At 39.1% G+C, this 144,179-nt stretch overlaps 2 protein-coding genes across 2 annotated transcripts in view; one reads left to right on the top strand and one right to left on the bottom strand.

Annotated features, from left to right (window-relative positions):
- The window catches only part of CCDC185 (coiled-coil domain containing 185), a 1,572-nt gene extending 538 nt beyond the window's left edge, over positions 1 to 1,034 (bottom strand). The window contains exon 1 of the mRNA XM_026105027.2: positions 1 to 1,034. This exon is cut by the window's left edge and continues 538 nt beyond it. Within this exon, the coding sequence (XP_025960812.2) occupies positions 1 to 1,034 (1,034 nt within the window).
- A 42,957-nt stretch (positions 1,035 to 43,991) lies between these two features.
- Positions 43,992 to 106,918, top strand: CLVS2 (clavesin 2). Its single transcript, XM_026105122.2, has 5 exons — positions 43,992 to 44,448; positions 54,736 to 54,910; positions 90,443 to 90,553; positions 93,610 to 93,830; positions 98,293 to 106,918. The coding sequence occupies exons 1-5, from the start codon at positions 44,060 to 44,062 to the stop codon at positions 98,378 to 98,380; spliced, it is 984 nt and encodes a 327-aa protein (XP_025960907.2). The 5' UTR covers positions 43,992 to 44,059; the 3' UTR covers positions 98,381 to 106,918.
- The last annotated feature ends 37,261 nt before the right edge of the window (positions 106,919 to 144,179 follow it).

Consider the following 144,179-nt stretch of genomic DNA (forward strand, 5'->3'; position numbering starts at 1 on the left):
CGTCTGTGTCTTGTCATTTCATGCTGGTTCAACTCTTTTCTCTTCTTCTTCCCTTCAATTTCTTTCGAAAGCCTTTTCTCACAAGCCCGTGACATTTTGTCTCTGAGAAGACTATAGTTCAAGTCTCTAGTATCCTGCTCCAGGATCTGTTTCTCTCTTAGCTGCTTTTCTTGACGATGTTTCCTGTACTCAGCTTGCAACTTTGATCTTTCAAGTTTTGCCTTGCGCTTGGTTTCTTCCTCCTGCACCAGTCTCTTCCATTTATTCTCTCGCAACATCATTTCTTTCTGCCTGGCCTCCAAAAGTTGTTCCTCAACCAGCCTGCATTTGGCCTTCCTTTGATCCTGGTCCCTCTGCCATCTCTTCAGGTTTTCTACCATCAGCTGTCGCCTCTCCTCCAGTCTGGATCTGAGTTTCTTCTCCTGCCTTCTTACCTCATCCGAAACCTTGGAGGCCAGGAGCCGTCGCGCCTTTGTGCCCTGCTCCTCCTGGCATCTACACAGCTTCAGGGCACTCATCGTCTTCTCTTTTTCAGAGACGAAATCGTACTTCTCATCACTGAGACTGCAGAGCCTCTGGGGGGATGCTCCACTTTTTGACCTCCGCTGATAGTGGCCATCGGGGTAAAGCTTTTCCACCTGCGCCTCTTTGTCCTCTCCACCGCTCCCCTTGGCAACGGCCCGTGCCCGGTCCCGCAGGCTGGTGCTGCTCTTGCAGGCCTCCGGCCAAGCCCGAGCCTCGGCCCCCCTCTTCCCGGCCTGCCTGCTGGCGCTTTGCAGCTGATCCAGGGAGAAAGAGGACGAGCAGTGGGACGCCCCCGGGGGGCTGCAGCACCGCCGGGGCCCGATGGCCACTGCTGGCCTGGGGGCTGCGCCGTGCCGGCCCCTGCCAGGCCCCACCGAGGAGACGGCTGCTGGCCGTGGGCCCCGGCGGGTGCCACCGTGGGGCAGTGTGTGGGCGGCGGGCGGGTGGGGGCCGCTGTGCCCTTCCCCGCCAGCCGCCGCCGGGCCGCGCAGGGGCCGGGTGCGGAGCATCGAGCGCCGATGTCCTGCCAGCCGTGGCGCAGGCCGCGGGGCGCCTGCAGGGCCCACCCGTGGGCACTGCCACTGCCTCACGGCCACCTCACAGCCACCTCGGCGCTGTGTCACAATGGGATGGTGTGGGCCCCAGCAGTGCCCGCGTGCCGCGGCTTGCTCTGGGTTCTGGCCCCCAGCCACGGCCAAAGTGGATAGCGAGGCACACGGCGGCTGCCAGCAGGGTGGTGGGGCCAAAGGAGCTTGCGTAGGGGGTTTCCTTGGGTCCCTGCCTGTGGCGGACTGATGAATGAATTTTTTGCCTTAAACATTTCTTGGTGCATGGGGTGCAGGCAGGCCACAACCCCGAACAAGCCATCTGTCCCTGGCAGAAACAGGACTGGGCTGCTGCGACCCCCGAGATGGTCTCCCCGCGACCACCCAGGACACACCGAGCCTGCACTGAACGAGACCACAATCGGGCAGAGACTTTGGGATCTGGACTGTAAATTATTGTCCGTTTTTAGCACAACTTCTATAAAACCTGCTTGGCATGAGTGGCTAAATTTGCTGAAGCCTTAGGCCGCACTCCCTAGTACAGTGAGAAAGGACCCCAGAGCTGCTGCAGGCGGGAATGATAAGGGCGTTACCAGCAATTTGCATTCCTGTGCACTGCTGAAACAGTGCTAATTGCTGGAGTTATCACCTTCTTTGTCAGGACCTTGAGCGCTAATGGCTGGACCCAAGAATGGAGACACACCTGTCAGCAGAAACGGCAACAGTAAACGGCCTACCTAGGGACAGTGATGAGACCCAATAAGGAGCAGGAGACCCCAGACCCAAATATTACTATTGGTCTGAACTACCACGTGAGGGGTGGGAAAACTTAATTTAAAAAAGCTATAATTGCCGAGGGATTTCTTTGTTTGCCCCCCACCCTTGCTCCCTCTCTCGGCCCTCGCTCCTCGTCCCTCGTCGGAGGCCCCCCCAGCTTGAGCTGTGATTCGAGCGGAGTCAGCGGAACATCATCGGCCTCGGAGTGGTGGTGGCTTCCTCTCTCCTTTTCCAACTTTTCTCTATCTTTTCCCCTTACCCTTGTTCCCTTTTTCCCTTCGCCTCCCCTTCGCCTTCCCCCCCCCCACACACACACGCCTTTTCTCCCCAATTCGTGGAAAATAAAGGTAAAAGGTTGTACGACATTTGACCGGTTTTAGGGTCTTAATGTCGTCCTTGGGATCATAACGAAACCCTCCCGATATTGGATCGGGACACTGCCCTGGACATGTCTCTGGAGCCGGGTGTGAGGATGGGTTGGTACCTTCTGACTCTTAACAATGCTTTTTTGATAACGCTTTTCTGGTGGGTTCTTCATGCGAAACACCAAACTTGCAGTCAGCCGGGAAGGACAGTGCCATAGCTGGGGGGCAGTCACAGGCGGGACCGTGTTGTTGTCCACCGGGTCACCGCCAAAAGGTGCTGAGCATGTCGCTAGTGCTGCAACCCCCCTTCCCTACAGCCAGCACTGAAAACCAAAGAGTGGGGTTGGGAAAAATGTGTTATTTGGGACAGTAAGGCAACCCCCTTCATCATGCAGAATGGTAAGGCACAGCACTCGTATTGCAGGCGTTTGTTTGAAACAGACGGTTTCACTTGGGGAAATCTGATAAGGTTGCATGGATGTGGCAATACTTAAGCTCCTGCAGTTACACTCCTATTATTGACAACCTTCACTTCCAAATCAGGGTTCTGTCACCATATATTTTTTCTTGCTGGTTGTATTTAAATGCCTTTGTTTTTCAGCGGTATCTTTAGAGAAATGCATCTGAATCTTCTTTCCCTGTGAGCCATTTCTGCCACCCTGGGAAGCTTTATGGCGCTTCGTTGAGCGTCTCTGGCTATGACAGTCACACACCTTGGTGGACTCTGCATTTCCACCTTTTCTGAGTAGCAACTGAAAAAGGCAAGGGAACGACAGGATGTAGTGTGAAAGCCGCTGATAGGGATGACCAAAATATGAAGGTGTGTGTGTATGTGTGGGTGAGTAGAGCCTAGAAGATGAGGAAACTAGCAAGCTTTTTAGGACTAAGGCCAATCTTAATACGGTGAATATGTCCATAATATGCCTCTTTTAGAGGTACCCACTGAGGTGAGGCTTGTTTTACAACAGACACCTCGAGGAGTCCATCCACAGTGTTACAGGAGAATCTTGTGGGGATTTGGACCTAGTGTTAGTCACAGATGCTGCGAATGCTAGCGGTGCTTAAGAGTTGGACTTAAGGACCTGAAGAGGAATTTTCATTTCTAAATCCCTGTGTGAATATAGCCTCTAGTTCTGCCAGTGTGATGAACACCTCTTCCAACAAGGAGCTCTTGCACCAGCTGCTGAGAAAGGTCTCCAGATAGTTCAGCCCTATACCACAGAATGCCACTTGGTTTCTTTGTTCCCTTTGGTGTCATAGTACAGAGCGACATGCTGGGGGGTTATGTTCTCTGTGGCTAACACCAATAAAATAGATGGCTGTGATTTAAATCAGCTGAAGGTCTTTTTAGTCTCAGCATGTGCATTTGGCAGTACAGTGAGAAATATTAATCCACCCTAGATGTCATAAAGATGTAGATTGCAGTGAATAAGTATCATATCAATAATTAAGAGGCACAGCCCTTCTCAGAGACACAATTTTCTCTTAAACTCGCAATGGAAGAATCTGTGTTTTTGTCAGCCCTATAGATGACTTTTAATTGATTTTAACAACAGTGAGCACTTTGTATTTATTTTCAACATTACTGTAATGTAGGATTTTTAGTTAGTCTGCTCTCCTCTGCAATGCATTGCATAAATTTTCTTCATTGTATTTACTTTATTTCCTGGCTTTTTCAACACAAATTATGTTTGGTAGCTTCTTACTGGGCAGTTTCTTAAACCTCTCTCTAAACATCATATACCTGTATTGAAGCTTTGATTTATGTTTTCTTAGGTAATACTCCATTCTTTAAAATTTGACTCAGAAATCTCGATTATTTCACTACTCTGATACACTTATTTTGCACATGCCGTTTCTTAAATACGAGAATAAAACCCAAAGCCCTGAGTGAACAATAATGCATGCTCATCACCCCACCTTGTGTATATCTGCCACTCCCGTATTGCAACAGATTGAATGTTTCATAATAAAAAGAGTTCTTATCCTCCTTCTAAGTGACAGAGATAATTTGGTTTTGGGATTATTATTTAAGTAGCTGCTAAACATAATATACCTCAGAGCAGAGAGCCCATGGAGAATGACGCAAATGAAAGCAGACGGCCTTCTCAAACTATTTGACTCTGAGTTCATAAAATGATTCATGAAAATGCAATGTATGGGGATGAATTACAGAAGGACCAGATGCATTGTTTATAAGAATTATGCCTGTGGAAGTAAGGGCAAGAGAATAAAATTCTCCTACTAACCAAAGTACTATAAACATGTTGAAAATTGGAGCATCTTTATGCTAAAGTATTCCATAGTGTGCACCATTCCTCATAGAAATACTATTTCAGTTGATACCTAAAAAATTGAATCTATCAAGGATATTTATACAAATACTATTGTTTCTAGGGGTATCACACACCCCTATGAAGTAAAAAATAGTACTGTTGTCCCCATGTTAGAGAGGAGGAACTGAAGAGGAAAAATGGGAACATAGGGAATCTCTATTGAGCAAACAATTGAACCTGTCTTTTCTGACAGGTTACCACCAAGCTGTTCTTCCTCTCTGATATGCTGTCTATATATTCATGCACTTGCAGTATAGTTTTGACATATTGACATAACTGAACTTGGAGTTGCTTATCATGCAAATCAATTATATTATCAGACATGGCTCTTACCCAAAGTTTTACAGTTCTTAGCCTCCGTTTCTTCATGTTGTGATAGGTGGCTGGCAAATTGGGCTTAAGAATGTCTTAAGCTGTACATAGTTTTGTTGCACAAGATTTTTGTCTGAAATGTTGAAGAATCGGTGTTTTGCTGAGGAAATACCTTTAAAAAGGGTGAACATCAGCCCCTTGACAGCTCACATAATTTAGAGGAGTCAGCTTCAGAGCAGAAGCTGGTCTGACGCACAGTGATGCCTGGCCATTTGTGAGAGAGCACAAAAGTTCCTCTGCACCTCTTTTTTGAGGTACGACCTATGCTCTGCTGGTGTTGCCAGATATTTAGGCCAGAGTTTGCTGGCTGTATCATTTCAGTAAATTTACAACCCCACATATAATAGACAAGAACATGTTATTAATTATTATTAATTGGAATAATGTATAATAATAATAACGTTCATTAGAGGAGGTAAGTGCTCTAATGTGTTGCCTATTTAGTCCCTCAGAGTATAAAAGGGAAAAGGCTTTATACTAGCAATGCAGATGTACTTCTAAAAGTTCATTAAAGTGCTGTCTTCTTTTTTTGTGGAGATAGCATCAGATTTTTGAGATGCAGAACAATTATCACAGTCAGCTGTACAATTAGTCTTTAAGTACTTGAAAACCAAAATAATAGTATAAATAAAATAGCAGTATAAATAAAAAAACAAATGCAAATATTTCATTCCTTGTACCCATGATGGCTATGTGACTAGAGAGATTTAGCTTTCTTCTTACCTACGCATGACTTGCATCCATTTAAATTAATCTATCACTAAATAGCATTAGTAATATATACCTATGAGAGCTGAAAAAGAACTGTTTTACTGTGAACCACTGTCATTCTTTCTTACTCTTGCAGTTTAGCTATTACCCCTGGCTGATCATGTTGCATGTTTGTTTTGTAGGGTCTGAAGCAGAGGTTGAGGGTTCATACTTTGGGTCACATTTAACTGGCCATAAAACTTCATTACAAAAACCAGGCCACAGTAAGAATACATCTTTCATGATACAGTCAGATATAGACAGTAGGGCTAAAGGAGGTAAATGAATTAAGGACACTGAAAAACATTTTTTCTCTTCTTAATGAAATAAATTAAGCATATGAAACAATAACCATCTGTTATGAGAAATGCTGGAGGTGAAAGGTTTCCAAGCTTCCCATCAAGACAGAAGTTCAGGGTGGATTGCTCATGTCACATATAGTAAACAACAGCCAATTGCAAACATAATGGAAGAAAACAAATATTTGACAACCTTATATTAAAAAAACCAGTTCTTCAGCTAGCTGGTATAGAAAGGTATCGCTTCATTGATTCTGATAGAGATTTACTGGCTTATACATGACTTGTCCTGAGAAATTGTTTCTTCGATAATTACTGGGTGGGAGGAGATATTGGACATAGAAATGGAGCTGATCAATAGAATAGATATTTAACTTTCCTCAAAATATTTGCAGGCTGGATGTTGGTTCAATGTATGTCAGAGAAGAAGCTAGCTTTAATCTTCAGATCCTGATGCCTGAGGAGTTTGAGTCTGCCATTAGAAATGGTAGACACTAGAAAGCTGTCCTATGTGAGCCTAGCTGATGAAAGAGAAGCTGCCTACCAGAACAAAATGAAACTTTGGCCCCTTGATGGTAAACGGACATAAACTGTGATAGCAGATGAGCTTATTGCTGTTGCTTATGTTTGTTTTAATGAACAGCTGGAAATTCAACATGCCAAAAATGATTAAAATGCTGCAAGAGAAGATTGAAGGGCTTATTGTAGCAGCAGTTTCTGTTTTCTAGTCTGAGCAGATCAGCCCATGTAAAGTTTACCACTTTTCTCACATTTTTTCCATTAAAGCTGCTCCAAGAAAGCAGGAACATTCTTTAGGGAGTCCAGTAGGGTGCACTAAGAGGCTATTGCACATGTGGCTAGCGGGAAATTGCACTGAGATCAGACAACTTGGGGATCAATTTGTTTCTGTTGTTTTTTTTCTTTTAAAGGTGACTATATTAATTTGGAAAACAACAGTACCTTTTATGAATGATCAAAGCTGTCATGTAAGAAATTGCAGGGAATGTAACATATTCAAGCTATCACTGTGCAGGATTGTGCTGCTTTCCTAAGAGATGTGCTTTAAATACAATTTCATTTTGAGAACACTCTACAGTTGCAGCAGAATCATTCATAATGTGATTGAGGTCAGCGATTTTATCTCAAAGTAGGTCTCATTAATCACTTAGTTTCATGTGTTATTGGTTGTGAGGAAGATTCTAATTATGTTTCCACTCTGTGAAGGACTGGTTAATACAAAGAAATCTCATCTGCTTTTATGATGTGCTCAGCCCAGCAGTTACTTTTGTTCTAAATTGGGCCTGGCAGCCTCTAGGATGAATGATTGACACGTCAATGTGTTAACAGAAGCCAGAACCAATTCTCTTGTCTGACACCTCCTCTCCTCCTCCAAATATTAATGATGAGTGACCCAGCTGAATGAATGAAAAGTGCACACATCCCTTGTGGCCCTGTGCAGATACTCAGAGATGACAGCAGGACTTGCCCAGGAGAGGACACAAAACCATAAAGCCATCTGGTATTATGTAGTGAGCTTAATCTGTTCATTGGCTTGGCCAAATGCTTGGTAAATCAAAAGTTGACAGGAAAGGATTCATAATATTTATGCTTAAAATACAGTCAAAACATCACAAAGAAAAATAGTGTTCCAAGATTAATTCCTGGATGAACACAGTGGGTATAGCTTGGATTTTGAGATGAGGGGATGGGCAAGAAAAATATAAACTTGTTTTAGTTAAATAAAAAGAGTCATAAACTAGTAATTTGCTTTAATAGTACCTTTGGTCACCTTATGACTGATTTCAAATAACGCAGGGTACTGGTGATCACAACAGGCTTTTGTAGTATTTTAGTTCTAAAAAATTTTCTAAAACACCTAAAAGAGCTAGTCTTGGAAGACATCACAATATAGTACCCAATCACTCGATACTGATCAGCTCAAAACTGAGATTTGGTTGAACTGAGTGTACTGTTCTTTCTTAGTCTAGATTATGTGATATTTATTGTTATATTAGAGTTTGCTGGTATTAAATGTACAGTGAGATTGTCAGGACTAGGAGACATAGTGCATAATCAGTGAGCAGATTTCTTTATTCTGTCATCTCATACACCCGTATTTTATTTATTCCTTCAGTAAAATAGATTCCCCTAGATAGAGTACCATTAAAGATTTCATGCTTAAATGTTTGCAATATCTCACTCAGCAATTCTGCAACAATGAGCAACCAGAAGAAAATCTATACTAACATAAAATAGATTATTTCTCATTGTGAGGTCTGTATCCAACACAGACAGAAAAAATACCAGTATCTTTTCTCACCATTCTTTGCATATCATATCTTTTATCTCCACCACAGTAAAAATTCAACGTTTTCACCTTCAGTGTCTTTCTCATTTTTTGATGATATTGTGACTGAATACCCTTTGTATTTTCACAGTATCTCAAAGATTGGTGATTCTTTTGCATCCTTACAGGATACTCTAATATTCACACACTGAGCAACTTATGCACTGATTATTACATACCTTTCCTCTATCCACTTTCTGCATTGCCTTCCATACTATACCAAACTCCAGTCAAACTTATCTGGTTGCTGCAAAAAAACATTTTGTCCTGTACTTATAATCTCTTTTTTGTGGTCCTATTTGATTACCTAATTAGATTCTTCTCCATCTTCCACATTCTTTCCTGTTATCCAAAAGGCCCTGTGCAGTTCACTTCCCTCATATTTCTCAGCTGTTGAAGTCCTCTGTTAAGCACTTATTTTCACTGCCCCCCTTTTCATTTTGCATGGCACACACCCCATCTGACTTTGCTGTGTAAGAGCTAGATGGCCAGCCTAAACCAGTTACCAAAGTTCCCTGATGGGAGTGGAGAGAGAAGATACCTTTGGAGCACATTCATTTCATTCCGGTCTAGGTGTCTAAGTTAAGCGAGAATTGCCCCCAGGTATGTCTGTCCAAATACAGGGAGTATAGACAACTAGTTTGGCCAGTGTCTTATGAAATAGGTAAAATGAATCTGTTTTAAGCAGTTTGCCCAGAGTTTTTCCTAAGTACTCTATTCCCTTCTGTCTGAATGGCTTCTTTCTTTGTACCTTATCTCCCTCCCTGGAATTCATCTGCCACTATTTTCTTTACTTCAGTGTGCTGTTAAAATCTAAGTCTTCAACAAAATATGTAAACTGTTACTGTGGATACACATTAAAAAATACATATTAAAAAAGTGTTTTTGTTGACTTCTCAGTCCTTTATAGACTGAAGTATTGTTTCTAGGGTGTGACCATGCTTCTCTGAAAGATTGATTCTCTGCTCTTGTTATACCTAGGGATTGTTCAGGTAAGGGTGTTCAAACTTACAAATTAAAAAACAGATATCATTCAGATATCTGTTACAACAGCCCAAGGAGACAGGGTAAGTCTAGTGGCCATCTCTTTTGCATGCAGACTGAAGATTCAAGCCCCTGAGTTTGGCTATGAGTTTTTTAGATGCAATATGGGAAATAGTGTTTTTTAAAATTAATCGTACGTTTGAACAGAACTCTTTTGCTACATTACGACGCTAAAATCCATAACCAAAAATGGTCTGTGACACTTTTAAAATTATTTTAGACTAAAATATCTGACAAAATAGTTTAAATTATTAAAAATGGTAGTTTTTTTCTTTAATCTTGCATCTTAAAAATAGGCAAGTAGTTAATTTCCAGACATTCACAGGGAGTCACTCTTGGATTAGACCTTCACAGGACAAAATTCAGCTGCAAGCAGTTTTTCATTTTTATTTTTTCAGTTGCAAATAAAAAACTAAATCATAATTGTGCCACAGAAACATTTATCCAAGGTTCATAAAGAATGTAGAGCCACACTGTACAGATTTATGACAACCCAATGATCAATCTCACTGAAAAACAAGGAAGGATTTTTCAACTATGGTTACTATCTGAAGGGTTGTGCCCTTCCAGCTTAAGCAAGGCAAGGTGATGAAATCTTTGAAAGAGAAAATAGTTGTTAAACTCCTTTGTTAATATAGGTTCTTTTTCCAGCATTAAAAACATATCACACATCTTATTCCAATGGACAAAGGCATTATTCTCTCCAGTAACAATGTTTGCTTTCTCTTGTTCATACCAAATTCAGCTTTGAAACTCACAGAGAGGGCTTTATTTCTTCATAAAGTGTTTGTAGATTCCCTTCTTTAACTTACTAAATTCCTAGCTTAATATCTGTTCTTCTATCACAGTGTCCCCAAACCCATGTAGCTAACATGCTAAAAGATTTTTTTCTAGTAGGATTAGATCCGGAGGGTGGGGGTGGGGAGACACAGTTTCCAGCTGCCAGGGCTAAAGCAGAGAAAGAAGTTGTGCAGATGGGATAGGTCTCAGCTGAATGGCAGGGGCATGTTGATCTGTGATGGACAGATTTACATGGCGGGATGCAATCCACTTAGCCTGTATCTCTTGGATGTTTAGGGTCTACTGCCAGGGAAACAAATCTGTCACTGTGAGATAGGAGGTGCCAACCAGAATGGAACTAACAACAATTTCAAACGGTCTGGACCATCCTAACAAGGAGAACAAACAGCTTCTTCTTCTACTAAATAAGATCTTAATTTGAACAAATGGTTAACTGGTCTACTAAATGCAAACCTCAGACAAACGACTGTGGGACCAGCAGAAGCAGTACAGGAATGCACCTCGGGCCAGGGATCCTCACGTCAGCTCACACTTAACTTTCAGACCCGTGGGGAACTTTCCCACATCACCAAAATGCCCATGGCCTTCTAGAGGATGCCTACTCAGTGGCATCTGCAAAGGAGAAGGGGATCTGTATGTGCCATGCCTAAAGAAAAGGGAATCATGACAAATATACATTCAAATGCAGATAAAGGACCGAGAAAATGGAAAACAGAACAAACAAACAGACTTTATACATGCCAGAAAGAAATGCTTTCTTCCATACAATCTTCCACTGCTTAGTAAATATTAATCAGGTTTTACATTCTGGGGCCCTTTCAAGATTCAGATTAAGACATTGGATACTGACAGCTATGAAAAGACTATTTGGAGTTCTAAGTTAAAATAATCTATTTACTGTCATGATGAAGTCCGGAAACCTTCAACGAAGACAGCAGTTAAGGGATACAGTGCTAAAAGCAAAGAAGAGGGGAGAAAGGAAGAAATATTACTGAAAATGTCTTCTCATTCTATTTTTGAAAGAGGTAAACATGAATGATCAAAAATCCAGCATGGATTTAAGGTTAGGGATGGAAGGCAGATAAGGAACTTAAATTCCTTGCATTAACACTAACTGGTGTTCCACATACACTTCTGTGACAAATGATGTAGCTGTGCTTGTGTAACTGCACAGCCTTACTATTCAGCTGGGGCTGCAAGAGACCCAGGCACCAGAGGGAGAAAGCAAAGTAATTAGTTCATCAGCTGGGCAAACTGCAAACTCTGGCTTGCCAGTTTGTATGACAGGTTAAGGTATGCTCCAGTAAAACTAATGAGAGCTTGTCAGTGACCTGAGTAGACACAAGGCCAAGCATCATCCCTTTTCTGGCAGAATTAGCTATTTTACTGAGGAAGTGGTCCTGCCTTAACTTACTTTTTTTTTTTCTTTTTTTTTTTTTTTCTTTTTTTTTTTTTTGCAACTGAATGAATCACATAAGAAATACTCAGGATATTCTTGTTCAGCTGGAAAGCAGATTATTTCAATTATTTCATTTATTTAATTTATATATATTTCTAAACAAAATAAGCCATACTTCAACTAAAAAAACCCACCCCTCTATAAGCACTGAACAAAATTTGTTAAAAAACACTGTTTTGGTTAAACTGGTACAATCTGGGGAACAAATAGGGTCTCATTCAAGGAGGCATGTCTTAGCATCTAGTGTCCTCATCCTACCAGAATTCTTAACAATAAATTCCTAATAACAGGAATTTTATTTGAGTAATGTTTATAGGAGCAGGCTCTGGGTTTTTCTGCTGACTGTGCTAACAAGAGTGTCAGCTGTGATTTTGGTTCTTGTAACATGGATTAGATCCAAGCTGAGTTTGATTTTTTTCCAAGTCAATTATGAATTATCTGAGAACCAAAGCAGCCAGATGAAATTGCTCTGAGCTTGGAAAAAAATTCAATCACTTGTATATTTAACAGAGAAAATAATTTTGCTATTTTATAAAACATGGGAAATGAATTTATTTTGTGGTTATTGTTGTTGATAGGAAGATGCACAGATACTATGGTAAAAAGGGTCAGCTAGATAAAGAAAGATGGAAGGAGAGAGTAAGAACATAGGCAGTCAAAGCTTTTCATGGGCCAATTCTTGTGAGGTATTTCAAGACATGCTACAAGCATGTTTCCTTATGGGAAAAAAAAAAAAAAAAGAGTACCACTCTGAAAATGATATCTTGTGGCCTTGAGCTATGAAAGAGATGAGTAGTTTAGGTTTGCCATAGAAGTATAAAGGAACTTTTATGTGTTTCCTAGCTCTAATTTGCTCTGTGGCACTCTGCTTTCCTGCCTCAAGTTTTACTATCTGTCCAACTGGAATAACCAGTATATAAGGCTTAGTGTTAACAGGTTCTAAGCACATGCATCTCAAGCTAAAATACTTTTTATCTCGGCCAGCTACATCAGTAGAATGAGAAGAAACAATGATCAATAAGCCTGCATCCTACCTATAGTACAACTTCCGTTGTCTCTATGACAGTGACACTGCAAAGCAGGCGAAACCAGCATACAGTATTTTCTATTCTGTACGTGGTTGAAGTGAATGAAATTGTGTATAGAGATTAGTGCATGAATTATATCATGTCCACATATTTTTTATATCCACAGAGATAAGGGGCCAGTTATAGCAAGGGCTAAGCATTACTGACAATATTCTAGACCAGCTGAAGTCAGTGATAAAAGTCTCTTTGACTTTAGTGGGGTAAGACTTACTTAGACTAAGACTTTTACCTTATATACTTTTAATGAATTTGTGAAGATTTTGTTTTGTTTTTCTTCTTTCAGTGGAAACAAAAATCTGAGGGAAACAAACAAATTATATTTCATCTTTAGTTTCAGTTATGAATCCATTGCATCTACCGTATCTTCATTTTTATTTCCTTTATATGATACATGTAAGCAGAGTTTTATTGATCTCCTTCTTATCATTCTCTCTGTATTATCCTGGGAATAGATCTGCTTCTAAATCAGCTTGATATTGCAACTGTCATCAAATATTTAATGATTTTTCCAATTCCTGTGTCTTGAAATAACTCTGAAAAAAGATTTATGTGTCCATTAGTACAATATTGTTTGCTCAGTGGCAAAGGTGAAGTTTAAATAATGCAAGTGTGGCAGAATATTAAGAGAATTTTAAAACTGAAATCTATCACAAGTTCAATTACTAAAATGTTATTTTGTAAAGCCATATTTATTATAATTCCCCCCTCCTTACTTATTGAACTATAATACACATTTTTTCCTCTCATGTTATGCACAAAATGCCAACAAAGTTTATTACTATTTATTTTTATCATCATGAAAATGTTACGCTATTTCACTTCTAGCCTCTGTATAACCATGTTGTGTTCTCATCAGATTACCCTAATATTCATGGAAAATCTCCTAATATTAAAATAAAGAGATTTTCTGCTATTAGGCAGTTTATGTCACATGAAATTGATAGAAAATACAGATGAGGAAGGCTGCATTAAACTAAATCAACCCTGTCCATAGTACGCTTCCTACTAATAGCTACTCATTTACAAATTCATTTTCTGCATTAAAGAAGAACTAATTATGCCAGTAATATTCAGGTAAAGGTGCCAAGTTTATGGCAGCAATCATGCTATTAGAAGAGGGGGAGTCAGTACTGTCTAGCAGTGTAAAGGACCGGTTCTCTACATGCGGTTTTGTCTCGACATTGCTGCTGCTGCTGCTGCTCCTGCTGCTACTGCAAAGCCGCTGCTGCCAAGGCGTGTCGGGCAGTGCCGCGCCGACGCCCCCGGGAGCCGTCCGCGAGGTAAACAACCTCGTGCACCTGCACGAGGTAAAAAGGGCACGAAAAGGGCAGAAGGTCATCTCTAGGGCACGAACCGCATGTACTCATTTGCCATCTGCGCATGAGCAGGAGACCCCCTGATGCCCCAGCCCGTTTCTGGAAGGTTCCGAGAGGGCGGACTGCGCATGACAGTTAATCTGCATGGGAAGTGAGGAAGCACCTCCCGGATGCGGGGCAAGAACCTATAACAACTGCAGACGGCGTGAATAGAGGGGGGGCTTGCTTGTGACGACTGAGGACCTCGAGCGGAGTCAGCGGAACCAGACGGGAGCTTCCCGCCGCCGCCCCCCCCCCCCCCACCGCCGAAGACTCCCAAGAGAGGAGGACCAACGGGATGCTGCTGGATCCACGGGTGGTGATATCTATCTTTCTCTCTCTCTCTCTTTCTGTCTTCCCCTTTTCCTCTCTTTTTCCTAAACGTGTGACGCAGGATGTGTCTAGTTAGTTGATTCCATTTTGCCTTAATAAATCTTAAAACTGGTTGGCTGGTGTCGTTTCACCTTAATTCAGTCCAAGGGCATCATGATCTTGGTCGTTTGGCCCCAAGGGGAGGGAGGTCGTCCTGAACGACTCCCTTCGGGCCGCGACAAGCAGCAGAGTTCATTTATGTCCTGATACCAACTTTCTCTTCAATGCAGCATGTTGCAGAGAGCAGCCAGTTTTCTCAGCCCCAAGTCTAACCAGTTCCATCACTGACAGGGATTTTATGTCTAGGTCTTGAAAGACTGCTTTCTCCTTAAGTTGCTTGTGCAATAAAAGATTTGATCCATTTCAGAACTCAGGAAAATTTTCCTATTCAAAAAAGATGAGAAATCTGTATGGGAAGAGATCAAACTCCTTAAAATTTGTGGGTTATTTCTATCTTGAGGGAGACAAGAGAGTCCATAAATGAAAGTATATTCCTGTTGGGACAAACTTTCTGATTTTTTTTAATGTCATCAGTTCATAGTCTGTGTCAGTGAGAGCTTCTCAGAGACAGTAAAAACGAAGCATGAATTCCCTTCGATTCCTGTTTTTCTCTTCCTCCATGTCCATGGCTGTTGACTGAGTTTTGTTTGGTGAGGCCAGCTTTGTCTTTCCCAGTAGCAGCAGTGAAGAAGTAATGATAGTAATGTTCCTTTTGAAGGAAAGATTTGTTGTTTTTTTGTTCAGTGCATTGTGAGATTGTGCCATGGGAATCCTTGTGGGTTAACTAAGAAGCTTCCACTATTTTGGTTTGGGAGGTAATGAACTTTGCAACTTGCCTTGAAAGTTTTTCTTTAGAGTCTCCCAATCCTAGTAGTATGATTATCAATCTATGATAGCTGAGAAGACCAAACATGGGCTTGTTCTGTTGAGTCCTCGTTCTGCTGAGATGTCTGTGTAACGATTTTTAGGACCTCAAAGATTCAGTGAATAAGTTTTACATACCGTCTGCAGGTTGCAGTGTATGTGCTTTCCTCTTCCTGCTATCCCAACAGGAAGACAGACTGTAGCCACGAAGATACCCAGAACAAGCAAACACAGACAATGCTTGGCAATCTTGCCTAAGATTTATGGACGATGAAGTAAGCAAGGCTCTGAGTCAAAAGATCCCACCATAATAACTATTTTGGCTCCTAGTAATAAATATTTCTGGCTCCTAAAGGGAGTCAGAAAAGGCCTGTACAGAAGCCATCTGTCACTACCAACAAAGAGGAACCCAAGAGACACAATGAGGATTCGATAGCTAGTGTCCCTTGCCCTCTGTGCTGTGTGTAAGTAATCCTGGACAGACAGTCTGGACACATGCATCATCCCGCCTACAAGTGTGTCAGTTTGAGACTATGAGCAAGTAGAACCTGTGAGAGAATGAGTGGGAGTGACTGAAAACAACTTTGTTTTTTAAAAAAATCATTTTCCTTTCCATAAGTTTGCATCTTGAGTCTTGTTATATTAATTTCCCACTTTGGCACTAGGTATTTGGGCTGAGGGTGCTTGGTAATGTCATTTTTGAAGGTTTCTATTATTGTTTTGGAGCAAGGCTTCCAAGTCAATCATAAATATAACCTAGGCAAACAGTTTGTGGAGAGGTGATGGTGAGGAGGTCTTGCTCCAAACACAAGGAATTGCTTCAGAGCAATTTTATGTCTTTTTTCTAAGCTTTGTTTTTAGAACTGAATAGGCTGTTTTTTTGGCTGAAGTTTTATAAAAGCAACCCTGAAGCAGAGAAGTACTAAGAAGTTCAAGACAAAGGTCAGTAACAGCATGTTCTTCTCAATTAAAATGTTTAGGTAATAGGCTCAAATCAGAATATGTTGTATTCTGCAACTTTAAAAATTTCTTGGATAATGTAAGTCATATTTAATCAATTAGTTAAAAATACCAAATTAGCTGGCAGAACATACTACCAGGTATATTATATATATGTGTATATATATATATTTATTTTTATATATATATAAAATTATAAAATGTTTCATATTTTATATTTTTATATATATATACTTTCAAAAAAAGTATATGGTATAAGAGTCAGCACCTCCATATCTTTAACAAAGCTATCGATACTGTTCCTAATTCATTACCATTAAACAGTAATCTAAAGAGCATGAAAATAAGTGCTATCAAAGATGTCTGTAAGTGCACTTGAAATGGTGGTAATGTAGTATGTAAAAGTTCCTTTTCATCACAAAATGCAGTTGATGTGGACTATGCTCCATAGAAATTCTCTGTTTCAGCAGATGTGAAAGTCTAGTTTCAGTCAGCAACAAAAAAATCCATTGCACTGACTACAAAAAAGAAAATTTCCAAAGCCAGGGCAAAGGTTACTTTCCATTCTTCCCAGCTCTGTATCATTTCTTCACTCAGGCTTGAGTAGCATGTACCAAATGGTGTTAGAAATCAGTATTCAGACACAACTTCAGGGGAGTACTCAAGAAAACTGTAAAAGATGGTCTTGAAAGAAACATTTTGGAATATATCAAATAATAACCAAGGTTTGTACTGTCTCTGCTTCATCACATTTGCCTACTAGGGCATCTCTCTGGGGATTCAAAGTGATCTTGAGAGATCTCAAATCCATTGACTAGCTATAGCACAAACAGAGGTGAGGGAGGAAGGAACGAAGGAAGGAGGGACAGATGGATGGACAGACTGTAATGCTTTTCCATATTCTCCTAAGAAACAATGAAACACATCTTTATTCTGCCCTTTGTCGTTGTCGTTAGGCTTTTCTGCGTTCTTTCCCACCCAGCGCCCAGTTTTTTTCCAGACATGGTCAACCCTTTTTGTTTCATTGTTTCCCCTGGAAGCATACACATTCATCCATACAAAGGGACCCGTAGCCTAAGGGCCTAGAGAATTTCTGCATCTCTTGTTGCAATAGTTACTGTGTGAAGCTTATTTCCAAACCCAAGATTTACTTTCCCTCCCTGCCAGACAGTCTTGACTACAGAGCTAGAGAAATTGATTCATGAGGAAAGGTTAAGGAGCTAAATAAAAATAGCTTGGCTGCATGATGACTAAGACAGATGGGAACATCATAACAGGCTGCAGAATACTATTGGACTGAGAAGGAAGGGCCTCCGGGGAAAGGCATAAAAACGTAATCTGGCTCATTTTGAATCTTCCAATTGTCACCAGAACCATTATGGTGAAAAGGGAAGCAGGTGGCCGTTTTACATACTGTTTTGAATTTAAACAAGTCACAGCAGAAGCACTTTGTCAGTTACGGGTTATCATAAGAGTGCAATATTTGCCCTGCTCCTTTAGATCAAAGCTATATCCAGCTGAGAATCCTGTCTCCTGTAATTCCCTGTAGCAAATGCTCTGGAGCCGAGCAAATCTACAACATTCCTTCCTGTGGTGTTCTCCCAGTTTCCAGCAGTCTGTGGCTTAGGGTTTTCTTGAGGTTTTATTAAGACCATTGTCTTTAATAACACATCAGCCTAACCCTCCATTATTTGTCTACTTCTGAACCTATTAAAAATTTTGACACTGGGAATGATTTTCCCAGTTTAGGTACGTGTTGAGTGCAACTGTTGTTTAATCAATAGATTGTGTGTTCTTGGTTGTTTTGTTGAAAGAAATAACTTATGTTTCCAATTGTATATACCTTGAATTTAGATCTTCCTTCACTTGCTTCTTTTCCAAGCTGAAGAATCCTGGTCTACACAGTCTCTTCTCTCAGACTCTCCCCCTAAATAGCCATTCTACACTTCTCATTATCTTTGTTGCCTTTCTTTGTCCCTTGTTCAGTTCAACTATATATTTTTAAGAAATGGTGGCCAGGGCTGCAGCCAGTACTCCAGATGTGAGCCCATAATGAACTGTGGTCCTTCTGTTTGGGGGCTTTTTTGACCACTGCTGAGCTGAGCAGGAATGACATATTCACAGCAGTATACTATCTCTTTCCTCAGAGCTGGTAGTAAATCATATTGTGTTTGTATCCTTGTGGTTATTTTGTTCCAGGTATGTTACTTAGACCACTGTATGTGGAGAGTAGGTTATCCTCTTTCCCAGTATAATATCCATGCATGTGCAGCAGGAAGAGACAATTCTTTTACATCCCTCCCACCAAATACAAGGAAAAAGGTTTTTCTTTCCTCCCTCCAAAGTCGGGGTTATATGGAGATGGTGGTGTTTCAAAAGTATTTCTTTTCTTTGTCCAAGAGCCTTCTCTGTGTGAAACAGCTTGCTGCTTTCAGGAACAGTTGTAATGTGAGAAAATGTATTTGACCACATGAATGTGACTGAAGTTCTTTTGCTGAATTTAAAGTGTCAAATATAGCTGAATGAGAATCCACTATTGTTAGCTGTTGTTGCATCAGTCTCCACTACTGACCTGTATCTGAAAGGCAAGCTACATCTTGAGCTCTCCTGAGGAAGAGTGGATGATTTATACAGGTGAAAGAAGGGAGAGAAACAGTATATTTACACAGAAGAAGATGACAAGGAGGGCAAGACGAGGCAATTCACTGCAACAATACTTTTGGTCAAATACCCACACGTTATTTTAGATTGTGTAGGATACACAAAGCACTCATAGGGTTAGAAGATATTCAACACAGACTTAAAATAAAGCTCAATTAACCTTATATGCATATTTCCTGAGCTTGCTAAAAGCTTTGCCAATAAGTGCACAGATCTTTATTTTGTAATAAATATATCTTTAACCTAGGGAGTCAAAAATATGATTTCTAAAATCTCTCTGATAAAGCTGCTTTGGAACTGAAAGGAATTCAGGTTCCATTTATGTCAACGCCTTCCTAAACAAGTAGAACCTGTATTAGAGAGAACATGTTCTCTCTAAAAATAAATCTTTTATGTTCAAAGATATTGGTGAGATTAGAAGAATATAGGAATCCGAGAAAAAGGGCACTTGTGTACAGTGATAGTTTGTGCTATTCAGTAGCTGTCATAGCATATTTAAAAAACTGATGTTCAAGCAATTAACATATTAATACTAACATCTCAAACTATAATTTAAGTGAAGCTTTATGGCTGAGACAAGAAAATATCAAGCTCTCACTGTTCTTTAAGAAACGCAAAAGGAAGATGCAACACGAACATGTCACAGTGCTCTTTTCGCATCACAATCTTCCAGAGGCTTTCCAGCAAAACTTCAAACATCTGTATTTTGACCCTTATGTATGTACAAGAACATCTCCAATGTTTGTGAGCTGTAAACCCATATCTGTGGGCAAAAATTTCCCTCAGTAAAAACAAAACATTGCCCAGTGAAAAATTTGTAAAATTATTCAGGAAAATTACATTTCACATGAAACCCTAAATATGCATCATGATTTTGAACCAATTCATAGCACACACATAAGCACTCACACCGAAAAAAATGCATAATCATTACTACCATCTTTTTTACAATGGACAGAGCATGTAACATTTTCAAAATTAGTGACAAATGCCATTGGGTCATTTTGTCAAAACTACTTTTTGTGATAGAAATGCATGTTAGCATTTATTAAATAGGTTATAAAAATGGAGTTTGTCTACACATTCTATTTTTTAATGAAAAAAGGCATGGTAAAAGAGATTTTTAACCTACAATAATACCAACCTGCCAAGTGTTTAGTTGCAGAGCATCAGCTAACTCTTCTAGCAAAACACTTTCTCTAAGTCTCTGTTTTCCTATAATCAAATTACAAATAGAGCACATGATTTGTTCATAATATGTCACTGGAGTCAGACAAAGAGATCTGCAGTACCTTAATATGCACCTAAATTCTGTGCTTTCTTCCACTATCTGGCCTAATGGGGAAAAGGCAGATATATGTAACATCAACCCCATCATTTCCAGCTTTGTCCTTTGTTTTAGAAGGAAATTTACCTCTGCAGACCTGGATGTCTTTAGCTTTATGACTTTAATTGGAAATGCTGCATTAAGAAACTATTGAACATGAATCTTTTTCTAGATTAAAGAAATAACTCACCAGATATTCTACTGTTTTGCTCTACAGGACCAGTCTCTCTCCTGGTTCATGTACAGCATTCTGAAAAAGTAAAGCATTTCTGAAATATTTTTTTCAAATATGTCTGTAAATCATCTTCACTGTTTTCCTTCAGGCTGTCCTTTGCTACAAAGTCTATCAAAACCCACAAAAATAATTAAGATACTAAATGTCTGAGTGCGCTGTTTCTTCTATTGACCAGTTCTGTGATAGGAAATGTTGAGCTTCCTTGAGAATGTCAGAAGTTCAGGCTGGCTGACAATGAAAAGCAGAAGTCAGAGTCACAGCAAATTGACACTTTTTCTTTAAGAAAAAAGCACAAAACTGCAGTAAGAGCAAATTTTGGTCAATACCAGATTGAAAGAGCCAGGGGCAAGTACCTTGGAGCACTTTCTTTAAAGCCAGGCTGTTGGATGTGTTAAGTTCTCAGTGAAATCTGGGGAACTGAACAGAGAATGTGCTCCTAGCATACTAACCTGGAGGCTGGAAGATCTGAATCGCTCTCGAGCTTGGAGGGTCTTTCAGGACTAACAAGCATTAGCTGTGACAAAAGACATGTCTCTAAAGTAAAATAAAAGAGGCTTATTCTTTCCAGGACCTTCTCATGTAGCACTTAAAGACTGAGCAGTTTTCAGGGTCCAGCTGCACCCCAGGCAAGGCCAAGCAGATCCACTTCAGCTTACCATGTGCTATTTTTTGCTGCAGCTTCAGAGAACAGTAATTAGTTTTGCTCTGGTTAAAGCAACTCAGTCCCCTCCCCTCCCCTTTTCTGAGACATAGATATGCAGATTTTCTTAAATAAAGGGAACTTGCTTGTCCTTATTTACCTGCACCATATGTTTTCCTGGAGTGATCAAAGCAGCAGCTGCTGGGAACAAAAATCATCACAATTCACAATGCCAAGAAGAATGAATATGGCTTTGGATTTTAGAATACTTTGTCTGACCAGAACTGAGGCAAAGTGCGCAATTCATAATCTGGAGTGAAAAAATCTGACAGCCATTTTGGTACTCAGAGAAGCCAGAGGACAGTAAATGAAGCTGGATAGATGCGCAGTGGTAAGATTCAGCACCTATGGCTGCTGCTCTTGAGGGAGCTGATGAATAGTACAGTCAGTGTGACTTCAAACTCAGTGGCCTCTTTCCACTGACTTTGATGGAAATCCAAGTCAATCTCTGGGAGGAATCCCACCAAGAAGATGATTCCAATTGACCTTCCTATTTGTACTTACATTAATGGTGACTACCACATGGAACAATGTGAAAAATCTGGGAAAGGTGAGACCTGGCGGAAGGGAGATTCACTTCACCTAACGCTAGCTAATCTAAAAGGTCAATCTAAACCAGTTGTCTGGGCTCCTAGTCAATAGAAAAAGTAGAGAGAAAGAGAATATTCTCCAAAAGATGATCTATTCTACAGGCCTTAGGCATCCATCTCAGGAAGGAGTGGGTGAATTGCCCCTGGAAGTGCCTCTCTGTTTTCAGTGGTTAGACTGCTGTCCTAGGCAAGATTTCTAATTTCTAAATGGCTAAAGTTAACTAAACTGAATCCCAATTTATCTCTCTAAGCAGCAGAATATGTTTTGTTCTGTGTCCTAGCCATGTATGCATAATAACTTCTTGTAACATGCATTTTGGTTACATCTTTGCTTATATGATATTTAGAATCTATTCTTACACTTGGTCAATTTTTCAAATTAAAATAATAGAATATAAAATAATAATATTGATTGTTTTTACAGTGTGTTTTCATGCAGATCAAAGTTTAACAGAAAGCATGAAATACCGCAATGTGCAGAACCAAGCAAATTATGCTTGCAGGTGTCAAGAGATACAGAAGGTTTATTTATAGAGGGAAAGAAAACATTGCTCTTTCTGAGTAACACATCTTTATTTCCTGTCTCCTTCTCCAATAGTTGCAAAGACTCTGGAAGTCTTCAGGCATTTTGCAAGCAATAAAAAGGGTACAAAGCATTACAGAATAGTATTTCCAGTTTTTCTTTGCCTTTCCTCAACAAAGCACATCTGTTTCTTTTTCAAATATGTGTGATCCTCCCTTAGGGTGACCATGTTGTAGTCAGGGTGGGTTTTGCCATTACCAGCAACAAGACATGATTCTAGTTAATCAGCAGAAGCAGTGGGTATTCAAAACAGTGGCTTGTTGCAGGCAGCCTAATGTGGGGCTGTGAAATCAAATTTACTTCCTCCTGTTGGGTGCTGGCACATCAAGTCATGCAGCGAGGCAAGTGATGCATACCTAGATTAGGTAGTGGGGGAGAGGAGAGTGTCTGCACTGCAGCTGGTTGATGGATGGGGTAGTGTTTGGGAATGCTTATCAGCAGCTGGTAGCCACAGTGATGCTACTCCCATGCCTGTCTTACCTAAAGCTGCCTGTTTGGCAGATGATTTGTCCAAACGTGTATAAGGAGTTACATCACTTTGTAGAAACGATGAAGCTAGTGCCAGCATAGCTTTTCCTTCCATGTCTATTCTCTTAATGCTATTCAAAACCAGAGAAAGTAAGGAAGTCTGTTTTATATACCCTAATTACTGGGCCTTCTGCTTCTAAGATGTGTATATATTTTTCCCTGGAAGTATGTATCCTTATAGGCAAGATAAACAAACAAACAAACAAACAAAAACCAAAGGCCAGTGCAAGGCCTGTTTAGGTTTTTGTGTATTTTTGGCCTTCTAAAGAGTCAAGCTGTAAGAAGCCAGTCTCCCATGGAGCAGGTATTTGGGGAGTGAATAAACTATGTTTGGAGTAGAAGGAGCTAGTATTGGGACCTGGCAGTTTGACTGGCGTTTCCAGCTCTCAGAAGGCCAGAAAGAAAGTGCCTGGTCCTGAGAGCCCACAGGCAGGAGCACTGGTTGGTTTGTGCTTAGGTGTGGAGACCTGGACCACCTCCATATCTGGATGTCTTGATAGGAGTGTGGTAACTGGCCTAGAGGAGGTGCTCAATCCTGTCAAATCACATCATACATTTTTTGAGGTATTTTATAACTCAAGAACTTAATTCCATTGACTGATATTTCAAAGGGCCTCTCTGAAGAATTCAGTAGTGCCATAGGCATGTTACAAATCAGGACATGGAAACAGGGAAGCTACGTATCAACCGATAGGTGGTATGCCCCATAGGAAACTATATGCCTGGATTTTTGAACATCTAGGCTGAGGGTCTTGAACGGAGCATGCTGTTGTCTCCAGTCCTGTGCTCAGCTCTCTCAGACATGACTTTTTATAAGCATCCGATTGATCCAAGAACCTAAATTCTGTTAACTTTAAAGAACTTGAAGGACCTCCTTGTGTCTTTTCCTTGATATCAAGAAGGCTGGGGAAAGAAGGTGCAGCAGTTGCATTTCTGTCCTTGCAACTTTTGTTGATTTTCTCTTTGGAGCAGCAGATAGGACTTTCAGAGGGGGATAGTGATTACATTCTTGGAATGCGTAAATTATAAAATGCCTGTGTCTGGTTAAAAAAATTCATAAAAATGTGCTTGCCTTCAGGAAAGTTAATGTTCAGGTTTCATTTCCTCTAGATACAAATATCAGTTCAGAGGAGCATGATAACACAGAAAAGGACTAACCAGGTTATTGTGAGAGTGTGGGGTCATCATTATATAATTCCAGAGATTGTTGCAAAAGCTGGAATGTTAACTCTCACTAGGTATAGATACAGATGTAGACTGAGGGCAACCTGGAGGGAAATAAGATTGAACTAATGAAAATTTGCTCTCTCACTAGTATGTAAAGAACATCTACAATATTGTGCTCATAAAAATAGTGTCTCTGGGCAATGTGAAAATAGTCATAGGTATAAATTGCACTTGCCTTCTGGAATCACATAAACAAGAATAAAAACTTTCATGTCTGAGAGAATATGATGTGTAGCTTTCAGCAAGCTATCTCACTCTTAATGATCTTCGAATATCTTCTGAGATTTCCTAACATAATGAGATTTCAGACTGGGTTAGAAGATGTCTTTATTTCCTTGAATCCAGTAGAACTGTTGATTGCTGTCTGATTTTTTTACCCTGTTCATATTTGGTTTTGTGTAGGTTCTGTATTGGAGTTGTTAAAACAATGTGTTTGATAACCTTTCTTCCGATAGAGCTATGAGATAAACTTTCATTGAAGGATTAAGCTGAAGTTTACCAAGGTGAAATCACCTCATAGAATTACCTCTGCAATTTTCAAGACAAGACTGGAACAGTGAATGTGTGTTTAAGATAGTTTCCAGGATTTTATTGGAGAACTCATCAGAACTAATATGATCTTAAAGCCAAAGATCACAGAATCACTGAGGTAGGAAGTGACCTCTGGACCATCTAGTCCAAACCCCCCTGCTTAAAGCAAGGTCAGCTACAGGAGATTGCTCAGAGTTGTGTTCAGTCAGCTTTTGAATATCTCCCAAGATGAAGACTCCACAACCTTTCTGGGCAACCTCTGCTGGCATTCAGTCATCCTTACAGGAAACAATTTTTTTCTTATGTTTAGACAGAATTTCCTGTCCTTTAATTTGTGCTCATTGCATCTTCTTGTCCTTTCACTGGCCACCACTGAGAAGAGTCTGTCTCTTTCTTCTTTACTGCCCCCCCCCATCAGTCCTCTATGCACACTGATAAGATCCCTCCCTGAGCTGCCTTCTGTCTAGGCTAAACAGTCTCAGCTCTCTCAGCCTCTCCTAGTATGGCAGATGCTCTAGTCTCTTAACTATCTTTGTGGCCCTTCACTGGACTCAATCCAGTATGTCCATGTCTCTCTTGCACTGGGAAGCCGAGAAGTGGACACAGTACTCCAGATGTAGCCTCACCAGTGCTGAGTAGAGTGGAAGGATCACCTCCCTTCACCTGCTGGCAATACTCTTCCTAATGCAGCCCAGCATACTGTTGGGCTTCTTTGCCACAAGGGCCCATTGCTGGCTTATGTTTTGTTGTCCACAAGGACTCCCAGGACCTTTTCTGCAAATTGGCCCCCAGCTTCTATTGGTACATGGGGTTGTTCCCTCCACAGGTGCAGGACTTTGCATTTCCCTTTCTAGGATTATTTGCTCCATCACCTTCCCAGGGATTGATAGCAGGCTGACCAGCCTGTAGTTCCCCAGATCCTCCTTCTTGGCCTTCTTGAAGTCATGTCTTGATGACATTTGCTTTCTTCCAGTCCTCAGGAACCTCCTCACCATGACCTTTTGAAGGTAATTAAGAGTGGCCTGCAATGACATTGGCCTGCTTCCTCAGCACACGTGAGTGTATCCCGTCAGGTCCCACGGACTTGTGTAGTCTAGTTTCTTCAAATGTTTCCTAACTTGATCCTCCTCTATTGAGAGTAAGCCTTCCTTGCTCCAGGCTTTCCCTCTGGTCTCAAGGGCCTGGGGTTCCCGAGGGCTGGTCTTAACAGTAAAGACGGAGGTGAAGAAGGCATTGAGTACCTTGGCCTTTTCTGAGTCCTTTGTTACCAGGTTCCAGGCCCACATTTTCCCTGATTTTCCCTTTGCTGCTTATGTACTCCCAGAAACCTTTCTTGCTGCTCTTCACGTCCCTCACCAGATTCAATTCCAGATGGCCTTTGGCTTTCCTAACCCCATCCATGCACGCTCTGACAGTGTCTTTATATTCCTTCTAGATAACCTTAACCTGTCCCTGCTTCCACCTCTTGCGCACTTGCTTTTTATATTTGAAATTTCTCAGGAGCTCCTTGTTCATCCATGAAGGCCTCCTGCTGCCTTTGCTTGATGTCCTGCTCATCAGGATGGCTAGATACAGATTGACCTGGGTTCTTTTGCTCACCTTTTGCTCACCAGCTGAGGAGACAAGATAGCTCTGGTCCCTATCTAGTTATTAACACTGTTTAGCTATTTTAGAGATATATTTTCTTGCACATTAATAACTGTATTTGTATAATGTGTACATTAGCCCCATAGGAACCCAGCTAGTCATACTGCAGGTTGGCATGGGCTGAAGATGGGCTTCCATCTTTTTGTCCATCCATGTAGACTAGATTGCTGGAAAAACTGAAAAATATTGAAATTAGAGTTTGGACACTTGTGAACAGCAGAAATAAGTTTAGGATTTTCCCCACACCTCTTTGAAGTGGGTTAATAAAAGATTGCTAGTAAGATACATCTCCATCATTTTGATAAAGGAGGAGTCCAAAAAAGCTGTGTCAAATAAGTTAATTTCAGAAAAACGTCAAGGTCATAACCCCAGCTTGATCCCAATACCTGAGTGACAGAGTGATGAAGCATCTAGTTTCCTGGAGGTCTGAGCAGAGTAAATAAACTAACTGTAAGTTTGATGTCATGCAGTCAATTTTCCCTACCAGACGATTATATAAAAACTTTGGGTTTAGTTGCTACAATTCATATAAATGCACTCTTTGTCTCTTTAAATAATACCATTGGCTATACCACTGTCCTATGTTATTGATTACAAAACTAGAAGTCCCCAGCATCTCTTGGGGAATTCTTAACATCGTCTTTGTCAGCTTTTTTTTATACAACTGTTCCTTCCATTTTATCCTTTTTGACTATCAGGAATATCGCAATTTATTTCCATACTGCATAGATAAAAGAAATTTACCCCTTCTTACAAAGCTTAAGGCATCCTGGTAGCAGACCTCTGATGCCTTGGCCACTCTATTCTGGCAGGTGTTCAACTATACAGTATGGCTTACCCAAATGGAAATTATTCTTTTCTAGAAATTACAAGGGTTTTAATGTACAGGTATTTGCAGTTTAATACACTGTATCCTTTCTTGCCCTTTCTAGGGGAAGAGACACCTCCCTTCCTAGGAATTTGCAGACATTTGAAATGGAAATCTAGACAGAGACATTGCTTTCCATTTCATTTCCAGCACCCTGAAGTTCAATAATTTTCTTACTTATTGCCCTACAGTGGTATTTCAAAAATGTCAATATCAGTGAAAAAGGAGTAAGAGGGGACCTTAGACCTCCACCACCAGAAGGGTTTGATTCCAGATGAAATGCTACTAATGTGCCCTTAAAAAGAAAAAAACCCCAAAAGTTGCATACAGATTATTTTCTCTGTGTTTTTGCACTGCAATGCTTAGTATGGCATTCTTGAGCCAGTTTGAGCATGTAAAATGTTTTCATTATGATACATATCCTGGGGGAATACAACTACAAATGGATAAACATTTCTCAGACTGTTTACTCCCTATGAAAAAAATAAAGTAACCCCCCTTTAAAGCTCCATTTATTAGATTGAGACAAAACTTTTGGAAGAATGTGGGGCAGCATTGCTACAATCATTTTTACACTGTGCATCCATCTTCCTCTGGTTATATGAGCATTTATAGTCTCCCATTTACCTTAAGTACAAAGTTAAGAAACTTCATTAGGGACTGTGTCAGCCCCTTACCCTTGCAATGTGTATTGCCTTGAAAATAGTGCTTGCTGAGAAAAGCCCAAGGCTCCTATACAAATGGAGAATGTTACAGTTTTCAAAGTGGTAAATCCTTCTCTTGTTTGTTCTGGAGTTTGGGATAACCTACAGAGGTTGCCTTGAGGGACTGTATAACCATTACCTGCACCAATAGGAGAAGGAAGGGAGACTGCATGCAACAGAAGTCCAGTTTGCAAACATTTATTTGTCCCACAGTTTTCCTTCTTCCTATCATTTTAACTTCCTTCCTCCTATTTAACAGGCAATCTTTCTCTGATACAGTTAATATAGTTTCAAAGACTTACACGAGTAATAGTTAATGAGGCTTGTTTGCTATAAACTGATTAATTTATGAATAGATATGGAAATAAATTCTTTAAAACCTCTAATTATGAAGATTAATCATGCTAGTTAGTGACCTTTCTACTCATACCGTATCACTGCCAAAATGGAAATAAGTACTTTTTTTTAACCTCCCCAAAATACTGGTGGCAATATACTGGTGGCAAAATAACTGGTGGCAAATGAAACATATACCTTGGTGACTGTCAAAACATAGTCCAAGGACCATTGATAATTAATGGAATATTTGCAGTTGGCCTGCAGAGAGCTATCTGGTTCTTGGATCTCCTTTTTTCTAAGTTATTAGCTGCATGAAAAGATAGCTGAAATCTATAGGGATGAATTTTGTACTAATATGTTTCCATACAGTCCATTTTTCTAATTAGCATGTGGGCGTTAGGTAAGTGCAGGGAGGAGGGGAGGGCAATGTTTTCACATCTGAGAGTGTGAGACTTAATGACTGACAAATACTTGTAGATGTGCACCATAAGCTCCCCATACATTCAAAATACAGTCTAGAAACTGGTATGATTGCAAAACAAACAAACAAACAAAACAAAACCCTTTAGTTGACTTTTTTCATCTTGTCCAAGATCTGTAGATTTTTAGGGAACCTGCCATTTCTCTATTTGTCAGAAAGTATTCTGTGGACTCTCAGCCTAAATTTTCCTTCTTGTTCTAAAAATCTCTTCAACCCTTTTTAGAGTCCTTTGAGGTATTCCTCCTCATTGCTGCTTATCCCCTTCAAATTCTTTTAGCTGATTTGCACCTCTCTGCAATGTATGCATATGATTTGTAGTTTTAAATGAATGAACAAAACCACATTCATGGGGGGGGAGACAATGTTTCTCACACTTAAAACTTTCAGTTCTCCAACTAGTTTGTATCCTTTTGGGGAAGATTTTCCAAGGAAAGGTAATTTCTCCACATAGAGGGAGAGCATAACTCCTATTTGTGTCTTGGAAATTCTCCTCCCTCCGTTTTCCATCTACTTCTGTAATTTAGCTGTGCTAAAGGACACCTACAAGAGTCAAGTGTCAGCTTGAGACTGGCTAGCAGAAAAAATATCTAAATGCAAAAGTGCAGTTTTGCAATTAAACTTAAGACTCCCTTTTTTGTGTTGTCTCCTTCATTTCTCTTTCTCTAATTCAGCTTGTATTATTCTGACAAGGACTTCTGTAAAATCCCAAGATGCCAACCTGAAGCTGACAAGAATGGTGGCAAAAATACCTAAGGAACAAATTTTTTTGACAGACTAACAGGAGTCTGTCAGCTGCTGGAATCACCTTTTACTTTTCCCTTGTGCATTTCTTCTGCTCTGCCCTCTCTACACACCTCAGCGACAGCCTGAGGGTGTCAGGCATAATTCTGCAAAGGTAGAGAGAAGGAAAACAAAATGTCAAGTGTCAAGTCTAGCCCATGACCCCCCACTACTATATCAATTGAAAATAGAAATTGTGGGAAAGTGGCCTGTTAGCTCCTTAAGTCTTGATTGGCTTAAGTGGTTTCCAAGTGTTTTCATAAAGTAAGATGGAGAGAGATTTGCATTTAAGATATGATGCAGTGTCCATTGAAATCAATTAGACTTTTTAAACTGAATTCAGTGAACTGAAAGTTGACCCTGGTATTCATCATTAGAGTTCTGTATAAAAATGACCTACTGATGTGCATTTGTAAAGGGTCAGTATAAAAAACTTGATCCACTAGCACATAGAAATGAGGAGACAAGGGACATTCTGAAGTATTTTGTATTAGAAACATATAAATTCAGGAAAGTTCAATAGAAGTCCATGAGCTCAATATATATGTTGTTATATAATGATAAAGGCAGCTTTTTAACAGTAACTGCTGCTGCTGTCATTTCTACCGTCACTGATCCAGTACTGCTTTTAAAATAGCTGTTCTGAAGAAAATGTTCACTGGTGTCACTAACTCTGATCATTCAGTTGTATTGCCAAATAAATCCAAGTAGTAATATTCCAGTGAAATATGAAGAAGCACACTGTGGAGAAAAGGAGGTAACTATGCAAAGATAAAACACTGACTTTGATGAAAACTGAATCAAACTACAGCATTTAGTAAATACATCCTTTTGAATTTTTGCCCTTCTGATTAGCTCTTGTCTTAAAATGGAGACTCTCCACTTCAAAACTGGAGAGTTGGCATGCTGTGCCTGTATCTACTCAGTTCAGTATTCTTATTAGGGACACTTGCCTTCATTGCCAATTGCCACAAATGCTTGTGTGCATATGTTGGCTGTGTATAGATAGATATGTCATAGAGGCAGAATAAGTGAAATAACGGTAGATGCTAATAAACAAACTGATGAAAAATATTGACTTTTAATGTAAGCATTGTGTTAAATTAGTTGATGTTACTTCTGCTTACACAGCATCAGTAGCTGGAACTTGTGATGGAAGGAATTGCAATACGAGGTATGATGTTTGGCAGGTTACAGAGATTTGAAAGGTCAAGTGTAATTTTCAAAATATCTGTGAGTTTATTTTTAACACTTCAACAGCAAATAAAATTCACCTGAACAAACTTGTCATATAAAGAACTTGTAGCACTGGTGATATGAATTCAAAGTAAAATGAGGGAAGTATAGTCCCAACTGTGTTAAAAGAGCAAAGGTATCCTGACAGTCAGAAGTCATCAGTTGGAATGGCCACAGCATTTTTAAATGGGAGCTTTTCTAAGTAATCAATAGCAGGCGTGCATTGCCAGTGGAAATAATTAGTGATGTACTTAATCTTACCAGTCCTTTGCAAGGAAGTGCATAGAAGAGGAAGAACGCATGGCAGAACGCTCAAGTTCCCTGCAAAAGTCTTGGCATTCCCTCCCAAAAAATAACGGGTCAGTAGGAAAGGAGAGGTTCAGAGCATTTGGCTTTTGTGCAGTCTAAATGCAAACGGCCTGTTCCACTCAGGCTGACGCTCAGAAAGCCTGGGAGAGGGGAGATGTCCTCCCGGCTGCTAACTTCAATATAGCTATCATAGTTACGACAGTTGCCATAAACTGGCAATCCTCTTGCGTGGTGTAGTGGGCTTGGTGTGGGATGTGCTGCCAAGGAGGGAATGGGGCCGGTAGCCTAGCCAGCTGCCAGTGAATGCCATGACTTCCCTGTTTTCATAAGCCAGCACTTACTGCCCTTCACAGTTGATAGCTGTGATACTTATCATAGTGACAAATACAGCACAGAAACCAGAGTTAAATGAACCTGCAAAATATATCTGATCAATCTTTTCAGAATAATAGATATTTTATTAAAAAAGACCTTTATCCTGACTTAACTTATACTAAAATGTTATTTCATGCGTTAAGTTTTTCCTTATTTTCCATTTTCCTTCTCATTCTTCTGATTTTCCTTCACTCTCATTACTTCTTTTCCTCTGCCAGCTGCCATCCTAACTGGCCAAAAATAAAAAAAAAAAAAAAAAAAAAAGAGAGAGAGAGGGAAGTAGAGAGACAAAAACAGAGAAAAGAAAGAAATATGGGATAAAATTATGGGAAAGAATAAGGGAAAACATGAAACAAGAAAGTGACATATTTCAGTATCTACCTTCTTCGATAAAAAACATTAAAAAGACTACTATAGAGAAATCAAGAATTAGTCTTATTTTTATATCAGCAGAATGTAAATAAAGGAGGAAAAAATATTTCTCTTTCAGGTTCCCCATGTCCATCTTTGCAGCAAGTTTATTGGAGAACTGACACTACCTTTTTACCAGCAAATTTGGTTAAATATCCCAAAATTAACAAAAAGATCTGTTCCTTTGGAACAAGAGTGCTAGTGCATAGAAAAAGATTTATTTCACTTGCACTTTGTCTAGTTAATAAAGGAATAGTTTTCAGTACTGTCCATCACTTATTATCGTAGATATTCCATTAATTTAACTCATCTTTGCTGGTGTCAGTTTTTAACAAGGACATGTGCCAATTGTCCTTAATCAGTATTTATGCCCAAAGAGAACATACTGTTTTTCCCTCACATTCTCTTTGAAATAAGCACCTGAAATAGATTGGACAAATGTCTCACTTAAAGAAGAAATCTTTGGCTTGACACTTATCCCCTACCACTATAAATCAGTGATAATTCTTATAAAGTCAGTGGAGTTACAGCAATATGTAATAGGTAACAGAAGGAGGCCTTGTGCTTGAACGCTTGTGACTTTTTCTAAGCGAGGCTTTGGTAACATAATCAGGAGCAGTGATAAATCCTTAACAGATACCTATTGTTCATAGTCAAATGGCCTTTCAGGTCAGCTGTCAAATTACCATGACTTACTAAGCAGTGGTATCTCTTCCATTCAGTGTCTAGTGTTGAGTGGCATGTTCCTGACAAGCAGAAGGAAATCCAATTATCTGCTTTTCTTTCTCGCTTCTCCAGGAAATGTTTCCATTTTTAATATGGCAGCTGGCCATACAATACAGTTGTTGGTAGGGTCTCTTTAAGAGAACTATACTTTTGTAATTCTTTTGCATAACAGTTGTGAAAGACAGAACCAATTTGCTGCTGCAGCTATATGAAGAAAACAGAATTAAATCTGTGCCTGGACAGACTCTCCAGGAGAGTGCTGTGAGCAAGTTGTAAAAAATACACCATTGCACTGCTAGTTCCCCCCCCCCGCCCCCTTTCCTAGCAGCCAGCTGGTGTCCGGAGGGTGGGTGTGAATTGGAACGCCTCCAGGTGGAAGCTACCTGCCACAAAATGATTGTTTCTCTGAGGAGTAAACAATTATGGGCCATTCACCACTCCTCTAAAGCCAATTTTTAAAAATCCCTCAGAAGCAGGTAAGTGGCTGTAGATTTCTGAGTTACAGGACATGTTTAGCTCCTGAGAGAAGGGAGGATTGTGAGCCACCCTTGACTCTACACTGGAGCTTCGCAGACTGTTCTGGAGGGTCAAGTACATTTTTCATAAAGACACCCCCCAAAAAATCTCAAACCCACTTTTTGGAGTGTCCACATGTTCTTTTTATTTTTTGCTTGTATGAGGTAATTGCCCTGATATAGTCTCAGTTAGCTTTTGTGGTTATCTGTAGGGTAAAGTGCAGGAGAATCTGGCTGGACCTTGTCATTTTAACAGCCAGCATAGTTTTCAGTTCTTTATAAATCATAATAAATATGACTGGGAGGACATTGAGTCTTAACAACTAGGCTTTCCATGGCAGAATAAATAGTGCCCTGAGAATATATTTCACTGTTTCCAAATGCCATGGGATCCCTCTGACCTTTAAATGTAAACTTTCAAATTAGTGGGAAGAGGCTTAGCCAAAACATTCTCATTAACATTTATGGCAGTTAAGAAGCTGAATGATTTTCTGCTGGACTAAAATTTACCTCTATGCCATAGACTATGAAGCCATATGATGAAAGTCAGAGGAAGTGCTAATGCAAAATATGCTTTCAGAACAAATTTTGTAAAGCTCTCTTATAACAGACTCAGACGCATTCCGGACTTGTTTCATGTGGTCCCAATAGTTTAAAACCTGATGATCTTCTGTCTTGAGATGTTCAAAGATTTAGTTAACACTTCTGGGGTGCTGGAATAACGCCTTTTGTCTAACAAGCAGAGTGCTTTTTTATAAAAGACCTGTCATTTTTAAGAGCATTTATCCTGAAAAGCGGAGAATCCTGAAAAAGTATACCTGCTGCTCTATCAGTTGCATGCTCTGTGCCTTCAGCTGCATTTTCTGTGGATTTCTGACAAGATTTTCAGACCTTAGGAGCACATTTATTTCATCTGATGATTTAGGTTCTGCCTTTCTCTGAATTTCATCAATTCCTTGGCTGTAGTTTTCTTAGTCAGCACTGGGGTATGTCATTACTTCTTTTTATTTGACTATTAACGGTGAGGCAGTTAACCTTTTCACAAATATTATGCATTATGGATTCATAGATTTTTAAGGCCAGAGCGACAGCTGTGCTAGTCTAAGCTGACCTCCTATATTGCAAGTATTCTTCTTTATTTACAGAAGTTTGAGAATGGGGTGAAGTCTCTTACTTCTTAAGGACAATATAAAAACTCCCCCTAACTTTCGTGGATCAAGGTTTTATTTATGCCTGACATTTTCCCTTGAACTGATATGTAGAAACAAGTAAATTCATTTAGATTTGGTCCTATCACCACAGTAAAATAATTCACTGGGACAGGATGAGAGTGTTATAAAGGTCAGAAGGGAATGTCTACACTCAAAGGGATTTACTGAGGTGGAAAGATTTTGAGGGGGATTTTTGGCTATACAAGAGACTGGTCAAACACAGACTAAATTTTATTTTTATTTACAGGACTTACTGGTCAAGGTTTCAGGTCCTTTCTAGGCTTTTTTAGTGAACTTAGCCAGACTAAGAAGTATCTCCCCAGTGTGAGGAGTCACTGTGAAGTACCCACATCCTCCACTATCACTAATGTAAAAGGATTGGCAACAACAAAACTTACTGACCTCTGGCCTCATCAGGTTGTTATCTCTTGATTCCACTTTTTCCACCTGCATTTGCAGTTTCATGGCAGGGACATTAACCGACAATTTCTTCTCTTCAGCCCAGAATATGCTCGATCCTAAACTGTGGGAAAGTGCATCTCTTCTGCCCAGTGGACTCTCAATCACCAAGAACAACCCATAGCAGATGCTGGGTTTTCTCCTTGACTAGGCAAGGTTTAACAAGCAGGGTCCTCTCTGTCTCTGACAAGCATTTCTGTGTGCCCGAGTGTGTGCCTCACCTCTTCTCCTCCTTTGCTCCCCTGACTTCTGTGCAATGTCATTGCAAGAGAAGGTTAGTCACAAACCTGTAATTCTTTGGTGGTCAATGTTTAGCATCCAATGTGAATCTTATAGTTTCTGGAAAGATCTCAGGAAAGTTTGTGAAAGGCATTCAACAGCCATCTTATTTCACAGTTTTTTCCATGTTTGAATTTCTAAGTGAAAAAGGGGCCTATGACTTAAATAAGCAAAAATAAAAGCAGTTGCTTGCCTCTGTAATTAACAGGTCAAATGTAGGTTTCCTTTTCACCTCCTACCACATCAGAGATTGTTCTACTAAGAACATAATAGCCAAAAGACAGCTAAATGTATAAGCTGGAATGAAAGTAAATATGTAATCCTACACTGTTGCTACTTGATAGGGTTTGATTTGTTTTTCAAAAAACAAGTGTCCAGGAGTGTGAGATTCCCGAAGACACCTAGAGCGTCTGCATACGGCTGGCAGATACAACGCAAGAGCTATGGGTGACCCACGCCTGCCTGAGCAGCAGCTAAACGCCAGGTGCAATTATTGAAGGCATCTCAAATGACTAAATGCCTGTGTTTTGGCAACTAAATTGAACTCTAAATGACTGAAGGAAGTTTTAAATTCGTTTGAAAATTAGCATTCTGGTGTTAATGGTGTTAAAAGTGTTAAAAGCTGTTAAAGGTGTTAAAATGAAGTCACCTGCAGCTGTAGCAGATATGAAATAATAAACTACATTTCCAAAACAAATGGGTGAACATTCATTAGTGTTGAGCTGTCTCCATCATTGCTGTCAATAAGAACTGAATTTCAGTTGCCTGTTACTGTATGTGTCTGTAAACTGCTGTGACAACAAGCTTTTCCCGTGCATAAGTTTAGAAAACAAGGCCACTCTTCTGCCCATTCTGGTTTAACGATTTTCAATGGCTCAATTTATTTTGAAGCAAGTTACAGCATAAGGCAATTCTGCTATTCTATAGCTTTTGGGTGCAATCTTTTTTGACTTATTGAGTAGAGGAAGCTCTCAAACAGCCTTTATTTTTTAAATTAAAAAAAAAGGGGGAAAACTTGAGAAGCGGTAAACTTCTTCATGCTCAATGATATCCTCCAAAAAATTTGAAATATGTGGATGATAAGTTTTCAAAGAAAGGAGAGAACTGGAAAATCCTAATGAAAATAACTTACGTCACCAAATATAGTCCATGTTAGAATATATTATCTTGCCGTACGAGTATTTCTACTGTGATGAAGTACAAGTATGTTTTGCTGAACAAGCTGAAAATGCTGCTTTGGGAGAACAAACTGACTTCAACTTTATTCAATTGGCTTTGTTCTCAGGCAATTTCTGATCTTTAAAAGCAACTGACAGAATCAAGACAAATTCACAAGCTCAGTCATTCAAAAAGATATAAATTAAGGTGTTTAAATTCAGAGTGGATATTTCCGAGGAAATTTCTGGAAAATACTACACAGTTATGATGGAAGCAACTGACTTTTACAAAGAGCTTGTGGTTTCATGACTGCCGTGTATGGAAGGTGACATGAATGTTCATGAAGGGTTCATTGTAGATTGCATCAAGTTGATTAGTGGATGTAATTAAGTCAAAAATTAAAGATTCGTTACTTTGTCTAGATGTGAGGACTAAACGCTACCATGAATGCAGTGACACAGTAGATTTGATATCAGGGGTTGCATCCAGCTTGCAACTGGCAAAGCCACACACATCATGATTGCTGTAGGCATGATTTGAATTAAGTTTGCCCAGAGGATACTGAAAACAATGCCGTATTAGGAACTACTCTTGACAATGTTTATCAAACCACATATCATGGGAAAAGTATCCCAAAGGAGATGCTATATTAAAGAGAAAATATCCGAACTGTCTTATCAAGAGATATGATATGGTGTAAAGTAGCATATCTAGAGATAAAATGTATGAAGCTATGCACGCTACCAGGCATCCATGTCTCCCAATGAGTAAAACAGACTTTCAGTGAAGAAGTGTAGAGTTACCTGACCATGTGGACAATGTAGGAGTTGAAAAATATTATAAAGAAATATCAGGAAATGAGAGCTTGAAGACAGGCTATAATAGTTCAAATAGGAAATGTTTGCTTCCTTGGTACAGAATGAGCTCTAAACATGATAAATAGCTAGACAGACACACACACAGACAGACAGATAAGTCAGGGAGAGTAATAAGCTACAGCAAACTCTGCAAAGCTGGATTTCCAACAACAGAAGTCCATTCTTTATGAAAACAAAGTACTGCAGTCTGCCCAGTCAGATGAAAGCTGCAACTTACTCTAAGAGCAAATCCACCCAGGGATTTTAAAGCTGGAGATAGCGAAGTTCCTAACATCTCTCCTAAAAAGACATGAACATGTCCCCAGATCTGGCAGAGTCTGAGAGGTGCATATACTGCAGGGTACCCAGTCTGCAGTGTTTCTACCAGCAGGGTTTGATCAAAATGGCTACGAAAGAACTGGCATTAGCTTGAACAGTGCTCAGCTTCCTGTAAACTAAATGACACTCACTGAAGTCAGAAACATCTTAATTTTGCCCAAACCAAACATTAACTGGTTTCCAATATGGGGTGAATTTAGTAGTTATTCTGGCATAGGTAATCAGTACTGTAAAGCAGCAGAGTTTTTTTTCATTCTACATTGCATTAAAATTGGGCTTTTATCCATTTGGTGAATACTTTTGTATGTATATAAGGACAAAACTGATTATGTGCTAGTTAGATACGCAAGTTTAGATATTCACTTCAGGAAAACCAAGGCAAAGATCATCATTTGGAACTGTTCAGACTTATATGTCCTTCTTATATTTGCATAAAAATAATTTAATGAATAGTTTTGTTCCATGACTACATTCATCCATTTTTAGTAAAATGACCATCTATTCCCAACTTAGCATTCTTTAGCATTCTGTATTGATTCTGTGCCTAAATTTTGGAATGTTTAATGTCCTAACTCATCATTTGACTGAGTTTATTGAAACTATTGGCTCAGTTATGAATCCATTACTTTTTATTTCTTTCTGTCTCTGATATGCAAATTTTATAGCACTGAAATATGTTTCAGTGCTTTGCTCCCAGTTAATGGGGTATTAATATAACAATGAACTTCATTACATTTCCAGATACCTTTTTACTTAGAGTAAATTAATATTTGAACTTGTTTGATAAAGTGCGTTGCATTTGCCTACGTTTGTTTTTTTTTTAAGTCAGTACAGATGCTAAGATATTTTATAATGGTGCTAATGCTGCGTGAAACTTTTGCTTTTGTCTATTGTCAGTCTGAGAGATGTTCATTTTTCTGTATCACAGATTAATTATTTTAACCCAGAATTTCACCCCTGGGAGATTGTCTATTCCGACAGCAAGAACAGCATGAAAAGATTTCATGTAGACAGAAGAGGAAAACCCAGCAAAATACTGTGCTTATGATGCTAATGCCCGGCTTGTACCCATCCCTTCATATTGTTCTACATCCAAAGTATTAAATGCAAGAAGACAAACTGAAAGAAAAGAGAAGAGGCATTTTACCACAGACTTTATATCAGTCTTCAAACAAAGAACAGGTAGCTACAAAATAAACTATTCTGTCACTTCACAGTAGAGAAGATAAAAAGCAATGGGCGAAATAGCAGGAAGTGATAGATATAGTAGACATTGGGAAAAACATGCTAACTGCATGGATACGGAAGGTGTGGAACAGACTCTCTAAGGAAGCTGTGGAGTATCTACTGCTGAAGGTTTTTAAAGATGATTCAGACAAACATCCATCAGGATGAGGGACAGATAAACTAGGCAATCTCTTAAAGTCCCTTCCAGTTCTATTTTTTATGATTCTGTGAATAGGCCTGTCATACTGAAATATTTCTCTGATTAGGGTCTGATGCTATCCCTTGTCTACTGTAAGGCTATTAATCCTTATGTTGTTAGAGACCTATGATGATGAATAAAAGACATAGATGACTAGTTTGCTTTCAGAAGCCATTTTTCAGTTTTCAGCCATTTTTGCAGGCAGATTCCAACAGAGGTAAGTTTTAGAAGTTTCACTTATACTGGGACTTTCTAGATCCAGTGTCCTGAGCTCTTCTACAAATATTTTTATTTATAAAGATCACTATGATGCTTAGACACAGGATTGCATTTCCATAGCTTACCTAGTTACACTATGACATCTGAGCACTGGTAACTGAGGAAAATCCTCAACATGCTGCACATGCAAACTGATGTGGTTTTACACTGAGGTTTAAGCTAACACATTTTGCTAGCTATTTGAAAGAACATGCATGAGATTAGTTGCTAAATTTCAGCTGCCATATGGGAACTTGTTAAGTCACAACAATGTGGTCAATTAATGGCTTTAAAGATCAATTCACATTCAAAAGAAAGTCTCAGGAAACCCGCAGCCTCACGCTAAATCTTATACTGTTCCTTAGGCCTCCACAGTAAGCCACTGTGAAGGCATGCTTTCAAGCTAAAAGGATGCTTGATCTGACCCATTACAGTTGTTCTTATGCTCTTAAAATGTTTGAATGAAGTTTCTAAATCAATTCTGAAAATGGACCTAGACTCTGAAGTCACCTAGGTGCTTTTGACAAAGTTATGTTTAGCCCTTCTCAAAATCTTCAAGCACATACTTTATGGAAGCAGAACAGATGCCAGCGTGTATTTCCAGTTGTGTATACTTCCATGTGTATTACTCATCTCTAGCTATATCACAGCTAAATAAGCCAAGGTCTCTTGGAAATTTGATCCTATATGCACAGCTGTCCTGAAGAATACCCAGAGCAGGAATGCTGCTGATGATTTAATTGAAGTCAAAGACAATGGCAAGAGCTGTCCAGAGCCTTGACCCACTACTCCACAGAGTGGAGGCCAGCAGTTGGCCAGCAGTTGGTCTTGATGCACTTATTTCCTTATCCACCATCCAGTATTTATTGTGTTTAGTTACATTCCTGTATTCCATTTTTCTCCTGAATGCCCTGGTCTGTTATGGATTTTAAACAATTTCATTCTGAATGTGAATTAGCATCTCTGATAACACCTACAACAAACACATTTGTGTCTTATTTTTATTTCAAATCAGGTGCCTAACTGTAGTACTTGTAGGATTGCTGGCTCTTGGGTTTTAATTGTATGAAGTTCAGGCAAAAGTGACTATAAAAGCAATAAGGAAAAATAATAGTTTATAAGTGCAAGTGAAATATGCTTAATGGATTTAGTCAGAAACCCCTACTGTTTTATAGACGGAAAAGTGCATGTGCAAAATAAATAAATTACACTGTGCCAGCAATATGTTGCATCTAACTACATTAGGGGCTCTATTTTTTCCTTCATGACTTAGGTAAGAGGACATGTTGGAAAACACACGTTTCTTCATTTTACTATTTAAATCACTTGGTAAATCTGCTTATAGATGACAAAAGCATTTTTTTATTGCTCCTACCAATTAAGTTATATTTAAGACAAATCTTTAATGTCTTTACATGTAAGACCTCAAAATATTGTAAAAATGTTGTTATCACAGTAAATCCCTTTTGCAGTCCTTCCAGCTCAGGCAGAACACGACTAAAATCTTGTTCTTTGACCTCCTCTACCTTCAGGCTGCCTTGCTTTCATGTACTTTTCTTAACTACTTCCTTCTAAGTCTACTCATTTCAGGAAAGGGCTGTGTGAACCATTTCCTTCATGATGAGGACTTTTAGGTCTGTTTCAGCTATTCATTGCAAAATGATTTTCCTGAAATGCTGTTAATATTTGGTGAATTTCATTTTACTCTGGAAAAGTACTGGTTAGAAACTGTTAAGCTTAAATCCATTTTTATAGAGAATGAACTTTGCTTTGAAAAGGAAGCTTAAAAAAATGGATTATTTTGATGAACTTAATGAAATTATTTGGCTTCCAGATTTTTTTTATCCTCTTCCTCCACATTCTTTTCTGTGGTTTTCTGTGCTTTTTTGTTTAAAAGGGAAGGAAGAGTCTATAGGCAAAAAGAGGGAAAACCAAAAAATGGAACAATATTGAGCATGAAAAATTTCAGATAGAATTTAATGTATTTTCCTAATTAACTTTAAAGAAGAATGCTTAGAATTAACATCTTTTATAATCTCAAGATTGTTAATATTTTAATTTTGGCCAGCTCAGTTCTTTTCTCTGCTTGGAGCATCTATGTGCTGGCACATATGACAAAAACTGATTCATAAGTATGTCTGCATTTTTAAATTAAAGAAAAAATCAAGGAACTGGAGGTCATAGACAGAACATATTATGGGCTTGATTCTGCAAGACATTGAATGGCTGCAGCTCACTTTGCACTGAGTGAATTTGAGGCACTTGTCATGTGGCCATACACTTTTATTAGCTTAGTTACAGGTGAAAAGGCAGAGTAGTAGCATTGGAAATGGAAAATGATGGCAGAAAAAGTTTGGTCATTGGTTCTTTATGGCTGATGGGAACAGCTGTTCTCATAGAAGAGACTCTCCTGAAGTCTATATAAGCAATATAAAGGTAGATAGCAAGAGCACAGGAAATGGAAGATTTAAGAACAATACAAAATTGAACCCTCTCAAACTAGTTTTGTAGTAATAACTGCTCTAAGAAAAGTTATCAACTCAGATGAATCACATCTAACTAAGGAGGTGAAGAAATTTAAAGAAATGTTAGCAAACAAAGCTTTTCCACAGAGTGATCCTTAGGTAGGCTATGTACCTTTCTCTCTTGTGAGGCATCTTGAACACAGGGTGAAACCTGAGTAGAATAAAACTAGATCATGATGCCTGGGCACTGACTAACCAGTCCTTCCAGCAGTTTCAGTCTTAAGCCATGCCACCGGCAGTCAGGTATCCAGCTTAGTATGGACTGGTGTTTCTGTCCACCTTGCAGCCGTACATACTGTACATATTTTGACATCAGGCAGCTATGAAGAAAGAGGTAAAACTTGAGCTTTACTTGGCACAAAGAAAGGATCTTGTGAAGAACTAACCATATAAAAGCAGAAACTCCCTTTCCTGCCCCCAAAGGAATGAAGATTTTGCCACCTAAATACTGATCACTGTATAGATTCATTACTCAGTGCTCATAACTTAGGGCTCTCTTTCTGCTGAGGTCATCTATTTCATCTCATAATGGTCTGCAGAAATGTACATGGTATCATTTAAATGTTTTTATTGATATCTCGCTTTGCTTTTGAACACATACCTGTTTGAACTTCCTACACTGTATGTACTCCCCATGTGGATCAACCATCTCAGTGCATTTTCAATAATTCAGCTTGTGTGCTTTAGCTACGTAATCTTGGAGAAGCAGCCCAATGCAGTACCAAAGAGCTGTGTGCTTCCTATAGGCAGGAGGAGGTACACGCCATGTAGGCTTTCCTGTGCTTTCAACGTCTTTTGTGTAAACTCGATTTTCAAGCTTATTTGCATTGGAAAGGTCCAGTCCCTCAGCCAAAGGTCAAATATTCTTCAGTGTGAACTTTTCCTGAAAGCAGACTGCAAAATGAAACTTTCCTGCCTGAAAATAAAAGGCATCGTTCCTCCCTGAAATTTCCCATACAAAGAATTTGCCCTTTTCAGCATACTGTATTTCAAGAAATGCAGTCTCCAGCAGGAGAGAGAAGAGGGTTGCCGGATTTTAAATCCAGGCTTTTACCTTGGGTTTTTTCTTTTTTTGGAGAAACTGAGCCGCACGAGCGGCTGGGAGCCGGCTTGGTGGAGAGCAGCCGGGTGCGGGCACTCCCCGCGGGGCTCGCGTGGGTGCCCAGTGCGGCTGCCGCGGGGCGCTTCCGCGGCTCGCGGTGCGGCTGCGGGCGTGTTTGCAGCGCGTCAGGGGCCCCCGGCGGCCGCGCTATTGTCCGCGCCTCACCGCGCCCGAGCCGCGGAGCCTCCCGCCGCCGCCCTCCGCAAGCGCCCTGCCTGCAGAAACACCACCATCTTGTGCGCGCCGAAAACGGCCTGGGCGAGCCTGGGCGAAACTTTCCCCCGCGCGGAAACCGCACCGGCTCCGCGCAAAAAAAAAAAAAAAAAGCCGGAGCCGCCGCAGGGGCGCTGCGCGGGGAGGGAGGGGAGCAGCGCGGCGCGGCGGGTGCGCGCTGCCTCCGCGCCCGCCCCCGCCCGCGCTGCCCTCGCATTGCGTTTTCGGCGGCCGGTGCGCGCGTGTGCGCGGGAGGCCGCGGCGCGGAAGGGCGGGGGCCGCGCACAGGCAGCGCCGGAGCCGGCCGGTACCATCTGAGCGCGCCGGGCGTGGAGCGGAGGCGGCGGCAGGAGGGGGACGAGCATCCTCAAGGCCGAGCCTGTGTTTTGCTTTTTCTGCGCTCGGCGCCGGCGAGCGAGGAGGGTCTTCGACACAGCGGAGCCGGCGAAGCACCTGCCGATTGCGTTTCGTCTTCCGTATTTTCTTTCAATCTTTTTTCTTCCCTGAAATCCAAGAAAATGCTTCTGGACCGAGGCAGGCACTGATCTTACGTAAATGGTCCTCCTTTTGGAAAGACAGCCCTCCTGGAAACTCTCGGCTCGGGGAGCCACTTTCCGTATCGCTCGCTCCTGCCTCGCAGCCGGGCCCCCCCCTTTTGCTAGCGACTGCAGCATCGGGGGGTGAGATCACTGTTTGCACAGGGCTGGGGGTGGGGAGGCGAGCGGAAACCGGCAGCCCTCAGCCCCATCCCGAAGGGTTACTCCGGCCGATCTCGTCTCGTTTTTTGGACTCGCTCCGGAGCATCATGTGGCCCTTCGGACTCGGCGGCAGGCGCGGCGGCGGATCGCAGAGATAACGCGCCTCCTCCAGCAGCCGGGGCCGGGGGGCGGCTGCCGTGCCCTGGGGGGCGGAGAGGGGCCTTGCCGGGGGCGGCGGGCCGGGGAGCCGCTCCCTTCGCTGCTGCGGGACCTGCGGCTGCGGCCGGCGGCGCCCGGCAGGCTGCGGCGGCTGCGGCCGGGGCTGGGCAGAGCCGCACCGGGCAGAGCCGCGGCGGGAGGCAGCCGAGGAGCCGCCTGCCGCGCCGGGGGAGCCGTCCCCGAGGGGCGAGGGGGCCGGGGGGCAGGGGGCCGCCCGCAGGCTGCCGGGAGGCTGAGGAGCGCAGGCAGCACCGGGGGGGAGGAGGAGGAGGAGGGCCGCACCATGACTCATTTGCAGGCAGGTCTGTCCCCTGAGACTCTGGAGAAAGCCCGGCTGGAGCTGAACGAGAACCCTGACACCTTGCACCAGGACATCCAGGAGGTGCGGGACATGGTGATCACTCGACCCGACATTGGCTTCCTCCGCACCGACGATGCCTTCATCCTGCGTTTCCTGCGGGCCAGGAAGTTTCAGCACTTCGAGGCGTTTCGCCTCCTGGCCCAGTACTTTGAGTATCGCCAGCAAAACCTGGACATGTTCAAGAGCTTCAAGGCCACAGACCCTGGCATCAAGCAGGCGCTGAAGGACGGCTTCCCCGGGGGGCTGGCCAACTTGGACCACTACGGCAGGAAGATCCTTGTCCTTTTTGCTGCCAACTGGGACCAGAGCAGGTAAATGCAGAGCCACCTGCCTGCCTTAACCCCTTCTTCCCCGGGGGGATGTGTGGGAAAAGCTGCACCAGATTCAAAGCAGGCTGGCAGGGCAATGGGGCATGTCCGGGTCTACCCAGGAGGGGGCTGAGCAGCAGCACACATGGAGGAAGGAGGAAAGAAAGAAGCAATAAATTCTGTGGCTTAGGGCCTTTGCAACCTTCTCATCCTTTATGCTCTGAAATTCATAAGGGAACTAGGAACTGCTTACCTGCCCCTCTCAGATGAGTGATTTGATGTTTACACGCTTCTGCCTCTCCCTTAGCTGAAGTAAGCAGACAAGATAGACGATGCACTTTTTCAGCCTGACAAAGGCTGGCTGCATTCACTGTGCTGGTCTTTATGCTTGAGCATACACAGAGCTGCCCAAGTGCAGTAGGAGAAAGTGGGAGATGCTGTTTGCAGATCAGGAGTATCCATCATGGTTTTCAAGCTGAAAAGTTTGCCTGTGCAGGAAGTTTAAGCTCTGAATCCTTTCCCTCAGCTAAAGAAAGCTCTTCCTGAGCCATCTGGAAATGCCAGGATGGAAGTTATGGTAACCACTTCTTTTCCCCACATACACTGCTCTAAGTATAAATCCCCTGTGTATTATGGATCCAAGTGAAAAAATGGACTTTGCAAGCAAAGCAATTTGCAGAAGGCTAATGCAGTCCCCAGAACAATGTCTGATCCTTTCTGGGACTGCTTTAGCCTGAAGATGACTTAGCAGGCTGACCCAAGAGCTGTCTACAATCAAGGACCTTTCTTTTAGTGATAGGCTATATGCTATGTGATACTATTTGGTTCATTAAATGCCATGCCCAATTTCTCCTGGAGTCTAAAATTACAGTCTCCAAAATTGCTTGGCTTACGTGTAAATCAGTGAATCTATTGAGAGTGAACTTCCTAAAGCATACTCCTGTGAGCACTGTGCAGATTCTCTAGGCTTTTACTTGATAGCAGGGCTAAGATCTGAAGCAGTTCTCACTGAGAAAACTTTAAGTCTTGCATGGTGCCTTTGCATGAACCAGAACTCTCTTCTGTGCAGTCCATACAAGCTGGACACAGGCTGAGCTGAGTGCTCTATGCAGATACCCCAAGCTCTGCTGTTTTGAAACATGGAGAGGATGCAAACTGCTAGCAGTGTGGATAAAAAGGAGACAGTCTGGGGGATCAACATGCTTAAGCCTGCTCTTGAAGTATTTGTGTAGCTTTCCTCTTGCAGGCCGTGGTGATAGCCACTGTGGCCAGCAGTCTCCCTGGCTGCCTGTGCCAATAGATGTGCCAGGCACTGTGCTCTGGCCCAGAGGGCAGCTGGCATAGCATGGTTCACTTCTTTTCCAAAACAGGATGGCCACATCCAAAATGTGTCCTGGGAATGTTTCCTGGCCCTTACTAACCTGTGACTAACCCCAATACCCAGAGACTGGGAGAATGCTGTTTGGCACAGATCAAAACTGTGTCCGCGACCACGCTGACAAAGTAGATGGAGCCAAAGAAGCTGAGTGGAGAAGCAGGGATGATATGGCTAAAGATGCTCTGAGCTTTTAATGTGTCCAGCTGGTGCTGGTATGAAGTTTTTTCCATTAATGGTACAATTAACTTCAGCTTTCAGTGGCAAAGGATCTGTTGTCATGCCTATTCCGCTGTATGCCTCATGGCATCTGTACACAAATTCACTGCAAAACCCAGGGCTTCATTTTCTTATGCGCCACATAAGGACAAGGTCAACTTTTAATTAAAATAAACAGCTAACCCAAACTCTTAAAAATCCCCAAAGGAAGAATTTGCAAAGAAATGCATATTTAAAGATTTTATTGAATTATAGCCCTGCCATGTTCCTTTGTGAAAGCTAGTATGACCTATTGTAAACCACTATTTCTTAATAATGAGAAAAACGTCAAACTTTGTGACGCTTTTCAGATCATTATTTCCTAGTCCCAAGAAAACTAAGAATTTGAGTTCAGACAGAAAGCAACATTTCAAAACATAATTGGCATGTGAAAAGAATAGCTTTTTTCTCAATTATGGATGTGCTGATATTTAAACTACATGAGACAAGCTGACCTATCAGTAAATTTATTGCATTCTGTTCTCCCTTTTTCATGAAGTCCTGTTGATGGAATTAATCTTATTTGCATTATAATAGCAAAGTTACTGAATTACCCCAGAGTACCTAATGGCCATGTTTGCAGTTGGGTCCCCATCGCTCTTAAGCACAGTATGCCCAACGTACACCTTGCCTCCGGAGTTAGGAACTTGTTTTCAAGTAGACAGCTCGGTCAAAGGGGAGAGAACTGAAGCCCTGCTGTGGGAAGTAGCTTGCTCCAAGGTATATAACAAGTTAGTGACAGAACTAGGAATAGGGTTAGGCCACTTGCTTTTCTAATTAATTTATTGCGTTCCATTATCTGGTGTTCAGCAATTGCCTGAACCTGGAAGGTACTATATGCTCAGCTTATACTGGAGTTGCTTCACACTGTGTGTCAAACTTATGCCTTAACTGACGGAGATTTTGCAGTGTGTATGCCAGTGCTCCTCATACACTAACACTGGGAGGATTACTTTTGAAAGTTTGTTTTGTTGGGACTTCTCTGTGTACTTTAGAAACTTTAAAAAAAAGTTAATAGAGAACAGCATGGCTCCAAATTTAATTTATCATGTGTGTACAATTTATTATGGCCGGCATGTAACAGTTCGAAATAAAAAGTAGCAATTTGTTATTTAAATGAATAGCAGACATACTATAGAGGATTTATATAGCACCAGCAGTCTATGATTTACACAGTTCCAATTAGAAAGAAAAGCGTGGGAGGCAAAAAATTCCTATGGTAAAACAAGCCTGTGCACTAGATGTTAAATCATTAAATTAAAGCAGGGCCTGAAAACCATACCAGATGTCCTACCATCTGAACAACTAAATCAGACTTGTATTTAAACAGAAAAACGAAAGGTGAAGGATAATGCATTGGGTAGCCCAGCAGCTTTTCAATGGGACCCTGCTTGACTCTGCCTCCTGTCTCAGCTAGTGGGAAGGTCAACGAGGATGGCATTCCTTCCACAAACCTGGATCATACGTGGGGAGGAATCAGCCTTCCACGTTAGCTTCCAGACTCTTGATTCATAATTACATTTGGCTTGTAGGTGTGTACTTGCATTTGAAGAGTCCCTTTTTTTTTTTAATGTGTCCAGCTGGTGCTGGTGTGAAGTTTTTCCCATTAATGGCACAATTAACTTCAGCTCTCAGTGGCAAAGGATCTGTTGTCATGACTATTCCGCTGTATGCCTCATGGCACCTGTACACAAGTTCACCACAAAACCCAGTCCTTTCTGATGCTGTTTATTTGAGATCTTTTCGTGCATTAATTACCTCAGAACTTTCCCGGGCAGAAGAAAAGTGCAATAATACATAGTTTTTGTCTGTGTCATGGTGACCCAGTGAGCCCAGAGTATCCTCAGTGAATGTGGAAATCCACTGCACTTGTTCATGTTAACTCTGCTGTTGCCTCAGCTAATTTACAATAGGGCAGAAGGCAGATGCAGGGGCACAGTATGCATTTATTTGCTTTCATGCTTTCGTGCTAGAAACTTTTCCTTTAGTTAAATGAAAGCTTAAGTTCTGCAGCCGTTAGGAGGCTGATCTGCCCCTCAGCTCACTATTAAGCACAGGTGAGTTGGCAGGGTATTTTTTAAGCTCTGCAGGAGGCAGTATGACAAAATAAATTGTATTACTAGCAATACTAACAACGATAACAAACTATCTGGTTAATAGATTCAATTTATGTCTGAAAGTAATATCTTTCAAGTAATTACTATTAACTAGTGAAAACTGTCATTTTTATACAGTTTCTGTAGCTGACTAATATTGCCTTGTTGTTTTGGCTTTCCCCTCTATCTGCATACACCTATTATCACTTATATTTAGACTGTGAATATTTTGGCTAGAGACCATCTTTTTGGTCAATGTTTATGTAAAACTTAGATCAGCTGAGTCTTCATCCATGGCAGTGACTGTTAGACTCTGGGCTAATAGAAGGAGTAATGAACAATATTAAAGATAAATTTAAAAGATAATCTGGTGAGATCTTTGAAGCTATTTCTATGTTTCTATTCATTTGTGCAGCACTGGTGGTGCTTAGCTTCAGAATAAGGTCCCTGGGACCTGTTGCTACTATTTAAACAGAATAGCTGTAATAGGAAAAGTTTCAATCCCCCATCTTTTCAGTGTTAAAATCTGTACCCAGACTGACAAGCCAAGGAGATCTGAGTCATCATTTCTAGGTACTCCTTTGTGTATCGTGAGGGCTCTTATTTCAATGAAATTCTGAAAATATTAAGCCAGAAGAGTAGATTAGAAATGGGATGAAGGCTCAGAGACTCAGACAGTTTTCTCTTTTAAATCATGGTGTCACAATAGTTTATTTGACAGAAACGGTCACCTGCCAGAATGGTGATGAGCCTCCAAGACAGGCTGTGTGTTCCTTATATTTTTGAGACCTTCAGGAGAGACCTGGCCTAAATTCACACCAAGAAGACTTGCCATTTGCCTCCTTTAGTTATATATCAGTTTGCATCCAGAGATGCGGATTCATTCCACTCAATTTTAACTTTCAAAATAACAAAAGATTTCTTGATGTCTGTGAGGATGCGTGTCAGCCACAGAGCTAATAGGGCAGCTGTTATGAATCAGATAATGCACATGGGAATTGGCTGGAACCAGAATCTGATTAAACAGATGCTATAGTGGATGCCATCTACATCATCAAGACATAAAATATTGGAAACGTGACACAGTTGGATATGACATGAGACTTCTGTCTCATGCCTTCTCCCTGTCTTCTGCTGTTGGCCTAGTGGGAATCACAGTGGCCTCTGGGAATGAAGTGGGTGCACAGACCATGTAACCAAGAGGTAAAAGTGAAAGACCATGGTGAAGTGTACTATTAAGAGTTGACAGGATTGTCTACCAGTCTGATGTTTCCCAGAAATCCTTGGAAATACTTTGATTTTGTTCGTATCTCGTAAGAAATCCTCAGAAACCTTTTCTTTCCTGTAAGGGGTAAATTGCTGCCACCGCTAAATTACAAGAGTGGGATGTTCAGTTAATTATTTTAGTTGCCCTGTTCCCAAGTTAAATGACAAATCAAGACCTCAGTGAGGCGTTACCTGAGCAAGCTCTGTTGCTGTTGTAGAAATAGTAGCCATCTTGAAGCATTTGAAAGAATCACTGTCAGTGTGGCTATTAGCCTGTCAAGCCTTTTCCAGGCTCCTTGCTTCACAGTCAACCTGAATGAAAAATTTTGAGAGGTAGCAGAGTGTATCTGCACACTTGTCCCCAACTCATTTGGACTCAAGCCTGGAACTCACATAGAACAGGGTCATGACGAATGCATTACACTGAAGAATGCATTGCATATGTGATGACATTTTTCCAGCTTTTATTTTTCATATTAACAACTGGGCTAATAAAGTTCTCTAAACTCTCCATTGAATTAGGCATAGTCCTATAAATAGGGGGCATTAAATGCATTTAAATTAATCATAAAATTCTAGGTTATCCTAGGAATTAGTGATACCATGCTAGTGACAATATGTCCTATAAGAGTGTGTTTAAACAAGTGAGAGTGATTGAAGTTAGCTGTAAATAAATCAGGTTTTACTTCTGCACAGCCTAACTCCAGCTTACTGCAGGACATGTACTGTAGCAAATCAGGCCCAAAGCACCCTGCTCACTTCACAGCACTGGAGCAGTCATTTTAAAACTGACCAGAGCAAAGTAAGGGGCTTGCTGTCCCCAAAATAAACATCCTAAAAACTGAAGGGCATTGGGGTCAAGTGATAAGTATTTGTTGGAATCTTTGGATATTGCTGTTAAAAACTGACATGTTCTATTGAGCCCTAACAGTCAGCTGCCCAATGGCTGTAATTTAACACAGATTGACAAGAATAAAAGAGTAACATCTTCCCTTCAGACTGAACACTAAGTTCTCTTAAAATCAAAGGCTAATATGTCTTTTTTTTTTTTTTTTTTTTTCTTTAAAGTACAAAGCCAATCAAAGCCATCTTGGACCAAAATTATTTCACACTCACTTGCTGCTTATCCTGTTTTTCTCACTTTTTGTTTGTAGGATTTCTGTGTCTGTATGGAAGTTATCTGGAGTGGAATGAAGGTTTCAACAATGCAGTCCAGAGGACAGAGTAGGCTGGTGTTGAGGCTTTCTTATGTAGAGAGAGGTTTCTTTAAGGAAATATCCTACCTATATCAGAGTTTGTAAAAGGTGGTGGTAGTCTGCAGGACAATAAAATATAAGCTCATTTTAAAACAGTAATCTTCTGTTGTATCACCTTTTATATAGCACTCTGGGTGCAGTATTTCTACGAAAATGGAGTTTGCTAAATGTAGACTAATGCAAGAGTCTCTCAAGCTGGTATACCAGCTTTCAAGGGAATCACACTTTGGGAAGGATTTAAAGTTCACCTTTCACTAGGAGTTTAGTAACTTTTAGCTATGAAGGTGTGAGATATGTTTCATCATAACTCTTTGAAAGCTGGTAAGAGAAGTGTTTTGGCAAATATTCCCCTTGTGGAATGACTAATGCAGGAAGACCACAGCATAGGTATTGCTAAAAACTGTTCCTCCCTTCTCAAAGTGTTATTTGTCCACTGTAACACTGCACTCATCCATATGTACCTACTGGTTAAATTTCTAGTGCCTCTCTGGAGACTGTCCGTAGTGGATAGTTTATATGGGACTGTGTAAAGACAGTGCATGGGATTTGGATTAGTTTGTGGTTGACTACAGGGCAATAGTATAGCTGCAGTTTAGTCTGGCATGTGTTTTTTGTGCATCTGCATCAAGTATTTTTCCCCACTTTACAGCTAGGGCTTTCAAGTCCCTAAAGCCCAGCTGAGAATGGAGCATATGTTGTGGTGAAGGCTGTGGAAAGCCTGTGGAGGGACTTCTGTTTACACAGATTTCCTCATGTCCTGGTGCTGACATGAACAGTAGTGGCAGTGAGGTGAAATGCTGGACAACATGGGATTGGAGTGGATTAGAGATGAGTCTTTACACAAATAACTCTGTGCTGTGTGACAGCTTTAATATAGTTTCTTTAATCATATTTCATTTGCTCAGGCTGTTCAGCTGATATTTTCGATACTCAGCTTGCAATTTGGAACACCTAAGATTTCATCTATCACACCAGGTTTACATTTCTGGCTTGCCTCAGCATGTGCTCAGAGTAAAAGCTACTTTAAATATCTGCTAATGGATTTGTCTTTCTTGTCTGGTTTTCTGTGCTGTACTTAGGGAATATATCAAAAACAAGAGAAGAAGTCCATTACACAATGAAGGATAGCTCCTATTTTCAACTAATTGCCCTAAACGGTATTAGGGGGTGAGGGGGAAGGCTTGGTTGTGAGTAACATGTCCCTGTACACTCCCAATGTGGCTTCTTAGGTTTAAACAGTATTTCAGATACCTTCCTCTGACAGAAAGTGTTTTTTCTTGCTTTTAGCTAGATCTTTGTTCTTTAGGGCTTGTTTTCATTGATAGGAGAGCCTTTTGTCATGTTTGGTGGGTAAACATATAATATTGTAGCTCTTATTCTGGACTGTATTTCATACTCACACAAAGCAAACCTGTAAGAATTATAGTGATGTTGAATATGTTGTGGATATGCAGAGACCTAGCCCTGCGGCCACAGTTACTCTCTATGGTGGCTGAAATCCTGGTCTCGTTGATGTCTGACAGTTTTGTCACTGACTTGAATGAATTCATTAGGTGAATATCGTTAGATGTATATGTAAGTGTGTAGAAATATATGTGTGTATATATATATGCATATACATACACATACATATATATTGATATATAGCACTTAGGTATATATAAAAACATTTAATGGGCTGCTGTGAAGGCCTGAACCAACAAAGAATATTTATGCCCCGGATATCCAGCAGCCTTGTGCTACCACAGACCAGACATCCATTAATCCACAACATACAATGTTTTCTTGAACCTTCCTAGGGAGGACATTAGAAGCTGAACTCGAGAGCTTGGGAATCTTCTTGGAATTGAATGCCAGGAGCTTGGAGCAGTCCTGTCTGCTTTGTTGGAGCTCCCATCCTGGAGAATAACTTTCTCTGCATGGGATTGCATAAATGAGTGGTGTTGTGCCTGATTTTAAGATCTGAGTATTTCCCATGTCCCTTTCTTGTAAGCATGAACTCTAATAGAAAATTTTATTCAGACTGAGGCGTTAGTTAATAGCTGCTCTCTCAGTGACTTCTCTGATGTTTAATAACTTTCCTTCCCTGTGCAACCTTTCCTCTGGGAAGGCCTCTTACAGGGTGTATCTCTATCTACATAAAGTGATAAAAAACTAGTGTTTCTGAGACTTCCACTACCTCGTGCAGCATACCAGTGGGCGTGAAGCCACTGAAGAGCTGAGGGGGAGGCAGCTGACCTTGCTCCGAGTCTCCACCTGTCCTGGACCCCCAAAATGACTGCATAAGCCTCATTCGCTCTGGCTAACCATGTGTGTTTTTATCCTGATGCTAGCAGTAGTACAAAACATAGGCTATACAGGGGTTTTTCAGTGCCTTCCACGGTCTTTGAACGTCTGTGTTGTATCAGACAGGTAGGCTGATCTGCAAATACGCTAGATGCACAAAACTGGTCTTATTTTATGCCAGTAAAACCTTCTATAGTCTTGATGCTGCAAAACACTTCCCAGATGTCCCATTTGACTTGCAGCTTGTTTGGGAAAGAACCACTGAATGATTTCATCTTTCCTCAGGTTGTGCTTTGCACTGGGACGCTGAGGGTGTTTGCTCATTTAAAGGCCTCAACAGCGACTCTGGCATTTTCCCAGGGTGACTGGATATTGCATACAGCAGTTGGGCTTGGGGAAGAGCCGTAAACTGTGTAATGCCTGAGGCTTTGCGTCTGGCGTACCACCCCCTGTTTTCCCAAGAGGAATTTTACCCAGAGCAGGCAGGGCTTTCCGGGTTTGTTTTACTGCACGTATTGCAATATTGGGGTCCTGGCCTAGCAGTTCTTTGATGATGGAATTATGCTAACAAATATAAGCATCCAGGTTTTGAACATTTACCTTCAAAATAGGTTTTAAAGTACCTTCTTCCCTTCCTCTCCTGGAAAAATTCCATTTACAGAAATGTTTCTTTTTTTTTTATTCCAAAGGGAAATTGAGAATTTTAGAATATTGAAGATTTCCATAGGGAAATTAAGGAGAATATTTTTCCCTGTTCTGTTTCTTTTCCCTATTGAAAAATATCTGAACAAATACAGGGGAGCATACCAAACTTCCTACAAACCTTAGATCTCAGAAAAGACCTCAGAAAAAAGTTAAGTCTCAGAAAAATAAAAAGGTGGAGAGAATCTTAAACCTCCTATCTGAGCAAACAAAATCAAATTCAAAACAAAATAAAGGTCTCCAAAATGAAGAGAAGAATTGTGTAAAACTCCTGTTCTTTTGTGGGGAAAACACACTTTCTTATTTTTGTTTGTGTTAGGTGGCTGACACTAACAGAATCCTGAAACCACACAATTTGGTTTTAAAAGTACTCCGAAGGAAATTAATTAAATCTTAATAGGTTGATATTGCTCTTAACTGGAGACCTTCCAAAGCCCTAGTGTACATTTTCTTTGCTTTCAAGATCTTTGACGGAGGTAGTAACCGTTCTGTAATACTCTTTGCAGATTTAAGACTAAACGTTACTTGGAGAGAAGGACAGTGGAGCATTTGGAAATCCCATTTTGTTATCAGATTATCATTTGGAATTTGTTACTTTAATTCTTTGGAAAATTATAGGAGGGAACTTTAGATCTATACATATATGCATATACAATGCCATACACATACACATCTATACAGACATGCATAGATGTGTTTGTATAGACATTTAATTACATGGGTAGATATTTAGGCAGATTTGGAGACTAGTACCTTCTACAGCAAAGTTCAAACTTTTCTTGTGGTTTATAGTTTTGAGTTTATCTTGGCTCACTAATGGTCTAATGTGTATAATCCTGCCTCAGAGGATGAGATCAACTAACTGAGTTTTTGAGACTTTCACAGCTTTACGTTCCCATGACTTCTGAGGATTCGTATACATTCCTGTGTTTTAAACTTTTAGTAAATGCTACAGAGGAATAACACTTAGAAATTCTTCCAGTCTCTGATCTGGGGTCTTTCCGTGTCTTGCTAAACTTGGCCTAATCAAGTCTCCCCTCAACATTCACAGGTACACACTGGTGGATATTTTGCGTGCCATACTTCTTTCTCTGGAAGCTATGATAGAAGATCCTGAGCTTCAAGTGAATGGATTTGTTTTGATTATAGACTGGAGCAACTTCACCTTCAAGCAGGCCTCTAAGCTGACACCAAGCATGCTTAGATTAGCCATAGAGGGCCTTCAGGTAAAGTTCTATTTTTCTTTCTTTTCCTGATTTCCCTTCTTTTTGTGGTTCATTAAAAAGCTGGATGGCTAAAAAACCCCAACCCCAAACGCAGGAAGGGTGCACACTTCAAAATAGCAAGGCTGTTAATGCCTTTTAAGGTATGGGCAGAAAAAGGCATAACTGTGGAGCAAGTTAATATGTGAACTCGGTCAGCTAACTGCAGTAATTCCTGGTGTGTAGGCTCTCAATTTGCCATAGATAAGATGTAGCTCTTCCATCTTTATTCCAGAGTAGCTGACTTCCTGTAAATTCACACTGTAGCTTCTGCAGTAGTAACTTAGAAGTAATCAGTTTCTCTTGTCATTTTGAACAGGGCTAATGAAATATGGTGCTGCTGCCATACCAGATCATTTTTTTCATTGATTCCATTGGAGACAGGCTCACAGTATATCACTTATCCTGAAAAGTGTGACAGTTAGCTGGGACTGTTTACTTAGTTAAAGTTCAGCATGTGCTTGACTGCTGGATCAGGATTCATGTGAATAGCAACTTGCAGGATTGAGTATATGGTGATTTAATTTCTTGCTTGCTCATTGTAAATGCACTTTACATGGCACAGGGACATTGCTGGAAAGGATACTGCATAACTCTTGGCTGTTTCCCGTGATCTTTAATGATCATTAAAATGAAAAACTAGAATCTGTAAAGTAGTTGTTTACCATGCAGGCTTGAGTTGCTGTGTTAGAAATACCTGTAATTTACTCCTGTGTCAGTGTGCTTTGGTTTTGCAAGGACATATATTACTTTTCTTTGATATTTTTATCATTTGTACGTTTTTATTACTCATATAAAACAAAATAACAATCTTATCTTTGAACTTTCTTCACTTCGATATTGCTATTTATGTGGAAATGTATATAGAAGTAATATGGAGTTTTGATCTATACCTTGAAATGGCTTAACCAGCATTCAGGTTGCTGTTGCACAGAAGGATAGTCACAGTCATCAGACAGAGATCTGAATTTGTCATTTTGTTGTATTTCCTTATACAATGGTGTGATTCCATGATCTTGAGAACTATATAAGAAGGCAAAAGTGTGATCTGTATTGGTAATAGTTCTGTGTTTCCATTTATTGTTTTCAAAGCTTTTTTTTTCTTGTGCTGTTTTTCAAAGTAAGCCAGTAAGGGTTTTTCTTTTTTCCCTTTGGAACATAAATAAATACTTTAGTAGTCTTTATATTTAAATGGTTTTGTCTCGAGTATTAATCAGAAGTAGTTCTTCTGGGGAGAGCTGCAGAAGATAATTGCATCTGAAAATATGATGGATGACCTACCAAACCGTTAAGTTTGACTCTGACATTCTGTGCTCTCCTGCCATCAGTTAGCATGTTACTGAGTCAGGGTGAGGTCTCTTTGTTTAGCTTCCCATGCCCAGCAATGAAATTTCTAGCCAAAGCCCAGCTTTGTAGCTTCCCATATGACAGTATCCAGCATCCAGGGCTTCATTTTGTCCCCACTATCTTCAGTCCTGTTGACTTCAGTGATGTAAAGCCAGGCACACAATACTCCAGAATAATGGATGAAAAGGTCCTGGAGTGGCGAATGTGAGATAAACTTACCCAGCCCTTGAAGAGTCTGTCCTAATTCGTGATGGATATTGTTGTCTGTAAGCAGCAACTTTTATGAGGCTTTTGCCACAAATCTTTTGAAGAAATCAATTAGTTGGACTCTCATAATAAATCCATTCATCTTCTGTGGAGAAGCACTGTGGGAGTGAGGGCTAACATTCTCATACTAGCAAAATTACCTGACTGTAGTGATATTATTCTAGTTATACTACTTGGGGGCTTGTTTATATTTAATTCCTGTCTTTTTTTTCCCTTAAATAAACACATTTCTACATAGAGATATATTGGAATCAAAAAAAAGGGCTAAGAACACCTGTGCTGAGCATCTCAGAGGGAAAACCTCACTTAAAAAAAATGTGATCAGGAAGGGAATAAGAAGAAAGCATGATGGAAAGGTGGTGCAGAAAGACCCTGGAAAAAGCCAGGGCTTACTTGCATCTTCTTGCAAGATTTCATGCCTAAAATATTAGACCCTTTTACCCTTGACAGAGATTGTCTTTTCTGTTATTTTGGACAAAAATACATAGCAGAAATATCATTCTGAATGAGCTAGAGTCAAAAGTGCTTAGTCAGGTGGTATGAAAAAGAATAAGAACGACTCAGGCACACTGTTTATTTATGATCTTTGTAAATAGTCTCTGTTTAATCAGAGAAATGGAATTTACTTTGACGACTTACAAGATTTAACAGGGATCAAGATGCTGAACTTTACCATTTGGGGAATTTAAATATTTATCTTACTTGGGTAGAAGGGGACAGGGGAAGCGGGATTAGTGACCACTAAATTTGATGTTAACCAAATCCCTTTGCCTCCTGAATTAAATCTACTAAATTTGTGTTGTATTTGCTTAGCTTGCATGGTGAGCAGAATATTGAATATGGCACATACCAAGCTGAGCTGATTACAAGCTATGGCATTTCTGGGCTTATTTTATTACAAAACTGTTTTTGAAAGTCAGACAAGTAAATACATAGAGTTTTCTACTAAAGACAAGTTCTGCTCTATACTTCGTCTGCATATAGATGTTAAAAGGGAACATGAAAAGAATTATACCCCAAACTGAGTTCAGTACTTTAGAAAAACCTGGTAAGTACATGTAGTTATTTTCAGGAAAAGAGCCTTTCAGCCATGGAGTTTGTAATGTTAAAGGGGAGTGAATATCTGTAAGCTGACATGAATTTCCATTATTTCCATCCCAAAAGTGCTATATTGACCAAATCTGTGCAGTGTACACCAGTTCTGATTTTTAGATCCAATGGTTTTACTGGCCAGGAAAGTCGTGATTCCCACCTGTGGTGGTTAGGGTGCTTGGCTGGGATTCTGACACCTCAGTCCCAGCTGGTGCATTACCCTTGTCCTCGTTGTGGAAGAGGTGCAATACTCTCTCATGTGGATGCTGGTGGCTACAGCATTTATTTTGCTCATAGTTAGAGAGAAGGAGGATTTAAACTTAGATCTCCCATACCTTTGGTAGTAGACAATAAACACGTAAATAAATGCAACACGTAATACTCCTTATTTTGTGAGAAGGGTCTGTTTGGCCTAGGTGCCTGAGATTACATTAAGACTCAGAGTTGTGAAATCTGAGCAGAAGGCGGTATCAAGCATCCTCTGAAGGGTGAGACTTAAACCCATGCCCTGACCTTAGTATCTTGTTTTGGTTCTTCCTGACATATTTGATAAGCTGGTGTCTATAAACCTCAGTCTTTAGATGCTCATTTCCCCTCATTCATTGCGTTCGGTAGCCTCAAAACTGAATTTAGTCTGTGAGCTCATGTTACCCAGCAGATGGGTTCCTGAAAGCTGGGAATGTTACAGCATTGTGTGTTGCAGCACCCAAATGCCTTGTGTAAGTCTCTATGTAGAGTATATACAGTATTACATAACATAACCAGTTCTACCTTTACATAGGCAGTGATGAACTCTGAGCTATTAACATACACGCATATGATACCTTAGTGCTATGGTCTCATAAACAGCTCTATGAGAATGTCAGCTCAATAAATAATGGTGGTCAAGAAAGAAAATCAAATGTTAGGAATTATTAGGAAAGGAATGGAGAGCAGAGAACATGATGAAGCCTCTGGGTAAATCTGTGCTTTGCTTCCCTCTTGACTGCTGAGGATGCTTCTGTGTTTTCTGTCTCAGAAAGGGTATTGTAGAACTGCAGAACATTTGGAGAAGGGCAAAAAAAGACCAAAGGTATGGATGGCTTCTGTATAAGAAACAGCTAAGCAGGCTGAAATTCTTCAGGTTGCAAGAACAAAAACTGTAGAAGGAAATTACCAGTATCTGTAAAACCATAGGATCACAGGAAAATTTGTGCTGAAGGGACCTCAGGAGGTCATCTAGTCCAACCTCCTGCTTAAAGCAGGTTCCCTATGAGGTCAGACTAGGTTACAAAAAAAAAAAAAAAAAAAAAAAGTGTGGCATGGAGAGGGTGGCTAGGCTGCAGCTGTTCTGTCACCTCTGTATTGTCATCGTCAGATGATACTAGCAGTAGGCATGGTTCTTCATACAATCTGGTGATTCTTTATACAATATACAATTAATCTGTGGAACTCTTTGCCATGGGAGGGTCTGGGTGCTAAGTTTAATTGCATTCAGGGAGAATGGATAAGTTTATGGAAGAGAAATGAACTAAGGATTACAAAATGCATAAAAACTACTTCCAGGTTCAGAAGTCCTTGAGCTGCAGATAGTCGGAGACTAGGAGAAATGCTAAGTGGAAATATCATATAAGCTTTCCCTATTATATGTGCTCTTGACACTCACTTTTGCCCTCTGTAAGGACAGAATATGAGGTTAGATGGTTCCATAATTAAATTGTTTAGAAAAAAAAAGTATATTTAATTTTTCCCCTTTTATAAGCTTTTTCTCATTTTACTGCTTCTGGCACTTCCATGGCCTCTTCTGCTTAAACACCTAACTAAGAACACTTGGGCAGAAAGAGGGAGAAGGGAGGTTTGGCTGAGATTCTTCTCTTTGTGGTAGTTTATTTATAGCTATGCATTTTCCATGGGCTTTTTATTAAGTATCAGGAGAGCTTTGTTTTCAGAAAGCAGGTAAAAGCAGTGTCAAAGACTGAAAGTTCAATTGAAAATTATATTGAAAAGTTGAGGTTTATTATTAACTCTGATAGATAGGTTTGGGGGTAATGATAAATGAGCTTTGCAAAATGGAAAGTTGTGAGTATGCATGAAAGACTTTAAATGATGGTTGAGAAACTGGTATTTAGGATTCTAAAACCTGGAACACTGTAAATCCTTCTTAAATATGTGATTTCTACTTAGCTCATAATGGTAGTTGCATGCATGACAGGTTTGTTTTGCATATTGTCACTCAGGCGGGCTGTACCTCCAAATTCTTTGAAAAACTTCCTGGTTAAATAGTGATGCTTTTCCTCCATATAAGAGGCTGAGATGATAAACATTTAAACTGAGAACTGAACAGATGTGGGCAGTTGGTAATGTTGCAGAAGACAGAAGACTCTTGCTTTGGAGTTGAGGATGTTTACAGGGCGAGAGAAGGAAAGTGTTGTGGGGACAAGGCAGGTCTCTCAACTGATCTTGACTTTTTGTTAGTATCAAAGAAGGGCTTCATAGGCTAAAACAAACTCATTACTGTGAACATGGAAGCAAAACAGAAAGAACATGAAGACAACATGCTTGCAGCTACTTTTGCACTCAAAACTATCTTTCAGTTATTCTTGTGAGTTCTAAGGATAACATCCTAGATCAGACTTGCTGCAGCAATGTAAGGTGGAAGTAAGAGAGGCCAGAGCACGTACAGCCTGGAGAGGAAAGGGACAGGACTTCCTACTCCCATTATCTTTGAGCGTGAACTTCATTGGTAACTTAAAGGAACTCTTATCTGGACATCATGGTTGGTTCATATTCCTATGTAGATATCCATATTCAGACAGTGCTTAAATTTAGCCACCTAGTTCTCTACTACACATATACAACCAACAGGTTGTAAAGTCAAGCATTCATAATTCAGGAACTTCCAGAACTAAAGATGCCTCTGAAAATATCATTTTGACTTCATATAATTACATGGTCACATGCATAAGATGTGCAGTGCATAAGACTGTTAATACTGAAATTAAGGAATAATTATTCTATACTAGCAAGGAGTATCAATTAGCAGCAAGCCACAAAAAAGAGCTCTAAACATCTATGCATCCAAACATAAAACCATAAAAAAACACTCATAAAACTTGAGTTGGCTACTTGAGTTTTCATCCAGTTTTTGAGATTAGGGTCCTGACACTTCACATAGTGCTGTGGAGGACATTAAATAGTGGTAAAGTCTCAAGTTTTTAGTGAGAATGTCTCCTGTTTCCAGCAGAGCCAGTAAATCATGTAACTGCTTTCATTCAGTTTCTTATCAAAGAGTTAAACTGCTTGTAAATGGCCCCTGTCTGCTTGAGTTTCTTGAGCCCAGGACCAGGCCAGAGAGTGGATGAACGTGCTTGCAGACAGCAGAGTTTCATACCAGATTAACTCATGTGCTGTAGCAGCAGTGGAAATGGGTATTTTTCCTAAGAGCTTGTTTTTTAAAAGAGTTTGCATATATTTGATCTCTCCTATTTCTAAAAAGGCCATCAAAAAGGCATGCTGGCAATTTATTCTCGAAACAGTATGGGCTGGAACAGATTGTTAGTTCTAGCTCTCCACCTGCTGTCTGAATCGGCTTAACCTGCAAGGTGAGAGAGGACTTGGATGGCCAGACCTTGAGTTCAGGCTCTTACAGGCATATCTGTATAGACACAGCCATTGTTCGGTGTGGCTCAGGTTTTTAAAAAATTGTTCTTTGAAGACAGAATAATTCATTTCCTTGTTGGATACTTTTATGATGCTCATCAATAAAAAAATCTTTGCATGCCTTCCAAATACTAATTTATTTATTCTCACAAACACACTTTTAAGATGAGGGGATACTATTGTCTCGTTTTTTCCAGCTGAGAGCTATTCCATGTAAAGATTACAGTTAAAAGCATCTGCTAATTTGGGGTGCCCACTGTGACAGCAACCTTTGATATATTCAGAGTCCAGCTGCCCTTAAATTTCAGTTCAGGGGTGTGGAGGAGCTAGCAGGCAGTTCGATAGAACTTCTGGAAAGTCCTTGAAGGACCTTGAACGATGAGAAAAGAGGAGGAAGGGTGTTTGCGCGAGGCAAAAATGGGGAAGTAAGAAGCAGAGAAAAGCGAAGTCAGCGTCCTACTAATCCAGCCCATGTGCTGTGTGTCCCTGTAGCTTAACCCAGTTGTAGGCTAGAGCTAAACGCACGGACAATGATCATCAGCGAATCGCAAGTGAGAAGGCTACGCATGAAGAATCTATATGGGTATAAGTGTACGTGTAAAACCTCAATAAAGGGCCTTCTGATTCACCTGCATCAGGAGTCCATGCCTTAACTCTCCGTCACAGGGGGAGTCAATACTTCTGCAGATTTGATCCTGATACCTCAAGCCAGAAGCCTTAATTCTAGCATGGTCTAACTTTAGAGCTCCTCATTAAATGCTCTTTGAGTGTAACTCTGTGTGGGCTGCTGCCTGTTTGAAACAAACGGTGAGAAGCAGCAAATTGAACTCTCCTCTTACCCCCAGAAACTCTGCTGTATGACATCTTACTGCAAGAATCCGTAATGGAGTTAAATATCCACCACCCAAACATCTGCCACTTGAGCTGGTGGAGTAACTGACTGCAGTAGGTTGTCATCCTCCATGTGAACCAGCATGAGAAAGAGAGTGGGCACTTTGACAGCATTTTACAGATATTTGCTGTAAGCAAGACATGATTAGTCTTGGGGATCTTGGCTTTCATTCAGGCTTTTTGATCTAGCTGGCACAGCTAGACTCTTCTGCCCATTCCTTCTTCCCTTTTCCCTCCAAGCAGTCTTTGTCCCAGTCCCAGATCTTTCCCCAGGTCCTCATCCTACTGCTGTTTGCATTGCCTTACTTTTGCACCAGTCTTCACTGATGTGTTTTTTTTTGCCTGAAAGTCCTAGTGTCACCCTCCAAAATCTCAGTTGTTGTGGGTGATTCCAAAGCAGGTTAAGGCCATCTTAGATTCCTAAGGAGATCTCAGCCTTTTGTGGACTTACTGTCCAAATGCTCTCCACATTGGGCATCTAATCAGCTTCAAATCTATTGCTTTCTCTTAACTAGTGTTCCTGTAGCTCTTCCTGGCACTCTAGAAAGCTGCATTAGAGAGCAAGCCCTGATCAAAAGGTGTCTGGACACAATCCTGGGCAACGTGCTCTAGGTGACTCTGCCCAAGCAGAGGTTTGGAATAGATGATCTGCAGAAGTCCCTTCCAGTCTCAACTATTCTGTGATTCTGTGATCTCTTCACATATTAAATGAGTCCTCTAGCCATCAGGCTGCTAAGGAACTGGTCCTTCTGGCTGATCAGAGGGGAGCTGGTCTGCTTGGTACATATGATCCAGTACTAATGTGTTCAGGCAGAAGCTGACTGGAGCTTCTGGGTATGTGGTGGAATAACATGGCAGGACCTGGGAAAAGAAAATTTTTTGTATCTGGAGTTTTCTTCTAATTCAGAGAAGTAGCAGTGGTTAGTGCCGAAGCCGGTGAAAATGCTCACAGTTGCCTTTTTTTTTCCCATCAGTTCCGTTAAGAGAGAAAAACATTCAGTTAAAATAATTGCAGCTTGAGAGAAAGAGAACAGAAGAGATTCTCCTTGTACTTACAGACTACCTCTTTCATTGGCTTTTGTTAAATGCTAACCAATTTTATTTTTTTCTCTTTTTATCAGTAAACTGAAATGATCTGTGTTAAATAACGGTAGTGACTAAATTGCCCTGATTAAGCTGAAAAATTAATGTTGTGCTAAGGTGAATGGCACGAGTAGCAGAAAAGAAGGCCTTGTAGCTCAAATTCAGGGTAGTGAATTAACTCTCGGCACTGTGATTAACTTCCTGTTGTGGCTGATAGGCCACAATTCAACAACTATATGGTTATGACCATTCCTCAGCTTTGAAATATGTAATTATTTTTGGAAGAGATTTTTCTCAGTCAAGGTCTGAATATTTCTCTTTGCTTCAATATCTTAAATCCATGAGTAGTATAAATACTTTCCTTCCTCATAAGGTCACTCAGAAATAAAACTAATTTGTTCTAAATCGTAAAGTCAGAGACAGAAGACATGTTTTAAGATCACAGTTCACCTTCCTGCTATAGTTAGATTTCATGCATTGTATTTTCTAGCCCTTCATACACAGTTTAATTTAAAGTCTCAAATGCAAGTCTGTTGCATTCTTTGGAAACCTTTCCATGGCTTCTTGCACTTCAGATTTCTTCTCAACATTAATCTTAAATTTTCTGTTTCAAAATGTCATCTCCTATAAAACCCTTTCTATTTCACCACATGCTGTTGGGTCCATAGCAGGAATTGTATGAATATCTATTATTGACCCTCAGCGATGCATCTGCAATATCAATGATCTGTAATCACTAACTAAGGAGGTCTTATTTGCCAGTGGAGATGGTGAGATTTGTAGTCTCTTTCTCTGTATGAAAATCAGCAAAATCATCTTCTTTTGGGGAGCTTAAGTTTGCTTTTCGATATTGTCCAAATTGCCTCTGTTATCAACCCATTTTACATACACTTCTTTCAGGTTTACCTCATAAGGATATACTGGATCGTTTTTAGAACTGTTTTCTGAAATCAGTCTAACTTGTCTTTTCTGTGATGCTCATAAATCCCCTGTGATCATGTTAGGCTGTGCACAGATGGTTTTCTGTTACTGTCTTCTGCGCATACCATCTTTGCACATGCTCCCTATTATACCAGCTAAACATTCAGTTCCCTCTCCCCAAAACTATACATTGTGACTTTTTGTTTATACTCCTTAGCAAGTGTTCAGCTTCTATCGCAATTATTTGTCCAATCCAATTTGACTTTGGCTATAAGCAATTGCCATGTGATGTAGACACTGCTATGATATTTCACTAATGTTGAAAAACCACACGTGGGAAGCTTCTCTAGGGGGAAGCACCACAAAAATGTGAAATTATATTGCTTGGCTGGTGATGGTTTTATTTCAGCTTATGTTTCATAGTCATAAAAAAAAATAAGACAATTCAATTCTCAGATGTTTTGATTGGCATAGCTATGTTCAAATAGGTGATGCCCTGGTGATTTAAAATAGTTCAGAGACTAAAAGCTTAGATTTATAATGTGTAAAGAAAATTATATTTTTAAAGGAAAAATTAAATACGAACTCTTTCTAAAACATCACACTAAAATTTGAATAATATATATTTCCAAAAAATTCCCCAATCTGAGACCAGTTTCTCCAATCATTTCTTGCACATTTTGCAAGGATCAGAATAAACAATAAACAATTGAATAAATAAAAAACACTTCTGAATTTATTAGATATTTTATCATGTGGAATCAAGAATAGTGTTTGTAATCTTGTCCACTGTCTTCTATAGCTAAAAGGATTGGGTGCTATGGTTTTGTCTAAATATAATGAATATCCAAACATGAAAATGGACCAAAATTAGAGATGACTGCACATATCATTGTATTGGTGGAAATTGAGGTGTAGATTCAGTCCAAGAAAGTGAATATACCTCCAGAACCTGATACTAGGAATGCCTTATGTCAGCATGCAGCCAGAACAGTTCTGGTTATGTGAGATTGCTTGCTGGTTCTCATGGGTTACATTTTATGTTATCTATCACAGTTTAGGCTTGAGTTCTGATTATGAAATGGGCATTCAGCCTTCTTATTTTATGGGACTGACTCAAATTAGCTTCTTCACATTTATGTCACATAGTTAGTGATTAAAGATTGAATTTTTAAATGTATTTGTTAATTTCTTGCTCTTAAACGTTGGTTTCTTAAGAATCTATTCATCATTTTGGGGAGAGCTTTCTGTCTGAGAAAAATTGTATTTTAACCCTTTACACTTTAAACATTGAAAACACTTCCTGGAAGCAGTGCCATGGTCAGTCTGGAGAGGGTCTCCCTAAAGTTATATTTACACAGCAGTTGTTGCAAATTCTTACCTGATATTTCCCTGAATGTTCCCTATTGCCCACAAAATCTTCTGAGTTTGGTGAGAGGTCCCTTCATCCTGGGCTAAGCTATTTGACTGCAAGTGTCATTTAGAGCACCACATCTTCTGGCTGAAAGCCACTATGCTAAGTATGAAGGATCCAGGATAAATCTTTGAGTACTGGTAGTCCTCCAGTGTTCTTCTCACAAAGTCTTCTCAAAGTACAGCCAGTCCTCTGAGGTCTGCATTGCGTACAGCCAACTGGGAACTAATTCTTCAGACTTTCATACAAAAAAATGCATAGAATATACTCCAGACACCAGTGAGTGCATATAGAAACAGTGGAAACATTCAGTAATTGAGATACAGTAGTTTAAAAAAAAACAGCCTTTGCAGCAGAGATTTTCAACCTGCACTGAAACCTACAGTGAAAATGTAGCTTCATTTTAGAAGGAAGAGGGAAGAGATTTTGTAGGTTGGTGCTCAATGGAGGAGAAAAGAAGGACAGTTAGGATGTTAGAAGACAAGACAAGATAGTTATGAAAAGACAGGGTAGACTGTAGGGGCAGAGTGGAGACCTAAAAGACCCCCTTCAGATTAAATTTTGAAATATTTGAAATTAGACAATTCCATTTCCTAATTTATGTCTGTTTCTAATCCTGCTGAGTAAAATGTTTTCTACTCTAAAAGGAGTTTCAAAAAGCTATACTTCCATACCAACACAAAATAAAGATTAAGAGTTTTGAAGTCATAACTGGTATGCACCTGCAATAAATAACGTATTTCCTACCACCAAATATATCTGTCGCCTGCAGTGTTACTCACTAATCACACCACAATCGCACTGTGACTGCCATAACTTTGACAGTGCCTTGGGACTGTGTTCCTCCCAGAATCTTTACTGCACTTTTCAGGAGGATTATATGAGTTAGCTGCATACCTCCAGCAACATATTTGAATTACAATGGGATGCAGTGAAATGATGATGATTGAGTAAGGGATTATACATCAGTGAGGAACTGGCAAAGCCCCAAACCATTTATTTCTCCTTCCTTTATTTTTGGGGGTTTTAAGAAATGCAGAATTGCAAGGAAGGTTTGAAGTAGGTTTTGGGCATTAGCTGAACTCCACTGGGTCACACTTTTCAAAGCTTTTTGTTAGGATATTGAGCAATTTTTTCACTGGAAAACCTGAGGGTATCTTCATACTATTGCTATCAGTATGATCCAATTCTGTTCTTCACAGAAATTCAGCAGGGGTGCAATTTAATGAGACTAGTGAAAGGAATCTGACCGATCTATTTATAGCACACTAATTGATCAGGGTAGCCATGACAGGAAGAAAACTTCAGAGAAAATCAATACAGTATCAAATGAAAGTAGCACTCAAGCCTTTAAAAAGAGCAGCATGGAAAGCCAATTAAAAATGAATCCATTTGATGATAGATGGGAACAGCTAAGTCCATGTGTGCTCTTATTTTAAGTTGTAGGAATGAAATCAAAATCATTAGTGTCTTACTTGCAAGGTGACTCTTAATATATATTTTCTTCTTCCATCCTGTTAATCTTTTGTCACATTAAATGTTCTTGATGAATTGTTTTTCTTTTATATGGCTGCTGAAGACTTCTTCTGTTAAGCGTCCCCATTTGACAGCTTATTACTTTTCTGTAATGAGCTCTGAAGTCCCCCACAGAGGATAACAGCAACATGGTGTAGCAGAACTGCAAAGTTTCTTGTCTCTGCCAGGCTAGAATTGAAGTTCTGAGAAAATCACATCCCAGGCTCAGGCACAGTCCTATGTCTCAGGACTGATACCTGAATACATGGACAAGACAGTCCTCCTACCTCCATTCTCATTCCTTTTTTTTTTTTTTTTTTTTTTTTTTTACCATTTGTACTTATTACTAGCATTTCTTAAAGGCTGTAACACATTTTTCACATATACGTGTCTTCTCCTCCTCCTCTCATTGTATTTTCTCTGATGGTAACTGCTAGAAGTTCTGAAAAATCCCACGCTGCTCCATCCCTGAGAATCTGGGTTTTGTGGCAGGTGTTCTCCTTTACTCCTTTTTCTTGACTTGCCATGGGGCTGATTGCCTTTCAGTACACTGCTTTTGGGCTTCTGGAGGAAGATGGAGCAAGGAACAAACTGCCATAAAGTAATTTTAGCAGTAACTTGGATCAGAAAGAGTCAAAAGGGAAACACACTTAAGTGACTTTAAATGTGCTTTTTATTTGTATGTTTATACATGCGCAAAACTATACCTCTTCTAAAAAAGAGGGAAGGAATCACAATTTGTACCTCACATGCAAAGCTGTCCAAGCTAGTAATATGTATGTGTCTCTTTTCCTTTGATGTTTAAAGTGCTTGCAGCAAAATGGATAAAACCTTGCTTCAGTTTATGACATCTTGTGGGATACAGTGCTTACGTTAATTTTTTGAGGAAAAATGTACTTTTTTTTCAGTAGGATAATTGTAGCCATGGTATTATGAAGTAGATGCATAAATAATTCTCTGTTTTTCTGCTGCTGGATAGGAAAGGAGGAAATCATCTGTATCTTTCATGAACAGTTAATTTCTGTGGGCTACATTTATATAATACCAGCAGCTGAGCATATTAATGGTGCTATATTTTCTGTTCATGAAGTTTTGAGCATAGGTAGTGGCATGAAGTTGTAGCTTAATTAGCTACATGAATAATGTCAGAAATATTGTCAATTATCAGTATAATCTTTTTTTAAGCCCCAGTTGGGAATCTAGTTCCCAATGACATCAGCAGTTGCCATGGTGAACTTTCATAAGCTTGTCTTTAATCTTTTGGTAAATCACAGACTAGAAAGGTAAACATGAGGACTGAAATGAAAGAAAGCATGTATTTGCAGCATTGATGTCTTCTCTGAAAAAATATAAAAGGCATGCCTCTCTATATTTTTGGAAAAAAAAATTGCTGCATTGGTGAGCACACTATATCAGCCACCTATATCATCTGAGCAACACCATGAAGGAAGAATTTGCAGGATGTAAACAGAGCTGAGGTGTGTTGTGCTTGAAAGAAGTCAAAATCACATGTGACACTAGAGCCTGAATATGATGAATAGCCTGGTACTATTATGCAGCATTGGAGCACAGAGGTAAGGCCGCCAAGATTAACTGGCAAGATTCTTTTATCTACATTGAGCTTTAGCTAAAAGCTAGACATTTGTGAGAGCGACAGCCTGAGATTTTGAGTTTTTATACAGGCGGAGACTAGAGCAGAGGTTTATGTGTGAGTTACCAGCACAGAGATGATGTTAGAATTCATATTTGTCGAGGTAAGTGCCCAGTTGAACATATGGGAAGAGAAGAGGAAGGGGCTAAGGGCAGAGTACTTTGGGGTCTATGTGAAGGAGGATGGATTAGGTGGGTCCTGTGAGGAACAAGCTGATGAAGAGACAGCCCAGGAAGGAGGAGAGTCAGCAGAGAGGGCAAGTCCGTCTAGGACAAACTACAAGAAAAAATATGGTCAGCTGTGCCAATAGTCTTGTGCAGGAGTGTGGGATGCAGATTGAGTTTCATTAGGACTTCTGAATTCAGAAAGAGCAGTGGGCTGTAGCACCTCTAAAGCAATCATGCAGGTGACATGCATGGAGTTGTGAGTGCGAAGAGAAATTAGGCTGTGATTGGTGAGCCTCCTGGGTGCTTGTTGCACTGAACTGAAGGCTGAATTAAGAGGGGAAGTATCTGAGTCACTATTAAGAGACATAAAGATGCCGTCCAGCACTTTCATTTTGAAAACCCCTAAAAGGACAGTTTGGGTCAATCTGTAGCTATTTCATTCCCTGCAGCAAAATTATACTTTTTTGACTGTGCTATTTTGTCTAATAAGAGAAAATTCCTCTTCCCCACAAACTTCAACTTGCTTATGTCATTACAGCATTATGGCTGTAAGAACACTATCACTGAGGTTGTTATTTGCACAGTTCTCAGCAGGTTGTTTTTCCCCAGTCACAGTTCCTAATCACCCTAGGAAAGGAAAAGCCATAATTTTATGGTTTGGAAATGCCAGAGATTTTAAAGAGGTAGTTAGGGAACAGAACTGCAATTGCTCTGCTTCACTTTGCAAATACATTAATTGAAAAAAAACCCAGAAAATAGGAAAGCAGAAGCTGGAGACTTTCTTTCTTTTCTTTTCTTTTTTTTTTTTTAACAGATTTTAAAGTTGGGATTGATTTCCGTTGAAGTCATGAAGTCTAGCTCGCAAAGCTTTTATGTTTTCCCTGAGGCTTTTCCTTCCTGGAAAGTTTTTTGACAGTTTTAGCTTAGTCAAAAGTAGTACACTAGTTATGTTTTTAAGCAATTTATGTTGCCAAGCATTATTTCCCAAGGCCCTGCCTTCTCACACACAGGAGCATGCTGATGAGAGAGTGCAGAATAGAATTATCTTTGTCCAGGTTGCAAGAAGAGAAGTTGTCCATAAGATTAACATTCTGTCATGTTTTCCTAGTAGCACGAAGTTTACTGTTGTGTCCTTTAAAAATACCACTTGCATGGATGACAGACTGCTACAGGGTTGGGACATAGGTTATGGCTGTGAGATTGGAGCATTTTGGCGTTCTTCTGAGTCACTTGTACCATCTGTCTGTATTGCTGAGGTAACACCGGATGGAGTGAGTGAAGCTCTGGCATGCAGTGCTGCTTTTTATTTGGCATTCCAGAGCTTGAATCAGAAGCAGACTGATGGGGAGATTAGTTTAGAATAACTTGTTTTGTTCCATGTTTTGTAGCAAACTCCAGGCATAATGTGCTTTGATTCATATATTGTATTGTGGGAGACGTGTGTCTCTGCAAAGCAGACAATTTCAGAATAATCATATTCTTTGCTAGTATTAGTGCATCAAATTGGAGTAGATGTGGTTTGCTTTTCACCCTTCCTCATTCAGAAGTCTGATTTTCTTTTGAACACACAATGAAAGCTAAAAAGAGGATTGTCACAGGACTGGGCAATTCTTATCCAAGTAGTGTCAGCCTGGTTTCCCTCCCTGCTTTATTTCTGGAGGAAATGTTCCTGTGCTTTCTCTCTGGGGTCTTATCCTTTGAACATGGGCTGAAGTTCACATCCCTGGATTCATCAAACCCAAAGTGATCAAAAAACACCAACTCTCAAGCTGAATAATTTTTAAGTGACAAAATGTGACAGTAGACTAGTCTAGAGAGATAAGGGTTCAGGTTCCCCAAATTATTATGTAGAGGTAGACATGGTAAATAGTGGTCTTGCTATGGGAGCAATGGTGTTAGAGGAGAACAAGACTTTACAGATAATCCAAAGATGTGAGTTTGGCAGAGTGGTTTTTAGGGATCTCAGTAACACTGTAGAAAATAAAAATTTGGGGAATTTGAGTGTGGGGTTGCTAGTGAGGTTTCATAGTATGGCATGTGAGACTTGATTGTGGAAGACGGGACAAGTGGAGAGAAGCGCACTTCAGCACAAGCATGACAGACAGTTAAATGCATGTATGTGAAGTGAGTTCTCCAGGGATGACATTTGGTGGGAAGAGAACAGAGCAAATAATGGCAGAAATCTTTGGGACTGTCGTAAAAAGAGGAACTGGACAGTTGATAAAGGAGAAGCAAGCAAAAAGTTAACAGGGGGAAAAAAAAGCTAGATGAAAGCTATAAATAAAGAAGAGTCATCTACAGTATTGAAACATGGAGATACTATGAAGTAGGCATAAGTGGAATAAGACTGAGCCAGAGAAAATGCATAATGTATTTGGTAAAGTATTTGTGGGCATCCCATTTCTTGAGGATTAACAATAACATAGAGGAGAGATGTACAGTGATAGGAGGTGTTATATTGTAGTGAAAGATACTGTAATGTGTTTGTATGCTGTAGAAAAGGACAAAGGAAAAAGAGAGGGTGAAAATAGGAGTGAGAAAATTTCACTGTGAGAAAATGTCATCAAGAGTACAGTTAGAGGAGTTGGGAATGAAAAGCCAAATCTCTCCTTTGGTTACCAAGGTAACAGGTGAAAGTGTAACAGGAGCAGGTGAGGCCTGGGAAGTCAAATGAGTTTGTCATGAAGTATGAGCTGTGGGGGTAGTTTTACATTTGAATGTGTTATTTATTTTGGCCTCACTTTCAGATTCCTAAAATACATCTCAAGTTTCCCGTAGTATTACATAACACTGAGTCAATCCCAACATTTAGACATCTTTAGTTTTATCAATCACGTTTCTAGTTAACATATTTAGTGTAACGAATGCTGCTATCCATTCTTGCAGAAAAGGCTCTAAAATTACTAGCAATGAACATGCAGGCAACTTTAGTTGAAGCTTATCCAAAATTTTGCCACCCTTTTCCATTCTCTATAAATAGACAAGATGGTCCAATACAGGAGGTCAGCACTTTTTTGTCAGTACGTTTGTGTCTTTGTCTGCTGCCTTTCCTTCTCCACACCTTTTCTTCCCCCAGCTCCCGTGTATAGGTTCCCCAGCTCACACGGTGTGAGAATTAGAGCTCTGGTGTGATCACAGTGCTCATACCATGAGCTCATACCCTGGAGCTTCGAAGAGCTGGCAGCAGTAGCCTGTCCATGGGGATCACCAGAGCTGGTGTCAATTTGATGTGGCTTGAAACAAAGCTAGATCTGCCATATTGGATGGAGAATTACTTGCTTGCATTTCAAAATATTTGCCTGCTGGTTTGATCTTTGCTTCCGGCATTATTTCAGATCCCTCATCTGAAAAATAATCTTCTCCACCTGGCTAGAAACCATGTTCTGGAGAACATAGTAAAATCTTCTGTGAGAATAATATTCATCTGCAGCAGTGGTAGATTGTCCACTTACTTGTAGGCATGCTTTGAGAGCAAATAGCATCTCTACTTTTTACTGCTTTGTGTAATAAAAAACCCCCACGCCCTAGTATGTTGGATATGGATCAGGGAAGAATTTTATTTTATGTGGACAATATAAAACTAAATACAGCCTCCTAATCAAGCCACAATGCTTTTGTTTTATAAACTAGATGCTCTAGTGGCATGGACATTACAAGCTTTTTTGCATTGGTATTGGGTTATATTAATCTGTTGCCACTCATTTAACAGTAGCACTTCAGAAAAAATCATTTAGTTCTTCTGCGAATGCCTCTACATCTGTATTTACTTTTGTGTCAGAAAACACAGTGAGGGAGAGCTTTATTCTGACAAATAAAATACTTGTAAATTGATTTTTCTTCTGTGAATTACAAAAGCATGGGAAGGTCTTGAACACACTATTTACTGTGAATTCAGCTTCTCTATTAGCCTGGCTCATATTCCCATTGAGGCCGTGCTGCTCACCCTGATGATGATAGGGGATGAATTATTTTTATTATTATGCTTATGAAGTGTCTCATATAGAAAAAGCATTCACTAGATACTCGCTAGGTGTGAACCATTTCCTGATGGGTACGTGGTTTTGAATAAAGAATCTCACTGCCTAGGTGAGTTATTCTTTAAGACTGTCTGAAATGACTGTTGATGTGAACATTTATGAGCATACATCTGTGATAGTGTTCAGTTTGGATTTTTTAATCATGTAAATTTAGACTGAGGCTGATTCTCATCTGATGCCAAGTCTAACTCCTCTAAAGCAGTTAGTTGTGTTGCTCTAACTGAGGTTCTTCCAAAACCCTGCATGCTCTGAGCAGATCTTCTAGTCAACAAGCACTGGTGTCCCTCACCTGTAGCTGATATGCAGAGCTGAGCTCTTTGGGTTCCCTTACCTGCGCCCAAGTACTAATTTCATTATTGATCCCCATCTTTTAACATTGTAGCCCTACTGAGTTGTAAGTATTTGGGTGGAATATTGATTATAAGAATAGGTGCAGAATTTCAAAACAAATGAGAAGACTCTCTTCCTCTTGGAGATATACTGTGTCCTTGCATGTGCAGGCTGCTGTTTCAGTTTTGTAGTTATACAAAGGCCACCAGGAAAGTGTCTGGTCATATGCAGCATTAGAAAGGTACGGACCAGCTGACACGGCCCTCAAATCTTGCTCATTTCTTCTGTTTCCTCATCTCTCTCCTCTTAGTTCATGCAGCAGTGATAAAAATACAGTGTCATCCACACACCTCTTCCTCAGACTGTAGTGTTTATTTAGTCTAATAAACTCCTTCAGTGTTGTGAAAGAAAACCAGCCTTAGCAGAGCTCAGCTATCACGGGCCACACTACCAGAATCACAAAATGGTCAGGATTTCGATGTGGCCAGAATCCAGGGTCCTGTCCTGGCTTCCTTATTGAAATCCTTGGGGTGATATCATCTCTTTCACTTCAGAGACAGAATATGAGGAAACGAATACCTCTGTGTGCTTTTTGTCCATGATAGGATTTCCTCTTTCCTCTTGTAAGCTGTGGCTTTGGGAACTTGCCCGTGCCCAAGGCAGTGACAGAAGAACAGGTGGTCGGGCTCCTCACCCCATGCTGGTGCTTCTTCCTAGTCATAAAGCACATGTCTCCTCCATCCCGTTTTCTTCTGTTAACATCAGGTCCCTCAACACAGTGCCTCAGAAATATCTTGAGATTTACTTTCCTGAACATGACTTGGCTTGAGCTTTTTATCTCTTACAGGGAGAGCAGCTATAATGCAGTGACTACTAAACTAGTAACAGCTGGAGAAAGGAGAGGACACTAATGAGTGTAAGCATGCTTATTCCACATCTGACATCTGTTTTATTGGTGTGTCATATGTAGTCTCATTAAAAGTCAGTGAATCAAAAGACCATTAAAGCAGTGGTCTCTCTGTAGATGACATCCTTGCATACTGTTACAAAGCCAAGATGCTCACCTTGGTATATACACTTCAATATTCCATGAGAAAAAGTGAGATAGAAACTGACTCTCTGCTTGTCTTTGGGATGCTCACCCACATTGCTCCTGTATGACACATGAGCATATTAATCACTGTATTGCTGATTATGTCATTGCAGTTATCCTCAGACTTTTACCTCTAATGCTATCCAAGGGCTGAGAAGCTTTTCTAAACAAAAGAAAAATTTAGTCAAGACAGATATTTTGTGTGAAAAGATTTGATGAGGTGGAATTTTCTGTCATACCTCTTTTCCCTGCAATCACAGTTTTATCAGTGGAAAATTCCCAACAAGTTCTGCTCCCAGAGTCAGACAGGTAGTGAATATTTAGTTGCTAATTGTAGTAATGACAAATATCTGTTTCTTTTCACTTTGCATTTTTTGTATTTGCTAAATCTACACCTCAAGTCCTATCATATACTTGGGCCATGAAGTATTTCATTTGATGTGTGTACATATTAGTTAGTCTTTATTTACCTAGGACCTTGTTTAGCCATTGAACACCAATTCATTACAAAATATAAATGACAGTACATTGTTCAGTCCTGTAGGAAACAAACTGGGATGGTGAAGAGCTAACAAATAAGAGAGTAACAATTGTAAAGTAGTTGTTTTGCATGGGGAATAATTTATATCTTGCAGACATTTCCATTCTGCATTTCTGATTATATAGAATGTATACAGAACAACAGAAGTTTCTACGACAGACAGTATGAACAAAAGTATTTGTGTGATACTCATTTTCTTAAGAAAAAGCTATTCAGTGGAGATCAGTATAGTGGGTGGAAACAGCGCCCAGGACTCCTAAGTATGTTTTTACACAATAGACCTCATAGCTCCAGATTAGCCACTCTGTTTAATTAGTGGTATTTAAAAGGTTTTAATCTGTGTAATCAATAGCATTTTGAAGGTCTATAGCTTATATTTGAAAGTGAATATATTTGCTTTGTATGACACACAATTTTATATTACTTCATATTTTTATAATAGGCAGCTGCCAGTGGAGAATGTGTCTATGAGAGTACAGCTGTGTCTATACCAATAAACTAAACATGCCCAGGGCTGCTACCTGCTGTTGAGTCCATGGTGTAGCTGCGTCCTGGCTATTAATGTTTTTGCCATTCTAAACAGATGGCTAAATACCAGTGCCTTTTGGGAATGGTGCCTGATCGGTGCTAACTTCCACATTGTTTGGAAGACTGGTAGGTGGCTTTGGCTTGCTTTAGCATTTTCACAAGGTGGATGATTGAGTATCCCCCCATGAATGTTTCTGATCACTATTAAATCCCCAGTATAGATACTGCTTATGTTTTGGAAAACATTATTTTGTGTATTTTGGTCTCTGGTACATGTCAGTAGGGCAAGGCCTGTTTCCGTGAAGAGAGATTGTGGAATACACGTGATACAGTCAAACTAGTTCAGGTCCCCAGTGAGCCCAAGTGAGTGGGCTGTATATGAAGAACATTGCTTTGGAGATCTTTGCACTCACCTTTGGCAGGCAGGTGCTCTAGGGGAACTGAGCTATTCTACAGCCAAACTCAGCAGATCCACTTGCTATCCTCTTTTATTGATCTCCTCAGTCTTTAAGTGTTTGTAATGATGACATGATCACATCTTGCATTGAATAAATAGTCAGGTCTGGTGTTTTACAATGCTTGGTGACACTTTGAGGCAGCAGAACGCTTCAGTAAAAAATGCTGGAGTCAGCTGAAAGTGCAGAAAGAATTCAGATAGGCAGAATGAGATTACTCAAGTTGTTATTCGACCAAGACACTGAGGTTAATACTTCTACAATGGCACCATGGGACCTTATGCAACCAGAAGTGGTCAAGACCTCAGTTGCTTTTTTCTGCCGAAAGCTGACAGCTTCAGCGAGCACAGCAATCTTGTATGATTGAGCTGAAGCTTTGGGGCAGAGTTGAGTCAAAAGGAGAAGAACCATTTACCAAAGTGCCAATAACCATTCTGTGGCACTGCGGTTTCCATCTGGAGATTAACCCACATGGCTGTGCTTTGCAGGTGAAGTCTGTTACAGTCACAGATCTAGGCGATAAAGTTTCCAGCAGTGAAACAGCTTAAAATAACAGAGCAATCTGTTTGGATACTGAGGGTGTCCTGGGACACAGAGATAATACTTGTCTGTAGTTTATTTCATCGTGTAACTCTTCACATCAGATCTGCATAGAATTCAGTTTCTGATTTGGGCATAAGCTTGCATTTTATATGATCATAGCAGATAACACAGTGGAATATATTAGTATAGCTCCAAGGTGCTGCGTTAATATACATAAAGACAAGGCCATTCTATTTCTGTTAAAAATTTAAACAGAAACATTATAACCTTTGAGACTATAGGTTTTCTATGAAGGATTACTTGCAAATTTTCAATTAAAAGTAAATGAAAATGTTCATGAAAAGTGTCTCGCTTTTAGAGATTTTTTCTTGCCATAAATGAATATTAAATGGGTCAAAACTGAAATATTTTAGTTTGGGAAGGCTGCCAGTGCTGAATGGAGTATTCAGACACCTCACATCCGTGTTTGCCTCTAGGGTGAATCTATTCCTGTCTCCAGGAGAGACTATGGAGCATCACAGGAAATATACTTCAAGCAAATATCATTGTCTGTATAAGGAAATAGGAGCTTAGAGCACTCAAGCTACAATTCCTAGGGCAATAGTAAAAGCAAGCAAGTATTTTCAGATAGTTTTCCCCCTTTTTTTAACTTCCTCCTCCCCCCACCTCATTTTTCAGTGAACTCAAATTCTAAGGTTGCTTTTGCCTTTCGTATACTAGCAAATTTAGCTACTGAATTTTTATCACAAAGCACTTAAATATTTATGCTGCTTTTGATTTTACTGCTGAAAGGCTGTAATGGATATGATGATGCAGGGATTTGGGTTCAGGAAATGGAAGACTTTTTAATGTTTCAGCTATGTCTGAAGATTTATCAGTTGGGCTCCAAAGTGAACAAATCTGGCTGGAGTATTGCTTTTAATTATCTATTTCAGGATCTGTACAGCTGGCATCAGATGTCTAGAGTGTTGCTTGAAATGTTGTTCATTCAGGATGAGAACAGATATTAGATCTACTGTACAAAATTGTGCACATACACATCAGCAGATCCCTTTGCCTGAATTACCAAAAGGATAGGTAACAATGAAACATCTTAAAAATGACTTTGAATTTATTTCAAATGGAATTTATTACATATGAATTTAAATGAATTATCTGCACGTTTCTTATTTCCCTGTGTGCTGGTGTAGGCATCCTGTCTCTCCATTGGCTGATTAATTGTCCCCTTGCTTGATCTGTTTTCTTTTTTTTTCCATATAGCTTTCTCTAGTCTGTTCCCTTTTTAATATGGTAACATTACATTTGCTCAAGGTCTGTGAACTGATGTGGATTAAAAGTCAAGCAGCAGCTCTAATACATAATTGATCTACCAGCAGGACACGAAAACCTGATTCTAGTTCCTAGATAGGAAACATCTTCTTTTTTTGTCCTACATTGATAGTCTGAGCTCTTAAATGTATTTTAAATTAAAATGAATAGGCTACTGGGAACTGAGAAATTATCCATGGTAATAAATTATTTAAGATACTAATTTAATGTTTGGGGTAAAATGATTTTTGCATATGCACGCAGACACACGCACACATGCATGCACACACACACAAATACTCTTTTTGCCTGACTTTTTCATATTAGATGTGGTTCTGTTCATTGACTGTTGAAAACAGCTTATGTCTAGCAAATGTGGTGCAGTTTGGGTCTGTATTTGTCTCTTGCTATGACCTCACACCTGTTAGTATTTAATAGAAGCTTTTCCTTGGTTAATTATTTTTTGTAGAGGTTTGAAAACTTTGGGACCTGGTGTCCAGATTCCCTCAACACTGCAACCCTTTGCGAGTGGACAGACTGAAAGAGGCCATGTCTGCTTGTGCTAATTTTGGCTCTGATTTTGCTTCAGCTTGTCGTATGGTTCACTGGTAGAGGATTCAGCTGGTGAGAATATATTGCTTTTCTTAGCAGCTGAGGAATGAATCTTGACTGTTCATTTGAGAGGGGGTAGAAACTTGTTTAAGGTTTAATGTTTAATAATATTCGCACTGATGTGAGTTCTGTATTTTCAGGCTCCTTTCAAAGTACATATGGCAGTCACAGCAGGGATGATTGCAGTTGTAGCACGAATGACAAGTGGATGATGGTTGCACAGTTGTGTGACTAATACCATATATGGCATGGTACAGTGTATGGTGCCAATGGATGGGAAGCAGACGACAGCCTTCTGGGTTCCTCTCCCTTACCATTAAGTCCTTTCAGGCATGCCGTATGTCATTGTCCATATACTGGGGACTTAATTCTTCTGGTAGTATCAGCCACTGACATTTGAGTGAAAGTAATATAAAAAAGTAGAAAATTGAACCCATGCTCTAAGAGCATTTTTTTCCATGAGTTTTTTTAAAGGCCCAAGTCAGAAAAGTGGTAGGGAAGGAGAGGGAAGTAGTATCTTTTTGTGTACATTTTAAAGCCATGTATATTAAAAATATGTACACAGTTTTAATATATTTCACTAGACTTAAGGTGCTACAATTTGAATAATACTTTAACAATAGAGCAGCAAGCACTTAACAAACTATATAATTACAAACATTTTAGGATGTTATGTACGGAGCAACAATATCTTCTACTAAAACAATTGCTATAGGTCGAAGAAAACAAACTTTTGGATACATACACCCTTCTTTGGTAGAGCTAAGAGTGTAGCAGTAAAAAGTAAGTGTCAAAATGGAAACTGAACTTCCTTCCTAGAGGTTTTGTTGGTGAAGTTAATCTCAGTGTTGCAGGTTTTCACTGGTCTGTGAGCATGTTTTGCTCTTTATGATGCTTATGAAAAGCTGGACTCACAGATATGAGCTAAGCCAGAACTAGTAGAGCAGCTCATTCCCTGGCGCTTGGAAACAGAACCTGTTGAATGCTCTGCAGAAAGCTTAGCAGCATCTGTATTTTGTAAATCCCGGATCAGCGGATGTGATACATGAAGCTTCAGTGTTTTCCAGCAAGGTAAGTCTTCAGTTAGGTGGAATAAGCCTGTAACATTTACTGCAGTCACTTCTGCTGTGAAAAGATGAGTAGTTTTCAAACAAGCAGCTTGAGGACATTAGGTAGGATAAATATTAACATCTACCTGCAAATCAGTTCTTCATCTAGCTTTAGAAGTCTGTCATCACATTGGTTACTTTGGCTGATGATGACCTCCAAAAATAATACAGCTTTTGGGAAGTGAAGAAATTTTGGAAATTATAAATCAGCTAAAAAGAGAGGCAGTTTATTCTGAAAAGAACTTAGAAGGGCTCAAGAAGGTCCCATATGAGTGCGTTTCTCCTTGCAGGTATAAACTGTGCATTTTAAGTGTCCAAATATATTGTTCAAAAACCCAGCATTCACTGTGAACTCTTCATCTTTGACTCACTTTTTCACCCTTCCCAATCATTGTATCCTTCATGAAATCCCAGAAACAAGCTGATTCTCTGTTTGTATTAAACCAGTGAGCCTTCCTGAGGGCTAACAGAGCTTGATGACCTGTAGACATGTTGGCTAATAAATTATGGAACAGCCGATGTTAGTTTGATAAAGACTGGTGAATTTTCTGATTTTCACCGCTGTCCATTACATCTTTCAGCTGTTTGTGAATCTGTCTGCATGACTCACTTAGGGCTAATGCAATACAGTGATTGCATGTGTGTTGCTGCCATATACAGCTTTGTTGATGGACTTTGTCTTTCCTACTGTTGAAAAAATACCATCTGTAATTACAGCACAATCTTACTGAAAAATGAAATCATTTTGAAAAATAACCCTGTCATTCTTGTAAGTTTCACTGGAGGGAACTTGCTGGAGTAACGCAGGCATTTTTTCATGAAAATTCCTGTAAGAGGTTTTTCCCAACACGCACGTAGGAAAACAGACAATCCATGTCTGGTTTTTCAATTTCCTGTTGCAGCAGAGACTCTCTTTTTTTTTTGTAGGCTGACCAGAAATTTTAGTCCTTGAAATTTTAACTTTGAGAATTTTGAAGATAGTCTGAAAGTGAGATATGTGGACCTTGTGTAAACTCACTGACTTTATATTTTTCATCAGTGACTGACCTGTTGAGAACTGCCAGGGTGCACTCTTTCATGATTTCAGAGTTCATTTTTTTTCCTTTGTGGGTATCCACACAATATGAAATTTGTACCACTGTAATTTTTTCTTGCTGAAAGGAGATTCACATGGGTTACACTCTTAGTAGACAGAGATCTGCATTTCTAATTTTGGTTTTCTAACTCTTGAAAACCTTGGGTATGAATTTTAAAGAGTTCCAAAAGTGTGATTTTAAAACAGATTCTAGAATCACATTTCTGCACTAATGACATACTGATTGCACAATAAACATATTGGCTTTGCCCTAGATATGTATGGTAGAACAGGTAATTAATTATTTATTTGTCCACTTGGCATGATCTCTTTTTTTGCTATCATGTTTTCCTTCTTAGACGCTAACAGAGGGATCCATGCTTATATGACTTTAGAAAGACAGTGAATTGATGTCTGAAGTTAGAATACGACAATAATGATTTACCTGATCCTCCAGAGCAATAATCAGTATGACAGTTCTCCCTCAAACAATACTGAAATTCCCTGGGCTCCCAGCAGTCATTCATGAGTGCAGAAAAAGAGGGAAGCGGAGGTGGAGTTAACTCATAAATCACTAGGAAGCCATATCCTTTCAAACATCTTTGTAAAGATAAAGTATAGCTGGACAGTTGAGATGACTGAGAATTTCTTAAAGCTGAAAGACTAAAATAAGCCTCTGCTCCTGACTATGACTAAGATATCTGAATGTTATTTGGTTTTGTAGTGCTGGGAACTGACCTCTTGAAAATTTGTGTACTACATAGTTCATGATACCTCTATTTTTAATAGAATATAAGACTTATTAATGGATCTCAAGTCAGTTATTCAATTTCCCTAGTAATTTAAAGCTTAATTATGCTGCTTTCTAGATCTCGGTGACTGTCCTCAGCTGATTTTTCTTAAATCACTATGCCTCCAATTTTACAGTTTGGTTCAATTCTCAGGACTCTAATTTGCATAGAGTGACAGATTAAAATTGGATGGCTAAAATGATTACTGCTCTTAGTGCCTATTCCAGTCATGGAGATTGATTTCCTCCTGTACAAGGAAACATATGGTTCATGAAATAGCTCTTGAATCACTATGGTTTTCAGTTTATTGCATTATGGTAAATTGAACCTGGTAAATTTGTAATCCGATTTTAATATATGCTGTCTGTAACTAAGAGTTCCACGTTTTGGGGTGCTTTGGTTAATAAAATTATAGAAACTAATTTATATTTTCTCTATTTCCAGGGAAAAAGTGAATAGTCTAGTTGAAGAATTGGTATCTTTCAGCTCAGTATTTAATGGTTGGCACTGCAAAGCAACACAATGTGATTCAAAAGCTGTCCTGAAAAGGAGACTTGCATTTTTGCCTCTGTCCAATACCTTTGTTCATCCTATCTATCTGTAGGTCTGCTCTCCCCATTTCCTATACCAGGTATATTTACATGCCATTATGGATAGTGAGTTCAGATGAAGAGTAGCTTCCTGTGACTTTCAGTGGAAGTCAATACAGAACTATAAAATCTATAAATCTATATGAAATCTGTAAATCTATATAAATCTATAGGTAGCCTCAGATTCTCGTGGAAAATTTTCAGTTGGGATGACATGCAAAAATTATATGGAAGCTGTAAGATTTACTGTTTACTTACCCTATTTGAATTTAGATTTGAAAAATCCATTCAGTCTTGCTATGTGACTGAAAAATATGAGCCCTCCATGTAAGATCAATTTGCGTTTCTCTTTCTGCAATTTTTGCAGAGGAGCTGGAGAAGGGATATGATGAATGTTTTCTCTTGAAAATCATGGTATTTTCTCAGTATTCTTCCCCATATTAGTTTTAATTTAATCGCTCCTATTTTCCTCCATTCCTTGCTTTTATCTTATTTCTCTGGTTTCTACCCTCTTTCTACCTTTCCTTCTTCATCTTAGCATTATCCTAAGGTTTCCTTTCCTTCCTTTATGTTATGAAGTCAGTATGAGATAGAATGTTTTGGTTGAACAAAACAGAACAAAAAAGCCTAGCACCCCTAAGCCAATTCTAGATAAAGTGTTATTTAGTCTACTCACATTTGGAAGTGATCACAGACACAAGGCAAGGGCTATCTGATGACTGTTTTTGCCCCTCTTTGAAATGGCCTCAGGCAGTAGCAAGCTTTCTACATCATGGAAAGCATCAAAACAATAATCCTCTTGTGAATAGTCTTGGCAGAATCCAAGGACTGCTGGGGGATCAGCATAGTCTTTCTGACTAAGAGAAGACCAGGCAGAGGCACAGGGGCAATACAAGGTGAGATGCTGATATGGCATTTCATCTTATATACAGTTCCTGGCCAAAGACCTTTGTCTTCAGAAATTTGAGTATGTTATTTCTTATGACCAGTGATTCCTTACATTATTTTTATTCCACCAGCATTATGAAAGTATTGCTACTATATTTATGCACGGCACAGTTTTCAGTGTAGTGTTCTTTCATGTATCTGCAATCTTAATCTAATAAGACATTCACAAGCTGCCTAGAAAATGGATGTTTCTTCCCTGTGGGAATTTCCACAGGAGAAATCACCATCTCATAATTGTCTATTGTAAAGAATGATTTTCTTCACAGGAAGAGAAAATAGTATAGAAAAACCTGCTTCTGCCACCTTTCCTAATGTTTTTCTGATTTTGCCAATTTGGAAACAGCATCACATTGTGATTTTTATTTTTTTTTTGCTGTCTAATTTCTCGCATTCCAAACTGTTGAAATGTTACTTAGAATTAAAAAATGAGACAATGTTTGCAGTGTAAAACAGCATTCTTCTTGGAAAATAGGGTATTTTGTTTCCTCTTAAGAAGAAGTCCTTTTTTTTTCAAGGTTCAAAATAAAAAAATGAGCAAAGGGAAAAAATATCAAAACGCCAAAGCCTCTGTCAAAACAAGCAAAGATTGTTAAAATAATTTCACACAATTTCTAATTAAACCTTTGAAAAAAAAGGCCAAAAATCTTGAAGTTAATTGGCAAAAATTAAAAAAAATCCAAATGAAAATGAGCATTTTTTGCACAATATATTTTCTCTATCAAAACCATGTAATTAAAAAAGTGAAAGTTATTGAACCTTTTGTCCAAATAGTGGAAGCATATATGTAATATAAATTTGTATAATCATGAAAGAATGTGGTCAGATGACTTAATGCCTATCTGCCTAATTAATCTAACCAATATATAATTTTTATGAGTAGCTTATTGGAAAGATAGATGGAAGATTATTTCAAATTAAAACAGATACTTCAGTAAAAAGAGCAATATTCTCACTGGATGGATGCTGTCTCTCTCTGTTCTCATCTCAGTCAATTAAACATATTTCTGTATGAGCTGTAAGATAAAATGACTAATAGAAATTAAAAGAAGGACTGCCAAAAGTCAAACTGCCTCATCAGAATCTTTTTAGCAGAATGACAACATACAGTTCCAGATAATTAAATCTATTTTGTAGGAATGCCACTGAATGACGTTAATTTGCCTTAAGGAATGGCACTGAATAATGTTAATTTGCCTTAAGGTAGTGCTCTTTTAGTTGAATGCAGTAACAAACATATTTTGGCACTTTTTGTTTGTCTTAAAAACAATTTAAGATTGTTTGATAAGAATATATAGCTCAAGCGAGGAGAAAGCAATGCCATACTTTTGCGGGGGGAAATCACTAAAGAAACTAATTGTAGCATGTGGGTATACCTGTTTCTGGTTAGGAGGAAATTTCATAGTTAATATCCTTTTCACCGAACACTAGTTTTGATCCAACTTCTCTAGATTCTACGAGTATTCCAAGAATCAAGTGAAATTTCACTAGCGCTGAAATCTGAAAAATAAAAGGTCTCTTTGCTATTGCAATAGTCTAGCAGTAATCGTTTATAATAAACTGGAAGTAAACTTTTTCTTTTCTATCTTTACATAAGCAAGTTGCTAAGCTCCAGACCTTAAAGAGCTTGGGCAGAGGGACAGAGAGGTCCTGAGGCGAAGTCTTCTGGTGTTACAGACAACCTGGAACTCAGGCTCCCTCATAATTTAGTAATCTCCATCTCAAAATGAGTTAGGTTGTTTATTCCCCACCCTGAGCTGATTGGATATTTGATGATTAGTAGCTCTCTACCAATTTCCAGCCTAACTGTATTCATGGTGAACTTTTTCTCATTTGTTCTAGGGTCAGTGTTGTCCCTTGTTTGGATGGGTCTTTCCTCACCTGCCACTTAATTCTCCCTGATGTGTTTATAGGTCTCATCTGCCTACCAGTATTTGTATTGCTAAACTGAACAATCTGCATTCTTTTAGACTCACAGATACACTTTTCAGTCTCTTTGTCATCCTGCCATACTGCTGGACACTGTTGCAGTCTGAGTTCATCTCTTGAACACAGTCTTGACATGCAAGATATTGTATGGTGTTTAGTTTTGAGATTTTACAACTATCCTGTTGCAGAAAGTCTGGTATTAGAAATGCCTTGCTCTTGAATATCTCCCATGAAATTTAGGATTTGGGAGCAAGTCTTAGGCTTTCTTTCTTACTGTGGACAGCAGTGGCTATTCGTTCCTCAGATCCCTCAAACTTTCTAGTACTTAGGTAACATGTTAACATTTCTGGACCAATTCTAATCAGAGCTTTTCTTTCTCTGGTTTTCTGAGTTTCCTGTTTACCATGCCAAAAATTCAGTTCAGTCACACTGCTTCTTGCATCAGACGGAACGTTCCAGTGTCTTCCTAGTGGAGCTTTCCATTATGAAGATACTGTTTTGGTTCATCATATTGATTTTTTTTTCTCCCTGAAATGTTGACTTTTTTAAATAGCTGGAGGAGATATGAATTTATTATCTTCAGGAATAACTTTTAAGTGACATTTCAGCTATTAATAATTTAATATGCTCTCTTTGAGCTTGTAATTTTTGTTGCGAAGATACAGTTTTCACAGTTTTGACTCGGTAGCCTCTTGACTTTGGCAGATGCTAAGGCCTGAATTCATCACAGCACTTAAACCCAGGCTTAAGTAAAGCATGTGAGTACATTCATCTGTTTGTCCAGACAGTCCTTTGAAGGGTGCCTCAAGACTGTCCTCAAAATCATTTCACTGCTCACAAGGACAGCAAATATGAGCTCAGAGTGTATGTGGCCCCACAAGCCCAAACACTCTAGCAGTATAGTGTGTGCCATTGGTGAGTATGTTAGTATGGGGCAAGATGTGTCCGCACAGACTATTGTCAGATAGTCTGCAATACGGTTGTGAGACCCTGAGGTGGCTGGGATGTGAATGCATCTTTGGCATACAGAGGTCCCAGCAGTTTCTAAGGCTCCACTTTTAAAAGCCATGCAAAGTCGATTTCAATAGTGATTTCAGCTGGGGGATCCAATTAGATGCAGACTTAAAAGCCCAGCACATGGGACCCAAGGAATGGAGAATACTGTGGGCTTTAAGTTGTGCTTTTTTTTTTTCACACTTGGTAAAGATGATAAAGGTCAGTCATGGTCATTTTTATTACTTCCTACTAGGATAACAATTCTGACAACAGTAAGAATACTAGCACTGACTTTCATTGGGAATTGGGACCGCCTAACTGTCCTAGGTACTGTAAGATGACATTTGCTGATGTTGTATGTATGGCGAGAGTATCTGCAGGCCTCAGCTGAGAGTGGGGCCCTCCGTAAGACCCTCAGAGCTGCTTCAGATCATGGCAGCACTGAACGCAGGATGGGACATGGTGCTCAGTGAGTGGAAACATGGCTTTCTTGGCATGTGCTATGGACTATAAGCAGCAGGCAGAAGCTGGTTCCTTGGACAGGAAGCTTATGGAGGTAGGTCATGTAAAGTATGTGAGGCAGAGAGCTAAAACGGCTGTTCTCTCAGTGAGCAGAACCTTGTGTTTGGAGTTGGAAGCCTGGTAAAATGATTTGTTTGGGATCATGCTGGTTTATAGAGATTAGATGAGAGGTCAATTATTAACATACTGGTTGTGACCCAGTCTTGCAAACAATAGTATAGGGTTCTGCCTTTTCCTTGCTAGCACGCTATTAACTGTCGCTTGTAAGCCTTGTATCATGAGGGCTCTAGGCCCTAATTATAGCTGCCTACTTGCCTGCATCTGTGGAATGGGCATGTCCCAAGCTGTGTTCATCAAAGGCATGGTTGGTTTGTGTTCTTCTGCATAGTCAGAGATTGCGGGAATGCTAAAAAACCCACGTATCAGATATATATAATTAGTTAGATGAGATGCATTCTTTTTAGTGATTTGGTAATGCCCCGTCAGACATTACTTTTTCAGTCAAGTGCACTACTTCATGTCTTATCTCTATTCCCTACCATTTTCTGGCATGGGATTCCTTTTACATAGAATTCACATGATTCATGGGTTGCATGCTTTTCTGTTGAAGTGCAATATGTCTACAGAGGCAGTTGTGACTGCCACCAAGTCTATGACTTAATCTACATAAAAACAAAACAATCAGTATTTGGAAGAAATTCTTACCTGCTGTTTGTGGAGGATGGCCATCTGTCTGACAAATCCCAGTGTGGAAGTCTGTTACGTTTGAGGAGAGCAAGACAACCTTCTGACACCTGTTTCTCCAGCAGCTGTAGTTGCTCATTCTGCCTCTTTATTTTCTCACCAGGTGCTCAGTTCTATTAGATGAGTTTTGGATCTGTATTTGGGAGTTTTTGATTTCTAGACACAGCACTGTTGATAATACCGGATCATTTTGACCACCCCATCTCTTTCAGTGCCTCAATTTTGGGGGTTCCCAATTACAGCTTGTGTTTTAGGAAGTGCTTCTCTGTTCAGTCACCCAAATTGCTACGTACCCAACATCATTAGTCAGTTTTTGAAAATGCCTTTAGAATTGCTGAAACTCTGAGACAATCTGTCTTGTAATATCAGTGGAATTTCCTATTTGAGGATCATTCCACATATTTTCATGACCCTTCATGTAAATGGATCCCAAGATGCAGAAATAGATAGCAGAAGTGCCAAAGCGGTACTTTCTAAAGATACCTCTTTTGTCTGCGAGAAATGTCATATCTTCATAAATATCTTCAAAAAGGTATCAACAAATCATCCATTTTGAGCACATGGTGGAATACAGGCACCTTTGGCTCTGAACCAGTGTGTTTGCATGACTATCTTACCTTTTGGGATCATCTCACTCACAAACTAGCCTCAATTTGTATGGTATACATTTTTTGAGCAATAAAGAACAAACATTTCATAACCCTGTGTCTTGTGTGTGTAATTTTGGGAGCATTTATATTAATTTAAAAGCTAATAAAATCATGAAAGAAGGCATTATCTAGTATTAGGAATGGCTGGGAATGGTTTACTTTGATGTCATTCGTATTGCCTACGGTATAAAAAGCGTTTGACTCCCAAGATGCTTAACACAGTTTACATTCCAATGTTAATTCTGAAGATATCTTTGAAGACATGCAGATGAAATTAGTAAAAGATATCTTCTGCAGCTCTAGGTATGCTTTTGTGCTCAGGATACTCAGCACACTGCACTGCACTTCTTCACTGGAGCAGCAGCCTGAATAAATTAAATAAATACAACCTTCTGTGGATGAATGGTATCTCCTGCAACTAAAGGTTAAGATGTCATTCAATGATTTATCCTTCCTAACGGATTTGTTGGGTTCTTCTGACAGGGACATAATTTACTGCCTTTCGTACATCAGAGGTTGTGTTCTCAAAATGGTGCTTGGGGATTTATGATGTTGAACTAGGTGAATTACATGTCAAATTGTCAACCATTTTGTTGGACATTTAGTCAGTGTTGCCATGATCTAGGCATTTAGCAAAATGAGGCTTTTCTAACACAGTCTTTCAGTATTGTTTTATTTCAAAGCTGTTGTTAATCAAATGTTTCTGGAGAAAATCTGTAAAATAGATTGTTAATTGCATTGACTGCTGTGCTGTGGCCAGCCAGATGTCAGGGGTGTCTGTTGTAGCTGTCACCTCTTTGTAGAATATTATTAAAGTATTGCTTTCTTGATGGAAAGTATTTCATCTGGTAATCCAGCTAGGTGTTGCAATATGGGAACAGGTGATACTCTCCCAGTAAATGAGGTCAAAAAGAGAAGGGAGAAAGAAAATACTGTATTAGTATACATGTAGACTCAGACTTTGTAAAAGTAAGTGTGTATATGTCTGCAAGTGTGAGTGCTACCTGCGGCATGTGCATGCATGCAAGACAGTTATAGCCTTCTTTTGATTTTGCAGTTTTCAGTCATGACATGCTGCTTCTGTATGAATAAGACTGCCTGGGTTAGGAATGCCTGCCATTGTTTGGATGGTGCTTTTAAGGGGAGCAAGTAGCCTCTTCATTATTCCCATATCACTGTACTTGCTCATAGAACTAAGGAAGTTTCTTGACACATGCACTTTGTGTCAGAGTATATTCATATCTGGAAACATTTCATTAAAGATTTCTTTCCAATAGTTCCTGTCTTCCTGATTTGAGAGTTCTTGATTGGTTGTTGTAGCCTGTGATTTTTCTTGGCTGTTTTTTTACCTTGTGCTGCATGTCCTTAAATCAGTATGCTTCAAATGGCCTAAGGGTCTAGACTGTTGGATGGCTCCTTATGGCCTGCTGTCTTGTCTCCAGAGGAGACAAAAATGTGTCTATTTTCACAGAGTGCCCCAAGTAAACATTTGATTGCCTCCTTCTGAGCCTCTGATCACACTAACACAGACCTAAAGCTGCATCTGTTGCATCCACACAAGAGGAGGAGGTGAAGCTGGGAAGCATGTCCTCTTCTGCACCCATATTGTAAGGCAGGGAGATGGGATTTGCTTCTGCTGTGAGGAAATCTGGTTTTGATCTAAGTGACTACCATGGTTGCCTAGGCTGGGTGACCTATTGAATAATGACTCAAATGAAAGTCATTTAATGAATCTGTGTATCTAAACACCAGGAAGGTTCTGACATAGCCTTTGAAAATGAAAGAGGGACATGTGTCAGGTTATATGCCTGTTTACATGTCTTGCTTCCTTGCCCAGTACTGTAAATCCAGGCAACATAAGAGATGGGAGCAGCTTATTGCATTATTAGAGCATATGGTCAATCAATCAAAGACAAAATGAAGACATGCAATGAAATTGGTGATAGTATTCTAGTGGCTCTACTCTTCAAACTACCAAACCATTTGGCATATTCTGTTGACTTTTAGAACTGAAAATGCAGATCAGAGTCTTTCTTAGTGAGTTATCTTCCCTTTTTGTTTTTCAACAAGAAAAAAAAGGTCATTGCTTCACTGGAGATATTCTGTCCTTAAATTTAAACTCCCAGAAGGCCTATGACTCTGCAAGCAGAATTACTGTCATTGGTATTGTGTAACAGTAGTGTTTAATGCATTCTCAGTTTTATGAAAGATGAATAATATTGGGGACATTTTGAATAGTAGTTTAGATTTGCACTTGCTTTTTTAAGATGGAAACAAGAGGGATCTTTCTGGTGTTCTTTAGTGACAATGGAAGACATGAGATTATGTTATAGGAGGAGTACTAAAATTCATTAAAAATGAATAAAATTCTATAGAACTGGGAAGGAGAAAAATACATTGCATAGATGGATTATGTGCAACTCGTAAATGTTTAAAGCTTATCTGGAGATTGGAAACGCCATACCTTTATTAGAATACTATAGCTGTTTCAGTGCACTTCATAACTGCTCTGTCCAGCACGTGTGATGTGTTGATACCTAGGCATAGAAAGTTGGAACTGTACCGAGAGGACACAGTTTTGAAGAATGTTTCTTCTCCTTTCAGTTTTATTATAAAAATGAAGGCATTCAGCATAAAAAAAAGATCTGATGTATGTACAACTTCAGTTAAGAGTCTACTCACATTGTATGTGTTTGTTTTGTGACATATAGGACAGTTTTCCTGCTCGGTTTGGAGGAATACATTTTGTCAATCAGCCGTGGTATATCCATGCCCTCTACACAGTTATACGGCCCTTTTTAAAGGAGAAGACACGAAAAAGGGTATTCTTCTGTTTAATTTTCCATTATCAGTCATTTATAGCCAGCAGATGTAGCATACTGTAGCAAAGTAGATACAATATCTCAGCTTGTTATTGATGCAATGTATTTAAATATGTCTGTATTGTAAAGTATCTTCGCCTGTTTTAGAAAAATACATAGCTTTATTCTTCAAGGACACAGCCAAGCAGTGCACTTGAATATATTTTTAATTGTAAGCATATGCTTCCTCTTGGGTTATATAAAAATTGCCAACATTATAATTCCCATAAGAAGGTCATACTAGTAAAATATTAAAGTTGTCCATCTTTCTTTTAGGAACAAAGGTAGTGAGTGCCTAGTCCTTTCCTGATGTGATTTCCTTGACATTAGTATGAACTAAAAGACACAGTTGGTACAGAGTAGTTTAAAAATACTGTTTTGAATGAAAAGCCTATAGAAGGATATTTGTGCACAGGCATCTGTGCGCAAGCACCAGCAGTTTCTGAGATGTTGCTTAATTTGCAACATTTACATCAATGCAATTAAATTAGAGCTTGGTGGTGAGAACAGATAGAATGATATTATTTCTGTAGCAGGAAATTTGTCATCCAGGAAAGCCCAATCAGCATCATACACAAAGCCACTACAAAGAATATGACAGTGTTGTTTTTTACAGGATCAGCTCTTTAAGGAGCTTGGTATTTTTTTCTCTCTTCAGACATAGTCTACAAGGCCATAGTGATCCTTGGTGTTTAACTGTTTTTTACTGACAGATTATGCTTGAGAGACCTCTGGTACTTACAGATTTTGAACTATAGATCACAAAGCCTTTTATGTAGTATCTGTTATAAATATGCAAATGAAAACCCATTTTGCAGGATTCAGTTGCACTCCACTGACTACAGCTTCAGCGAAGAACATTTTAGTACCAGATATGCTTGAAGCCTATTTAAGTCAAGTGCTGTGTATGCATAACCAGGGAGTAAAGTACAGCCCATGGATATGTTATAAGATTAAAAATAAGGGACAAGGCAGTTGAATACAGGTGCTTATCAGTTAGGCGTCTACATTTTTATTTAGACACCTGAATCAGTGGCTTATATTTTCATAAATTTTGACTTTCTACAGCTGTTTTTGTCAATACTGAATACCTATAAAAAGTAGGTCAGGTAAATTTGGATTTAGAGTCCAATATTTAATGTCAAGATGTAAAAATTGTATCCAGCACATATAATTTAAAATCAGCTTTGAAAAAAAACCCCAATATAAATTATTGTGAAATAAAATCAGAATTCTCTTCAAAATTTCATCAGGCTCATTATTAATCTTTTGTGTTTATGCTGAATTATTTTGTATTATTTAAATATGTCTGATAGATTTACAACTAATAACTATATTCAGATGAAGTAGTACTAGGCATTTATCCAGGCATTATACTAGGCATTATACTAGGCACAAAAGCATTACTAAAGAGAGAAACATTCCATTTGAAAGGCACTATAAAACAAATTATTTTTGCCATTGATATCTGTTATTTCACACAAGAGTAAGTCCTTTCCAAGCCGGACGGACAGTTACTGGGTTTGCATTTTCATATGAAGCTTCCTTATTGCCACAGCTGATTGGAAAATCAGCTGAAATAAAAACATATTGGATCTTTTGTCTTTTTACCCTTTGAATTTAACTCTTAGTAAAATATTCTGGAGGTAGAACTATCCAGAGAAGCCACTGCAGGGTAGACTGGGATTGAATTGGCAGCATTCCAGCAGCTCAGTGATACCTGTGTGCATAACTCGTACTGCGGTGAATGAGAGTTAGCTTACAGCTGCTACAAGGCAGCATCCTACCTTGCCTTACTGGCTGCTTCTGCATGAACAAATTAAAAGGGACTGGGCATTGGCTTAAGCCCCGGTATATAACCATTCGTCCTGTGTGATTATGGGCACCCTCTGGCAGGGTACTGGCCTGTGCCAGCTCGTGCTTTCTTAGACGTGGCCCAAGAAGAATTCAGGGCATAACACAGACCAGTGAACACTATGGATGAGGTGAGCCTCCTTCGGAGATGAAGGGAGTTTAACCAAATGGGTGTGAACTGTGCTGTGGCAATTGCTCAGTGCCAGAGAGTGAATCCTGGCCTGTCTTACTTGCTAGTATAGGAGTAGCCACTGGAGCTGTCTGTGCAGCCATAACCTACAATAGGTATTTCCTCTTAGTGGAAGGTCTGCAGGTCCCTCATGTCGGTGGGAGAAGGCTCTCTACATCCAGAGCTGCTTTGTGTCTAGTGCCCACAGGTCACACATTCCAAATCTTTGAGGGGAAAGGATGAGGTTTTATGTATGTAAGTGTGTATATATTTTTACACACACACACACACACACACACACACACACATACATACATACATACATACACACATATATATGTTTATATGTAGAGCATATCTGAGAATAAATCATTCTACCAAAACCCTCACTGACAATATCAAGTAGTCTGTCAACTACTCCTTCATGCTGCTCACATAAATTATTTTATTGTTTTCACTTACTTTGTACATTGTCTAGTCTGGATGGTAGTTACTAGTACTACCATATTAGGGAAGAAAATGTCTTGAGTGGCATCTTCATTACACTGCATTATTTATTTTATTTATAGAATTCATGGCTGGATGTTGAGAGTCAGTATATATTCCTTAATGTATGTATCAAATGTTAATTTTATTTATTTACTTTATTTCATTATATTAGGAAAAACAAATAGCATAAAGGAAAGGCAGTCTCTCTGTCTAACTTGCTGTTGGTCTAGCTATCTGACATTAGTTCTCCCCCTCCGTAGGCCCCTGGTCCTGCAAACATTTGAAGTTTTATTTATGTTTTAAGCAATCATGTATTTGCAGGACTGTGAACATAGACTGATCGTACTCAAGGTAGATGCAATGTCTGTTGTGAATGACTAACTCTGTAAGCCCAACACAGACAGAATATTCATATCGTACAATATCCTGTGATAATGATGACGTAATTTGGGCTTTGATGATTTGTGTGATACTGCTTTGTTTTTACCTCCATGTGTATATACAGATATTCCTGCATGGAAATAACCTCAACAGTCTGCATCAGCTAATACATCCTGAGATCCTACCATCAGAGTTTGGAGGAATGTTGCCCCCCTACGACATGGGGACTTGGGCAAGAACACTGCTGGACCATGAATATGATGATGACAGTGAATGCAATGCTGACGCCTACAACACTTCTGCAAAAGATATAGACAAGGACCTTTCTCCCAAATCCATGAAGAGGTGGGTTAAAGTTACTGTGGTCTTCTAGTACTGCTGTGAGGTTAATGTTTACCCTCCTCCTTTTTTATGTTTTATGAAGCTATAGGCAGTTTCCTCAGTTTATTTTGCAAGAGGATTTTTTTAAGATCTCTGTTGATTATAGCCCATAGTATTGATTATTACCCATGTGGGTTGTGAGCTCAATATGATGAATTATTTTAGCAGTGCCATACAGGTAGTGTACACAGTATTGTGTTCAGAACAAGCTAGTGTCCTGCCTGAGCTTACAACATGCATTAGAGAGCCAGTGCTGGCTGGAGTGAGCCTTAGGGCTGAGGATAAAATGTCCAGCCAGATAGTAGTGATGATTCTTACCTTTTCTCATCTCATAACCCAGTGCCAGCTATCCACCAGCCTGTGAGTGCCAGGGTATTTACAGCACCTGACCTTTCAGTCACAGTTACTGCACACAGCATGAGAAAAAGTAATGAGGAAAAACAGCACAAGAATCTGTGCAAATTGTTGTACTCGGGTGCGATAAACATCTTCACAGTCTGATAGTCTTCTCTTTGAGAAGACGCAGTATAATTGCTTGCTGTTTTTTACCATTCTAAATCAAATGAAGTATAGGGAGAAGTTACTTGCCGCTGCAGTAACTATGGAAGCAGTGAGATGATTCACATGGGAGTGGTGAATCTGGTCTGACCTTGCCAGGGAGTTAGAAGAGAAAGGGAAAATGTTGTGAAGAGGGTGATACAAAGAGTTGAGCAAAACAGCAAAAGTCAGAGTTCAGCTCATAACTGGGTAGGTCTAGCACTGAGTCAGAGAAGTCATATAGGGCAGAAAGCCTTTAAATGAAGTCAGACTATGCTAACTTGAAAATTCAGTTTCAAGAGATGGCATTTGATGCAGGAGGGAGAAGAGTCTTGGAACAAAAGGTATGGAAAGTGGGAAATAGGAAGAGACTGGCTGGGAATGAGAAGTTAAAAAAGGTCCTGAATCCATATGTCAAAGATGCAGTTAACAAGAGGAATGGAGAAAATAGGTCAGTGAAGAGCCTGGGGAAGGGGAGAGAAAGTGAGCAATACATTTATATATGATTTGCACATAATACAAGAACTATGAGACACTAGGGAAGTTGTCTTGGAGAGAAGGGTGGAATACTGTTGCAAAATGAAGTCATGGGGGGAAAACAGCCTCATCCAAGGAGGCAATAAGAAAACACGAGAAAGCCAGTAACAAGACCCTTGGAGGCAGATTTTCCAGAGTAGCCTGGAGAAGTGCATTATTATTTGGAAAAGCTTCGTAGTGGATTGACTAGATTCTTCATTCTTTATCAAAGCGGAAAACACTTACCTATTTTCTTCTCATTTAACTTGTGCTTGAAAAATCTTTCATGCAGAATTATATTGCAGTGTTAACTTCAAATTGATCTTCAGTTTACTGCTTGATAGTCTTTCTCTCTGGGAAAGCTGGCACAGTAGGAGACATTGCAGAAAATAAACATGTTGAAAATTATATCTAAATAATATTCAGCTGAATGTCCTCACCTTCTATATAGATTCTCACATTTTCAGATAATGTGTCTGGAGTGTTTGCTGGAATCCTCCTTCCCAGCTGTTGTGTACAAAAAGGTACAGAGTAGGCTTACTGTGCTAGTACTATGTAGAAGGGAATAGTAATAAGATGTTAAGGAGAAAGTGCCAGGACTTTGGAGTATTAAATATATAGACTGCATTAAAATTTCATTGACACAAAGATAGAAGTAGATAAACTCTATTCAATTTAAATTTGAATTTAAATTGAACTTAGCAATTGATGGATTCATTTTCCCTAAGTTTAAAAGCATGCTCAGTGTTGTATGTCACTGCCAAAACAATTTTGTAACATCTAAAAAATGTGACAATAATAGTAATAATAATGAATTTGCTTAACTTCATAGACCAAATTTCATAGGGGTCTAGCATGTCTCCAACAACTGTCTTGTTTAATTTTGCTTGCCATTTTAGAATTATTTTTTTGCTCTGAAAGAATACCCTTCTTATACTGTTAAGAATTCATTTCGTTGTTACTCATATTTGCCTCCATGTGGATCACTGAAATTCCTAATATACACTCCAGACCTCCTGGACCTATTGTTGAGTTGGAGGAGCCCTCCTTGAAAAGACGGCTGATGGTAGAGGGAGTGCTGGAGCTAAGGAGGAATTAGTGCCGCCATGACGGGGGCCTCTGAGGGGTATGTGTTCACATCATGAGGCACAGTTGCAGCACAGTTATTTAGACAGGGGCTGTGTCCACCCTTGGCTGTCATGGTTAAGGCACAGAAGTGGAGCTCCAATGATCAGGACCCTGTTCACAGCTAACCACAGCTTGATTGCTTTTTTAAACATCTGTGTTTGGCTTTGGCTCCTCGTCTCTAAAATGGGAATTAGTAGTACAGCTCTGTCATACTGTGATTTGTGAGAATTTGTTCAGTAGTGTCTGTAAAGTTGATTGGGAGATGTAGATAGAAGGTGCTATAGACTTACACAAATGTTTTTCTTTTTACATGGCTTAATCCATGAATTACTGCTGCACAGACTGCAATATGACAATAAATGTGGAATTAACATTGACTGAAAACTATTTTTCCCTGTTCTGCAAGGCATTTGGGCTTCTGAGCTTAGAAGCCCTAGATCAGGATTTGTTCAGTCAAAATCCGCCTTAGAATCTGGGAGTTTGGAAGCCCTGGGAATTTATGAGCAAAACTGCCATGCTGGGAATTTGAGGCCACGTTTGCAGCCTTTCTGGCTCCCTCTCAGTTCACCAGATGAGAACTCCTGGATGCCTTGGCTGCTGAGATATTGGCAGCCTAGGAAAAGGGATTTCAATCTCCTATTAGTACTTACATTCAATTGGGAATTCTTTGAAATTAGTTTGCTCCCACAGCTTTTTTTATCCTGATGAACTGGATTTTCCAAGAGTACAGCTTTCCACTAGCAAATTTTCAGTCAGCTTTGCATTGGCACAATACATTGTGCAGTTAAAAAAATTCATTTTTAATTTAGTGGGTTTGCTTTGTGCCTGAGGAATTGACCAATATTCTAGATGACGCTTATTGCACAGTATTAATTTAAAAAATTTAGTTATGTTTATCACAAGAGAGATCATCAGATTTTTAAAGCTAATTTTCTTGATTTTGCCATTAGTAAGAAAGAGTAATAAGTGATATTAGAAAATATCCTTGGATTTAAAGCTTTCACCCAGGATTTAATTCAGATATTTTTCCTCATTTGTGTTTTTGAAGGATCTTTATTTTTTTTTTCAGATAGACCAGCTTCTCTCCTGCTATCAGTTTTGTTCACTGGTTTCAGTGGATGTTGTCAGTTTATAAGAGGGGAATTGGCTCTGTATGTTTATCTTCCGAGAGAGGTCAGAATTGACAAAGCTTTGTCTCTGTGCTGTAGCCCTGCAAAGCACCAGTTGGTAGTGATGCTGCAACCACTTACAGTGGGCTTCCTATGACTGAAAATAGAAGCTTACATTGTAGAGATAAACACATGCTTCTAGCTGTCTCAAATCCTCTTTAGAGAAAGGGAGAGAAATAAACATTTCTATCATATCATTCATCTCACTCTAAAGGAGACATGTAACAAAAAGGTTGCATGTGCTGTACCCTAAAAATGTCTGTTTTTTTGACAAGCTAAGGCATAGGTGAGGTGAGTCCCATTCTTAATGCTTCAAACTTTGTTTTTAATGGGGCATTTTGATTTTGCTGAAAGCTGTATCTGAAGGGATTCCTCTTTCTCACTCACACATGGCTGTTGCAGGATTATAGTACCAGTGTTATAATTCTGTACTGAATCAGAGGATCTTAAAAATGTTAAAATCCTCAATGAATTTGCCCTTACCATCCATCTGGGCTCTGTGTAGTTAAGCTGATAAGTGCATTTGACAGACGTGTCCACTGCTCCAGAAATCCTGCTGGCCATGGCAGGGTTCCCCAGGGTTGGCTTAGCAGCATGCGCTGTTGCATTAAGTGCTGTGCAGAAAAGGAGCAACTTGTGCTTCCAGCTAACACGTCACTAATTGCAACATGCCATTAGCCAGCTGGGTTGCCGAATTTTACGTTCTTTACCAACCCACTGCCATATAGCCCTCTGGTCAAGAGGGTCAAAGCTTAGGACACTACAAATGACAGCTTAGTTTGCCCTCTGTTGTGTACTAAGGATGTACCCTGCTTCACCATTTCATAGAAAAAACAGAATCTCTTTATTTTCCCTCTATCCTTTTGCCTCTATCCACAAACTAGCACAGAGCCCGTGAAAGCCATGAAATCATTTAATGAGGGTATTTTCTGACCATTTGCTGTGATCAGATGCTCAGGGTGGCTGTACCATTATTTTTAAGCCCTGGAAAAATGAAAATAAACAAAAGAAAGCTGAGGTTTACCCTCATTTGACTTGATCTGGAAATGTCAAATAAACATGTTATCCTTCTGCAGGTCTCAATCTGTTGTGGATCCTGGGGTGCTAAAACGCATGGATAAGAATGAGGAAGAAAACATGCAGCCTTTGCTTTCACTTGACTAACAGTTCCTGAGCATTGAAGATGAACTGAGGTGGAAGGCACTGCCTCTTAGCAGCAAGTGAACCATTGGGAAAGAATGTACCAGCTGGAATCCTATTTACTCATGTTAATGTAGCATAATGGAAGCAGGCAGCAGGTTTTACCATTCTGCCTGAAATCTGGATGCCCTGGGGTGAAAAAAGAAGAGAGAGAGAAAAAAAAAAGCAAAAGAAAAGAAAATAAAAAAGAGGAATCAATAATTTATTCTGTAAGTGCCAACTTGTTTGTAAATACAATATAACCCTCCACTTTGAATTTGTAAGTTATGGTAAGCAAATACGATGGAAATGAATGACTATTAACTATGTCAGTGAAATGCACCACAAAAACGAGAAGAAAACAAACACACACACTGACACATAGAAATGCATACTGGACAAAGAAAAATATCAAAGCCAATTAAATGTTGTCCTTCTTATAGGAAGCCATATCTCAGCTATCATATTGACTGCTGTTTTGTTTTCTCTCTGCAATGCTCATGTAGTGTGTAAAGATAGAGAAGGAATATAAGAACTTGGAGACGTTGTAACCAGTTGAATATTTCCTAACTGTAGGAATTCTTTTCACAAATAACTTTGTGATCTAGGATTGTGACTTAGCATAAACTGTGTAGCATTGTAAAAAAGATAGATGAGCTGGCACCAAGTCTTTGACGGCTTTGTTGTTTGGCTGTACGAATGTGTGAGGTTTCTTCCTTAACTTTTCATTTACAGTTTGGGCTTTGCAAGTAACTTGGCTCATTACCCTCGTCTGGGTGTTGTAATGTGGGCCATATCGGAACTACTTCTCTTGCATTTTGGTGCATGTCAAGAATATTTCCAGAACTCTGTTCTCCCTTGGAATGAGAAAATATTCCTCTAAACAAAGTGTAATAACCCGTATTTGGAGCCAAGGCCTGGCAGCAGCAGGTTAAAAGTCAATCACTGAATCCTGTGCACTGGGAGACTGCGTACATATATATATTTTTACCAATCTCTAACAAACCTACAAGGTGACATTGTTAGACAAGTATATTTAATCAAGGGTTTATACAAGAAATCATACCTATTCAATGTACTTAGATATATTATAGATTGTATATTGAGACAATGTCATTATTCATATAGTAAAACTTTCCATAGAACAACAGCATCACACTCCAAGCAAGGATTAATATGAATAAGTTGTAGTCAGACATCTCAGCCTATGTGTTTAGGACACTTTTGTTTTGGTTGTAATGTAACTGTATATATTGAACATGTGCCATAATAGAGAAATACATTTTACCTCAAAAGGGCAACAGGTTTTGCTAGGGATTGAATACGTCTGCTGATGTGCAGGGATTGTGTCATCATCATTGTGTGCTGGTGTGTGTTTAGTCTGTTTTATGCTGAGACAAGAATATGTCCTTTACACTAAGCAGAGATTTCTTATTAGGATTTAACTCTGCAATCAGAATGAGAAGACACAGGATGCCCCCTAATGCATCTGAACAGTTAGAGGTATTGCAAGAGAATGTCCAAACAAAGCGGGAATTAATTAAGAATACTCTTAGCAGCTGACCACTGTGGAGGTAGTAGCCCAAGCAACCCTGCCTCCAAAGCTCCATAGTACAAAGAATATCTTCAATTACTTCAGTCATCACTTAAGTTTCAAAGTTGCCAGCTTTAGATCACCTCTCCTCTCCAGTGATGATTCCAGCTCCAAGAGTTAATAGGCTGTGAAGAGTTAAAAGGATGTGGAGAGTGAAATCTTGAAAAAGTATGTCTCCGAATTTAGCTGTAACTCATATTGTGGCAATGTTGGCATTTCTCAGTTCTCAGAAAACCTTGTCAACATCACCCTTGATTAGCCAAGGCAATACACAGATAAAGCTTTCATACTTTGCAGTACATTAGCAACTTTGATAAATAGTGTGTGTCTTAACATGTGGTTGTATTGCCTGGAACTTGTTGACCAAGTCATTGGGTTTCCACTCGCTTAACGCTATTTTCATTATACATATTATGAAATGCAAACAGAGAAGATACAGAGCTTGAACTTGAGAAATGTTTAACAGTGGCACCTCCAGAAAGGGCAGGTGGAAATTGTACATGCTTATATCTTTTTAGTCTGTCTTGCAAGTTTTCAGTGCTAGAAACTGTTGTAATACCACTTCTATGCTTTGAGGAACTTAAAAGATTTATGAATTCTTACCTACTATTTTATTCAGTTCTCTTTTTCACTAACCTTGTAATGCCATGCCATATAGGTAAGATACATCTCTAGAGTTTACTAAGTGCCATATTTGAATGTATGTTATGCACACCCACGCTTATGGTTACTAGAAGAGTATATTGCCATAGATCTGATTCTTAAAATCCATATCAAATAAAACTCTCACATCAGTAGAAATTTTTTCCCTCTAAGGGTTTCAGGATTTAGTCAGAGTTCCACATTTATGCAGACTATGACCTGGTGGTGGTCAAAATCTTTATGGATGCCTTTGGATTCATGGGCTGAACCTTGGTGTAAATCAGCACAACGCTGATTTTGGAATATGTTAGCTGTCTCGTCAGAAAATGCAAAAGCCTCTTAAATCCTGACAGAGCATCTTTGTAGGAGAGTATTTTGATAAGACTGTATGAAGCTTCTGCAGACCAACTGATAGATTTGCTTTGTTTTTGAATCCTTTATTTAGGCACTTAGCTGCAATTTATACAATGTATTCTGATGACTGATTTCAGCTTTAAGTTAATGAATATTAATATATTCTTTCCAGAAAGTGAAAGCAGGATATATTATAATTTTGCATAACTGGGACCTCATCTTTCAAGAGCAAAACTACTTTTTTCAGTGAGATCCTTACTATTAGGGAGTTGGGCTACAGTTGTTCTTGGCTGCAGTTTTTATTTAATGGAAGCAAATTTTTGCAGCAGTAGCTGTAGTTGTAACACTGGATAAGAAATATAATTATTCTTCACATGCTGTCAGTATTCTTTGCAGCCCTTTCTCTTTTACTTACCAGGGTACATATTAAGCAGGGTTTCTACCATTGCCCTCTAGAAAATCTGTATAAGTAGGTCATTTTTTAATAAATGAAATTTGGACTGAAAACTTTTCTCCAATCTTTATTATCATAGGAGGTGATTTTTATAGCAGAATTGAACTGCTAAAGATAGAACTCAAAGGAAGCCATTTTAATTTCTTATCTTTGTTGTACATTGGGGAAAATTAACTTTGCTGTAGTTATGCATGCTGATATGCATATATCAAAAAAGAAAATTCCTGTAATATGAAAAACTTGGTGGAAAGACTAAATACACCTGTCTAACCAGCTAGGTGAAAAAAAAGGAATAGGAAAAAAAGTGTAAAAATTGACAATTTCAGGTCTTTAATGAGATCTAAAATTGTCCCCTTAAACTGTGTCTCTTCCATGAAACAAATGTTTAAAATATATGGAGAAGTAATGGAAACTTTCATGCTTAAAACCTTGATCCTGTAGCCAGAGATGTTAATAATTTGTTGGCTTTATGAACTGACTGACAGGGAATAAGTCCCACTAAACTGCAGCAGATACACAGCATCCAAATAGTTATTACTTGTAAAATAGCTTTAAGATTAATATGTCCTCACAGAAATGGTAATTTCTTATACAGTATATTTGAAATGTCACAAAAGTCACAAAAGATATTCATAAAGTTATACATAAACTAAACACAATTAAAATGGGAGTAGAAGAGACCTCAAGAGGTCAGCTACATTGATAAATGGAGGAGCAGATTTGCTTTAATTGTATCTTTCTTCAAGAATTATTTTAACTCAGTACCTTGCATGGAATGTTCTTTGTATTATTTAATTGCAGTCACAAAAAAACCTAAGAACAATACTAGACAAAATTGTAACTTGACTATATTTTGTTCAGGTCTTTTCCTATTTATCTGTTCTGTTCAGAAAACTAAAAAGTTCACCAAGCATCATAAGAACTACCTTTCAAAACTGCCTGGGAAACATTTTGCAATAAGCCTTGGTCATGTCCCTGTTGTGTTGTTTCTGTCATTATTGTTGTATATATTTGTCAAGAATCTTAGAAGAGTCATATTTGGAAAAGCATGGAAAAGAGAAAATCTCCAAATCAGCCTTCAGGATTTTGTATAAAATCCTAAAATAGCTTTTTAGGTTGCTTTGAATTTGGTTTCGGTAATCTTCGTTTGCCTTTGGGAAACTGCTGAGCTATCAACAGCATTGGGTACCAGGACAATTTTGTAATATAAATATCAATGTGAAAAGCAAGAGTCTCAAAGGATTGTGCTGAAAAATCACTTAAGCATACAGTTAGCTGTATAATGTCCTTTTACTGAATGGCATTTTGCAGGTAGTTTACGAGCATGTATTTGTGGTGCCGAATATAGTACTTTGATCCACAAAGTTCAAAGCACACTATGAAATCATGAAAATAGTTGTTATCCCATTTCTTAGGTAGCAAAATAGAAATACAGTGAGTTAGACATGTTAAAATCTCAATAGAAGACATTCATATTGTGTTTATGTACAGCAAGAATGAAACTCTGATCACTCAGTCTGGTTTGAACTGAAGGAAAGAAAATAATATCTGTCCCTATTTTGTGTGAGGGGAATGTCTGGCTGTTGATTCACGTTCCTACCTAGACTTCTTGGAAATCTGCTAAATATATAGTTTGAGACCATTACAAACCAGGAATGATCTGCTTTCCTGTGGAATTAAGTCTGAATGTACATGCCTTGTGCTGAGGAAATGGTGAAAAGGCAGTATGTCCCCCAAATGAAATGCCTTTGTTCTCCATGTAATTGATGAAAAAAGGCAGTTTGAAGACCTTCAAAGAGAGATCCTGGCTGCGCAGGAAAGAAGTCTCAACTTGGCCAGGGAAGATCCCCTTCTGTTGGCCTTGAAAGACACTTACTGTGGCATTGACAATACAGGGAACATTTGCTTTTCCTTTAGAGGTATTCTTAAGTGACCTCAAATAACGGTGCAAGCTAGGGAGATGTGATCCCACACCCTTTATTGCCTTGTGACGTTTAATGAATCTGTGTCAAGTGTCTGTATCTAGCACATTAACTTGGACGTATCCTTCATTCTGCATTTCAGCTTTCAGTTGTGTGGGAATTTTTTTGGTATCAGCTTTTGGGATCTTGATTTGTTCTCTTCATACGGGTCTGTTGTCACAAAATGGCACTGACCCCTTTTGGTTTCCAGATCTTGCAACATGATTTTGTTGTTAAAAAAAAAAAAGAAAACAAAAACTTGTGATATGCTGGGCATTGGTACAATTGAAACAGAGGTCACAAACTCTCACTGCTTTGTGATTCATGCTTCAGTGTTTTGTGTGAATAAACTGCTCTAATTGATTCCAGATGTATCAAACTCACAGAATGTGAGTTGAAAAAAAAGGAGGAAAAAGAGAGGATTCTGCAGAAGTTCGAAATCTGAATTGAGGGTGTCAGAGTGGCATTCAAATGGGAGGGAGCAGCTGGATTTTGGCAAAATGTATGGACAGCGCCAAGGGAAGACGTTGATGCTTCCTTATGGTACAGTATTTCAAAGCTAAGTTATGTTAATATATAGCCAAATTATTTTGTCTGTGGGAATCCTGGTCAGCCCGCTCTTTTGTTTCTGAATCATTCACTTGCAACAAGTCTTTTCTAAAAAAGGGGTGACAAAGCTTCTATTTGCTGTTAGCAGAGAATTCACTTCTAGAGAATTGACATATTTGAACAGCAAACAAATGGCTGGGGTTAATTAGGATTTGTATTTGATATGGAAATGCTGCTGTGTTTCCTTAAAGAGGCTTCCTCATCAGCAGCACACAGCAGTGCCAAAAGGCAAGCATTTCAAATCGGGTCCCTTGGTTAATAAAAAATTAAGGCAAGAAAAAATCAAGGGAAAAGATAGTAAAGAAAGATAAAAAGATAATTAAAATGAAAACAGAAGCAGGCCTGCACTGGAAAGCCAAACTAATGGCAAAAATGATATGAGAGAATTTGTACAAAAACTTCCATGGAGTAAATCATTAGCTCTTCATGTGTCCCCCATCTACATTATGAGCAGAGTTCCCATTTTTCATCCTGTTTGGCTTGTATGGCCCTGATGGAGTTTCCCGAATCTTTAGAAAATGCTTTGAAATACCATATAAAATACTCAGTCACGAGCTCCAGTAACTGAGTGTGTCACCATGGCTTTAATGGATCAGTGTATTTCACCAGATCTTAACTCCGAGATGGGCCCTGGGCTGACTCAGTCCTGGGCACCTAAAGGGATATGTGAAACACGGTGTCCTGTCTGGTTGAATGCTCGCTTTCAGAGGTCATGCAGAGAGAGAAGGGAAGGGACCGTGTGCCAGGAGGAAAAGGTGGAATACCTATAGAGAAAAGGACAACAGGGAATGGGGGTGAACACATCCATCCTTTGAACATATTGGTGAGGGAGACTTTCCCTTGCTCTGTAATCAGTATAAAAGAGGCCTTACAAACCCCACTGCACATCTGTCATCGTCGGGGAGAGAGAACATCTTTTCCTCTTTGCAGCACAAACATTTTTTTTGGTATTTTTAAACCTGATATATATGCCAGGCCTGAACTGTCTCTGCTTCTGTTGTTTCCACTGGGACTCTGGGGCTGTGGGTATCACATAGCGTGTAGGAGCTGGAAAGCCAATTTCACAAACCTGCCTCAGAGGAAGAGAAGGAAGGGATGGATTCTGCAAGCCCCTACTGCAGAGAGTATTTCATATGAGAATTTCGTGCTTGTTTGCATTGAAGTCTGTCTTGCCTTGGCATCGATATCTGCGCCTGCTCTGTTTAGGAAGGCTGGTAATATAAGCGGTGTGGGAATGTTCTCCAAACACTTAGGTGTCTTGTGCTAATTTTGCAGCCTTCAAGCTGTAGCTGGTGATCCCTGTCCTGTGTCTTTAAACAGTTCTGCTGGTGATGTTAATAGTAGCCATTAGTAACTCAGAGTCGAGATGATTTAAAGGAAACTGACATCATTGAACATCACGCTTATGTCTAAAAGTATTTAATTGGTGATTGTTACAAGTAATGCCTAAGATTTTGATAACTTAGAGTTTCAGGGTTTGGTTGCATTGTATCCTTGATGAGATTTAGTGCATAATCACTTTCCCTTAAATATGGTTTTCCCTGAGGTTCATGTGGATCTTTCATGCATCAATGGCAGAAGGAAATTGCATTAAATACTAGGAAATGTGATTCTAAAGCTATTAATGCATTCAGAGGGGCACATGTAGAATGCCTGACACTATTTTTAAAGAGTTTTGTTTTGCGGTTAACTAGGTTTCAAGTTGACACTAATGTCTGTCTTAAATCAGCTGGCTCTCTAGCTCTTTCACCCTGTGGATTGTTGTGTGGAAGGCATCCTGCAAAGCTTTCCCAGCTCTGCATCTTTTCTTCTTTTACCCCCTTACATTCCACAATGTCCTGTTTTCTGTACATATTTTATTCTGTGAAAAACTGGAGAAAACTGTAAAACCACTGATGATCTGAAGACTGGAGCTTGAGAACCACTATTTTAAATATTTCCCATATACAAATCTGTGGTGACAGGGTGAACTGGAAAATGGGAACAACAGCCGACCTCATCCATAGAAGAATACAAGAAGGACTCTGGCTAAGATTCCCTAAAGGTGTAGATAGACAATCACCTGAGACAGCTGTTGTGATTTGAGATGTTACCTTCCCCTGATTGTTAACTATAACCTCTCAGGTGGGAATTACTGGCCCAGCATTTAAGCAGCAGTGGATTATGGAAGTACTCTTGTTCCAGTGGAGGTTGTGAACAACTCATGCTAACTCTGCTGATTCTGTACTCATGCAAATTTAAAAATATTCACATAATATATTGATGCAGCTCTGTTATGAGGATGACGATTAACAGCTAGTTGTGGCAACATCTAAAATTGCTGTAGCTAGATTGTCTATCTGTGCCTTAAGGCTCTAGTGATCTGTAGAACCTGCATAGCGGTAACCACTAAATACATTTTTTCGCATGCAACAATCTACTTCGGAGCCTTACAGAAAATCCTACAGCACCTATCAAAAATTAAATTACAGAAGTAATTTGCAGACAGTGCTCATATCCTCAGGATAAATTTTTGTTTGTTCGTTTCTCAATTTAGTGCTGTTAGGACTAAGGGGATCTGAGATTTGTAAAGCCAGGACAAGTCTATCAATCATGTTCTCTCTATGTATATTTCCGATAACTAATCTCTTTTCACAACTTGTCTTCAATTTGAATTTTATTCTTGGACCTAGCAAGAAGGTTACTTTTGGTCTGTTGTGTTCTGACCTAAAATCTGAAGATTAAGCAACTTTGTGAAACATGTCACTCTTTATATTGTATATTTAAATATCATCAGTTCTCTGTGATCAATGGGCTACTTTGGAAAGTACTACTACTTTAAATCATTGATTACTGAGGAAGAATGACATTCTGTTAAATAAAATATGACCAAATGAAAATTAAAATACACATATATTTTTGTGTTTGTACACAGGAGTGTTTGTTTGCTTGCTTGTGCTAACATATGTATGAAGGAAGTACTTTTTATCAACTTTGTGAAAGAAAAATGAGAAATAACTGAGCATGTAGGTTTATTCTGGTAACATCGTATGTCTCCAGCCTCCATCGCCTCTCAGCCAAGCGGTAAGTTTTAGAGAGCTCACATATTCCATATTTGCAATACAACATAGGGTGGGCTGTCACTTCTTGGAAGTCTACAGGTCATGAATGCCCTCACAGATGAAGATCATGCAGAAGTATAGTACAAGAAAAGCTCATTTTTCCTAGAGATGTTTATTCTTCTCCCTTTCAACTTTCTCCATATCCTGTTCCCTAGCATCATCTCATGTTCGTTATCTTTTCTTTTGAACTCACACCAGGAAGAAGGCATGTTACCTCCACATGAAGATGCTGACTTCTTCAGGGTGATATTATTTTTGTCAGGAAAGAATAGCCAGAGGAGGACAAAACAGACTGTGAAGTTGAAGCTATGCCTGCAGAACAACCATATTTCATTCTAGATTTTATTTTTCTTGGCAGGGGGAGAGACAGTAAAAGATAGTTCTGTGTTTATGTGCTTCTCCGATGTTCTTTCTGCAGTATTTCTCCTTTTAGACATGCAGACACGTAATCGTGTTTCCTGTACGTTTTCTATATCTTTGGTTTACAAAGATTAAAAAAAACAGGCTGCAACAGTTTTCTACTTCACACATAATCTCAGTGATAGAAGCCTTCCTTATTTTAATTTTACAAGGTATAACTTACCAAGAAAAAACGCAGATTGCCTGATTACCATGTCAAGAAAATACTGATGGTGTCTTTTCCACATGGAAATGTAGTCCTTCAGTCCCCAGACACTGTCATCGTATACAGCGTATAAGCAATTGCTATGCAAGGCTTCATTCCATCATTACAAATGCAACAGCATTGACTTTCATAATGGTCCAGTGCAGCTCTCACTCTGCTCCTGTTGAGATGAATCACACATCACTCTTACTGAGCAGAATTAAAGCTCCTGAAAGTCAGTTTGGTTTGCTACAATACCTCACTGCACTCTGAATTTGTATGTTGCCAGTCTGCCTTCCCCTGAAAATGATGTGATCCGTGTGTGTGCGTGTGCGTGTGCGTGTGTGTGTGTTTTTGTGTGTGTATGTGCATGTCTGCTTGTACTTCCCTGCTCCCATTTCAGATCCCATTTACCGACTTCAATTATCTTTGGGAGAAAGAAAGAGGCCTTGAAGCTTGCATGTAGATTGAGGTGCAAATGTGTGATGTGACACAGGCCCTGATGGAGGAGATGCAGGAGCTGGCTGGGGTGTGCTGCAGCTCGCAGACACTCCTCTGCCGTGACTGCCTGCCAGAGCTGTGGGGTGCAGGATGGGGCAAGCAGTACAAACCTTGCTTTTGGCCAGAGGGAATAAGATGTGATCGCAAGCTATGCTAGGACTCGCATGCGCAAGCATATGCCTGCGTCTCCCGATTTAGGCATGTGGTACCATAAAAATAGGCACCTGGGCAGAGGGCAGTGATGCTAGCAGCTCCTGGACTGTAAGCTGAGTGAGCTCACGCTGTTGGACACCAGCATGCCTCGGACAGGAGATCTGACGTGTGATCCAGCCGAAAAAGAGAGTGTCAATATAACTCCCACCTGCCTGGAGGCATGGTCAACAGGATACGTAGGAGTAGTGGAGACTCAGCTGGAGAATTAATTACCAATTATGCAACCACAACTTCAGCGCAGCCTACAATAGCACTGCAACTGTGTAAGACAGAGCAGTAGATAGCGTGCCTGGGAGAAGCACTGTTAATTTTAATAGTACTGGCAGTGCTTGTGCAACCCTCTAAGTGGCTATTGAACATAATATAAACATAGTAAGTGTTCACAAAGTTTGAAATTCTCAACGGCAGTAGAAAAGGAAGTATTTGGTCTCATACAGTGCTGGTTTCATTCTCACAAGCAGTAGTAGCGAAGAAAAATAACACTTGTCCTTCTAGACAGGTATCCATGGTTGGCTGGTCAAAAACACTTATAGCAGCTGAACCTTGACTGACATAATGTTCCTTCCCTTCTGGATAGATTACTAGGCTGTGAAGCAATTTTTTTCCCTTTAATCCATCATTTTAACTGTTGAAAACTCTTGAGATTAACAACTGAAAAAGTTCATACATACAAAAAAATTGTCACAGTGGTTAACACGGAGATAATGGCTTTACACTACCGTTCTCCCCTGCTATTCACATCTGCAACTTTTTCACTTTTAGTTTTTACTTTTTTCTTTTAGTGAAAAATTTAACACCTTGTCTCTTTCCAAATTTTCACAGGAAAAGGAAATTATTTCCTAGCAGTGAAATATCATTGTTTCAATTTTATTTCTAGTGATAAAGTTATATAATACAGTTAATCATATGATTTGGCACTAACAGTTTTCATTTTAATCTCTGAAAACAAATACATTTCTTCCTCATCCAGCAACAAGGTGGAAATCGGACTGATCTCACCAAATCCAGCCCTCAGAGTCACCGCAGAAAGCCTAACCCATATGAAGAAGCTGTGATTTAAATCCTGATCTTACTGAGAAAAAAAAGTCATTTTTTCTTTCAGTTTGAAGTGTTCCTATAAAATATGAAGCTTTCTATTAAGTTTCTAAATTACCGCAGTAGTGGAAAATGACAGCATGATCAAAAGCTTCGGGGTTCCTTCTTTTTTTGATGCATGTAAACTTTTTACAGTTCAGACCAACCTACCAAGAAATAGCAGGAAAATAGGCTGAAATCTTTAAGTGGTCTGCCTAAAGTACTAAGTACAGCTGAGATACTTTCCTGTGCATCAGACTACCAACTCAAAAATTTCCAGCCATTAAGGCTTTATATTATTGTTGGATCCTCTTATTGCTCATATAACAAAGACCTCACAGAGAAATAAAGTAATTTGTCTGCAGAGACCAAAGAACCAGAAAACAAAAAAAAGGAACTAGCAAGTCACAGCTCATGCTATCTTCGTTGATTGTATTTCTCACACATATGACTTTCCTTTCTTATTCTTCAGAAAACCGTAGCCAGGGATCTCACCCCATGCTGTGCATCAGGATGATCTTATCTGTAACTTGCACATTCCCCCTGCACAAGCTCGCTAAACCATAATAGCTTCTTATATTATGATAGTGTCATTACTTCTAAACTATTTCAAAGCATTTATGGACTGAGCTCAGTTGTGAAATAAAGCTACAGCCTAAAAGAGAGTGTTTGGAAAAAGCTTTGCAAAAAGACCTGTTAAGTACACAGGCTCTTCAAGAAGTATGGTTTGCAGCCACTTTTGGGGATCATGGTCTTCAAACCCCAGAGGTAAAGAAAGGGTAAAAGGTATACATCTGTTAGACGTATACATAAAACTGCTGATTTAATAAGAGACCGTGCTATGAAAAAGTGGTTTCAGCCTTTTCTTAAATTCTCACTGTGAGAAAGCTGCTCCATTATAGGAGATCAGTAAAATGCAGAGGCTACTGCAGCACAATGTGGATTAATTAAAATTCAAGCATTAATTGTGATTGACTTCAGTTCTTGTGAACAACATACACAGATGCTTGCTGCTTTTGTGGGGGATTTTTCAGAGGTTTTCAGGGAAAGTGGGAACGTAACTTATTTTTTCACTTCTCTACATTCTCTAAGGCTTACTGGTTTAATTTTTTCTACTCATCTCCCTATGCTATGCAAAGAAGCAAATGGATCTACTACATAGGAATTTCTTTATTCTCCATTTCTTTCCAGTTTTCTATCTTCTAGACTCTTTTGATGCTGAGGTTATTTTTGTGTAATTTTTTTTAGGGAAGGTGGAGAAATGAGTCCTTTTTTTCCATTCCAAGGTAATTTATTAAATTGTGTTTTCAGAATCCAGCAGCTGCACACGTTTATTTCTGACTGTTTGATCCCTCCAGTTTATAATTCAAAGATCAGCTGTTTGTAATGATTAAATATAAGCATCTCAGAAATGCATAATGATACCAATTTTCTTCCCCCTGGAAACACCTTATCAGTGCAATATAAAGCCCAAGATAACAGCAATTTACACCTCTGCAGAGACAATAAAATGCAAATAGTGTGGTTTAACTTGAGCATTTTCCTTGGAAATAATTAATTTGCCTTCTCATAATTTTCCCTTGTGCAAAAAATATGCACTAATAAGATGACTGCTGCTGTTTTTCTTCTTCTTCTTCTTCTTTTTTTTTTTAGCTCAGATAATAATTTATCTATTGCAAGTGACTATCAGGGAATGCTATATATTAGTTGAATTACCACATAATGGACAGGCACCGGCCTGCTGCATTTCACCACTGCTTGTTCCTAGAATGATATTTGTGTGGGTTTTAGACTACTGAAGTGAGTTTCATTATGGGGTAAAGTCACTAAATAATGAGGCCGAATACAACACAGCTCCTTGATTTGGATTTGAGATGCACAGAATTCTTTTATAAATCATAATTAATATAGTTCTTAATCTCTGTTTTTTTTTCCTTGCACAGTCTCACAGAGGAAAAATACTGCACCGTAGGGAGCAAAGTATTAGTGCTATCAGAGAAATCATTTTAGAAAAGCAGAGAACATAACTGTCAGCTTTCCTGAGCTGGAAGAGATTCCCAAAAGGACTTCTTTTTGGAGAAAAAATACCACAGACTTGTGGCATTACTGTATTGATTTTAATATTCTAGTTTGAACTCTATTTGCAAAAGCATTTTGATTAAATTGACACATTAGTCTTTGATTTTCCTTCTCAAAATGGCTTTCATTTTAAAATTGATTTTATGACAGTATATCATATATAAAAATGATTAAAATGATTTTTATCAGACACTATTCTGATTATTAATATTAAAATATGGGTATTATTAATGAGTCTGAATTATTAACATTAAATTTTTTGAAGGAAATTTTAAATTGTGGTTTGTTTGTTTGCTTTTGTCAGAATGAACTCCAATGCCAGACTGCCATTGTTTCCCATGAAAGGGAAATTCTTAGATTCAACCTGCTTTATTGCTTGACTTCTGTCAAAATAAGTCATAGGCAGCAAATATATATTTGCTCCTTTCACTGATTCACTCAATGAAGATTAAAGAGAATAAAAGGACACTCTAAGTCACTTACTTGCTGATTTATTGAACTAGAAAAATAATCACATCATTAACTTCTATCTCAAAATGTGAGACTAGCCTTCTGAAAAGTTTAGCTAATACTTGCACCTTCTCTGTAAGTTTGATCGACTCACCCTTCAGCTTTATTACCTCCATAACATCTACAGCCAGTGAGCTCCATACTTCCAGAGAGCCAATGATTAATGTAATTCTATTTGAATTCCTTACAGCAGCACGGTAAGAGAGATCATGAGACACTGCCTGCATTTGTGTGATGAGGCAGAGAGGGAGGGGATTGTTTGAATTTTTTTCTGTTACAAAGTTTTGCTAGTTCTAATTTCACTTAGAGTGCCAGAATTTTTCCATCTCCCACCGGAGTTCTGATACAGAAAAGTTGAAACATTTCTATTTCATCAGCATTTTCAAAGTAAAGTTTTGAAAACATTTCAGTAAGTTTATTTTGATGTTCCAGTTTTCCTTTTGATGCTATATTAGTCAAAACAATGACATAAAATATTTCTACTCCAATCTGGATATTTTATTTTATTAAAACTTTGGGGATTTTTACATTTCATTATGACTTGAGACAAATATAATTTTAAAATCCTATAATTTGTCCTGAGGAAAAAAAGTTCCTCTTTTATTTTTGGTTTAGACCAGCTTTTCTAGTTTACCGTAGATTACTTTCAGAAATGTGAAGGTTTCATCAGTGGATTTCTCCAGCTGTTAAGAAGCATATTCAGACATTTGAAGTCTAATTCTCTTTTTCCCTTCCTCTTCACCTGTCCCAGAGTTTCTGCCTCATGGCTAAATTCTGTTCTCATCTGGATATTCTTCAGCTAAATCCAAATGGATCCTCCTCCAAGGCTTATACTAAGTAAATAAGATGGTGGCTTTACATCTTTCCTTCCAAAATCTTGCAAATATCAGACATACTATGTCAGAAGCACTTTATAGTGAATTAACCATGAAGATACCCAGATGCATTTCTTAATACCAGGATAGCCAAGAAACTCATGTTCATCAAGAAAGCAAAAATAAGTACACCCAGCAGAGAGGAAATGGGAGAGAGAGAGAATAAGTTTTCCAAGATACAGACCTGACAGTGAGTGGTTAGGGAGTAAAGCAGAAAGATAAATACTGTCAGGCTCTAAGTGTGATTCTAGTGTGTAAGGTCCCCTTTCCTTTCTGATTAGTTAATCTGCTGAAAGTCAACTTATTTTAGAGAGAGCACACCACATGGTGTTGTATTATTTATGAAACAAAGTGAATCTCCTTTGCGGTATTGGTGACTGCCATCAACATTCAAAATAGAGAGTGCAGTTCAGAGCCAGCTCTCTCAGAGAGGATATAATAAAGCTAAAAATTCACAAAGAAGGATAACAAAGATGATGCAATGGTATCTGCACATGAAGAGTAAATATACTAGGACAGTTCAACCCTGAAAACAGCTGGTGGGGTTTGAGGCATGATAGAAGCCTACAGACTCATGAGTGGCTTGGTGAAGCTGAATAGTCTCTTTTGTACAGGATAATCACACGAAATGATCAGACTGCACTTTCACAAAACACAAAAGCAGGTCAGTATTCCTGTGATGTAATTAAAATCTTTACTTCATTGCCCCAGGGCACTGTAGATGCTAGAAGCATATATGTCTTCTAAAAACATTTTCACAGAAGAATTATTCACCTAGGATCATCAGACGTAAAAATATGTCCCCTGGCTCAGGGAGATCTTGAGACACAGGGCTGCAAGAATTAGGACAGTTCACCAAGGAGGCATCAGTTCCTGCAAGCAGTATTCATATATCCTTCATAGGCATCTCTTGCTGCCCACTGTCAGAAATAGGATCAGGCGGACCTGGAGTCCAACCCAGTGTGGGTGTTTCTGGGTTCTTATGCTCACTAACTCTCATACTCTGGAATTATAGAGTGTTCAACACTGCAATGGATTTGACATTTGTTTGCATTCAATAATAAACACTGTCTTCCTTTGTGATTCTCCATAGACAATAGTCTATTATGCTATAGAGAATTACTATCATTTAAGGCAGATGGGGAATTCATCTCACCTAACTTTAGACAGCTCTATGTGAGGTAATTATCTGAACCCCTGCGGTAATCAGTGCAGAATAATATTCATGGTTAGGGTCATCTCACCTCGGAGAGGAGCTGTGCGCTACAGTAACTATTACTCTCTGTAAAGGGAGCTAAATAACTCCCATGTAGACACCTATACTGTGATTGTCTACGTTTCATTATATGTATCCCACTGTGTCTGGGACCAGGCAATTGGACTAGTTAGGGTAATCAATACTGTATGGTTCTTCCCTGTTTAAATCATGAGATTTCTATTAGCAGGGCCACTGCTCTTGACAGTCTGCCTACATAGAAGATGATATGAGGGGAGAATTGGTAAGGAAGGGAAGTATGGAGAGCTCTGTCCTGGTTCTGCTCCTTCCTTCAGAGAGTATATTGCATGCAAATGGAGGAAATGTAGCTTTTTTAAAACAGAGACTAGTGTGTTGTCTAAAATGATAATACAAAGGCTAGAAAGGCTATCTGGCATACAGACTTTAACCAGGTTTGTGGATCGCAAAGATGCTAAGGAGAGACTTTTTGCTCCAGAAAGATCCTTTATTTTCTTCTTGAGTGCAACATATATGTGGAAGATAAATCCTGCTAGAAAAAATCCATTCGTTGTTTTATTATCATGTTGTTCCTTAAAAAACACAGTTTTATAATCCAAAGGGCTAGGAGTGAGAAGAACACAGTTAAATCACTCAAGACTCTTAAAAGCTGTGTTATGGAAATAAGACTGCCTAAGAGCGGTGTTAGGCAAGAGGTCTACACATAGCAGACCATCTGAAAGACAGCACTAGGAAGAGTGGGCAGCTATTACTTAGGTTCAGAGGGATTGAACTGCATGACTCTTGGTGGTGAATCCATTCACAACAGAATAGTGTTCAGATATTAGAGCTATCTGATATATAGTTTTCAGTATGGCTTTATACAGCTGCCTTCTTTTTTTTTCTTTTTGGAAGAGCAAAGCTAAATATATCTCTCTAGGTGTGGGCTTCCTTCTGTCGCATTGAGGACAGTCATCTCTCCCTTGCCCATGAAATAGTGTTTCTATTGTCAGGCTAAAATCATCTCTGACCTTCTGTGCTATGCAAGCTCTTACAGAAGCTGATTGTTACCTGAGTGTTTTTCTTATTGTCGGTGGAGTACAGCTTCCCAAAGTCTAGCTATGCCTGTACTACAACTATACCTATACCTTTACCTATCTGTGCAATTCTTTTCAAGTTCAAAATCATTCTCTTCCCTTCCCCTTTCGTCTGCATCTGTAGAAGGTCATTGTTTCTTCATGCTGACACTTGAATTACTCACTCCTTTTCCTTCAGTCAGATGAGATATACCACAGGGATTTGAAGATATTCCATCTTTCCTGAGGCAGGATTCTTTACATGATCTGTCCTCCAAATGTTATGCTTTGCATTGTTAATCTGAAGGGTACTAATTGCTGCCATGGAGTGATCTTTTGCTGTGAAGAAACAGATACGGGATGTTGAAGAGAACGTACAATAAAACCAACCAAAGATTATCATTTGAGTCAAAATGAGTGTGATTCATTTGACCAAATGTCAGCCACATATGAGCTAGCTCTATAAACCCTAGTCAATAAAAAGAGAGAGTCACTTCTAAGACACTGCTTACCTCATCCTTAAGTAGAAATATTAGCTAGTGGTAACTGTTGGTATGTCTGGCAAGGGAGGCATAACAGGAAACCGAAACAGCGTGCATACTGCACAGAAACAGTAGAGATGAGAGGAAAATGTTTCCTTTATAAATTGTTCAATAATAGAAGGAAGCCCTTTCACACTTTTTATTTTTCATGAAAGCACAGGTCTCCTGAAGAAAGAAAATTCTTAATAAAACATATTTAATCAGGGCCTTACTCTGGAAAGAAGCACTCTTGCACACACATACCCTCTTTTGCAGACAACTTGTTGCCTTCTACTATACAAGTACCGAAATGTGCTCAGGCCACTCTTTCTAGAGGGAAGGCAAAAGGAACTTACTACATTATGGCATAAAGCCTCTCCAAGGTGATCTTTAATATGGTGAATATTCACATTCTCAGAAGTGTGAGAAATGTAGGCTCAGGCATCCAGAAACCTGATATGCCTGGTAATGAGTCAATAAAACACACCCTAGTGGGCCTTAACAACACACACCTTTTATCACATTCAGCACACACTGAACATTAAATTACCTTTCAGGACTGATGTACACCACAGTTCGAAATTTTTCTTCTCTCTGTAAGTATAAAAAAACAGAAAATCATAGCCTCCTGTGCCAAATCTAAGGCCTCATTAGCTATAAATCTGGACAGCTGTTCTTCTTGCTTCAGACAAATCTCTTCCTTGAAATACTCAGCCTCTATTTGAACAGCAATGGAGACTCCAAACCTTCCTCCTGGAGGCTTTAGTCTAAGGATGTCCCAGTCCCTTTTGCTAATATTAGAACCCAGAGATCCAAAGATATGTTAAGTAGTGTAAGTGGAACATACCAAATGTTTAAATTTGAGATTACTCACATGAGGACAAGAGACAGAAACACAGCTCTGATTCTCAGCCCCCTAGTCTGCACAGGAAGGATTATTAACTGCTGCTGGCACTGATCAGCAGAAAATTATTTTGGTACTAGCTTGTTCTCTAATTTAGAAGGACAACCATCCTCATATTTGCAGGCTTCAAAGGAGGCAGAAGAACAAAAGCAAAGGGAGAGAAGGGATGAAAATGAGGTGTTCCAAATATTAGGATACTTATCTCAGCGTGTGAGCTGGAGCTTTACTCCAGCCTAATGCCAAAAGCTCTTCTCATTTAACACGTCTGTAAGTGCACAATCAGCCATTAGCCATGGGGTGTTGAAAGCAACCAAAACTGTTACTAGCTGAGCAGTCAGATACAGGAAGCTGGAGACAGATCAAGGTGTATACTGTTCATCTTGAAAAGAGATGGCCTGCCTGTCCAGAGCCAAGGCCTGTGCATTGCCAAACATGTCTGAATTTGGGTAATTTTCAGGATGAGTGAGGGTAGCATTTGGGAGCCTGAAAACCAAGTTTGGTCAGACAGTATCTGTTTCATTAAGAATCAGGACCTTCTGAGGCTGCTTGCTCCTCTTAGCAAGCCCCTTCCCTCTGTTTTTCAGGAACCCCTTGTGCTTGGAATACATAAAATAACTCTTAGCATTGTGCACATTGCTGTACTAACATCTCCTGGCTCCAGCAATGCAATTTTCTATTCTTTTGAGTATATGTTGTATCATTATCCCCTGTCACATTTCCATGGAAGGGTGGACTGTAGCAATGATTACTATACAGGTTTGAGCAATATTTTTTTGGTTTGTTATGAGAATTCTTTGGTAGGGCCACCTAAGGTTAATGAACAAAAAATAAATGGTGTCAGTAGTGTTTAAAAGGTAATTTGAAGAATTCACAGCAGGAAAAGAAAATGCTGTACACAAACTAGCTTGTAAATTTCAGACTTTCTTCTTAGACAGCTCTGGGTGGTAGCTTCCCTATTGTGAATTCAAAGCTTTTTTATTGGAAATCAATCATTCCTTCCATGGGAATCCCTTGGGAAATGTTAATCATAGCAATCTATTGCACCTCACTGACTGGTTTTGCAACAGTTTGTGATCTCCTGGACTTGTATTTACTAATGATTTAGGATGGCTGGCATCTCTAAAAGACATTAATTAGTAGTACTCCTACTGTGTTTAAATTCTTGCATAAAGGCATTGTATATGAATCATAGTTTTCCTCTGAGATTACAGGGAACAATCTTAGTATGTCTAAGATCTAGCATGCTTTCATGCAAGAGGACTGAGCACAAAATTACTCATAAATAAAATGTGCCTGTGTATATAAGGCAAGGAAGAATTTAAAATAACAATGCAGATTTAGATGACTGTTTTGGAGAAATACTGCAGTGTTCCTCCTTTGAGAGGGTCTGCATTATATTCTCCATTCCTCACTGAAGTCATCCTCTTCAGTTCATAGCCTCTTGTACAGTCTCTCTGAAAGAGTTCAGGTAAAGGGCAGGCTGCAGGTTGAGTCTCCAGCTGGGATGGCATGGAGCTCCTTGAAGAACTGGGATGCTATAGAGGACAACCCAAAACATTTCATTCAAAGAGCAATAGACATTTTATGTCTTGACATAGCTTTAGTTTTTACGGTGGTTGTAATCACATGAGCTTGTCAGGAATCAGATTTTTTCTGATGTGGGTGGGGATCACCTGAAGTGATCTTCCCATCAGATCCAAAGATATGAGGGAGGATATCACTATTGACCACATGATAGTATTTGTCAAAGAAGTTTGTCAGTATTAGGATATTTATTAAGATATTTAGTAAGGCTTTTTAAAAGAATATGCATGCAAGTAGAAATCAGGTATTCTTCTGGGTGAGTAACTAGGTTTCAAGACAGTGTACTTGGACCTCATGCATGTGGGGGAATTAAGTATATATTTTAATATAGTGGGAGTGAGGGACATATTTCCTGTTAGTAGAGTAACAAGAATAATGTCTTATGATGTATTTATGCATGAGTCTGAAATGTTAGTTTGAACAGTCTAAACTAGTTAATTGAGAAGTTTTAGCCTCAGAAGATCTTATAACACATTCCTGTGCTTTCTAAGAAGCTTGCAAGGTTAATCTTCAGCAATGTTGTGGCTTTGATTACATTAAACAATAGATGTATATTTAATAACTTGGAATAGTCTTAATCAGCAATCATAGTTTATATATGTTTATTTCGGCTACATAGTCTGACAAAAAACATGTTGAGGGAGGGGAAACTCTTCTTCACAGCGTAAATCTGTGACATTTGTCATTTATCTTGTTCATAGCAAGCCAGAAAGAAAGCTTGTGGCCGTTAGTTTGCCTTTGTTAGAAAGATTATTTGAAAATTAATAATAAACTTTTATCTTATTGTTTTACTATATAAACATAAATATTTTAACAATGTCAATAATGTCATGTGTTTAAAAAGATTTACTTAACTGAAAAAAATTGTATATTTAACTGGCTTACTTCTATGCAACAATCCTGAGATGAGAATGTAGTATTGTGAGCTGCTGGAAGACCCCTGAGGCCATTGCAGATGTTGGAATTTCGGTACTTACAGTAAAATATTTAAGCTATTTCTTCTGGTACAAGCAAACATGCAGCCATACGTGAGGCTGCTGGTGAGGTGAAGCATGCATGTACTTTGATTAGAATAAAGAATACATTCCTAATTGTTGTGTAATCAACAAGTCAAGGTTTGTTGACAAAACACAGTGTATTCTAGGCCTCACTGTACAGCCACAACAGGGTTAGGAAACTGAGCACTTCCTCTAAGGAGGGCTCTTAAATCATGTTTTGCACTCTGTTTACTCAGGATCCACAGTCTATCTGCTGAAGGGAATGATCTGCACCCTTTCTTCCAAAAAAATGAGAAAGTTGTACCCTTCAAAACTATAGCCAGTTTCCCTGCCCACTGTTTGTGTGATGTGGCATTTGCAACTACTGCTCTCAGTGAGGAGAGGAAGGTCCCACCTGCGGGGATATGTTTCCCATCTCGCTTGTTAGCCCTCAATCAGGCTGTGGTGCAGCATGGATAGAGGGGTGTGGGTCAGCGGGGCACTTGCTGCCCCTCTGTGCTGGAGATAGGGCACTCTGCAGCACGGGTTGCAAACCTGGTGTGGCTGTGGTAGAGGGCGAAAGCCCATAAGCATGATAATGTTGTGTTGCCCCATGCTGATGGCACTCCCCTGCTCCCCAAACAACCCATATACTTATGCAATAGCTGTGACACAAAGCCAAAATAGAAGTGTACGCCATGAACAGTCAGTGGGCAAGAATTACTGCTTGTGTGCATGAACACGTTGCCAGTTCTTGGAAGTTTATCCTTTAGTATTCCAGTGTTGGCCTCACCATTTTCATATGCAGAGATACACTCTCCTCCCTAATCTACTCCACCATTTACATATCATTAGCCCCCTTTTACCACATTATTACACTGGAAACTCACTTTCAGTTGCTCCTTCAGTATGTTCCTTACATCTCATTGGGTCTCTATTTCATATGCAGTCTTTAATTTCACAGGCATGGTCCAGATGCTGTCATCTAGATGTGCTTGGCATTCAAAAAGATATTTTGTTTGAGTGGGTCCAGACTGACAAGTTGCATGTCTTCATCATTATTTGCTACTCTGGCAATCTCTCTGTCACCCACACATTTTACCAGCAGTCATACTGTGTATTATTCCAAAGGCATAACAAAACATTATTCAAGTAAATCCTACAAAGTGATCATCCTGTCAGAATATTCTTCATTTGATGATGATTCTCCATTGACAGCTGCTTTTGGGCATCTGTCAATTAGTGAGTTCTTAATCAATCTAATGTGTTCTCCACTAGTTTATAAAAGACTAATTTTACAGTGAGATTCACATGTGGTACTCAATCAAACACCTTATAAATGCAAAGGGTGCCAATAACTTGTGTCAAACAAGACAAAAATCTCATCAGAGAAAACTACAGGTAGAGTTATCTTTTGGACTGAGTTAAAGTAATTTTTTTGAAACTTCTTCTAAAGAGAAGAGTAATTAAGTATTTGCTAGGGCTAATACCTAAGGAGGTAAGAACTGGGAGCCAGAACTGTAACCCAGGTACAACCTCTTTTCAGGTAAGGAAACATTGATGTTGAATAAATGAATTAATATCAATTATAGCTTCTTCAGTTGGAGGGAATAAAGAGTCTTTGTCTTGCTTCTCTCTCACTGGCTGTTTCCTCCCTGAAAATCTTAACTACCCAAGTTGTTCATCACAAATTGTAAGAGAGCTCTCATTGCACTGTGCTATCAGACCAGAGGGGTTGGAGAGTGGGGGCTCTTTGCACTAGACCTACTTCTGTTAAAAGCAGTGGCTCCTCCTTATCTTTTGAAAGAAAGATGACAGCTTTGGGAGAAGACAATTAACTTTCCCAATGGAAAGAGGTGCAAAAAAGAGGTGCATACAATGTTCAGATCCTTCCCTCCTCCCTTTCCTTCCCTCACTATTTCTCAATGCTTAGTTTGTCTCCCAGTTCAGCCATAATATAGTTCATTTTTAGGTAGCTGAAAGTATATCTATACAGCCTATTGCCTGCTGACATGCATGTGCTCTCTCTCAGTCTAAACCTGGTAAATACAGGTTTACTTTGGTTCAGCTGCCATTTTGAGATGGTACACTGCTAGAGTCAATACACTTTTCCTCTTCAGAAGGTGCAATATTATATTGCACTTAGCAGTCCTCTCCCCTCCCAGACATTCTGCAAGGGGTCCTCAGCTGATGGCCAGGCTTTCAGTACTTTAGTCCTTTTGTGGATGTAAGTATTAGCATTTATTAATAGGAGGAAAAGCTACCTTTAAAGTGTAATATGAGATCACTCAAAATAACATTGCATTAAACATTCTTTTCTGTTTTTAATTTGTCTTACTTCAGCTGGTGCCTACAAACTGAGAACAAGCTACTGCACCAATCTTATAAATATTAATAGGTCAGAAATATCTCTTAGGATGTTCCACATTAATAGCTGTATTATGCAAAATAATAGCATGCAAGGAAAATCGTGTAGACTTTTGGGAACCATAATATTCTGTCTTACCAGATCTATCCAGACATTTATATCACAGTTTTAAAATACCATAATTCCCTTGTATATGGCATCAGTCAGTTTTATGAGCTTTAGAGTAATTCAGTTGTGCAGGTATTGGAAGATTTAGAGTTACTATCATCAGCCATTCCTTTAGGTAATCATTGTTACTAGGGAAGATGGGAGGAAATGGATTTAAATATAATGATCTTGACAGACTGGAGGAATGGTCCAAAAAATAGATTGCAATTCAATGAGAGTGAGAACGAAGTCTATACTTGGATGGAAATAATGAAAAGTACCACACAAGGTGGGAAGAAGTTGACTGGGTAGAATTTCTCAAGAAAAGGATCAAGAGTTCTATTATAAATATAAAAATCTCCATACAGGGTAAGATCAAAGGTCCACCATGGCTAACATCTGCTTCTGACAGTGAACAACATTTTGTGCTTTGGAAAAGACTATAAGAAGCAAGAAGTGTAGAGTGACAGCTCTCCAGTGCACTCTTTGTCATCTGGCATTCTGTGATTTAGGGACTTCCTGAACCAGACTCATATTTCCAGCATCTTTTTGAATATGCTTTAGTGGATCTTCCATGATTTATTTAATAATCTCTGGGCAATTTGTATTTGTGGCATCCAAAACAATTCCACAATTTAATTATGAACAGCACAGATAAGTACTTACTTTGTTTATGTTAAACGTGCTACCTAGAATTTCATTGTATGCCCCTTAGATTTTATATTATAAAAATAGCATATTATTATTTTCTATTTATCTTTTCCATGATGTTTATAATTTTATAAATGTTGATCGTATCGTTCCACATTTTAGGAAGAGTTTGACTCTACTTAATTTGTCCTTTTACAGAGACCACAACATACTTCTGATGATCCTTGCCACATTTTTCAGTGCCTCTTCTAATTCTACTTCACCATTTCCTGATATCTGCTATATAATTTCCGATATGGAATGATGAGAACTGTGCACAGAGTTTGAGGTATAAATTCACAAGGGTTTTTTTCAATTACAGATTTATTCCACAGAAGTTTTCTGATTTTTTTTCTTTTCTTTCCTAATAGCTTCCCATCTTCAAATTGCTTTTGTGCCTGCTGATCTGTACTAAGCTAGCATTTTCAAGTTCACAGTATCTCCATACTCTCATTCCTGTGTCATAAAACCTTGTCGAGAGCCTGCTGCTGTAGGCATAGAACTACAGCTGCTTCTCTCCATGGGCTTTATTTTGCACTTATTGACACTGAATTTCTCCTGGAAACTTTTCATGCAGTATCATGAGATTCTTCTTCAATTATTTTCATCAAGTATTAGCTCTGACTAACCTGAGTATAGGAGCTAGTCTTGCATCCCAAATATTAGCCCATCTCTAATTCAGAAGTGGATCTGTACACTTAAAACAGTTGTTTGCCTATGTGCAGAGCCACTCAAAATATAAGTGTGTATGTGCACAGATATCTAATTTGTGATTACCCAGCTAGCATTTATATACATAAATCAGGCATCCACAAACATCTGTGTTAGCCAGTCTCAGAAAATCTGGTCCTCAGTGAATTAAATGCCATCCTGTTTAGAAACACAGCTTCACACTGTACAAGCACTATGTGTGTATAATACAAACTATGAGTCCCAGAATTGAAAGAAAACCCAGTCATAAACTTTACATGTTGGTGCTGTTGGTGTTGAATTCCTCTCATATGTCTAATAGATTGCTGTAGAATAGAGGCTGTATACTGATTAATGACAATACCAACATTCTGGCCTGGTGAGACCTTGCATAGTTGTCTAACAAACCTGAGGTAGAAAAAAAAAAGAAACACTTGTAGATAGTGTTACTACCTATGTTTCTTGTGGACAAATGTGATTTCCCCTTCTCTGATTTTATAACTATGAAAGGATGATTATAGAGCCTTCACCCAAAATGTTTAAAGGTAGGTAGAAAATTAGAGAAATAATTTTCAAAATGAGGTGTGCCCAATTAGGTGTGAATTAGCTGAATGCCTGATTACATACTCAATTTGCATGTTAAAATTATCATGGTTGATTATTCAGCTTGGGTAATTGTGCATGCAAATGACCAAGTAGTCATGTAACTGATCATTTACATAAGTAATTGAAATATTTGAATGTGTAATTACCTTCTTCCTAATTGAAACCCAAATTTTGACTACCTTAAGGTTTACCATGAACATATGCTTTGGTCCTTTCAAAAGAAGATGAAGTTCAGTGCTCACTGAAAAAGAGGGAGTTCACCTCACAAAATGGGGCATCAGCTTGCCAACCTAGATTATCCTAGCATGTTCTCTTGCCTCTACAAGGGAGGGCAACCAGCTTGGATCAGCAATGATAGGTGACAAGATCCTAGCTAAATATAAACAACAAGGACCTAGAAACAGGAAGATTATTCTTAGTAGCCAGTGAGTCACTAAGATTATTCTTAGTGGGGATAAAAGGGGTAGCTGGTCAACCCATCAAAGATTTCTATACTATATACTGTAGGTACTACATAGACATCTATATATTAATGCAATAAACAATCTCATCACTGTTGTGATGTAACTAATGTAACAGAGATGCTGGGTAACTCATATGACTGGAAAATGAACATAAAATGATATAGTGTGCTCAAGAAGGACAAACAAGGGAGAAGGGAAGAGATGTTACCTTGTGCACTCAAGATAACATACTTGCTTGGTGGTTTAGCTCATAAAAGACATAGAAATGCCAAAAGTATCTCGTTAATATTCAAAGAGAAGAGAGAAGAAGGATTGCAGGTATGTTGACAGATGGGATGTCAGTTTAAGATGTTCTTGACAATCTGGTCAGAAAAAGCAAGATGAAACTTAATAGGAACACAGAAAGGAATAATCAGGAAAACAAAAATAGGCTGAAATACCAGTTCTTTTGGACAGGCCATTGGGGAAATATTAAAAGAACTGGGCCTGGTTAACATGAAGTAGAGGAAATGATGGGGAGAAGAAACAGACTTCAGGTACACAGAAGTCTGCTACAAAAAATGAGAGGGTAAACTATGTTCCAAGTCTTTGATAGCAGCAAAACAGTAATAGGCTTTATTTGCAGCAAGAAAAAAATCAAGTTATATATTAGGAAATATTTCTAATTGTAAAAGAAAGTGACAGTGCTAGTCAAAAATATAGCTTCATGCCGAATGAGCAGAATTCTATGGAGGCTGTGAAATCTTAATTGCTAGAGATATTAAAAATAGGTTAGCCAAACATCTGTCAAGAATGACACAGGGATAATTGATCCTGCCAGAGTTGGGCTGAATGATATTCTAAGGGTTGCTCCCAACTGTTCTTTTTATAATTCTATTATTCTATGGTTATCTTCAAATGTATGTAATTTTAGTAATTACTTAGCCTTTTACAAAGCCAGAATTTTACAAAATTTTAATAACCTAACAGCCTACAGTTTCACAGCTACTTGCAGTTCCTGTTCTTCCCCTGGACTCTTTATTTAGTGGCTGTTTCTAGAAGAACAGTGCCTTAGTGACTTAATGTGCTTGTCCCTTTGTAAGGTCCCTGAGGGGAGGCTGGAGGTAGTTTCAGTGTCTAAGAGAGAAAAAATCATAAAGGCTTTAGTCCTCAGAGCACCAGCTAATCCAAGCAGTCAGAGCTGTCAAGGCTGCAGAATTTGCAAGGTCTCTCAAGAACACGATGACTCTGACTTCCAGTCTATTTTTTATCATTTCTTATCCTAACTTCATCCTCTGAATATCTCTGGGAAGTAACTCCGGAAATGGTGCAAATCCCTAATATTCATATGCTACCTTTCTGATGGGAGCTCCTCTTGACTCTGATCCAAGTACACAAAAGTTAACAGCAGGTTTTGAGAGAGAAGACAGGTGGCCATGCATTTAGGCAGAGTCTTCCATTTTTTTCTGAGATTTGTATCCAGAAAAGCCATTTGTAGTGTCAAGCAAAAGCTGAGACAACACCACAAGCCAAACTTTTAATAAAATAGATGTGACTTCTATCTTTAATGAAGATTACTTACCTTAATTATTTTTAATCATTTTGACGAATTTAATTAAGATTTCATAAAGACTCTTAATGAAGATTAATGATCAAATTTTATAGACCTAAAAACACCTAGGAATACACATTAGTTAGCATAAATTTAGAATGGGGATCAAGAAACCTTTAACACCTTTCTCGGTTTTCTCTACCTTTCCCACACCAGTAGTGACTGGGCTAGGTGGGCTCTGCTGTCACACTGCTTGGCTCCCATCAAATCTCTGCTATATCTAAACTAGCACCTGGCTAGTTCAGAGGGGCATGCCATGGTGGGGGAAAGTCTAAACTATAATAAAAATGCAAAGTGTGAGCCACTGACACTGCCATTCACCCTGAAATGAAGCATGACACCCAGTTTGGTGTATCTGGAGGAAAAGGAGAACTTGGTGGGATTATATGCTTTATCTGGAGGGAAGAGAGAACTTGGTGGGATTACGTGACTGTGGCACTATTTCATGGAAGAGGAACATTAGCTTCTCAGGACAAGCTACACGACAGGGGCTTAGTGTGAGACACCCAGGAACAATCAAGAAGCCCCTTAATGTTAAGAAAAATGTTTTATGTTATCTGTGCTTGCAGTCTTGTAGTTAGAATTCTGAATGTATTACGTTCAACTCTGATAAATAAACCTTTGCTTTGCCTTACAGCAAAGTCTGTCTGGTGCTGAAGAGCAAAATGAGTCCAAGTAAAGGCAGCAAAGGGAGGAGGCCAGCTCTGACAGGTGGCTGATCAGCATGGATGGGTTGTGCAGGCAGTTCAGAGGTGTCTGCATGCCAGGGGTGTGCTCAGGGGGGCTGGAGTCGAGGGTTAGTCTGATCACCAGATGCAAGAGGGAGGTTATTTTATCTGCAGCTGAGTCTGCAGCAGGAAGTTTCTCTAGAAGTCACAGATAGGAGCTCTTTCTGAAGTAGTCAGGCAAAGGTGAGATACTCATCAGTCTTGGATCTGACCTGAGCTCCCACAGCCACACACCTAGTCCACAGCCTGCTGTTCACCTTCTGCATGTATTGAGCTGTGAGGACCACACTTTGAGAAGGATCTGAGCCAGTTCAGACCAATTGTACTATGCAGAGGTTTGTGTTATTGAGGACTGTCATGCAGTCAGATCAAGTAGAGGTTGGTAAGACTCCTGGCCTCTGAGGGATTCCTGGGCAGCAAAGTCCAGCACAAGCCAGTTTCAGTACCGGGAGCTCAGTCTGGGGCTATGGCTTCCACTGTGTGAGGCGACAGAGGATAAATATATCTGCCATTCATGTTTATAATAATAACTATCACCGATCTTCGAAAATTCAGACTGAAAGTCATAGCCATATTACTCTAACTGCTCTTTAAAACTTTCAAGAATCTCTGCACCATTAAATAATCAGGGATACATTCACATCAAGCTCTCTCTTCAGAATAGCAGACAAAACACACTGATGCTGGAAACTCAGTTGCGTAATTTCTATGAGTGAGATCCTTTTATTTAGTGGGTGAATGGTGCTTTAAGATCCTTTTACAGCCGTCAGAATTTTTCCCCACAAGTGCATATATTCCCTGTGTTAAAGTAATTAGATTGAAATGTTAAAGTAGTTAGATTGAAATGATGGTTTTGCTTTCAGAGTGCTGCAGAAGGACAAATATTCAGACCTCAGAACATTCAAAATGAAATGGTGTTGTAGTAGATGTATTTTAGTTTCATTTGCAACAATCATGATTGTTTAAGGAAGATCTAAAGCACAAACTGTGCTATGTCTTATGAAAACAGATAGAGACGCTGCTTTCTTTCTATGGCTTTAATTCAGATTTAGTCAACATTCGGATGTTACTGCCATGAATTGTATTTTTGCTTTTGTGTCTCCACCTCTCATATATATGCACAAGCACATGAACAAATCCTGGGTTATATTTCAGCTGTAGAAAACTTCTTGTCAGTCAGGAAAAAGAAATGGTCGTTAGCATGAGACCCCTAAAATTTCTTAATGGTAGACAGTGAATAGGACTAGTCTGGGAAGCTGTAGGTAAGTGGCAACTCAAAGGTATCTCTAAATTAGCCTTTATGTTGTTTTCTACAGAGGGGTCAGCCAGAATATGTCCAGAATATATAGTAACCAATAATGGACTTAAATTTTAAAGCTTTTTCAACGAGGATTCTTTTCAAGATTCAGATGAAGAAAGCAGATCACCCACTTAAGGAATTATTCTACTTTGTAGATGATGAGGATTTTGTGCTCCCTATTTGTATTACTTGTGTAGCTGTATATGTGATTTTAAAAGCTCATCAACTCTTTCTCTTCTGAATTAATTTTGGCTGGTGTTTGGTCATGTTTCTGTAAAAATGTTTTATTAATAGGATGGCTTTGTGAGGGTGTTTTCCTCCCAGTGCAATCAGAAGTTAGAGTGAATTGAAGGGATCATCCTCCTTTCTATGCTGGCTAAAGAATATAGATCCTCTGTTTCTCTAAGTTGTTAGTAAGAGATTTCTTGCTTTTCTTGGTAGTGTGTTAGCATCAACAATGCATCAACAACACAAGAGGATTTAACAATAAGAGCCCATTCTTAAAACAAATTGTTCTGTGAACACTGGAACTGAGAAAGTCTAGCTTCCTGTGGATTTTTGCGCAGCATTTCTTGCCTTTTCCACCATAATAATCCCAGCTCCCCACAACTATTCTGTGTTCCCCTACCATCATACCTTTGTTTCCTCTATAAGCCCTCTTCAATTTGCTGGGACAATAGCTCCAGTTTTCTCACAGCAGCAAGACATACTAACCTTCCCCAATAACCTCATTTTCTTTATCTACCTCTTCAAAATTCTGCTTGGGCAAGAAATGATGTATGCTAAGTCTGGTTCAAAGCTATGGAGATGGTGACTGGCTGCTGCGGCTGTTGGGCAAGATAAACAGAAGTGAAGTGGCTTTCCAACACCGGGTACACTACCAGCACTCCGCCTAACTGATGATTTTCATCACACTTGCAGGAACTTAATTTTTCTGAGACCTCAGTACCTCTGTCATGTTTGGTTAATATTAGTTAATATCCAAAAGTTATTCTGTGAGACTGGCAGACAGGCAGCATGATTACATATTTCTCAATTAAATTAGCTAATAAATCTTACAATTTTAAAGATAACGAAGATTTTGGAAATCTGGCTCATGGTTTTTGAGCTCTTGGCATTGGCAGGTCTGAATAAGATGTGCTTTATATTAAATAACTCTAGAATCTAATATCTTGTAAGCACTCTCGTTGGCTTCTCTAAGTCAGCCTCTTTCTTTGCCAGGACTGTAACGGCACTCTTTTATTTTAACCTCAGTAGTGTGGAATTGTTATGATAAACTAACATTTCTTTGTCAGTAACTGAGATAACTTCAGCCAATTCCAGGTCACTTAAAAGAAAAGATTTCAAAACTGATAAAAGATGGCCTGTAGGTGTGATTTAAACACTAGAGCTGCATGTTCTGATAGCAGTAGATGTTTTGGAAACAGGCTTGTATTCCTTTATACTGCCTGTGCTCAAGAAAGCACATACTGATTCTTCATACATAAAATACTCATTTGCAGCATTACCTAAATTAATAATCATAAAATAACAACTTTCAAAACTCAGAAATAACAACCAGAAAATGACTCAAAGGCAGTATGTTTGAATGGCACTCATTCAAGTATCTTTTAAAGCTCCCCCCCATAATTTGATATGATGGGAAGAAAGCCTGTAGATTGCATAGCAGCAATGGGGAGTTTATGACTTTGCTGTGCAATGACCTGTGATTGTCTAACCTAGCCTGTTGGAAAGTCAGGTGTGGAATTCATAGCTCTAGGATTTAAAATGAGAAGATTTTTCTACATTTACTAGTAAGCTATTGGTCTTCTCTGGTTGCAGGTATAAAGTAGGAAATGGGAATGGGACAGACTTGTGAGCAAAAGCCAGTCTGCAAATTACATTTGAAGACTGAGTGCACTGAAAATAATATTTCTTCAATGCCTGTTTTAGCTACGCTTTTTCTTTAGTTAAAGCATGAGCAGATTATAGTGGCTTTGATTTCAGTACACTTGTCCTTAATCTCATGCTGACCCTCTGTTCTCAGCAGGGCTTTTTTTACCTCAAGCCAGAATCTTATTCACAGTGAAGCTGGGAGTTACTATCACCCCATTCTCTATAATCTCCCTTTGAACTGGAGAAATAGAGTGAGTCCTGATATGGTGTATATGAGACTGAAGCTTTGTATTTCATAGCATATTGCATGGAAATTTGGAAGAATATGACATTGCTTCATGAGTCTCAAAACCAGTGGTGAGAAAGAAATGTAGATCTTTCTCCTTGACAATAAGTACCTGTCCTAGTTTTTGAGATTTGGACATTGTGTTTAGATTACAAATTTATCTTTTACAAAAGCCTGCATCTATATTGTAAAACCTTCACGTTCAGACATGCATTCTCCTTAATGGTTTTGTTTTTAGGTCTTCACAGCTAGTTATTCCCATTACGATCATATGTTGTGGCAGAATAACACTGATGAACAGGTAGCTCAGCAGATGTTCTAGGAAATTTGATGTGAAAAGATGATGTCTGCTTTTTCTTTGTGTCATGTCCTTTTGGTTCTTCAACAATTCAAAGCATATTTTTCCCCATGTAAAGAAGGGGATTCTGAGAAGACTGTGGAAGCCTTTAGTTTCTGTACATAGGTGCCTTTTTGCCCCTAAATGTTAGACCTTTCCATGATTTTTCCTTTTCACTGTAAGGTACTACTCATTCAATAACCTTTCAAGTCTGGCCCAGCAGTTTTCTTGCTTTACGTTTCAAGGAATTTGGTCCTTTTCCAAAAAAAAAAAAAAAAAAAAAATCACTTTAGCTGCATTAGTGATAACAATGGTTGGGAATACTAAAAATAGCATATTAGAGAGCTAATCATCATTTAACTCTACCTTGTCTAGATTTGTATGTCTGTGTGTCAACACTGGAAATATACCACTACCATCATTTTCCTCAACCACTGAACTGCCAGATGAGGCTGTATCGTGCTCAGAAAAAGTGTTCACACAGAAAAGCTTGAATTATGATTACCAGAATCACACATATATCAGTTTGTTAAGCGGTAGAAATCTATCATGGACAGAGCCAAAGAGAGAGACAGGATGTGTGTCCTAATCTAGTCCGTGTAGACTTCTTCAATAGAGGATGGAGGAAGATACAATTCATCTAATCTGTTTCAGATGCCTGTTTTATAAATTGTGTTTCTTCTCTTTGACAATGCTGACAAGTTCTCCATTGACTAAAAAGGGATCTTGGGGTGACTTGCACTGAAAATATCTATGTTTAGTAAGGTAAAGCCCCACTTCCAGCCTCCTGCTCTACAAGGATTGTGGGTGTCTCCACAAACTAAAATTCTCCTGCACAGACCACAGGTTATCTTTAAACCACAACTGTTACCGCAGGTGACGGAGGTGTTCTTTGAAACATGTTAGTGTGCCCCAGCACTGGTGATTTTCTTCTCTACTACAGAAAAGCCTGTGCATATTAAGGAACTTTCTCTCACAGAAGGCTTGCAGAAAGAATTCTGGCTATTTGTTCAGCCTTTTTGTAAGGAAATGTGTCAAAGAAGAATTTATATATCTGAAGGAGAGTTGGGTTTTTATGGCCAGCTTGCACATATTGCTTTTTGTCTCTTCAGGATTTTACATTTGAATTGGCATAGGAAGACATGAAATGACAGGCATAGCTAACCTCGTCTAAATGCAGAATTCTTAATGGCAAAGCTGCTCTGTTCTCCCATCTTATTTCACTCTGCAGCTATAAAATGATGAATACTTCTTAATAATTTCTGGCATGGACCATGTGATTTTTTTTCTTCACCACATCAACTGATCATACAGGAACTGTACAAGTGTGTGAATGTTTTGAAGAATATGGCTTGTTACAGAAGTATGCTTTGTTTATTTTTTTTGTTACAGTATCAGGATTGCCATATCAAATCAACCCCCTGATTGAATAGTTTCCCTCTGGCAATAGCTAATATCTGATGTTTCAGAAAACAAAGACAAAATCCTGCAATGCACCTTAACTGTTGTACAATGCTCTGGATGAAGATTGGGAACAGACAGCATTTCTTTCTAACCTGTTTTGAGATGTAAGTCTCTACATCTCAGATTTGATTATTTATTACTTCAGGTCCATCATTGCTATACTAATACTATTCACCCCTTTCTTAAAAAAAGTACAGAATGTATGATACAATATGAGGGGTTAAAAAATCTAAGAATTGATATGAATCTGCAAGGGACTTGATTTTTAATTAAGCAGTAATAGGGCAGACCAAGAATACAAAGAAAGACAGAAATAGAAAATACTTTAATTATTATATTACTCCTTCCTTTCACAAAAAACTCATCATTTTTATCTCTAGGTCTTTGGTTAGTTAGTCAGGCTCTTTTGTCTACAGCTAAAGTAATTTTGGTTTGCTGAACCAAAATAATAGGGAACTGCTGAAGGGGATACAAATCCATTACTGTTACACTGCTGACCTTTAGTCCATAACATAAACATATGCTCAAGGACAGAGAAGAGAATGACTTAGGGATATCATCAGAATTTATGTTGCAAAGTTTGTACCTTACTGAGATTTACATTTTTAATTGCCATTGGTCCATTTAAAATATCTGGTGTCCAGATGGAAGGCATCACTCCAGCAAGGGTGTTTCTGTAGATGCCACAGCTACCTTATTGCTGATGGATCACTGATTAACCAGGGAGCTGCCTGGAAACCTGTATTTAGTTCAGTTTCCAGATCTCCCATAACTTTGCATGACCTTGGGTAAGCTACTCTTCCTAAATCCTTGAAGGAACACCTGGTATTTTATGCATTTTACAACCCCTCTGCAATGAACAGCAAGCTACATAGCCCAGCTTTGTACAGTGCTGTTGCTGGTTTACTGTAGCAGGATCTGATCCCACATTACTTAATACAACAGAGGTTTAAGGCATAGTAGGACTAAAGCTAGGATTTAGACTGAGAGAATCACAGGGCAGCTTGGGTTGGCAGGCAGGTCTGCAAGTTGTCCAGTCCTACCTCCTGCACAGAGCAGGATTATCGTCACGGATCATTTAATTCAGGGACTGACTTGACCAGCCAAATTTTGAAAATCTCTCAGGGTGGGGCTTCCACAGCCCCCTGGGCACCTGTTCCAGTGCTTAACCACTCTGATGGTGAAATTTTTCCCTTGCTGCAAATTGTGGCCATTGCACCTCTGAGATGAGCCTGGTCCTGCCTTTTCATAACCCCACTTTAGGCAGTGGAAGACGGCAATTATAAACCCCCTTAGCCTTCTCTTCCCCAGGCTGAACAAACCCTGTTTCTTCAACCTTTCCTCCTGTGTCATATGTTGCAGCCTCTTGACCATCCTGTGTGCAGTGTACCTCTCTTTCTTGTACTGGGGGGCCAAAACTCAAGACAGGGTTTCACATGCAGCCTCACAACTGTCAAACTTCCCTCGACTTGCTTGTTATGCTCCTGTTAATGCAGCCCAGTATGCAGTTCACCTTCACCACTGCAAGGATGCTCTGCTGCCTCATGATTGACTTGTTTCTCCTCTCTTCCTACTGTTATAACATAAAATTTTGCTCACTGAGTGAATGATAGTGAAAACACACAGAGGGAAGAACTTTCCCTTTTCATTTAGCAACAAAAAGGATGGATTTCACTATTTGAATAAGCTATCAAACAGAAGCTGTTCTGGGTGATGTCTATAGCATAAATATTGCAAGTTTATTGCAGGAGAGGGGAATCCTGGTGCAGGCTGGCTGGTTTATAAATAGTGCCCACCTCAGTCAGTTCCAGAGCACCACTGAAGATGGACTATGGCAGTGCTGTGAGTTACAAATGAGTGCTCAGCAAAATGCAAACATTGCACAGGTCTAGTTCAGGGGACTTAAGGCAAGAATGTTTTGACATATCCTAAATGCAGCAGAATCATTATTGCACAAGCTATAAGTGCATGCCAAAGATTAATCGTCCCAGCCATCTCATTTACTGTTCACCCATTGGCCTCCCTCCTTATAGGTCAGTCATCATTTTGTGCAGCCTGCTGGTTGGGCATGAAACTCCCAGAGGGATGGCATTAGCAGAAGTTAGCACATTCAATTTCCCTGAAGCAGGAACATTGAAAACATGTGCATGCGGTTCATTAAATTTTGTTCTCATTAGAGTTCTGTTAAGGTTACTTATCTGACTCCTACTGCTATTTATGCTGTTATCTGCAGAGTCATGTTTTTACAATAAAGTATTAATGATATCTATCAATTGCCCAGAAAACAATATTGTTAAATTTTCAGTGCTACTCCTACTATATATTTATTCAGTTAGAAGTCTGACCTCAAGAATAAGTCAAACAAATTTAAGAACAATGGCCTATTCACTTTACAAGAAAGTAAAATATTTGCTATAGATGAAATATTTCAATACTTCATGTACAAGATTTTGAGCATATTCCTCCATATGGCCAAACCCCCATAATAGTGAAAGATTATTTTTGGAGAGCACAGTGAGGTATTTTTTCCTCAGCGAAGAAAAGAAGTCTAAAGAAACATGTTAGGAGAAGGAAGAGGAACATGTAAAAGCACAGCTGCCTGAAAGAAGAGGCAAAAGGGGACAACTATTAAGTAATTGAATTAACCTCTGTTTGGCCTTTTTCTACTGAGTGAGATTTATTTTGATAGCATGCTGTTTGTGTTCTTCCAGGTTTGCACACAATGTAGAAGCCTTTCACAAAGGCTGTAAAAGAACTTGAAGTATGCATCTCAGTAAAAGGCCCTGCCTGGGTAATAAAATAATCCATAATACATCTCCAGTAAGTTGAAGCCTGAAACAAGGCTGCCAGAGTCTGAATAATTCTAATGGAGGGTTTGTCTTGTACATAACTTGTACATAACTTCTATCCAACTTGCAGCAGCAAGGACAACCTAGAGTAAGCAGGGAGGAAGGGAGGAAATGTTTCTTTTGTTTTGCTTGAATGGAAAACAATTATTTATCTTAAAGTAGAATAAAACACCAAAATTTAAGGTCTTGCAAAATGGGACACCAAAATGTCTTTGATTCAAAAGAAATATTTTTTCATTTTAAACATTTTTTCATTTTCATCAAGATCTGAAAAACCCCTGATTGTACTTAAATTGTCTTTTTGTAGATTAATTATAAAACAGTTATTTCAAACCAGAAAAGTGTAAGCATTTTGTTAGAAAAGATCAAAAACAGTTAGTTTTGACAATTTTGAAAACAAGTTAAAATATATTTCCTCCTAAAATCTTTGCCTCTTGTACAGATATAGCCTTGAAAAATTCTCTAAAATACATATTTTGTAGTATCTATAGAAAGTGCCTCCATCTTCAGTTCCCCAAACTGTATGCATTTTCTTTGAGAACTTCTTCAACAAGATAAGAATGAATTTTCCTTTACTGCAGAGTGGGATATCAGTGTTTCCTTTACCTGCTCTGTACATGGGTCTGGTGTGAGAGCTGGCCAGCTCATGACCCTCATCTGTGTTCATAACACCAAATCCAGCCCTATCAACCGCCTCTAATATTGAGGAGAGGGTGGGTTTGGGGCCAACGGCTGGCTGGCCAACATTTCATCTGAGAAGGACTGAAGTGCAGGTGTGGGAAACAGCAGGAGCAGATGGTAAAGATAATATTGATACTTTTGACCCAGAAGAGGCAAGGAGAAATGAAGTCAGTTCATCGCTGATATTAAAAAAATCAGGCAGCTACTACAGAAGAAGGAATCTGGTTCGCTCTTCATACTCAGGTACAGTTAAGTAATTGTGCTCTTTTCTTTTATTCATGCTTTCAGCTTTGACTTTGCAATGTATTTTACTTAGGGCTATACTTTACAACCATCTGGAGACTGAAAGTATAGCAGAATTCAAGATATGCTCATTAAGAGAATATCTTTCCGGAGCATTCAAGCTAATGTTTTTGTATTTTCACAATCTACCTAGTAGGAACTAAATGGGATTTTTTTTTAATGGGCTGCCCTGGGACCAACTTTGCTGAAGCATCTCCTCTCATCTTTGGCCAATCTGATATTGCTGTGGTCAGAAGGAGGCACATTTCTCCCCTTGCCTCTGAAGAGGCCAATTGCCCTCAGGGGACCCTGCTGTCAGCAGCAGGATCCTGCCTCCCAGCAGCTACCAGGGGACCAGCAGGTTAAAAGGAGCACAAACCAACTTCCCTGCTGAGTCATTACTTGGTGCATTTTTCATGCATGTGTCTGCACACTTTGGGAGGATAGTTAAAATCTCAGAAGCTTTGAAATGCTGTTAGGACAAACAGAGAGATTGCAAGATTGCCTTGTCTGAATATGAGAGGATCAGAACTTATATGACCCTGGCACGGAGAGGATCATTGTAGTTACTGAGTCCAGTTTCCTGATATCATGGGGCTATTCGCAACATAAAATCCTCTTCATAAACATAATCCCCATTTGAAAACTAGTTAGTCTTTTTTTTTTTTTTTTTTTTTTTTTTTTTTCCCCTCTCACAATATCACCTCTGGGAGCGCTTTTTCAAATCCTTATTCTACTGATGGTTAAAAAATCTTCTCTCAATTTCCACTACCTATGGAGAATTGCAAAGCAGTTGCTCCTGAAGATTTCAGTGTCTTCAGAAGTGAGAACATTTAACACTGAAAGAAACTTTGTGCACAGCTGGTCTTTTATATCTTTTACACCCCCATCCTGTTCATTGAGGAAAGGATCATTTCAGAAAAGGTGATAAAATGGTTTAAATCTAATTAGTGTATTTTGCCTAACCTTATCCTTGTTTGAATTGGTTGGGGTGAGATTTTCAGGGGAAGTTATAACTTTGGATCCAAAATATTATAACATATCTACAGGTTCATGCCTCCTTTGTGACTTCACAGGCTTGAGTATTATACAGAGCAAAATTAATGAAATCTACTAAAGTTTTAATATTTTTTCCACTGCACAACTTTTTTGATGATACTTTATCATTAGAAAATAACACACTCCTTGGTTTTATGCTAAAGATCCATTGCTGGATTAATCACACATTGTCTGAGGAATACACAGGTGCACAAAAGGTTCCAAGAAAAAAGCACTGTTAGAGGCAGAGTGCAAGATTTATAACTACTTTCAGAAACAAGAGAGCAACAAGGTAATTAGAATGCCAGAAACATTATAAATACACAGTTTCAGAAAACACTGTTTCCTACTGCAAAATCACTGATAAGGCAGGAGGAAATTGTGTAGACTTGCATGATCTCTTCCTTTTGTTAGAACTGTGGAGCAGAATTCAAGCTTAAATTGGAAAAAAAAACCTTTAACAAAATTGGATGTAACCTCTATTACATACAGAGATACAATAAACACCCTTCCCTCTATTGTCCTTACACTCAAAGCACATGTAAGTGCTTTGGTGTAGGGTCAGTAATAGAAAGAGCTCTCTCTCTCCTGTGGTTTCTTGCACTGGGCCTGATGCATTAGATATATCAAGTATATAGGGAGTGATAATGCAGAGTCAGCTTTAGATAAGTGTGATCAAGCCTGATTTTACCAGACCTTTAGCACAAAGGGACCTTAGTAATAAGCCATCCATACAATTGTCACCCAGAAGACCAGGATTTGGGGGCTGTCATTTACAGTTTTGTACATCGTATAGCCCAGACGACAATCCTAATGTGCCAGTTACCACCATTGTCATCCTCCATCCTCTTTCATGTTTTGGGCTGGAGAAAAAACCACTGATGCATGATGTTGGTGAACCGGTCACTTGGCAGGAACCAAATATTGCTCTGTTTCATACTTTTGCCTACCCTGTGCTTTCATTTTTCTTCCAGAATAGTGCTGCTGACATACACCTATGCCTTTCTCACACGAACTAAAGACATCTCATTTCACAGCTAAATGCCAAATAGGTAGAAGGTACGGGATAATCTGCTATCCTTAGCCTCAACAGTAGCTACAATGGGTCATTCCTATTGCTGTGAATCAGGTTGTGAGGAAAAAACAAAAGACTCCAGAAGAAGCTAAGAAGCTGGAGGTTAAGAGTTGATGGTTTGGTGACAGGAAGCAGCTTTGAAATGCTGAATGATTGATAGGGGATTTATGGATTTTCATGAGGCAAGAGGAAAGAGTGTTTTGTCAGGGAATGTCAGGTGTGTCATACACTTTGAGGGATTAAAAAAAAATAGAGAGAGTCCCTTACTAAATTTCTGAGAGGGTTTCACTGGAATAAATTTGTTTTTGTTTTTTGTCTCATCAGAAAAGAAAAAAGCATCATCATCAGCTAATGTCTCCCCTTTTCTCCATTGCTTGAATGCATATTTTTTTACAATGTAGCTGGGACATTACTTCTTTAATTATTTATTTTTGAACAGACAACATGAAGACACAGTGACCTCAGTTTTCACTTGTGAAAGACTTTTTACAAATAAATAGTTTGGAAGCCAGTACAGCATGTGGGTGAGATGCCCCAGGTATGTTTAATTATTTAAGTTAACTTTCATCTTCTCTTTTCATCAGGCTTAGCAATTTTAATGGGAGCTTTTAAGGGAGAGTGTGACAAATATAGTATCTCCTTTTGCTCTCAGTAAGGTGCTGCATTCACTCTTTTTGAAAGTATTTTCTCTAGTTTCAGGAAGTGGAAAGGGACAGGCTCATATCTTAGAGAACTCAGACTTAATTTGGATTTCATTACAGCTAATAACTGAATAATACATGTTAGGAAAGATGTTCTGAAAATCAGCTCAGGGAAATTGACTTGAAAGATATGACCTGGGTGAAATAAATGCTTTTCTAGCAATTTATCTCAATGGTCAAATTGCCTTGCCTCCAGGAGCCGAAATCATATCCACAGAAACAAATTCAGGTCACTTTGCAGCAAACAATAGAGAGGTACTAACAGGGTAGGACATGTGTTCTGGGAGAAATGTCACCAAAGAAAGCAAGTTATTTGCTTTATATCTTGTGCTTTCATCTACAGGGAGCTGCAACAGTATATTTTTTTTACTTTCTGGATACATTTTTTTACATCATGGAGAATATTCTTATAGCTGCATCAACTGATCATCAATCAGATCATTATTCACCATTCTCACACTCATGTATTTCCAAACTATTACCCATCAGGTCATTGTCCTTCAGTGAACAACCTTCTACTCTGTAGTCTTCATTTTCATCCCTCCCTGTTATTACAGTCCCTAAGAACAATTTTTTTTCTGTGTGATATTCCAGTCCTTCCTGAATTGATATTATTATTCTTTATTGGGTCATATCAGAATTTCTTTAGTACAGTCCTACTTGTTTTGTCTTTAGTGATATTCTTTGGCAATTAAAGTAATTTTGCTGAAGAACTTTCTCCTGAATCTTCATTTCTCTGAATGTTTTCTCCAGCCCAGTACACTTATTTCTGATGGGTTCCAAAGGGAATTTGGCAGTGTTATTTTCCACTGATAATAGTAGTTTCTTTTCAGGTTCTATCAAGATCCTTTCTATTTTTAAGGTTGCTTCTCATACTCCTGTTTCTGGTAGATAGCATGTTCATCTACTTTTCTGGATTCACCTTTTGGTGGCCTATCTACTATTTCCTCTTAAAAAAGAATTGCCACTATCACATCCAGTTCATCTTTTCTTTATTAGAGAATTCATCTTCTTCTGATTTTCATCCCACCTGCAGATTATCCTGTCTTTTGCCTTCTCTTACAGTCTACTTCATGTCATTCTTATTCTTGCAGTCACTGATAAGCTTCACTGCCTCTTCTCCATTCCCCTAGTGAGCTAGATCCTTTTCTCCTAATTTTCAATGCCACCTGTATGTCTTTTCTTCCTAGTTCTGGCCTTCCTTCCGCAGTGCAGAAAAACTTGCAGCAATACATAGAGCTGAATATGGATAGCTAGTTAAAAGTAACAGGAGAAAAGATGATTCATATGGGGTCCAGGACTGTTAACCCTGGGTTGAGGGAGAAGATAAGGTGGTGAGCAAAAGAGGAAATGTCGGGATTAAAAAAAAAAAAAAAGAAAAAGAAAAGGATTAGAGAAGGAAGGGAAAAGGAAGCCACAAAAAGGAAAATGACACCAGAGAGATGTGACACCAGTAGATTTGTAGATTCTGGCAAAAGGTAGGTTGGAGAAAATGAGTAAGGAGAGTTGGGAGTTGCAGAATAAGTAGAATTTCCTTGACATCACGGAGGAACATGTGCATGCAAGCTACAGCAGTGCCTGTGGCAAGATGTTGATTTCAGTGGGAGCAATAACCTATTCCTATGAGGCATATTAGAGAAATCGCACCATTTATTTAGGCAATTAAAATGGCTTTTAGGAATCCTATCTGTCCATACCAGGCAAGGCAGGGGAAGATTGTCTGTTTTTTCTCCCTCAAATCTTGATCCTAAGTTCCTTATTGTAAAATATCAGTAACAAAGCTTGAAATATATTTTACCATCTTTTAGCCTCTTAGTGGGTTAAACATTTCACCTCAGTTAGCATCTAGGCACTTTCTAAGCTCAGTCAAAGACAGGGCAGAGAACATCATTCCTATCGAACACAACTGTTTTAGGAGGGGATAAACAGTTTTCTACAAGGGCCTATTTCCTCCCTTGGGCAGAAATGGAAGCTTGACAGCTGGCCAAGACTGCAGATAAAGTGAAGCAAGATGTATCAGGAGGTGGGATGTTCACATTGGATCCTGGAGTCTTCACTGGCAATTTCTCTCCTCCACACACATTCATCTCTATGTGCTGCCTTCCCTGTATATGTAATAAGTACCATTCGATGTTTCCTTCTGATAATATTTCATATATAAATAAAATGTGAATGTTGAGTGAATAATTAAAGGGAATTTAGTAAGGTAACACTAGTGCAAGGAAGTTTGTAAGAATAAATTCATGTCTCCTTAACACTGAAGAGATCAGACATAGAATCAAGTATGTATCTTTTCAGTTGGGATTAACTGGCTGCTAATTTAAATACACCACATGTTGAAACAATTGTATGATCCTAGGAAATAATGTCAGCCTTCAGCGACTCATATCTAGAACTTGAAATTGAAATTCACAGTGTGATTTATTCTAATACATTTCATAAGCAGAGATATCAGATAACAAACTGACCTGGTACAGTTACAGACGGGAGAATGTTGGAGAACTCTTAGAGCACAGCTTGCTACATAGATATTTTTCGGTTATATATGAAATATTAAATACAATAAAATGCAGTACCTTTCTAATAAGTAACAATGACATGACACAGCCAGGAGTCATTTTACTAGATAAAGATTTAAGAAAAATGGTTTCTGAGTTCACAGTTTTTAGACTTTAGCCTTGCCTTTTGAAATTTATTACAGGGACAATTACACAATGCTATTGGATTCCTTTTGGACTGTAACAAAGTCATTTTTGTTGATATGTGTTTGAAATATGCGTTATTGCAACTGGCTGTGATATGCAGTTAGAGAATATAGCTCTATGACTGTAGAAGTATCTCTTTTGAGGTATTGTCTTATATTTTGTGACTACAGGTTCACGTGCAGATTTGAGTAGGGGGGAATAGTAAATGTGCAGTTTTATTTTGTCCTTCGGAACTGTAGGTGGCGGGGGGGCTTATTTCCATTCCAGGTGAAAGAGCTGGAAAATTAATTAAAGGAGAAATTATGAATATTTATCTGAATCTAACAGGTAGGGGCAAATGAACCAAGCTATGACAATTTTACCCTTCTAATTTGTTAGAATAATCTATCGATAGAAATTAACTACTATTCTAATATATTAGTTATAATAGTTTTCCTTCAAATGAATTATTTTATTGCTATACTTCATAAGAATTATTGAATTTGACAAAGATTATGATGGGGAAGTTTTTTAATCCAAGTAGGGCTGCCTTATAATTTCCAGAGTTTGTAGAAAAAGGGAAGGTAGAAAGAGGGAGAGGAAAAAGACTGAGAAAGAAAAGGAATGAAAGGGAACCATTACCCACCCAAACACTTATGTTTTCAGTCTGAGAAAAATCATGTAGGATAATTCCAATTTGTAAAAATGCATTCCATTTCAAGTGGAAAAAAATAATTTTTAAACATCAGATGGTGTTTAAAAAGCTGTCTCCAGCCATCCAAGAGACAGCTACCAGTTTTCACAAATTCCCTACTGCAAAGCATATCAAAGTAATTCTTCTGATACCATTTTTTCATTCTTAAGAAAATAAATGGCTTATGTTCTAATGATACCAATTGCATCTTGTAAAAAGTATCATTTCTCTTGGCATTGTTTCTCTGAACTTCAATAGGTGGAAAATGTTTGGGCAAATACCCTGCCTCTGGTACTGAATGCATAGCACCTATTCATTTCAGCATTTCCAGATATTAGACCTGATTTTACCTTTATTTGTAGTAGCAGATGTCTTTAATGACCTGATTAAAGTCAGCAGAGTTTTAATAAACTGACTAAAACTGTTTTAAGTTGGAAAACATTGGTCCTTGAATTATAAACCAGATGCAGAAACTGTGTTTCTCCAGTTACTTCAGTGGGGTTATGCCACTTCCATGCTGGCAAAACTCCACTGAGCTGGTGTGCAAGAGTCACATCTCAAATTTGTCTTCATAAGAATAATAGATGATTTTGGTATGGACTTTTTAATCCAATATTCATGTATTCCTATATGAAAGAAGATTTGTGTATTTTGTTAACAGTGAAACGGTACTTTAAGATACTGTGTATTTACTGGTCATTAAAAGTAATATGATATTTGAGCTCAGAATAATAATGTTGCATATTTCTCTGTGTCTAAAACTTCTTATTCTGTAATACAAAATTTTATTATTTCAGAATCATTTTCTTACATGGATCAACAGCTCCTGGTATATTTTCAGTTTAACTTTATGATTTTGTTGACAGACTTTATAACACAGAATCCAAAGCATTCTTTTGGACTGGATTTAAATTCAGTCTTGGAGTAAGTTCAAAATTAAAGATCATTGAAGAAAAAGCTGAAATAAGGAATCTTCTCCACAGAAGCATTTCTTGCTAGCACTCAAAGCATTAAGGTAAATTATGAAAGACCATCACAATTGTTACTTGGTAAGCTTGGGACATGTCTGCTAACCAGGAAAAAACTGCGCTGTCAGTCAGTGAAGCACGTATAAACAATTTTGGACCATACTATCTCTATAAATACATTATGTCTGTCCCCATCGCCGGCTCTGTCTGTTCCAATCCTGGACTGGTAGACCTTTCAAACTCTAGTCGCTCATTGAAAAAGAAAAAGAAAAAAATCTTATTAGTCTGCATGGTCTATTTTAGAAGACATGCTACACGGGAAATAAAGGCTGCCTCATGTCCAAACAGGATGAGAGCTCATTATTCACCTCTGTCAGAACGAGTCATGAAGCTTCTAAGAATGAAAATGGCCTCAATTAAGATTTTTTTTGTCTCAGGTTGCTTTTTCAGGTTGGACCAACAGCTGTAACATTATAGCTCATGGCTTTATGTCTCTACAAATTGTCACTTTGCCACATGGCTTTATGTCTCTACAAATTGTCACTTTGCCACTCTGCTCTCTTTAGGCAGGTGAGTGAGGTGCAGGAGAATGGAGGAGGAACAGAAGTAAAACAAGATGTTGTTAAAAAGCAGCAGTCAACAGGCATCGTCCCAAGAAAATTTCTGAGGTGAAAGTCTCCTTTGAAAGCTAGCAGAGCTGACATCATTGTCCTAACTTAGAGGAGTGTTGTAATTTCTTTGTCATTAACTGACTAAAGAAAGAGAATGTGAAAGTGATATAAATTAAATACAATTGCAAATCAGAAACTTACTACATGCCCAAAATAAAAGGCAGCACCTCAAAGGATAAGGCAATTCCACTTCAACAATGTGCAGGAAAGTATAGGCTTACCTGCCTCTTACTCTGCTGGAAAATATGAAGAGAATGCAATACGGTTAGGTGGCAAGGGGAGAGCTCATGGCACTGTCGGGACAGGCTGCAAGGGTTTGGTAGGACGTCCTGTGAGGGGGAAAGTTATGGGAGTGTGAAAGGGAGCTATTGTGTTAGAGGGACACAGGGGATTCATTAGTTTGACTGTCACAGGACAACATTCAGTTTTGTTTCTTTTCTTTATTTCTTCATTCAGACATTAATAATACTGTCCTCTTTTATGATCTCAAATATCCTTACTTTCCTCTTCCTTAGTTTCCTGTGTGTGCAATGATACTGATCTTCTTTCCGAATCTTGAAAATGCACAGACCATTTTTTAAAAGAATTTTATTAATCTTCTGGGAAATATCCATCCAGTAAGTCCATTTGAAAGGATCTGAGTGTGTGAAGATGATTTTGGCAAAGATGTGGCACGAAAACTTTATATGGAGAGAACTAATTCAATTAATGTCTTGCTGGGCTAGTGAAAGTGTGATGACAAAAGCATT

This window comes from Dromaius novaehollandiae, chromosome 3 (assembly GCF_036370855.1).
Source record: "Dromaius novaehollandiae isolate bDroNov1 chromosome 3, bDroNov1.hap1, whole genome shotgun sequence".
Taxonomy (NCBI): Eukaryota; Metazoa; Chordata; class Aves; order Casuariiformes; family Dromaiidae; genus Dromaius; species Dromaius novaehollandiae.

Bases quoted from the DNA above. Each gene is read 5' to 3' on its own strand.
- CLVS2 (XM_026105122.2), top strand. From the start codon at position 44,060: ATGACTCATTTGCAGGCAGGTCTGTCCCCTGAGACTCTGGAGAAAGCC. The intron at 44,449-54,735 runs GTAAATGCAGAG...CAACATTCACAG, and splicing joins GCCAACTGGGACCAGAGCAG to GTACACACTGGTGGATATTT. The intron at 54,911-90,442 runs GTAAAGTTCTAT...TGTGACATATAG, and splicing joins TAGCCATAGAGGGCCTTCAG to GACAGTTTTCCTGCTCGGTT.